At 34.8% G+C, this 144,179-nt stretch overlaps 9 protein-coding genes across 10 annotated transcripts in view; 6 read left to right on the top strand and 3 right to left on the bottom strand.

The window, feature by feature from the left end:
• The window catches only part of LOC137742614 ((R)-mandelonitrile lyase 2-like), an 8,659-nt gene extending 1,477 nt beyond the window's left edge, over positions 1-7,182 (top strand). The window contains exons 2-5 of the mRNA XM_068482525.1: positions 3,732-3,866; positions 3,992-4,651; positions 5,844-6,690; positions 6,910-7,182. Of these exons, the coding sequence (XP_068338626.1) occupies positions 3,732-3,866; positions 3,992-4,651; positions 5,844-6,690; positions 6,910-7,000 (1,733 nt within the window). The 3' untranslated portion in view covers positions 7,001-7,182. The remainder of the gene's footprint in view (positions 1-3,731; positions 3,867-3,991; positions 4,652-5,843; positions 6,691-6,909) is intronic.
• A 28,553-nt stretch (positions 7,183-35,735) lies between these two features.
• Positions 35,736-40,295, top strand: LOC137743341 ((R)-mandelonitrile lyase 1-like). The gene is made up of 5 exons (XM_068483218.1): positions 35,736-35,789; positions 37,612-37,746; positions 37,871-38,530; positions 38,939-39,776; positions 39,934-40,295. Exons 2-5 carry the CDS (start codon positions 37,644-37,646, stop codon positions 39,983-39,985), a joined length of 1,653 nt encoding a protein of 550 aa, XP_068339319.1. The 5' UTR covers positions 35,736-35,789; positions 37,612-37,643; the 3' UTR covers positions 39,986-40,295.
• A 14,086-nt stretch (positions 40,296-54,381) lies between these two features.
• LOC137743118 ((R)-mandelonitrile lyase 2-like) lies at positions 54,382-56,908 on the top strand. Its single transcript, XM_068483024.1, has 4 exons — positions 54,382-54,484; positions 54,608-55,267; positions 55,608-56,454; positions 56,638-56,908. The coding sequence occupies exons 1-4, from the start codon at positions 54,382-54,384 to the stop codon at positions 56,687-56,689; spliced, it is 1,662 nt and encodes a 553-aa protein (XP_068339125.1). The 3' UTR covers positions 56,690-56,908.
• A 7,032-nt stretch (positions 56,909-63,940) lies between these two features.
• LOC137743777 ((R)-mandelonitrile lyase 2-like) lies at positions 63,941-66,259 on the top strand. The gene is made up of 4 exons (XM_068483718.1): positions 63,941-64,055; positions 64,179-64,838; positions 65,200-66,046; positions 66,208-66,259. Exons 1-4 carry the CDS (start codon positions 63,953-63,955, stop codon positions 66,257-66,259), a joined length of 1,662 nt encoding a protein of 553 aa, XP_068339819.1. The 5' UTR covers positions 63,941-63,952.
• Positions 66,260-69,783: 3,524 nt separating this feature from the next.
• On the bottom strand, positions 69,784-75,244 carry LOC137742440 (factor of DNA methylation 4). Of its 2 annotated transcripts, none has more exons than XR_011069394.1 (8): positions 75,090-75,244; positions 72,662-73,755; positions 72,371-72,552; positions 71,868-71,936; positions 71,491-71,778; positions 70,824-71,036; positions 70,271-70,620; positions 69,784-70,032 (listed from the first exon to the last, which is right to left on the bottom strand). XR_011069394.1 is itself a non-coding variant. In XM_068482304.1 (8 exons), exons 1-7 carry the CDS (start codon positions 75,110-75,112, stop codon positions 70,390-70,392), a joined length of 2,100 nt encoding a protein of 699 aa, XP_068338405.1. In that variant the 5' UTR covers positions 75,113-75,244; the 3' UTR covers positions 69,784-70,032; positions 70,385-70,389. The 2 variants fall into 2 exon arrangements, 1 of the variants encoding a protein (XP_068338405.1); XM_068482304.1 differs by having other exon boundaries at positions 70,385-70,620.
• Positions 75,245-81,713: 6,469 nt separating this feature from the next.
• LOC137743117 (flowering-promoting factor 1-like) lies at positions 81,714-82,091 on the top strand. Its single transcript, XM_068483023.1, has one exon. The coding sequence runs from the start codon at positions 81,714-81,716 to the stop codon at positions 82,089-82,091; it is 378 nt and encodes a 125-aa protein (XP_068339124.1).
• Positions 82,092-93,223: 11,132 nt separating this feature from the next.
• LOC137742031 (serine/threonine-protein kinase PCRK1-like) lies at positions 93,224-96,951 on the top strand. The gene is made up of 4 exons (XM_068481764.1): positions 93,224-93,712; positions 94,541-94,801; positions 95,094-95,216; positions 95,555-96,951. Exons 1-4 carry the CDS (start codon positions 93,323-93,325, stop codon positions 96,113-96,115), a joined length of 1,335 nt encoding a protein of 444 aa, XP_068337865.1. The 5' UTR covers positions 93,224-93,322; the 3' UTR covers positions 96,116-96,951.
• Positions 96,952-97,085: 134 nt separating this feature from the next.
• LOC137742033 (probable serine/threonine-protein kinase PBL9) lies at positions 97,086-99,903 on the bottom strand. The gene is made up of 7 exons (XM_068481765.1): positions 99,481-99,903; positions 99,183-99,281; positions 98,652-98,968; positions 98,428-98,563; positions 98,191-98,333; positions 97,983-98,106; positions 97,086-97,782 (listed from the first exon to the last, which is right to left on the bottom strand). Exons 2-7 carry the CDS (start codon positions 99,232-99,234, stop codon positions 97,280-97,282), a joined length of 1,275 nt encoding a protein of 424 aa, XP_068337866.1. The 5' UTR covers positions 99,235-99,281; positions 99,481-99,903; the 3' UTR covers positions 97,086-97,279.
• A 7,288-nt stretch (positions 99,904-107,191) lies between these two features.
• Positions 107,192-110,762, bottom strand: LOC137742651 (triosephosphate isomerase, cytosolic-like). The gene is made up of 9 exons (XM_068482573.1): positions 110,620-110,762; positions 110,172-110,247; positions 109,915-110,038; positions 109,743-109,827; positions 109,504-109,636; positions 109,200-109,294; positions 108,385-108,463; positions 107,816-107,898; positions 107,192-107,721 (listed from the first exon to the last, which is right to left on the bottom strand). Exons 1-9 carry the CDS (start codon positions 110,674-110,676, stop codon positions 107,671-107,673), a joined length of 783 nt encoding a protein of 260 aa, XP_068338674.1. The 5' UTR covers positions 110,677-110,762; the 3' UTR covers positions 107,192-107,670.
• Between the last annotated feature and the right edge of the window lie 33,417 nt (positions 110,763-144,179).

The following is a 144,179-nucleotide window of genomic DNA, read 5'->3' as shown; positions in this document are numbered from 1 at the left end:
ACTATTAGTTCACCGAAACTAAAGATATATAATAAATTTATCTAAAAATTCGCTTAACCCGCCTAGGCGCTAGACTTCAATTGGCTACTTGCGTTTGACGTCTTTTAGAACCTTGGTATATTCACCGAACCTATTACCTTGAAAATTAAAAAAGTTGCATTTTGTGGGAGAGATCAATAGTGCTGACTGGAGAGATCAAACATTTGCCAATATCATCAATGTATATATCTATTATATTATTTTAACAAAATTAGTATCTATTATATTATAATGCATCAATAGAATAAATATATTTTTGGCATCAATAGAAGAAATATATGTTTGGCATCAATAGAAGAATTATATTAAATAATGGCTTCATTAGTGCATATGATTTATTATTTTTTTATTTTAAATAGTTCCAATTTGAATTGGTTTCGGTTTTACCAGTTGCAACTACTTTAGTGAATAGTGCATTTTTCGCCATGAATATTATTAAGTATTCACTCATCAACAAAATAGAAGATTAATGGTTAAGTGATAGTTTAGTTGTTTAGTAAGATCATTTTTCTTGTATTGATAATGAAATTATAATAAAACATTTTTAGAGTATGAAACTTCATCGTAGACAAATTTAGTATTTGTAGTGTCATGATTTAGGAATGAAAAGTATTTATTGTTAAATGTTTCAATGTTATTTGCATCTAAGATTTTTTTTAACTTTTACATTAGAACCTTCCGATGTTAGAATTTTAAATCTGCCATTGGTGTGAAGATCACGTGCAGTTGCGGAGGGAAGGGAAGGAAAGGGAAGGGAAGGGAAAGAGAGAGGAGGAGGAGGAGGAGGAGGAGGAGGAGGAGGAGGAGGGGGGGGGGGGGTGTGGGTTGTGGGGTGGCCGTGTGTCCAATGGGTTCGTATGACCCAAAATATTCTGTATTTGTTCCATATAAATTTTGCCACTGATCCCAATATATACCCTTATAAGAACTTCCAACAATTAGCTTCAGTTTAAGTTTTATGCAATAGTCTTCATGCGTTTGAATTTATCATTTGATTTCCATTATTTCTCAACACTATAGTAATCAATAGTCTTTCATAGTGAGTTCAGTCTGAAAAGATTGATCAATAGACTTTCACAAAAGTTGTTCATAGTGAGTTCAGTCTGAAAGATTGATAAATAGACTTTCACAAAAGTTGTATTTGCTCATGTGTGTAGAGGAAAGCCAATTTTGTGGCAGATGCTCACCTTAGTTATTCTATTCGTATAATTTGGTTGTATATGTCGAAATAAGTAATGACATTGTTGATAATGAGTTATTTATGTCTAAATAAAATGTTAAAATATTTACCATCATTGGTCATACGTGATTCATGTCACTTATTTTGTGTGGTGCAAATGCTAAGTTAAAAAATTCGTTAACACATGAGAGAGCATGTGAAATGGTTCTCACATAAAAAAATAAAAATAAAAATACCTGGCATTTACTTATATGTTTTTTCTTTTTTATAGACCGAACAAGAAGGAAGAGGATCCTCTCCTGAGCATAGGATGAGGATCCTCCTGACTACGAAATCCGGGCCGTTTAATTTTAATTCAACGGTTCTAAAACAGAGGGTTCCCTAAAAGTTATAATAATTACAACCGTTAGATTAAAATTGAACAGCCCTGATTTCGTGGTCAGGAGGATCCCCATCCTATGCTAGGAGAGGATCCTCTTCCGAACAAGAAAACATTTTTGTAGACGAATTGTGACTAGGTACCGAAGGTTGTAACCGCGCCTACTTTTGAAGTTCCCTTTTATTCTATCTTATTACCATATTATTCTATCTTCAAAATTTAAAATGTAATTTTAAAATATTATAACTTTGTATTATTTTAACTCTAAAAGTTTACTAGTACAGTCATTTAGTATTACGGTCTAGTGATATTTCTCTTTATTTGTAAGTGAAATGTCTTAAAGTTCGATTTTTGCCAAAGGCAAATTTGAACTACATTATTAATAGTTCATTGTGAGGTTTAGCCCCTTATTTACTCATTTAGCGTAGTTAATATTATTTGATTAAAAAAAAAAAAAGGTTTACTAGTCAGATCGTACTCTACATTCAAACTTCAAAATAGGAATGTTCCAACAAAATTCGATTTCTTATTTTATTTTTGTGAAACAAATTTCTTCCTTTATAAATACTCACACCTCACCTTCTTCCTCATTTTATTTTCCACCTACGGTCTTAAATTAAAGATCTTAATAACAAGTGTCTCTTAATTCAAATAGTTAAGAGTATTATCTCTTGCACTCTAAGTTTTGTGTTTACATCCCCTTCCCTATAGTTTAATGTAGATTATGATCCTATCATTTGTTTAAAAAAAATCTTAATTAGAAAATTGTAGTGGTATAATTTTTTTGGGTTAAAGAATGTTTTATTTTGCCACTTAGAACTACGGTCTAGTGATGTCACATCCCAGTCCGCATAGTAAGATATTGTCCGCTTTGAGCTATGCCCTCACGGATTTGTTCTTGGGCTTCCACCCAAAACACGTCTTATTATAGGGAGATGGGCATGTACATATAAGGCACATCACCTCCTTTCCCCCGGGCGACGTGGGATCTTACAATTCACCCCCCCTTAGGGACTTGACGTCCTTGGTGGCACACTTCAGGTCAGGGAGTGGCTTTAATACCAAATTGTCACATCCCAGTCTGCACAGTAAGATATTGTCTGCTTTGGGCCATGCCCTCACGGATTTGTTCTTGGGGTTCCACCCAAAACGCATCTTACTATAGGAAGGTAGACATGTACATATATGACACATCACCTCCTCTCCCCCATGCGATGTGAGATCTTACAAATGATATTTCTCTTCACTTGTAAGTGAGAACTCTTAGGTTCGATTCTCGCTAAAAGCAAATTTGAACCACATTATTGCTAGCCCACTGTGAGGCTTAGCCCACCCTCTTCTCTTTTAGTGTAGATAATATCGTTTCTTCTTCTTCTTCAAAAAAAAAAAAAAAAAAAAAAAGAAGAGAGAGAGAGATTGTTTTATTTTAAATTATGATAGGATTATTGTTATTAGTTAAAATGCAAAAAAGATCATAGGGAAGTATAATTCCTTTAGACCTTAAATGCAAAAGTTGGAACACAAAAAGACAAAGTTTGGTTTGCCAAACTGTGTTTCTCCCCCTACCCTGCAGTGCTAAAATTTAGCACCTTAGCTATTTTAAAGGTCAAACAAGTAGTTTAGTCTCAAATTTTGTTTGTTAACTTTTTTTTTTTTCAAATAAATTTGTTTAAGTTATTTTTACGAACATTTTAATTTAAAAAAAAAAAAATCAAATTCTAACAAGAATTACAAAATCGCATAATTTGTGACGATAGTGGCATCAATGTTGAAAATAGGAAATGTTTGAAAAAAAAAAAAGCAAGAAACATATTATATATGTATGCTGTAAGAACATAAATTGAAAAGTGCTTCTGAATGGCGGGGACCATTAGAAATAGCAACTTGAAAAGTAGTTCTAAAATTTGGGAATGTAGAAATTGAATTTATAGCACCAAATGGACATGGGTTGGGAGACGGTTTGGTTGCCAAACTCTAAATTTAGGGTTGGGCTCTTTCTACTCTATACATGGAACTCAAATTTTTTTCGTTTGTGGGAAGTTGTGTTCTAGAGTATGGCTCGAGCAATTTTATTCCGAAAGTCATTACTTGAAGAACATGAAACTAACTTTTCTTTTAATATATTATTTTCAGGAAAAAAAAAAATGTCTTGTTTCGAAAACAATATGGAGAAATCAGCAATTGCTGCTATATTATTGCTTTTGTACTTTTTTGTTTTTTGCCCTCAACCAGGGGTTCACTCATTCGCAACTCCATCTGAAATCCAAGGTACTAAATATATTTTGAAAGTCCCATTGGTTCTTTGAAGTAACTTACATGACAAATAAACTTAATAACAAACTAGTTCTCTTTATATAACTTTGTTTCCTCATCTCTTTATTCATATAATGCAGATTTTAACTACTTAAAATTTGTACGTAACGCAACTGACCTACCATTGCAAGAAAAATATGACTACATTGTGGTTGGAGGGGGCACGGCAGGGTGCCCATTGGCAGCAACTTTATCCGCAAACTACTCCGTGCTCCTTCTAGAAAGGGGAGATATTCCCACAGCATATCCAAATGTGTTGCGTAGCGATGGAATTCTTAAAAATTTCATGCAAGAAGATGATGGTAAGACGCCGGCCCAGAGGTTCACATCAGAAGATGGTGTAGCTATCGTAAGAGGACGTGTCCTAGGCGGGTCAAGTATGATCAATATTGGTATATACTCAAGAGCCGACAGTGAATTCTACAAGAAATCAGGAATTAAATTGGATATGAACTTAGTCAATAATGCATATGAATGGGTTGAAAACACTGTAGTTTTCCGTCCGAATTTATCACACTGGCAATCTGTTATGAAAGATGCATTATTAGAAGCCGGTGTTCGTTCAGACAATGGACTTACTTTGGATCACATTAAGGGCACTAAAATCACGGGTACGATCTTTGACAATCGTGGAAGAAGACATGGAGCTGCGGAACTGCTTAATAAAGGACATCCAAAAAACCTGAGAGTTGCAATTCATGCTGCAGTAGAGAGGATCATTTTCTCTTCCAAAGCATCAGGTATGCTAACATTTGATATATAGAATTAAAGGCCATTTAGATTTCCATCCTTGGATAAGATGAGTTAAGGTTTTTTATTTTTTTCATTAAACCCATTTTAGATTGGATTTTGATTGGACTTTGATTTTGATCATGTATGTTGCGTACATATTACTGTGAATATACATATGTGTAAGTACACAAACATGTTTCGAAAAACAAAAATCAAATCTATCACGGCGTTAAAAAGAAAAACTCTTTGATAGAAGGGGTTTTTGAACATTAGTCTTTGCAAAAAATTAAAATTTTAAAAATACCTGGTGCTAGATTACATATTCAATTTAATCCCTTGAAGTGTACTTGTATCAAAATATTCAATTTTTGTTAGTTAATGTGTATTTTTATTTAATGTCTCCACATTAAATTTTAATTTTATTAATATGCACATATTTAGTTCTTTAATTATAAATGAACATAAATGTGAAAATATTAAAAGAAATTTGTGATACAAAAACATATAAATACGTAAGTGTACAGAAATGACTGTGCCGAAATATATAAATCGACTTTTTTGTACCGAAATATTTGTACCTACATGATTGTACCGAAATATATTATAATGAACTTAAATGTATATACCGAAATATATTATATTGAATTAATGTACCTAAATGTCAATACCGAAATGTATGTACCTAAATATATGTACCGAAATATAGTATATTAAATTAATGTACCTAAAAGTCAATACTCAAATGTGTGTACCAAAATGTACGTACCGAAATGCATTATATTGAATTAATGTACCTATATGTTTGTATCGATGGATATATTGAAATATTCAAATGTATTAATGTATCTAAATGAAGAACATACAAGATTGTTATCAGAATATATATTATAAAAAAATTAGTTGTCTCAATTTAGACATTAAAATATATTATGATGAATGAAATAAAAATTAAATTTAAATGTAATTAATACATTATAAAAAAATAAAACATCAAAATATAACTAATAAATGAGATGATTAAATGTACTAGGGACTAAAATTGGATTTTAATCTTACACAAGGTTATAGTCTAAAATCCATCTTTACTCTTTTTTTAAGGATTAAAATGAAGTTTTCTATTTAAGGAATTTGAATCTATTCTATATATTTAATTACTTGCAAATTAAATATAAGTTCAATTCTAATATCGATTTAATGCAGGCTTGTTAGCTAAAGGAATCATATACAGTGATCTTAACGGGAGGTCTCATCGGGCATTGATACGTGGTAAGGGTGAAGTTATATTGAGTGCAGGGGCAATTGGGAGTCCTCAACTTCTGCTACTTAGTGGTGTTGGCTCGAAGTCCTACTTATCATCTCTTAAAATCCCAGTTGTTCACCCACAACCTTACGTTGGGCAGTTTATGCGTGACAATCCTCGTAATTACATCACCATTTTGCCCCCATCTCAACTAGAACCTTCTACTGCACAGATTGCTGGTATCACAAGTGATTTCTATATAGAGACTTTCTCCGGCTTGCCATTTTCTACTCCGGCCTTTAGTCTTTTCCCTAATCCAACTATTCCCATGTCGATAAATTCAACTTTCGGGCACATAGTTGTAAAAAGTCCAGCACCCTTGTCCTATGGTTCACTTACATTGCAATCTTCCTATGATGTCAAAGTCGGCCCAAATGTCAAATTCAACTACTTTGCACAGAAGCCAGACCTTTCTCGTTGTGTTAGTGCCGTGAGGAAAATAGGTGATTTATTAATAACAAACTCATTGAAACCGTTTAAGACTCAAGATTTACCAGGTGAAGAAGGTTTTAGCTTTTTTGGACCGCCTTTACCAATGAACAAGTCAGATGTTGCATCCCTTGAAACCTTTTGTCGAAATACAGTAGCCACATTTTGGCATTACCATGGTGGATGCCTGGTCGGAAGGGTAGTTGATGGAGATTTGCGGGTCATGGGGATCAAGGCATTACGTGTTGTTGATGGATCTGTATTCAAAAGTTTATCACCAGGGACCAATCCTCAGGCCACTCTTATGATGTTAGGCAGGTATGCATGTTACATACATTCAAATAAATCCATAAGAAATTACCTGTACTTAATACAACTACTTAATCATTTTTAACTAAATAATGTGTACTAAATCCTCCGAAATATAAATTATTTGGTTATTTTGTTTTCCCTTTTTTTTTTTTTTTTTTTTTTTTTTGTTATGTATAAGAATATATTGTTGTTGTTTTCCCACTCCAAATTTTGTTCTTTGGGCAGGTACGTTGGCCTTCGAGTGCTGGAAGAAAGATCAGTCTGCAAGGTCGTTGATCATAATTCAACATTTCAACCGTATATTGGATTTCTTTAATATCAGAATGACACGTTTCTTTCAGATTATGGTTAATTTGTCATGTAATAAATTGAAGATTATTCAATGGTTTAGTGTTATGGTTTTTACTCAAGACAAACTTAGTTAATAAGGTCACGATGTCGCTTAAATGACCCAACTGCAAAGCCAGCAATAAAAATTAGCCCTACTCCTGAAATTCATTCTGTAGTAAATTGTCCCAATGTTGATATTTCGTTGATGCGTTGTTCATATTTTGTCGATATGGATGAACCCTAAGTTAAGAAAATTTCGTCAAAAAAAGCTATAATTGAATACATTTTTGAAGTAGGGCTATTTTTTATTGGTGATTTTTTTTTACCAAGGCTATTATTAGACCCAATTTCCCTTCGTTTTATCTTCTCTTTTTTTCCTTCTTTTTAAATTGTTTTTAGTCAATACTTGTCTCGGTTGACCTTCAAAATAATATTTTTGGAGGACTTCTCAAATTAACCAGAGCAAGTTTATATTAAAGGAGACTTTGGATGCGGTCCCTAATTATCAATATTCTATGATTGAAACCTTTGTGGTTTTCAATTTTTGATCGAAGTCCCTAACATTAATGTAATAATGTATTTTTAATTTTTAAATTAAAAATAAAATTTGTAGTTATTTATATTAATAAGATTTTAAATAAAACCCATAATTTATGGGATAAAAAAATATTAAAGATAAATTATACTCTCCAATATATTGTGTGTATATATACATACACACACATGGGTACGTTCATCAAAACTAACCAAAAAATTATTGCACCAAAACATGAGTACATTTTTCAAAAAAAAAAAAAAAAAAAAAATATATATATATATATATATATATTAGGCTTAATAACGTTATTAAATTTCTTCAATTAAACTTGACATAGATACATTCTCAAATCATAGAATGTACTCATATAAGTTAAAAACAAATGGATTAGAAAAAAGATTGAACAAATTTTATATTAAAAAGGTACATTTTATAGATAACAAGTTGGTATATTTAAGAATGGGTACATTTAAGATTATAAAAAATTGAAGAATTATATGAATGGGTACATATAGAATTAAAAAATTGAAATATTTTATATAAAAAATTGAAATATTTTATATAAAAAATTGAACATTGTTTTTTTTATAAAAAATGAATGGGTACAAACTTATTCTAATTTTTATTTATTTATTTTGGAAATGTTTTTGAAATGAAAATTAATTAGGTGTTTAATAAGGATGTGAGTATTAAAACCCTAAATCAATTACTAATTTTTATTTTTAAAAAATTATGTAACTGACATTTAATTCATTAATACATTAATGCTAGGGACTTTGATCAAAATCTAAAAATTGATAAGGTCTCAGTCAATGAACATTAGAAACTAGGGACCGGGTACTAATTTTTCGTTATATTAAATACAAATTTAAATAAAACATTGTTATGGGGACTCCAATATGTTCATTATGTACTGCAATTTTTTAATATTTAAAAAAGAAAAACACACTTGTGAAAAATGCACAATGAGATTTTTAAATATATGTGCTAACAAAAAAAAATGCCAACTTTAAGGAACACTATAAAAAGAACCTATTCTATTACAAAACTTATTCAATTTGGATTAAGCCCCAATTTGTGGGACATGACATTTATAAGTGTGAAGCCTAAAATAATTCCAAAAATTATGGAGGCGACACGTGGACTTTTATTCAAGAAAGACAAGATTGCCCTCATTAGATGGTAGGCCTCTTAGATACTTCCACACGCAGCTCAGCACCTCAGAATGTTTAAGCAACTAAATTCGACTGCTCATAGCTTTCATACTCGTGTCATTAAAGATAGGGATTAATTACCAAATCCTATCTTTAATACATTTCCAATTAGAGATCAACTCTATCAAGTAAGTAATCCTTATTTCAATCAATTTGGGATACTTCCACCATTGTCTCAAGATATATATATATTTCTATTTAATATCTTGAAAATATTCATTTTCCTCATACCTTGGTTAATATGATGCTGCCACGTGTAGGATAAAACCCTAACATTGTGTCTGACTCTCTCCTCCTATAAATACTTCAATCTCTATCAAAATTTGGTAAGCTTTTGCTGCCTAAATGCTCTAAACACTCACTCTTTTCAGAGAAACTAAATTAGGAATCAGGGATCCATTGGCCTAACCCCCTCCCCCCAACCTCGTGGGCGCATGAGGCTTAGGTCTTTGATAAAAAATGCTGATTGTTTTGTAGTTACATTTTAATCAAGACTGAAGAGGGTGGAAATTCGCTACCACAATATGTTGGAATTTAATATAACCTCAAACATAGATTACGAACATGCATGTAATACGGTGATTTGATTTCTGACCTTGTGAAGCCATTGATCACAGGGAAAGAAAAGGAAATCTTCTACTCAAGGAGGACCTGATGTTCTTTCTAGAATAGGGCTAGATTTTCTGATATATGAACGTTTTCCTCTTGAGCAGGGACTTATCCTTTTATAGACGTGTAACCACAACCGTTTCCACTTATCATAGAAAATGCTTGGCAAAATTGCACGCCCATTTACATTCCAATGTGGGATATCCACTCACCAACACATTTAACCCTTAATGTCCTACTTTAAAGGAAAGAAGTTTATTCACCTATTAACTCTAATCGTTCTTAGTTTCTACTAAACTCAAAACCCGAATGAGATAAGTTTAGAGTCCAATAGGGTTCCAACATTCTCCCACTTGGACCTAAACTTATCGTCTTTGTTTTGAGCAATGTTTCTACTGACAACAGTTCCTTAGTGATCACATGAGTTAATAAATAAATAAACACATCCTCACACATCCACCATGAATGACTTAAGTCATAGAACTTCAGAAAATTTTGCACAAAATGGTGCAGCCACTCTGAAATCACTATAACATTCAATTATTCACGTATGATGCTTAAACATGTTAGCTATAAGAGAGCTTTACTGTATGCTCCCACTATTTTTCCCATTACCTTAACGTTGCCTCATTTAGCAATAATCCAACTTCAACTTTTTTGCATGTTGAAAAGTAGGATCAAATAGCCACCTGAAAAGCTTTTAAAACAATTGAGCTTCATTGCAGAAATATCACACATATGATCATAGCTTTTCAGCCAAGTCTCATTAATGATTACTAGCTCAAATCAAAAGCAGTACATAAAATAAATTTAGAATTCATCAATTGCAATAAACAACTACAAAGCAAATAAGACAAGACTAAGTTTTACTCAGACATGGTCACAGAATCAAAAGACTCTAGTACCCCCATTTTTGCAACGTTCTGCTTGAACACTGCAACTGGTAATGGTTTGGTGAGGGGATCTGCCATCATCGAACCAGTGTCAATATGCTCAATTACCACTAGACCACTTTTAACATCCTCTCTAACAAATCGATATTTGATGTCCATCAGTCTATTTGCAGAAGACTTCTTGTTGTTTTTAGAGATGAATACAACAACTTTGTTATCGCAGTGTATAACAATTGGTCTTGAAATACTGTCCACGATTCCCATTAGACTAACCAAATCCTTGATCCATAGTGCTTTCTGTTTGGCTTAAAAAATAGCAATATATATAGCTTGCATGGTTGATGTCGCAAGTGTCTTATGTTTTGCACTTTTCCACGAGATTGCTCCTCCAGCCATGAAGAACAAATAACCACTTGTGGACCTTCTATCATCTGTGCAGTTTGCAAAATCCAAATCAGAGTACCCTACCATCTCTAGCTTTTCACTTTTTCCATACACAAGCATGTGTGATTTTGTTCTTTGCAAATATCTCATTACCTTCTTAGCTGCCACCCAATGTTGTTCTTCAGGATTTGATTGATACCTCCCAAGTACATTAATTGAGTAAGCTAAGTCAGGTCTAGTACAAACCTGAGTATACATCAAGCTCCCCACCAATGAAGCATAGGGTTTGTTCAATTTATCACCTTTGCTTATCGGGACTTCTCATCCTAAACATCCTTCCATGTTGAAACGTTTTAATATTTTCTCAATGTATGACCTTTGCGAAATCCCCATCAAGTTTCTTGACCTGTCTCTTTTAATCTCTATGCCAAGAACAAATGAGGCCTCCCCCAAGTCTTTCATATCGAAGGTGTTTGACAACAACAACTTGGTTTCAAGCAATAGGTTCAAATCATTGCTTGCAAGAAGTATATCGTTAACATAAAGTATAAGGAAAATGAACTTGGAACCAATGCTTTCAAAATAAATGCAATCATCACCCTTATTCTCAGTGAAGCCAATATGAGTTAACTTTTCATCAAATTTCATAAACCACTACCTCGATGCTTGCTTTAGACCATATATAGACTTGCTCAATCTACAAACTAGGTGTTCTTTGCCCTCTTCAATGAAACCAGAAGGTTGGTTCATATGAATTTCCTCTTCCAAATCACCATTTAAGAACGCTGTTTTGACGTCCATTTGGTGAAGTTCCAAGTCAAATTGTGCCACGAGTGCTAAGATTATCAGCAAGGAATCCTTGGACGACACGGGAGAAAATGTTTCATTATAGTATACCCTTTCCCTTTGAGTGAAGCCTTTAGCCACCAATCTCGCTTTGAACCTTTCAACCTTTCCTTTCGAATCTCTCTTAGTTTTGTACACCCATTTGCATCCAATGGGTGTCATAGATTCTGTCTTCTCTACGAGGATCCACACCTAATTAGAATACATAGACCCTATCTCCTTTTCCATTGCTCGTTGCCATGATAGAGAGTTTTCACTTTTAATTGCATGCATGTAAGTTGCTGGATCAATTATTATACCTTCATCATGCTTAACTTCACAAAAGTAAGTGATATAATCTTCTGGAATCGTCGATCTGCAAATTCTTTGTAAGGCTCTTCTTGGTGCTTCCAAGGCAATTTGCAACTCATCGGCATCATGTTCAACTATTGGTCCATCTTGTTGTGGTTCATTTATTTGATGACCCTCTGCAACATTATTTTCATGTGATGGTTGCGAGAAACTAGTTTGAAAAACTATAGTTTCTCCAAGGCTTTGACTCCCTTCATCATTATTGCTCAACACATCAGTGGGATTCCCAATATCCTGGAAAACAAAACTGCTAGCATTTTCATCACCATTCACTTCTTCCTCGATGAACTTTGCATTGTTAGTCTCAAAAACCTAGTTTGCAAGTGTGAAGCATAAAACTTGTATCCTTTAGACTTCTTAGGAAAACCAATAAAGTGACAACTCACTGTCCTTGAATCAAGTTTCTTTTCTTACGGATATATTCTTGCTTCTGCCCTACAACCCCATACATGTAGGTGATTGATGCTAGGTTTCCTCGAAGTCCAAAGTTCAAAAGGTGTCTTACTCATTGATTTGCTAGGGACACGATTCACTATATAGTTTGCCATCTTTAATGCTTCTCCCCAAAGAAATTGAGGTAGAACTGACCTGCTCATCATGCTTCTTGTCATCTCTATCAATGTCCTATTCTTTCTCTCCGCCACACCGTTTTGATCAGGCGTCCCAGATGTGGTGTACTGAGCTTGGATGCCACACTCTTCTAGATACATAGCTAGCTGTCCCTTTTGTTGCCCAGCCTCAGTGAACCTACCAAAGTATTCTCCTCCCTTATCCGATCTCAAAACCTTAATTGTAGTGTTTAATTGGTTCTCTACTTCTGTTTTAAAATTTTTAAAACAATTTGGGACTTGTGATTTTTCTAAAATTAGATAAACATTTCCATACCTTGAAAAATCATCAATAAAAGTCACAAAATTAATATTTCCACAGATTGTTTTAACTAGAAAAGGACCACAAACATCCGAATGAATTATTTCTAATAGTTTTTTACTTCTTGTTGCATCATTTTTCTTGGTTTTAGTTAACTTGCCCTTGTAACAATCCACACACTAATGCAAGTCATTAAAATCCTAGGCTGGCAAAATATGTTCATGCACCAAATGCTGTAGTATTTTCTTTGAAATATGACCTAAAGTTCTATGCCAAAGCATGGAAGAAAGATGATTTGATAAGGGCCTTTCATTCGAGCAGAAAAATCTAAAGTGTAACAACTCAAATCATTCATAACAACACAATCTCATTTCCATAAATCATTGTCTAAAAGACAAATGCCCAACAATTGACTCAAATTATTTTTCATAAAGATCCGATGCTTTCATCATCACCAACGAAAGCAAAACCATCTTTTACAAGTCTTGAAGCAGAAATTAAAGACCTAGTTAAAGTAGGAACATAAAGTACATCTGAAAGTTCTAAAATAAAACCTGACGACAACTTGAGCTTGAGGTTGCCTATTGCTTCCACAGCCACTTTATTCCCATTGCCCACATGCACTTCAAAGACTTCATTACTTGTTGACATTTTTCTTGAAAATCCCTACAAGGAATTGGTAATATGCACCGAACAACCAGTGTCAAACCACCAAGTATTTGAAGGGGCTTCAACAAGTAAAGTTTGAAAACAAACAAAAACATTGAAAACCTTTGTACCTTTTCCTTTCTTCACTGCCCATTTTTTACGTTTTTCGCAGTCCCTTTTCAAGTGTCCATATTGTTTGCAAAAATAGCATTTCACATTCTTCAAATTTGGCCTAAGGTTTTGAGGTCCTCTAGAGGAAGAAGCAACATTGGCAGTAGTAGTGGAGGTATTAAAAAGCTTCGTCTGCTTACCAGCATTCACCATAGGATTCTTACTTGCATTGTAGTTAACAAGGTTCACCGTCGCACTCTTTGCACGATTCAGCCTGTTCTCCTCTTGTACATAGATAGAAATCATCTTATCAAGACTTCATTTCTTATTTTGAGTATTGTATGACACCTTAAGCTATTCAAATGACTCAGGAAGGGATGAGAGAGCCATGTGAACAACAAAGGAATCATCAATTGGCACCTCCAGATCCTTGAGCTTGGCAGCAGCCTCCACCATTTTCAGTATATGCTCTCGAACACTCATTTAGCCATCAAACTTCTGAGAAGTCAGTGTGGTCATCAGGTTTGCCATCTATCTTTTCTCGGACATCTTGAATTTTGCTCCAACAGCCTCAAGGAAAGACTTAGCTTTGTCACAGGATGGTATGTCACCTCTCACAACCTCACTGATGGACCTTTTCATGACCATGAAAGCCATTCTGTTTGACTTCTCCCATTTCTCATACTTCAATCTTTGCTCTGCAGTGCTGTTCGCTGTCAAAGCAGGTGGTTCATCCTCCCTCAGTGCAAGGTCATAGTCCATCAAGCCAAGCACGATCTCTACATCCTGTCTCCACTTTTTGTAATTCCTCCTTTAAGTGGTTCAATGGAGGAAAAGCTTAGTGCATTGGCATTCACTGTCAAACCAAATAAAAGTTAAATAACATTGTTGACAATGTTATAACTATCACAGTATATGCAATACCTTTGGGCAAGATACATCACTGCAGTTTTTATGCACATAAAACCATATGCATCCTGATTACATAGCCCTTTTAACAAATACTTAAGTTACAACACATATTTCAAATCTTTGGATAAGAAAATAGTTGGCTTAAACATTCATTAAAAACCTATGTACTGATTCACAAATCCAACCAGTTAACCCTCTTCTCTTTGGAGTAGTACGTTGCCATGTCATGACTTATAAAACACAACCATGCCACCTTCCTTATAAACAAAATTTCTTAAAAAACTTCACTTTGGTAAAGCTTTACAAACATTTGTTTCAAATGGTTTTATCAGCATGTATCCTTCAATGATGTTAAGGTTGGAACTTAAATCATCTTAGCGCAAAATCCATTCCTATACTTGTGATACTCAAGAACCCAAATCATCAGTAAAATAGGAAAAGATGAATAAATCAATTAAGCAAACTTCCTTATACGCATCAAAGAATCTGTGAAGAGTTATTATATGCTCTGATACCAAATGTTGGAATTTAATATAGCTGCAAACGTAGATTATGAACAAGCATGTAATACTATGATTTGAGTTCTAACCTTGTGAAGCCATTGATCACAGGGAAAGAAAAGGAAATCTTCTACTCAAGGAGGACCTGATGTTCTTTCTAGAATAGGGCTAGATTTTCTGATATTTGAACGTGTTCCTCTTGAGCAGGGACTTATCCTTTTATAGACGTGTAACCACAACCATTTCCACCTATCACAGAAATTGCTTGGCAAAACTGCACGCCCATTTACATTTCAACGTGGGATATCCACTCACCAACACCTTTAACCCTTCATGTCCTACTTTAAAGGAAAGAAGTTTATTCACCTATTAACTCTAACTGTTCTTAGTTTCTACTAAACTCAAAACCCGAATGAGATAAGTTTAGAGTCCAATAGGGTTCCAACATAATAAGTATTGGAACATTTACATTTACATTCTTTTCCACCATTACAGATGACCCACAAGGATACTTACCACAACTCATCCATTTCCCACAAGACAGAGAATTGTAAACTTCATTGCGGAACTCATCATTTAACTTTTCAATTTTTCATTACTCAAATCCAATACTATTTGGTTAGAGAAGTAGATGTAAATGAGAAGTAGTAGGTCACATTATGTTGGAGACACAATTCCTTGTGTGAGTGTTTGTAACTTTTATCAATTTACAATACCTTGTAACACCTTAAGTAGGCATGAGGCTCTTTTAAATTAGTGATTTGTTATGGTAGGCGTGCTACTGTTGTCAAATACCAACAGAATTGTTGAATAGTAATGTTATTTGAATGTAAACTTGCACCACAAGTAAATTCAACTTCTAATCAAAAGGTTGTGCCATGGATGGGGTTTAGATCCATGTTAGGTTCTTTTCTATGCCTTGTTTATGAAAGGACTTCAAACATTTTCTTTGTGTAGGCTAGATGATAAGAAAAATGACATAACATATAAGTATTTAGCAAATAACCAAATACCACATAATAAGTTGATAGAAATACCAAATACAAGAGATTCTATGATCGAGTGGTATTCCTCTTTACTTGTAAGTGAGAGATCTGTATTCTTCTTTACTTATAAGTGAGAGGTCTTATGTTCGATTCTCACTAAAGACGAATTTGAATCCGACTCTTCCACCCTTAGTATGCATAATATCGTTTGTTAAAAAAAAAAAAAAAAAGTTGTAAATATGTTTGTAGTAATTGTTCCAAAAATCTCTCTTTTATTCAATGTTAAAATTAGATGAGCTGTTGTTTGAAAAATAGGAATTTCAAGCCTATCACTATGCAGCTCTAAAAAATAACACATATCAATTTAAAAAATGATGAAGTCTACTCGAGTTTTGGATAGATTTGCCATCTCTTTTTTGATCGAAAATAAAGCTTTATTCGTGAAAGGGACATTACAACCTATGCAAGATAGGCCTAAACCCAACCAAAACACAAAAACATAAGACCCTACATAAAAAAAAAGCAAGACATAAAATAAAAACAAGCCAAAGCAAGGGGAGGGTAACAACCCAATATATAATGGAAGGCCCACATAAACTTAGGTCCGTAAGCAAGGTAAGAAAAGACAACAACAAAACCCTAATATCCATCATCACAATAGCAGCCACCACAAAGGTAAACATCGCCCCAAACTGGAACAAAAAAAAAAAAAAAAACAAAAAACAAAAAAAAAAACAACACTAACCAAAAGATAAATCTAAGAAGGTTATGCAAAATCCATCCCCCAAGAACCAAAATTGACACAACAACCTACAAGAAAGGACACAAACTGTAATAGGAGGAGAGGAGGGTGAAAGGGGTGTGTAAAACACCCTTGTTCTGACGTGAATTGTTCCACACTTCGCTTAGTTTCTTTGGCAAGCCGGATCGATAGTGAGCTGTGTGAGTTGGGACTAGTGTCAAGATAGAGCCCAACACTCCAAGACCTATTTTCTAATTAAAGGTTGCGGAATATGAGGGGGAGCAAGGGGAAGGAAGGAAAGAGAGGTGCGATGGGGAGGAAAGATGGGTTTGGCGATGAACTACCATTGAGTGAGGAAAAGGTCCAAAACTGACACAAGAGCCCAGAAAACTGAAACAAAATTCAAACGAAAGCATATGTGAAGAAGAAAGGAGGAAGAAAACAAGAAAACAAGAGAAATCAGGGGGCTGCCAAAGACCCTAAAGCCACAGGCTAGGGTCGGCGGCTATGTGATGGTTTTATTTTAGGGTTGTCCTTCTGCAGAGAGCGAGAGTCCAGAGAGAAGGGGGCTGGTGTAGGTGTATTAAGAAGATTTGCCATATCTTATGACCAGTTTTGTATTGTCTTGTCAATAAAACTAATAATGGCGGTAGCAATTAAAAATGCTAAGAAAAATTGACGTGGGGGGAAAGGGTTTTGTAGAAGGAGAATGTTTGGAAATTAAGAACGGCAAAAATCTCTGACACAATTTCGCATGAAAAGGTATTAATACTTCACCAAAGAACGTTCCAAAAAGTTACTATTCGGGCGAAGATTTCTCTGAAGAATCTGCGGACCTCAGCACAGCTCTCCAAGGGATTAGCATTTTGAATGTGTAGTCGGGCTCTTGCTTGTTGATGTGCTATAAGAAGAGGACAAAGTTAGTTTTGAAAGGTGTCTTTGTGGGGCCTTACGTGTAGGCCTTGAGGCTCGCAATCAAAACTAAGTGCTAGGCATGCCACTGCTATCTCAGTATAGCAGATATAGAACAAGTGTGTTTAGTCAATTACTTGCGCTCCAAGTTACTCAACTTCTTGTTATCAAAGGATTGTCGTGGATGGGTTAAGTTCATATTAAGTTCTTTTTCTTGCCTTGTAAATAAGGACTTTTAGTTCATAGTCTTGTATGTTCAAATGAAGGGAGTCCAGATCACCTTAAGTCATCTACTTAGTTCGTGATTAATTTTAATGATAACATATCCATTAAACTAACCAGATCCATATGTAAATGGAACTCTTATAATAGGAAAACCGATGGAAATGACTTGAATATATGCTGGAGAATACATTAATAAATAGATCTATTAATTTAGAAAGAAAACAAAGAGCCTCAGGCAAGATTTGACCTTGTTTGACAATGTTGAACATATTGCAATCGCTTCTCTTTGAGGTTACAAGGATTTATACGCTAAAGAGGCATGGATGATAAACAAGTTTACACAAGGGAATCGATACTACGCCACTAAGGGAGGTAGCAGACCTTTAAACTAGACAAAAGATGGCTTTTGAAGGGAATAATCCTGAAAAGGACTGAGATTTGGGCTGATTACAGCTTTTAGATGCAAATTTGGCTTGATAGCAAAGTTTGTATGTTTGTTTGTTTGATTGAGTGTCTTTGTCTATGGGGTCTCTTCCTCCTTTTATTGGCAGATTAGCCCGACTGTTGTAGCTTTGTTTTTGCCCGAAAGCACTTGGAGGGTAGTGAGTCATCAGCTTGTTACATGTAATGCCACTAAAAAAAATGTTCTTTGGCTGGTAGTAGGATAGTCTCCATCACTTGTCACTTCAATGGTAAGCACATGTCTTATATTTGGCTCAGAATGCTTCAATTTGTCTTTGGGCTTGATGTTGGACTTCGGGCATGTTCCCTTTAATTAGGCACTCTTGGACTTTCTTTCATTTAATATCAATGTTCAAATATTAACCCAAACAGATACTTAAAAATTGCACTGATAAATTATCATCGCTTTCATGATTCAAGAGCCCAACACTTTTCTTGTATACTTGTTCCGCTTCTCATTTGATTATCTCATGCTCTTACTTATCTGTGGTTATTACTTAACTATGGAATTACCTTGCCTTCAATGCTCTCCAAATCGTCAACCCCACCCTCAAAATTCTTGCAAAAAGTAGCTTCTTCTCGTTTCAAATATGCAGGTTTTACTTGCAAAGCATGTTGTCTTTCCCAAAGAACATAAGTGGAAGAAGTCTTCACCTTTCAAAATGTTAGCCAAAGAGGAAATCTTTCTTGATCATTAGAGTTGCTTCAGCTTTACTCATGGCTGTCTCATACGGCTGGCGGAGATGTTCAATCTTATTTAGTGCCTGTCTCTGTGTTGAAGACAATTCACCATACTTGAACAAAATGTTGGTTAGCATGTAGCATCAGCAATGCCATGTCAGCAGGTGGTTAGTATGTCAGTTAGGGTTGTTGAAATGTTTGTTAGAGTGCATAAAGAAGAGTAAAGGAGAGGAATGATTAGTATGAGTATAGTATCTTAAAGAAGAGTAGAGAAATTTACTTCTTCAGGAGTTTCAGTGAGGGTTGGCTCAGGGATAACATTCTTCTCCCAATTACATTCAGCTGGTGAATCCTGTGCAGAAATAGAGATCAGTCACTAAATATTAAAAACCCTAAAGAGCCGGTCTACTAAGTCTACATCCATCAAGAAATAGACTGCCAGGTTCTGTGGCAGGCTCATTAGAGCTATTACCCTATTCGAACGGAGTTCAGACAGTGAGTGTCAATATAGAACGCTAAGGTACCATTTTAAACACGGCATTACATGAATGCTAAGGTACCATTTTAAACACGGGATTACGTTCACAAAAGGGAGAACTAAAAGATAGATAGCATGGAAGTGTTGCTCAAATCTTCAAGAAAATTCTACAAATCGGACAGAGTGTTCGATAAACTTTGATAATTCTACAATCGAATAAAGATGAGTATGAGTATTTTCTTGATTGGAACAAGAAAAATGCAAAAGGAAACTTCAGAAGGTTTAATCCAATATCAATGCTTGAAACGAAATCAAGTACGTAATCGAACTAAAATCTGTATATTATATTTTGTCCAAACAACTCCCAAAGTAAATTGATTTAAATTATGTTGAAAATGAATTTCACATTGATGAGAGGATGGACATTGCATGTGCTTATAAGAGGTTGGGCTACTCCCCATATTGCCAATTGATTTTATGGTGTAACCCCAACTTTCTTCATGATATTAGAGCAGGTTGTCGTCCCATGTGTGAAGCCCAACGACCATACGTGTTCCAAGTCACCTGAGTTGTGTTGTTCAAGTGAGGGGAACTGTTGAGAATGAATTCCACATTGATGAAATGATGGACATTGCATGTGCTTATATCAAGTTGATTACTCCTCATATTGCCAATTGATTTTATGATGGAATCTTAACTTTCTTCAAATTAATTCTAATACCCTTTTTGCTCCTTGCTTAGGTCCTCGGTTGGAGCTTCACTTGGCTCAAGCCCTTTCTTAATTTCTTTCCCCTGAGCATCAAACTTTGAGAAGGCCTTTTCCTCTAAGAGCATATGGATATTATCTACCCTAAGCGGAAGAAGATAGGTTTAGACTTACAATGAGCTAATAATAATGTGGTTCAAATTCGTTTTTGGCTAGAATCGAATCTAAGACCTCTCACTTACAAGTGAAGAGATATACCACTAGACCGTAGTACTATGTGGCAAAATGAAAAGTAAATTACGATTCTACTAAGGTGCTACAAAGACAAGATATTGAAATAGAAAACAAATGGGAGTTTTAAGGAAACACTCCCGGTACTGTTCACTTTTAACAAAAAATCACATTTTTACCTTTCATAGTACTATTCACTTACATCTTTATTTGTCCTTTTTCATTAAAACTAAAGGTTTTTTTTTTTTTTTTTGAACTTTTCGTTAATTTTAATAGCAATTGAAGAACCATTCATAGGAAAACAATTGGGTGGTATGACAAACGATTCTTCAATTGCTAATTTTCTAACCCATTTTCAAGTCTTTAAAAAAAAACCAAAAACAAAAAAAAAAAAAAAATGGGGTTAATCTTAGTTTACTACCCTAAAGTTTCTTGGTTTTCAATATTTGGTACATGAAGTTTTTTTCATCCCAGAGTCATACCTCAAGTCCTAATTTTGGGACAGTCTCATACATCCGTTAAGCATGCTATTAAGTCAGCCGTTAATTGATGACGTAGAGCCCACATGGACAATGATTGTGTGCCACGTGTCATTAAGGGCTCATGTGAAAAAGAAAAAAAACAAGAAAAAGTGTCGATCTCCCCCACTCCCCCTCCCTCCCTTCTCTCCTCCAAGCCCACCCAACCCTCATTCCCTTCCCTTTCCACGGTCACCACTTGCATCACCTCCCCCTGGCCCCGACAACCTGATTCCCGTTGTCCCCGGCACGAATTGAAACTTAAACCATAATACATACTCCAAATATACAAAGCAAACCCTCAACCCTCTCTGCAACAGAATCCCTCAATCCATTCAGGTTTTGAGATTACTCGAAGCCTCGAGAAATGACTGTCGCGCTCATGCCTTCGGAAAACGTAGAAATTCTTGCTACCATCATCGTTAAAAGCTTAGAGAGTTGGGATTGCATGCCTGAGTCCCAAAGATCCCACCACCATTAGGTAAAAATGCATCTAGTCCAAAAACCATCAGATCCATGCTCAATCCATAGATCCCAATGTAGATCCGTCAATCTAAGGTTGAGTTTGTTTTCCTATGCCTCTAATTTGAGTTAATCTAAACCATGTGATTGTTTAAGAACATTGAAAATTTTGGAGTGGTGTTTTTCTGCGACGCACCTCCTCTCTCGCAACACCGATGTTCATATCTCTGCTAACCGAAAGCCTTAAGAGAGAGATGAAAGACGCTCTTTCTCTCTGTTGTATGTATTGAGTGGCAGTAAGTAGGGCCAGGGTGGCAATAAGGAGGGCCCTGGAAGATGAAGAGAAATTGAGATAGAGGAGAGAGAAAAAAAGAAGATTCAGACTTAAGGGGAGGTAATCAGGTTGTTGGGGCTGGCGGGAGATGACGCTAGCAGCGACTGTGGAGAGAGAAGGGTTGGTTGAGCACATAGGAGAGAAGGGAGGGAAGGGGAGCGGGGGAGGCCGACACTCTTTTTTTTTTTTTTTTTTTTTTCAAGTGGGCCCTTAATGACACATGGCACACAATCATTATCCACGTGGACATCACGTTATCAATTAACGGCTAACTTAACAGATGTATGAGAATGTCTCAAAAGTAAGACTTGAGGTATGACTTTAGGATGAAAAAAACTTCATGTACCAAATGTTGAAAACCAAGAAAATTTAAGGTAGTAAAATGAGATTGACCCTTAAAAAAAAAAAAAAAAAAAAAGCATCTCTCATAAATTTGAACTTTTAAAGCATCTTAGGACTGAAACCTGCAATACAAAAATTAAAAATAATCAAATATTAATTTGAATCAACCCTACCTCTAAAATGCAACTAAACAAGGAAATTAAATGAAAAATAGATATGAATAAACTAGAAGGATCAATATCTTGTGTTAATCTTGGTAAAACATGAAGTAGACGCGAGCGTAGGCATGTTGGTTAAAACGAATGTTGTTATTTTTATGCAACTGAGTTCGAATCTTCTACCACATGATTTAGATTAAATTAATATAAATTATATTTTGGGCCAATACGAATTTGGATCTATACTTTCAAAGCACAATACAAGAATTGATTTTGTGCAAGAAATGTACTCTTGCATTTGCATACCGCTTTAGAACTCAAAATATTTGGATTTTGGCCAAGATAACTTTGTCTCTACCATGTACTCTTCTTAGTTACGTATATTCGGGGAGCCTGTTTTTAATCCAAATTATTCGGACAAATCTTCTCTGTATTCATAAACAGGGAGAAAAATTGCTTTTTGTTGTGAACTTTTCTAGTTTAAGTGTGATTGTGTAAATCTTATATTAGATTTAATTCTAATTATTCTTTCCTATGGACTTGTATTCCTTGGGGATGAAGAATTTTCTCTTCCTCTTATTACTATAAATAAAGATACTACGTAAGGGGATAACATATCCTCAACACACACATATTCCCCTACGATTCTACAAACACATCTCTCCTCTCTCTCTTCCCTTGCCGCCGGCCCTCTCCCCTTAGTCAGATAAAATAGGCGACAACACTTATAATGTTTTTCCTTAATAAAAAAAAAATAAAGAAAAGATAGTACTAAGGACTTGTCACTTAGTACTATGGTCTAGTGGCGAATTTGAACCACATTATTGCTAGCTCATTGTGAGGCTAAGCCCGTTCCTGTCCTTTAATGTAGATAATATTGTTTGTTTAAAAAAAAAAGGACCTAATATGAATATTGATTACAAAGTTTAAATTAGTCCAAATACAAAGGAATGAAATTATTCAAGCACAATTAGGAATTAAAAAGTTTGGATCAAAGTTGGCGGCCCTAATTTTTTGAAAAAAGAAAGTCCAAATACAAACGAATAAAACAAATTAAAAAAATACCTAATGAAAATAATTTTAAAATTTTAAATTTTAATTAAAGAACATTTAATATTTTTTCAATAATAAGGACAAAAAAAGAAAAGAAAATAACAAAAAAAAAAAACTTAATGAAAGCGCGTGCAACTCAAACCCAGTTGCTAACTCGCTCTGTCTCCTCCCATCCCATCACTTTGTTTTGTAGCAGTTCCTTCTAACAAATTTCACAGCCGAGTCTCCTCTATAGAGCAGCAATCAGGTGAGGCACGATCCAGACGCACTTTTCAAGGCCTTCCTTGAGCACTACTACATGTTGTTTGATGCCAACTGCGGCTAATCTATACCTGGAAAGCTCAATGTTGAGCTTAGAAGGTCAGAAGATCCAAGGAATGCTCTTGGGTATATTCTTTTCAGTACAAGATGGAATATATATTTGATTTGGCTAATCTATACCATGAAGGCTCAATGTTGAGCCTCGAAGGTCTGAGGATCCAAGGGTCACAAAGCATCATGGCCAAGCTTACCAGCCTCCCTTTCCAGCAGTGCTTGCACTACTGTGATTTTGGCTTTTGTGATCGAGGTTTAGTCCTCGATCTGCTTGAAACTTGATTTTGGCTTTTTGTGTTTGGGTATCTCATGAAGAGAAAGTAAAAAAAAGGAGGAACAACTGGATATCTCATGAAGAACGCTAAGGGCATGGGCATCACCACCATCATCACCTTGGTTGTTGCTCAGAGGGTGTAGCGAAATCGGAGAAGACACTATTTATAAAATTGAACAAAAAAATGGACCAAGAAAGAGACAATACTAATGAAATTTGACCTGAGACACTATTTATGAAACTATATCAATTGATATACACTATTTATGAAATTAGACCAAGAACTAGACACTATTTATGAAACATGATAAAGAACTAGACACTATATTTGCAAGTGGACCAAAAACTAGGCACTATTTATGAAACTTAACCAAGAACGAGACATTATTTATGTAACTGTATTAATTACTATACACTATTTATGAAACATGACCCAATAACTAGGCACTATTTATAAAAGTAAACAAGGAACAAGACACTATTTATGAATATGGACCAATAAATAGTGTAGTACCATTCAGTTTCATAAATAGTATAGTACTGTTCAATTTTATAAATATTGTAGTATTGGTCAGTTTCATAAATAGTATAATACCATTCAGTTTTATAAATAGTGTAGTACCATTAAATTTCATAAACAATGTAGTAAACAGTGTTTGTGATGGATGCGCGGTGCGGATCCCACGCGTCAAGTTTTTATTAATTTTTGTATACTAAAATTGTGTCATTTTCATTAAAAATTTAAATTCTTTTGTCCTCTTTATTAAAATTTAAGGATTTTTCATTAACATTGAAGTGTTTCCTTTTAAAAAAAGTTATAGCATGGTTTTTTTTGTTAAAATAAACTTAATCTAAGTCATTTTCATAAAAGCTCTCCTTAAACTATGCTACATCAGATAGTTAAAATTTAAAATTTTGAATATTAGTTGGCGCATTAATATTGCAATTATTTTCTAATTGTAAATAGTAGTCAAAACACAAAGGAGTGAAATTATGCTAGCTCAGTTAGATTTAAAAAGTTGTTTACGAGTTGGTGCCGAATCAACCTTCAGAAATAGTAGGACTAAGGACATTTAATATTTAATATGGTAGTTGCTTACAAACTGCAGGTACCAACAAATACAAACGAATGGAATATTCACTGGTTTTAAAAATGTAGTATACTAGTTGGTGCCCTAAACTTAATGAAAAAGAAAATAAAGATTGAAGTATCAGTGACACCTAAATATGCTATTGTAGATAATGGCATGCATCCTTTGCCAATTCGGTTTTAGGGATGACAATTTAACCCATTAAATCTGATCTCCGCAAGTAACTGATCTGAATGTGGTTCGGTTTCAAGCATAAAATTTTGGGTATTTTACGGTTATAGGCAAACATCGGGTAAATTTTTCAATTTCGGGTTCGGTTATGGTTATTGGGGTATCCGCCACAAACCCATACCTGAAACCGAACCATTTCATTTATGAGTAAAAAAATATAAATATTTATTATATGAAAAGGGGTTGTTAATCATCATGCATTATTATATATGAAATTAATTACTTACTTTTATATCATTAATAATGGAAATTATATGTTTATAATTTTTAAGAGTGTAAATGTTTTCTTAGTAATATAAATTTTTAATATTACTTATTAGATGCATTGTATCAGTTGTATTAATAATAGCAATTTATTTAATATCTTTTTTTTTAATATTCTTCATTTAGTTAATAACATAAATAAATATATAACTATCATAATGGGTAAAACCGTTCCCCGATAAAAAATTCGTCACCCGACGGGTTCAGTTATGGAGAAAATCCGTTCGAAGATTCTACGGGTTCAAGTTCAAGAAAAATAAACGGGTTCGGATTCAAGAAAAAATAAACGAATTCGAATTTAAAAATGGCACATCCAAATCCAATCCGTCCCGCTGTCATCCCGATTCAACTTTCAAACCCCATTGGATCATGACCAATATACCACTGATCAGCTTGTAAAAACCATGTCCTATGACACATATATGACAGCTACTGAGCAATATAGTATTCATGCAACGTCAAACATCTTCTTGGACTTTATCGTGCTCATTCCTTGGTCGCAGGTATAAACCTGCAGGTCAGATCGAGGCGGCGGAGACCTCATCGGATTATGTGACTAAATAATGGATTAGTTTTAATTTGTCGACGGGTGAGACTAATTGTAGTGTCCTAATTAATTTGCTTCGTGGTGGGAAAACTCAATCACTGGGCCATATAGCATGACGATTTCAACACTGGTTTAACAAAAAATATGTATGTGTTGTTGTAAGTCGAAGTCACAGGCCAACAAATCTCCAATGACTCATTTATTAATTCGTAATAAAAATGAATGAAATTGAATTGATGATGAATGAAATAGAGAAGGAGGTTAAAATGCATTTTTAAATCTTTTCGACTTTCAAAAGTGTGGCCTGCCATGTCAAAATGGACTTAGCAACCAGCTGCCTCCTTGAAAAAAAAAAGGAAAGATAAATAACAAGTGAAGAACGGAGATTCGTATGACAAAGGAAAGTGCCTTGGATCTTCAGCGGCCTAGCGGGCATTTATATAAGAAGGAATAAGATACAGCAAGTTGCACGAAATCTATGTCATTGCATTGCGCGTAAGAGCAACTTCACCAGAGGCTAATACCCGATGGACAGGCGACCAAAAAAACCCAATAGTCTTCCTCCCTTGCTCCAGCTCATGGGGGCGATTGGGCTCGGGGGAGGCCCGTTGGACATGCCAGTTGGGAATCAACAGCCCGAGAGCCTGAGGGCCAGGTGATGTCAGGCTAACGTCAACCACGATATTAAAAAATTTGCGTCAGGCGCATGTCGTTCACGTGCGCGTGGGGGTGTGTCACCTATAGCTTTTCAATCGGTGGGGCCCGCGGCGCAGAGTTCTGAAATATTACCGTTGGTGGGGCACCTGGCGCAACGTCGTCCGTTGGATTTCAATGGATAAATTTTTTGGACCGTTGGATTTCCAACGGTAAAAAAAAATTCAAACCTCCCCCCAACGGCTAAATGACATGGCACAATATCAGTCATTGTATTTCAGATCAACGATCCACGTTATTCGCCTTTAAAAATTAAAAAAAAAAAAAAGAAGAAGAAATAATTAAGTTAATAAAAAATGTTAAAAATTTTAAAAAAAAATTGATTTTACTTTTCTATAAATACCCTCTCATTATCGTCTACCTTACAACACAATTTCATATTCTTAAATACTTTCAACCACATTCCAATCTTTCTCTCAAATCTATCATCAACGATTATGAAAACGTAACGACACGTGGCATGACAACATTGAATAAAATTTTTATCAAAATCTATCACTAAAAATTATGTTTTCGGATAATGACACGTGATACAACAAGAACGATTAAAAATCTTATCTGAAATTACAAATAAAATTATTTTGTATTATTTTATAAAATAAAAAATATGAATATTTTATTGTCTATTACCATGGTAATTCAGTTAAGGAGTGGAGATGCAAAAGACAATTGTTGTTTATTAAAGATAGTTATTGTTCACTGAAGGGATTCAATAGTAAGTAGCCCTAGGGGGCCTTCCTCACGTTGAAGTTGCTCTAAGGAGTTGTTCGAAATAGCTTCAAAACCGAAGGCAATATTGTCGTCTTCGGTAAATCTTGCCTCTTTTATGATTTTAATGTTCTCTAAATTTGAACTTTGTTTCTTTAACTAACAATATAATCCAATATTACCAATAAACATGTTATTGTTGTTAAGTGCAAGAAATGAAGGGCCGTGAATAAGTACAGAAAGGAAGGCTAAGTTTGTAAAAAAAATGTTGGTTTATCACATCGACTGCGATAGCTTCTTGGCTGTGTAATGAAATTTTTGTGGCAAATGAAACAAAATACGAGTACAAAAGAATTATTTGTGTTAAACGAGAAATTAGGTTACAACCTCTTATACAAAAACTTGATCGTCTGATTCAATCTCCAAGATGCAAAATGTATATGTTGGGTGGTTTATCCGAGGGTCTATTGGTGTTCCTCTTCACTTATAAATGAAATGTCCTATATTCGATTCTCGTCAAACGTAAATTTATATCATATTATTGCTAACTCATTGTGAGGCTTAATTCACTCCTCCAACCCCTTGGTGTAGATAATATCGGTTGATAAAAAATAAAATTAAAAATTAAAAAAATTAAAAAAAATTAAAAAATTTAAAAAAAAAAAAAGCTAGGGTTGGATTAGGTTGTGTTTTCTTGATCTCAAAAGGGAGAAAGGACACCCTTTTGAAGTTAGACCATATACTTGTGAGATATACTCCAACCTCTGGAGTAAAACTTAAATTTTAAGTTTTAAACTTACCCCTAGTTGCTCAAACTCTTGGGGCAAATATGCAATTTTGTTGGTTATTTTTGTATATAAATATTTAAATATATATTTATAAATTGTTAATTAATTAATTTATATGTGCAGGTTACGTAGCCCTAAAATGTCAAAACTTTAATTTGTTGGTGAATAATTATTTCACTGAAATTTACATGTCTAGTGGTGTTTGTTGTTCATTCCCTTCAATCTACGACACATACAGTCTCTCTTATGCTTTCCTCTTCCTTCTCTGCTTTCTTTTATGCTCTCTATAAGTATCTAGTCTATCTTAACATGGGATATTAGAGTCAGGTTGACATTACAATGAAAATGAAATCAAAACTCTAAATTTAGAGTTGGCTCTTTCTACTCCACATATGGAGCTCAAAATGATAGTCCTTTTTTTTTTTTTTTTTTTTGTGGGTATTTGTGTTTTAGAGCATTACTCCAACGGAAGTCCCTATTTAGGGCCTCTCACCACCATTTTTGAGGATTTACTTATATATTTAAAGGAAATTTTTGTGTCACTAAAGAAATATTGCTTCCAATAGGAGAGTTCTTATAGTAGAAACCCTAAATTTGAGATTCATATAATTTCGTCCCCTCATTGGGCTCCAACGATAAATGAGAAAAGAAACCCATATTAAATATGAACCGTTGATTTTGGTAGAGTATCGAGCTCGAATGGAGCTCTGGAAGTCGAGCCCAGGAACCCGTCAGTTTCAGGCCTCACTAGGAAGGCAAGTATGCCTGTACTCGTGAGTGCATGAGGCTACGTGTGGTGTTACAATGCTTGGAGCATGGAGCACACACGTCTTCCTAGAGGTATTGTGTAACGGTTGCGCCGGCGACTCAAGTCGGCTCATGCAGTGACGCGTGGCCTCTTAGGGAGCCGTCTTGTGGCAATGCGTGCGGCGGCCCGTGGGGGAAACGGATGTCCCTTCTTAGGTTTTTTGACATTCGGATCTGACTACGAAGTCCATTATCCCAAATTCAATCATTTTAGTAGGGTTTTTACTAATTGGTCCTTTTATGTACTTAGGTGTGTTTGTTAGTGGCAACCCTGTCTTCTAGTTTACACGGCTCTTCAGCGATAAAGTATATGTGAGTGGACCTCTTCTTAAAATGCATGATTTTAAACGCTAGGATTGCATACATGAAAAGCATGGTTTCTTGATTTACATTTCATAAAGGATTTACGAACTATTGCTTTTATGCCTTTCAAGATATTATGGATTTGTGAATATGGTTTATGATATGATGATTTGAGCTAGAACGCTCCCATGGATTTATGATATAATGCTTGAACTTTTGAGCTCCGATGATTTGATATGAAAAATATGATTTGTGTTTTTTGTGCTTATTTAATAGGTAATTATACAACACATATACACAACACGAGTATGTATCTATCTATAGCCAAAGGACATAGTTGATGAGTAGTGAGATATTTATGACATACTCCCGTCATTGGCAAAAGAAATCAGTGTTGGACAGTTTCACTAGCCACAACTAGTGTCGATGTATTATGTACCTTTTCTTCTCTGGCATGACCCAGAGTCGTACAGCTTTACATTTGGGTGATGGGGCCTACCATATTTCTTCACTACCATAACCTAGTGTCGTACAGCTTCACCCTCGGGTGATGGTTATGCCTTCGGGCGACTATGATACCCCTAGTTAAGTACATTATCTTATGATTTACGAAGGTTTTATGGATTTTCCTTCGGCCAACTATGTTACCACTCTTGAGCATTGTTTTATATATACATGTTTTACGATGGTTTTATGGCATGTTATGGTTTTCAGATAAACCTACTATGTAGTACTATGTTGGGTTTTCAAAACAGAGGGTTAGTATGTTCAAAAGAAAAATGGTTTTACTTAGTATTATTATTATAAACCTTGGTCCGCTCACCATTTTGTTTTGTGCCCCCTTCAAAACTAAGAATCGAAGCATACAGTTCCAATGTTAAGGCATTCTCGTATCAATAGCTCCGAGTCCTCCTTTTGGTGTAGGACCCCCCTTTCTTTGTAATCTCGTCATTATATAATACTCCTTTCACAGTATTCTTGATTAGTTGTATGCTCTGAATACGTTCCTGCATTTGCATATTTTATTACATTTAAATTTACATATTTTATTTACATGCACTCTTTCTTCATAACTTTCATGCATGTTAAAATGGGTTCATCACCCTCGGGTGTCGGCCAACACATGCCCATCCTGTTGTTGGAGGATATCAAGATTGTGGCGTGTTAATGGGCTAGCAATAATGCGGTTCAAATTCTCCTTTGGTGAGATATGAACCTAAGACCTGTCATTTACAAGTGAAAATAAATAACAGTAGACCGTAGTGACATTTCTAACCCTTTTTAAAATCTTTGAAAAAAAACCTTTTTAAAATCCCAAAGAAAAAAACAAAAATAAAATGTTCCTCATAAATTTTAACCTTTAATGAAGACAAAACTCAAATCATCAGTGCAAACATTCATTTCGCCTAAAATTGGAGACATCGCTGGACTGAAACCTGTAATACTAAAAACGGAAAAAATAATCAAGTATTCATACGAATCAACCCTACCTCTAAAATTGCAATTAAACAAGGAAATTAAAATAGATATAGATAAACGAGAAGGATCAATCTCTTATGTTAATCTCGGTAAAACATGTAGTAGACATGGACGTAGCTATATTGGTTAGAGGGAATATTGTTATTCCTATGCAACCGCTTTCGAATCTCCCACCTCACAATTTAGATTAAACTAATGTAAAATATATTTTTCACATAAATTTAAAATTTAAAATAAATAAGAAATAAAAAATAAAAAAAAACCAAAACTTGGAAACAAGTAAAGAAAAGGCTAAAAAAGCGATACAAGACCGTAAAAGAGAAACCGGGCCAATACTAATTTGAATCTATCCTGTCAATACACAATACAAGAATTGATTTTGTGCAAGAAAACTGTTGCATTTGCATACCTCTTTAGAACTAAAAAATTTGGATTTTGGCCAAGATAATTAAACATTTCTGTATTATGTACTCTTCTTAGCTAAATATATTTGGCTAGCCTGTTTTTCATCCAAATTATTCGGACAAATCTTCTCTGTATTCTTAAACAGGGAGAATAATTGCTTTTTTTTTCCTTAGGAAAAAAAAATAAAGAAATTATATATACTAAAACTCAGTTTCCCAACACTATTCATTAACAGTTATTTGACGAATTTGCCCTTCCAGCTGTTACCATCTTTAGCCTGTTTCCCTGGGTTGCACAGTAAATTTACTAATTTGCCCTTGATGTACGCGTGTTGGTCATCGTGGCTTTTCCATTTGTTTCCAGAACAAAGCTTTTTCATTTGTCCCCAGACCCTGAAATTGAAACAAAAACCTACGTTCATCCAAATCAACCTACAATTCCGAAACCAAAATTCATCTAGATCGTTCCAATCTTCAACCTCAAATGGAAATCATAGAGTATCGTGAATGGCTCACCTTCCCTATCTCAAAAACGGAAACATCTTAGAAACTTAGCCTTCCCTCGTGCAGCTGAATCCCGTTCGAATTCGAGGAAATTTTTGAAACCCAAAAAAAGCTTGGGTTTCCTGGTGAGTTCTCCCATTTTAGGAAAGATTGATGGGTTTGGTTTCGTGGATTTTCTTTGTGGTCTCTACTTCGACGGCCATTCTGCATCTATTTAAACCCACGGTCTTTAAATATGGAATAAGGAATGGTAGTATTAGTGACACCTAAATATGCTAGTGCTTACTAATCTATATATATATATATATATATATATAAAGCCAACAACCCCTTTTGGGGTCACAAGCTTCACCAAAACGATTTGGACAAAAATGCCCCCAAAACAAAAAATTTCAAAAGCAATCCAAAATTATGCACCAAATAATGTAGGGATATTTTCATCATTTTACCAATATTTTTTTTAATAATTAATTTTTCTGTACATTTTTTTTTAATTAGTACCTTACAATAGGCTAGCAATAATGTGATTCAATTAGTTGTTCATTAAATATTATTTTCTCTATTTTTAAACACATTCAAAACATCTTAAGAGACGTGTAATGCCGGTTATAAAAAATGACTTTCGCACTCGCATAATAATGTGATTAAATTAGTTGTCAAATAATTTTTTTTTTTTTAAACAAATGATATTATCTACACTAAGGGGGAGGGGGTATGCTTAGTCTCACAATGGGCTAGGTTAAATGTGATTCAATCAGTTGTTTATTAAATATTATTTTCTCTATTCTTAATGTAAATTCAATAAAATGTAGATGAAAATTGAAGGACCAATTTTATTTTGTGAATTCAGCTGCTTTGATTGGTTTGTGAGGGGTTTTTTTAGCATGATCTAAGATTATTCATTTACTTCAAATATTTGACATTCCTTTCGTCAATTCACGCATATAAATACATTTAAAACGTGTAAGTCACACGTAACACGCCGTGATTCAAAAAATGCCTTCTGCACACGCATAAGTGTGCATGAAGGCTAGTTGTAGATAATAGCATCCATGCTTTCACATTTCAGCTTTCATACCCCATTTTATCATGACCAAATCTACTACTGATGCAATGCAACATCAGCTTCCACTTGGGCAATATTTTCCTACCTGAGTGATCAGCTTGTAAAAACCATGTCATATGACATATCATAGATTTGGATCTCATTCGGATTCAAGTTGTAGGGATCTTCACATCTTAACCATTTATCATACGTCGTGAGGTTAAAAATTATTTTGAATTTATTTATTTAAAATTAAACGTAAATAGAACCTAATAAAAACTGATCATACGATGTATAATAAATAATCATAATGTGAGAATTCTTAAAATTCCCGAATATACTTATTCATATGTCTCAACTATAGTCAACTGAGCATTTTACTACTCATGCAATATCAAACATCTTCGTGGACTTTATTGTGGCCCATTCATTGGTCACGGTCTAAACCTCCAAGTCAGATCGTGCGACGTAATAGCTAAGAAATTAATACAAGAAAACTTTCATTTCTCCTCTTTCTCTCTGAACCTCTCGAACCTCTCCTTCATACTTTCACCTGCTACATTTTCTGTAGACTGACAGAGACCTCATTGGAACCCGGGACTAAATAATGGATTAGTTCTAAACTTCTAATTTGGTGACAACTGAGGATAAATTGTGTCCTAATTTGTTTCGTGGTGGGTTAAAAACATCAATCAGTGGGCCATATAGCACCACCATTTGAATAGTAATTTGATAAAAATATTGTATGTGTTGTTTTAAGTTGTAACCATCGACACCAAATGTCCAAGTGCAGTGGTGGACACAGCATCGCCTACCACTTTTAAATATACAAAGGTGTTTGAACTTAATTAGAATTCCACGCCACGACATTTTGCGCTTGGTTGAGTTTTCATGGGGTACATGTCACATTCATCAACTATTTACATTTTTTTTTTCAAGGGCATCTTCATCCGCTAATTTCACCATGTGCGTTCTAAATATGTTGGATAAGTTATGAATGACCACAACTCCACATGTTGACCATGACTGGAAGGCACTCATTTCTTCAATCACTGGAGTTATTCTCACTCATGTCCGTCGCCAGCCAAACGGAGATGCTCACTGGCTTGCACGTTTTGCTCTTCTATCAGCTCAAATAGTAATTGAGATCGCATTCCTCCCGACCTGATTTCAGATATTTTGATTGAAGATTTATCATGTAATTTGCTACTCTTTTGAAATAATAATCTATCGCCTTTTCATAAATTTAAAAATAAAAAAAATTGTTTTTGTGAAATTACGTTGTTATCCTTAACTTTTTTGTTGTGATAGAAAACAAAAATATATTTTCATCAACTTTTGGTTGATAAAAAAAATTTCATTAATGTGTAGTTTAGATAATTTTAAAGAATATTTAAACTGGAATCCATAATAATAATAAAAATTCAAAAAAATTTGGTGAATGAAAACTCCACTTTTATTGAATAATAATTGATATGATAACACACTTAAATGTCATATTTATACCACTTAATACTACGGTCTAGTGATATTCCTCTATACTTGTAAGTGAGAAGTCTTAAGTTCGATTTTCGCTAAAGATGAATTTGAACCACATTATTGTTAGCCTATTGTGAGCCTAAACTCACATATTACCTCTTAGTATAGATAATATTGTTTATTTAAAGAAAAAAAATCATATTTATAACACCTCTTAGGCCTAAAAATTCTTTGGAGTCTAAATAAGAATAAAATTAAACAAATAACAAAACATCAAAACGTCCTTAAAACTTAAAAAGCCCATACATCATCGTAAGGCGATGAGTTTCATGTGCATTGCTGGTCTCTTTGAAACAATAGGTAGTGGGTCAAATCGGACACCTATATTTCAAATCTAGAAAGGTTTATTCCTTCTACTTGATTTTGTGCCTTTCGAATCCTCAGTCTATTTCGTGATTAATATACATCAGTCTAAATCTCCTTCTCCTACACTTAATTGGTGAGACTTCTTTTGATTTGGTTCATTCATATTATATATCATGTCTTCATTTTTTTCCTTCTTTTTTTTTTTTTTTTTTTTTTTTTCAGTTTGAATAGATAGGATAGGAGGGCTGGCAACTCAGAAGTACTCTCAATTTAATAAACAAGAAGTCAAAATGATTTGATGAAAATCGAGGGTATTTATGTCATTTTATTCTTATTTAATGAAGATTTTCCATGAAATGACCAAATTAATAGTGGACAAATTCAGGGACCAATCGATTTCAAATCTCAGGAATCAAAACAATGAGTCATGCCAATCTTAGGAACCATTTTAGCTACAAAACCTTACTATAAACAAAGTTTAGTTTGAACTTGCAGAATTCCATGCTGCGCCGTTTTTCGCTTAGATGGAAACAATTAGAGTGATTCTAGGTAGACCAACTTTTTAGATCTAATTTACAAATTATATGATGTCACCAATAGAAAATAAGCATATTAATCCATAGAAGTGGTCCCCAAAGTTTGCCACCATCAATCCTTTTAGTTGTTCTGTGAAAATTTTTGTTAAATAAAAATCAAAATGATAAAAATAATTTGATGAAAATTCAAGATATTTTTATCATTTTATCCTTATTTAATTGAGATATTTTAAGAAATGAGCAAAATGATTTGAAAAGTAATTTGATAAAGAAAATGTATGTGTTGTTAAGTAGTAAACCCCAAAGCCACCAAACATCCAAGTGCATACTGGTGGAATAACTATGTATATAACCAAAGTTTAGTCAAAATTGCACAATTCCATACCGCGCCAATTTTCACTTAGATGGAAATATTTTATGTACTGAATTCACACAATTGATATTTTTATCATTTTGTCGCTACTTAATTGTTCTCAAGAACATTTTACGACGGACCGCAATCTCAATGGTGGTAGGTAAGATAATGCAGGCCCTGACGTTCTTAGAAGTCTAAGTAAGACTAAAATTAACAAGTGAAGAACAAAGACTCGTATACTAAAGGAAAGTGACAGATGCATTGATGCCTAGTATCTTCAGCGGCCTAGCGAGCATCTATATAAGAAGGAAATAAGATCACAGCAAATCTACGCCATTGCATTGCGGGTAAGGAGTGTTGGAAATAGCTTCAAAACCAAAGGCAATATTGTGGTCTCGGGTAAGTCTTGTATCTTCTATGATTTATATTTGCTCTAAATTTCAAGTCTTTTTTTTTCACTAACAATATAATCCGATATATTCAATAAACATGTTGTCGTTGTTATGCTCTTTAAACTATTTTAACACGGTAAAGTGTCTTGTAATTTAATCGGTTAAGAGTATTTCCTAGCAGTTTAGGTCTCGTATTCGAATCTTCTTTTACATTGTTTAATGTAGAGTATCGTATCATTTGTATAAAAAAAAATAAATAAATAATAATTAGAAATTTGTCATGGTATAACTTTTTCAAAATGAAATGTCTTATTTTTGTTTTTAAAATTGAAGAAAATAGGAAGAGAGTAAGAGATAACGTGAGAGTGAGGAGAGAAGAGAGAAATTATAGAATGGTACTGTAGTACCCACGTGGCAAGGCCAAAGATAGTACTTTTTAATCCTATTAAGACACGTGGACTTGTGAATTGAATAATCAGTTAATAATTTATTAATAATGCGTTTAACTCTTCACCGCCTCAACTTCGTCGGTTGTCTTCTCTCTCCTCCTACATGACAATTCATTGAAGCAAAGCTCCAGACTTTCATTGGAGAAAAGCTCCAGACCTTGAAGGTTGCTGCAAATCGACAACTTTCAATCCTTCCACTATTTTTCAACTGCAAAAAAAAAATCTGAAAACTGTTTCAATTTTCCAAACCTTCAAGATTGCTACAAATCCAAAAATACAATTTTTCATCCTTTCACTAATTTTCAGCTGCAAAGAATTTGTAAAGTGTTTCAAGTTTCATCTTTTGATTTCTTGTTTCAATTGTTTCGTGTTCCTCTTTCTAAACTGTCGCCGAGGGGAACCGAGAGGAGTTTGACGAAAGTGAGCGAAGAGTTCAAATAAAAAAAAAAAAGTTTTAGCCCTCACCGTCGGTTCTATGGTGAACAGTCGGGATTAAGTGGTCCAGAGGGTCCATATGAAATTTGTCCGAAGAGGATCTAATTCCGTCGGCCGGTCATTATCTAAACAACAGAAGAAGGACATCGAACTCATCTCTCTCATTCCCATTTAAATTTTAACAGTGAGGAAAACCCAACTCATTTCGGACAGGGACCTCCTTGATTCAAAAGTCCCATTTAAATTTTGATCAGTAGTCGTTCACCGGTGGAGCGCACGGATGACGAAGTTATGCGACAGAAGGCAAGGAGGAGATGGACGAAGAAGAAAGAGATGAAGTTAAAGATTTCTTGAAGAACAGAAATAAGAGAGAAGAAGCCGGAGAGGTTTCAGATTTATTGATAGTTAATGAAATAAATAAAAAATTATAAATATTTATATTATCTTGCAATTACACGTGTCTTAATCTGATTAGTAGGTCCTTGCCACATGGTACTACATTGCCCTCTATAATTTATCGAGACAGGGAGGGAGGTTTAAATTTATTTTTTATTTTTAAAAGATGTTAAAATTATTTATAAGTGATGCTTAAATAAAAAATAGTAAAATTTTGTTTTGTGAAATTATGTTATTATCTTAACTTTTTCATTGTGATAGAAGGTTAAATTATCTTTTTATTTTTTTTATTGATAAAAAAAATTCTATTAATACGTAATTTAAATGAATTATTGTTATTAGTTAAAATGCAATAAAACGATATGATGGGAAATATAAGAGTTGCCAATAGCAAAATTCGGCACACAAAAGACAAATTAGGTTGCCAAACTGTTTTTCTCCTCCCATGTAGAGCTAAAATTTACAGTTTGGATCTGAGAGTAATTTCATTTCAAAAGTCTTTTCTTGAAGAACATGAAACTAACTTTGCTTTTAATATTTTATTTTCAGGAGAAAAACATTTATATTGTTTCGAAAATAATATGGAGAAATCAACAACTGCTGCTATATTATTGGTCTTGTACTTGTTTGTCTTGTGTCCTCAACCAGGGATTCATTCACTCGCTCCTTCATCTGCCGCTCCTGGTACTAAATATATTTTGAAGGTCGCATTAATTCTTTGAAGTAAATTACTGTGACAAATAATTTAATAACAAACTATTCTCTCTATATAAACTTTTTTCCTCATCTCTTTATTCATATAATGCAGATTCTAGCTACTTGAAATTTGTACGTAACGCAACTGATCTACCATTACAAGAAGAATATGACTACATTGTAGTTGGAGGAGGCACGGCAGGGTGCCCATTGGCAACAACTTTATCTGCAAACTACTCGGTGCTCCTTCTCGAAAGGGGCGATATTCCAACAACGTATCCAAATCTGGCGAGTGCCGAAGGGATTCTTGCAAATTTCATGCAAGAAGATGACGGTAAGACGCCTCTCCAGAGGTTTGTATCAGAAGATGGTGTAGCTAATGTAAGAGGACGTATCCTAGGCGGGACAAGTATGGCCAGTGGTGGTGCATACTCAAGAGCTGACAGTAAATTCTACAAGACATCAGGAATTAAATTGGACATGAACTTAGTCAATAAGTCATATGAATGGGTTGAAGACACTCTCGTATTCCGTCCGAATTTATCACAGTGGCAATCTGTTGTGAAAGATGCATTGTTAGAAGCTGGTGTTCGTCCAGACAATGGATTCACTTTGGATAGCATTGAGGGAACTAAAATCTCAGGTACGTTGTTTGACAATCGTGGAACAAGACATGGACCTGTGGAACTGCTAAATAAAGGACATCCGAAAAACCTGATAGTTGCAATTCATGCCACAGTAGAGAGGATCGTTTTCTCTTCCAAAGCATCAGGTATACTAACGTTCGATATATACAATTAAAGGCCATTGAGATTTCCATCTTTATTTTTTTTTCATTAAACCACTTTAGATTGGATTTTGATTGAACGCTGAGTTTGATCTTGTATATATGTTGCTTATATATTACTGTGAATAGACATGTGTAAGTACATTAATATGTTTTTAAAAACAAAAATCAAAGCTATCAAATCACAGTGGTGGAGGGGAATGTTGTTTTTGTATTATGGTATGGGTTCATACCTCATCGGCTTCTTAATCTAATATCTAATCTAACAAATTTATCGTTTTACAATAAAAAAAAATCTATCATGGAGTTAAAAACAAACATATTTGAAGGATTTGAATCTATTCTATATATTTAATTGTAAATATGTCCAATTCTAATATCAATTTAATGCAGATCCGTCAGCTAAAGGAATCATATACAGTGACACTAACGGGAGGTCTCATTGGGCATCGATACGTGGTAAGGGTGAGGTTATATTGAGTGCAGGGGCAATTGGGAGTCCTCAGCTTCTACTACTTAGTGGTGTTGGCCCAAAGCCCTACCTTACATCTCTTAAAATCCCAGTTGTTCACCCACAACCTTACGTTGGAAAGTTTATGCGTGACAATCCTCGTAGTAACATTATCATTTTGCCCCCAAATTCAGTAGTACCTTCTTATTCTCAGGTTGCTGGTTTCACAAGTGAGTTCGATATAGAGTCTATCTCTGGCACGCCATATTCTACTCAGGCCTATAGTATTTTCCCTAATCCAACTATTCCCGTGACGATAAATGCAAGTTTCGGGTTCTTTATGGTCAAAATTAGAGGACCCATATTGTCCCATGGTTCTCTTAAACTGCAATCATCGTATGATGCCAAAGTAGCCCCAAATGTCAAATTCAACTACTTTGCAGAAGAGGGGGACCTTTCTCAATGTGTTAATGCCATGGGGAAGATGCGTGATTTATTAAAAACAAACGCATTGAAACCGTTTAAGACTCGAGATTTGCCAGGTCTAGAAGGTTTTAACCTTTTTCAACCATCTTTACCAATGAACCAGTCGGATGATGCATCTTTTTGTCGAGATACAGTAGCCACACATTGGCATTACCATGGTGGATGCTCCGTAGGAAAGGTAGTTGATGGAGATCTCCGGGTCACGGGGATCAAGGCATTACGTGTTGTTGATGGATCTATATTCAATTCATCACCAGGGACCAATCCTCAGGCCACTCTTTTGATGTTAGGCAGGTATGCATGTTAACTGCATTCAAATAAAACCACATGGACATTACCTGTACATAATACTACTTTAGTTTCCAATATTTAACTAAATCCTTAGTTTGGACGTGAATAATAAGAATATATTGTTGTTGTTTTCCCACTCCAAATTTTGTTCTTTGGGCAGGTATGTTGGCCTTCGAATACTGGAAGAAAGATCAGCAAGCAAGGGGCGTTGATCATAATTCAACTTTTCAACCGTATATTGGATATCTTTAAGATTTTGATTAATTTCTCATGTAATAGGTTGAAGATTATTCAACAATGTTTAGTGTTATATATGGTCAATTTGTCATGTAATAAGTTGAAGACTATTCAACAAGGTTTAGTGTTATGGTTAAATTGTCATGTAATAAGTTGAAGATTATTCAACAAGGTTTAGTGTTATGGTTAATTTGTCATGTAATAAGTTCAAAATCGAAGCTAAAGGCACATTAATGTTAGGGAAATTGGTTCAACCCTATTGCAAAGCCACCAATAAAAATTAGTCCTTCTAAAATTCAATCTGAAATCAATCTGCACTATGCCTCTTTGATGAAAATACCCTCAGTTTGAGGCCATCTTCAACCGAAGGGTCCAGAGGTCCAGAGGGTCGAAAATAGCCCGAAAACAGTCTCCAATCAAGGGCTAGGCTAGAGGGCTGTGGAATCTGAAAGGGCCCCACGGAATTGGAGAGGGCTAAAGGGCTGGAGGGCTGGCTGCAAGCAACCAGCTAGCCAGCCTGGCCAGAAAATTCAGTTTTCCTGTCGGTTAATGCTTAAGAAAAAAAAATCAAATGCAACGACTAGCTGACGTCAGCTAGTCGTTGCATTTGAATTTTTTTTTTATATATAGTTTTATTATTATTTTTTATTTACAAAATTTTTCCTATAATTTCTATTTTTAATATGTTTGGCCCTTTGGCCCTCAGTTGGAGACGGTTTTTTGTGGTAGGGCTAAAACGAGCCCTCTGGCCCTCAGTTGGAGATGGAGGCAAATATGGTCATGTACTGTTCATTAAAATATTAGTATCTTGGAGAATCTTGGAGGGCCAGAGGGCTAAAACGAGCCCTCTGGCTAGCCCTCAGTTGAAGATGGCCTAAAAGCCCTTTTATGAAGTATTCATATGTTTTCTGAATGTTGATATTTTATCAAATATGTTATTGATATTTCATTGACATGTTGTTCATATTTTGTTATGGATAAACTCTAAGTGAAGGCAATTTCGTCAAAGAGAACTATTATTAAATACATTTTTGAAGTAGGGCTGATTGTTATTGGTGATTTTTTACCAAGGCGACCCAATTTCCCTTTAGTTTTATCAGTTTTTTTTTTTTTTCCTTCTTTTTAAATTGTTTTCAATCAACCCTACAAAAAAATTCCTTGCCAAACGAAAAGGATTTGTCATCTAAAATTTAAGCTGACGAAATTCTGTTGGATGAAGTTCGTCGCGCAAAATCCGTTGCTCAAAGGTTAAATGAGCCAAATGTGTCTTGTAAAGTTGTTAGATAAGTTTGTTACTCTTGTTATAGTTGTTAGTGTCACTCTTGTAATTTGTTACAACTGTTAGGGCTATAATTGTAATTAGGTTTGCACAATATATACACACACATACTGTTATATGTCTTGAAATTATTACATTGAACGAAAAAGGGAAAATTTTACAAACTGAGTTTTCTTCCTAGATAAGTTTCTTTAAGGTTTACCTCTAAAATGCAACTAAACAATGAAATTGTTTTTAAACAATATTTGTCAATTTTTTTATTTCTGTTAATTTCCCCTAGTTTTATCAGTTTTTTTTCTTCTTTTTAAATTGTTTTCAAACAATACTTGTCTCAGTTGACTTCTCATAGTAATTTTTTTGGAAGACTTGTCAAATTAATGAGAACAAAGTTCTTAGGATCCTAGGGATTCCGTGATCGCGATCGTTTATTGTATATCGTACGGTTAATTTTTGTTAATTATTATTTAATTTTAATTTTAAATTTTAAAATAATTTTTAACTACATGATATATGATGAATGGTCCCGATTACAGAATCTCTAGATCCCTAAGAAAGAATCCGGCCAGGATATTTTTCCATAAATTCATACTAAATACCAATTTAAACAATGCATATATTGTTATTGGTACTTTAAAATTTTCATTTTATATTCTAAATTTGTATAATAAAAAATCAAATTCCAAATTTCCATCCCAATTTTTCCGAGAAGCAAGCTGAATATTCTCTTTCCAGGAAGGCAAAGAAGCCGAAAAAGAAGAGCATCGCCGCTGCGTCGGCGGTGGGTATGGTGGCGTCTCTACTCGATTTCAACGCCAGTCCGAGTCTTTCATCTCAGAGCTTTGAGCCACCATTTCCATGGCCGACGGCAAAGTCTATCGCATACGGATTCTTCTTGTCCGTCAATGGCAAACCCGTCTGTAAGCAGATGACATCTTCAATTTTTTTTTTTCTTCGAACCCCGGTGTGCCCACATCCCGCCCCAGATCCGTCAATCTCCATCCCAAAAGCCAAAAAAATGAAAACGTATCAAAACTTTCCACACTCAGTACAGAAACAGAGAATTCCTACCCAATTTCTCTCATTTTCCCTCTAACCAAACACACCCAATTTTCTTCTCAGACAATATGCAGAGCCTAAACCACCCATTCCACTTCAAATTCTCAAAAACGCAGCTAAATCCATAAACCAAAAGCTAAAGAAATAAAAAATTTCCCACTGAGGAAGACGTTGAGGTTAGGGTGGGGCTCTGCATTTGCAGTAGGTTGGGTGGAAATGGCAGTGAAGCAGATTTGGGGTTTTTGTTTCCTTTTCATTTTCTATTTTTTAAGCTTTTAATTATTAAAAAAAACTAATTTTTTTATTAATTAAATATTTTTTAATAGTTGTTTGGCCATATGACCCAAGTTTAGTAGTCACGTGTACAAATATAGAAGTCATTATTACCACGTCATCACTTAACGGCTAACTTAACAAGTTTTTATAACATTGAAATGAAATAATAGTAAATATATGAGATTAAAATGTTTTAAAGTTGTTGTATGAGATTGTAATTGCATCCAAACTTCAGGATGCCAAATGTAATTTACCCTAAAACAATTTACATTTAAAGTTTAAGTTGGGTGTAAAGTAAAATTATATGGATTCAAATAAATATTTCCTGAAAACAATTCATATTTAAAATTTAAATTAGGTGTAGAGTAAAATTATAGGAGCTTAAATAAATTTTCCCTAAATATTTTTACAGAGAGAGGGCATTAATGTTATAAGCTCAATGCACATTAATGTCATCTTATTCTATTCAATTGTTCATATACAAATGATTGTGCGCGAGTTTAATTCTAACAATTAATGGTTTATTGGGAACTGAATTCATGTGCTTCCTTGAATAATCACGTACCATGGACAACAAACAGTGAAGTTGAGAGAAGAACTATTTTCTGCCGCTAACAAATAAAGGCTACCAATGCTGGCATCCCTGTACAAACACTTAACGTCGCTAATCATTTATGTGCCACCTGCTGTATGATATGAAAGGAGCCATGAAGAAATTCTTAGGGGTGATCATAATGGAAAATGAATTATTTCCGGATCTCTTCCTTCTAATCAATCAAATCAAGAAATTCGGATCATTGAAATTTGATTCAACGGTTACAAATATAGGTTCACTTTAAAAGTTATAATAACTTTAACAGTTGAATCAAACTTTAATAATCCAAATTTCCTGATTTGATGAATTAAAAAAAAAAGAATCCAAAGATCTCTTTTCCATCGTAATGTTTAAAGTTATTCCCGTGAATAACCATGAAGTATTATGATTCGTACAAAGTTAAAGGGGAAGTCCTGCTTTCTTTTATCATTGGCGTATGAGTCAATTTGATTATTTAATTGGTTGTTCCAAACAATTTCTTTGTTTAATGTCGAAATTTGAAACAATTTAATCCCGAAAGGAGTTCGGACAGGCAGACCCACTCCAACTCACTCTAATTCTTAGAATAAAACTTAAATTTTATGTTCTAAACTTATCCCAATTTGCTTATATTCTTGGGACAAATATGAGTTTTAACTCAAAACTTATTTATTTGGCAAATTTAGGCCATTATTCCCTCTGGATTAGTGGGGTTGGCCCACCATATATGTATATATTTTTTCAGTTTTATATTTATAAATTCATTGAATCCAACGGTTAAGATCTAATATGATCAAATCCAATGGTTAAAAAAAAAAATCTAACGGTCCAAATATAAATCCAACTGCTAAAGTAATTAAAAAAAATTCTTTTATGTATTTCATATTCTTTCATAGTGTTCTACGAGTTCTATGATGTCGGTTTAGTGATTTTTTAATATTTATCGAAATCTAAATATTTTGAGATTAAAGTGTTCATAAAATTAAATTATGATAGTTTACATAATTTTTTTTTCCTTAAAGGTTAGTTTAAGGAAAAAAAAATTATCCTAAATTCATTCTTTAATAATCTCAAGCTAAAAATTTAATCTAGAATGGTTAGAGAATAAATATTGTTTCTGAATTAAAAATTTTAGGCAAGAGTTGGAGATGATCTTAATGTCAATATAGGATTCTAAGGTACCATTTTAAACACGGCATTACACTATAAATATGTATGACAAATGGTTCTTCCATTGCTAATTTTCTAACCCTTTGTAAAGTCCAAAAACAAAAATATTTCTCATGAATTTTAACCTTTAATGACAAAACTCAAACCCACCATCGTAAACATTCATTTCGCCTGAAACTGGAGACATCTTAGGACTGAAACCTGCAATATAAAAAAACGGAAAAATAATCAAATATTCATATGAATCAACCCTACCTGTGACATCCCACATCGCTCAGGGGAGTGATCCTTATATGTATATTCTCATCCCTACTTAGCACGAGGCCTTTTGGGAGCTCACTAGCTTCGGGTTCCATAGGAACTCCGAAGTTAAGCGAGAAGGGGGCTAGAGCAATCCCATGATGGGTGACCCATTGGGAAGTTGCTCGTGAGTTTCCAAAAACAAAACCGTGAGGGAATGGTAAGCCCAAAGCGGACAATATCGTGCTACGGTGGTGGAGCGGGCCCGGGAAGTGATCCGCCCCAGGCCGGGATGTGACACTACCTCTAAAATGCAATTAAACAAGGAAATTATATGGAATATATATATATATATATATATATATATATATATGTGTGTGTGTGTGTGTAACTAGAAGGATCAATCTCTTATGTTAATCTTGGTAAAAACATATGGTAGACGCAGGGATAGCCATGTTGGCTAAAGCGAATGATACAAAAGTCTATATTGAATTAATGTATAATATTTTTCATATCAATAAAAAAAAAGCAAAACTTGGTAGAACCAGTCAAGAAAAGGCCAAATAAAATGATACAAAACTGTATTTAAGAGAAACCGGGTCAATACTAATCTGAATATATACTCTGTTGGAAATTGAGTAAATATTTCATTGTCCCATTTGGTCATCACTAAAAGGTTCCCTTACTTTTTAAGTCTTTGTTCCTTTTAGAAAGATATATCATTGTCCCACATTGGTCACCACTAAAAGTTCCCTCACTTTATAACGCTTTGTCCTTTTTAGAAAATTATTGGAGTGATGGATCATGGAGAATAAAATTGGACTCAACCTTGGGTTTGAGCTTTGGGGTGTGCCAATTAATTGATAATTAATATATATTTAATATATAATTAAATTCTTTAATTGATTTTGGATTTAATTATTTATTTTATATCAACAAACTCATATTTTTAGATGAAGTCTGAAGTGATGAAAGAACGCCAAAGAGCAAAGCACCCCTCCGAGAAGATGTAAAGATGAGTTTGAAGTGATGAAAGAACGTTAGAGACTAAAGCACCTCTCTTAGAAGATGTCTCCCAACACGCATTTCGTTCTCAGACCTGTTGTGAATAGGCATAAACATATTGTATAATATCCATCTGCATGGCATTTAGAACACAGAAAAATCAAATTCTTCTTCTACAATCCCAAACCTTCTTACTAAGAGAATCACAAAGAAATTTGTGAAGTCCAGTTTTCTAGTGCTGGAATCCTAACTTAGATCATTGAATCCCGATGAGGCAGACGCCCATAGAACTACAATACAAAGTAGGGACAAAATTTCTGTTTCAATGACATTACGATACACAAGCCTCAATCTTCAATTTGTCTGTTTTAATATTATTTCGTTTTGTTCATATTCTGTTAAATTATTTATTTACATTTATTATTTATTAGCATATATAAATTTATCATTGATTGTTAATATTTATCCCACACTTTCAAAGCACGATACAAGAATTGATTCTGTGCAAGAAATGTACTCTTGCATTTGCATGCCTCTTTAGAACTCAAATGATTTGGATTTTGACCAAGATAGCTTTGTCTCCATTAAGTACTATATATATATATATATATATATATATTCGGCGAGCCTGTTTTTCATCCAAATTGTAAGGCCAGATTTTCTCTGTATTCCTTAACAGGGCGAATAATTGCTTTTAATGTTTTTCCTTAATGAAAAAAATTAAAGAAATGATACTAAGGACCTAATATGACAGTTGATTACAAATCCGAAATAATAGTCCAATACAAAGGAATGAAGTTACTCTAGCATAGTTGGAATTAAAAAGTTTGGATCTGAGTCGGCGGCCGTAAGACTACGAAAAAAGAGAATCTAAATACAAATGAATAAAACTATGCTACTTCGGATAATTAAAATTTAGCAATTTGGATAAGAGTTGGTGCAATAATATTGCAGTTGTTTTCTATTTGTAAATAGCAGTCGAAATACGAAGGATGGAATCGTTCACAGGATTTACAAACTCTAAATATACAAGTTTGTGCTCTAAACTTGATGAATAAGAAAATAACGAATAGTACTGTTATTGACACCTAATTGTAGATAATGGCATCCATGCTTTTGCCAAATCATGACCAATCTACTACTGATGCAATGCAACATCAGCTTCCACTTGGTTAATATTTTCGGAGCTGATCAGCTTGTATAAACCTTGTCATATGGCATACATAGCACAACCGCTGAGAAATCTAATATTCAAGCAATGTCAATCATCTTCGTGGACTTTATTGTTTGATGAAATACATTGGTCAGGGTCTAAACCTGCAGGTCAGATAGTGTGGCTCAATCAGTCGGCTATGTAGAATGACAATTTAAAAAGTAATTTCACATAAGAAAAGTATGCGTTGTTAAGCCGTAAACCCCAAGACACCACAAATGTCCAGGAGCAGACTGGAGGAATAATTGTGTGTGTGTGTAAACAAAGTTTAGTCAGATTTGCAGAATTCCATGCCACGCTATTTTTCGGTTAGATGGAAATAATTTATGTACCTGACATAGACATAGTCGACTTTTCGAGGGGCACCTGTAACATTCTTCAAACTATACATATTAATTAAATCGCTATTTGCTTTTTTCAAAAAGATCTTATGAATGACCGTAATCTCAATGATATTGATAAGATATGCAGGCCCAGAGGTTCTCAAGAATCCAAGTAAGAACAAAATTAAATAAATAACAAAAAGTCATAAACATCTTTAAAACTCAAAAATTCTAATATAACATTGTGCTGTTACGCGCAGTCACGCAACCGTTGTTGGTGGAAGCGCTGACCAAACACGATGAGTTTTGGCAACAGAAAAAAATAAAATAAAAAACAACCATACTTCATCGCAATCTTATTGAATAGAAGTAGGGTTTTATAGGTATTTTTTTACCAAGGCGACCACATTTCCCTTAGTTTTATCGGGTATTTTTTTCTTCTTTTTAAATTGTTTTCAATTAACACTACAAAAAATTCCTTGCCAGACGAAATACTTTTTTTGGGCTAAATAAGGATTCGTCACCTAAAATTTCAATGGACGAAACAAAGTCTTCGGGTAAAGTAGCGTCCACCCTTGGCTGACGAATATATCTTGCTCGATGACATGGTTTCGTCGAGTTTTTGCAAATTAAATACTTTAGCTAGATGAAAGCAACTGTTTAACAAAACTAAAATAAAAATGCAATAAAAGTTTGCTCCACGAATCTGTTCATCGGGTAAAGCCATTAATTTTTTTATTGGAAATTAAAATAATGTTTAATTTAAATTATTTAAATCTATTTTTATTAATCTACAAAACTAAAATAAATCACAACTTTCCAAGCACAATACAAGAATTGATTTTTTGCTAGAAATGTACATTTGCATTTGCATACCTCTTTAGAACTCAAATGATTTGGATTTTGGCCAAGATAGCTTTGTCTCCATTATGTACTCTTCTTAGCTATATATATATATATTCGGTGAGCCTTTTTTTTCATCCAAATTATAAGGCAATATTTTCTCTGTATTCCTTAACAGGGGGAATAATTGCTTTTAATGTTTTTCCTTAACGAAAAAAATTAAATAAATGATACTAACGACCTAATATGACAATTGATTACAAATCCCAAATAATAGTCCAGTACAAAGGAATGAAGTTACTCCAGCACATTTGGAATTAAAAAGTTTGGATCCGAGTCGGTGGCCCTAAGACTACAAGAAAGAGAGTCCAAATACAAATGAATGAAATTATGCTACTTCGGATAATCAAGATTTAACAGTTTGGATAGGAGTTGGCGCAATAATATTGCAGTTGTTTTCTCATTGTAAATAGTAGTCGAAATACAAAGGATGAAATTATTCACAGGATTTAAAAACTCTAAATACACAAGTTTGTGCTCTAAACTTAATGAATAAGAAAATAAAGAACAGTAGTGTTAGTGACACCTAATTGAATATAATGGCATCCATGCTTAGCCAAATCATGACCAATCTACTACTGATGCAATGCAACGTCCGGTTCCACTTGGTTAATATTTTCCGAGCTGATCAGCTTGTATAAACCTTGTCATAAGGTATATCACAACTACTGAGCAATCTATTATTCATGCAACATCGATCATCTTCGTGAACTTTATTGTTCAATGAAATTCATTGGTCAGGGTCTAAACCTGCAGGTCAGATCGTGTGGTTCAATCAGTCGGCTATATAGAATGACGATTTAAAAAGTAATTTCATATAAGAAATGTATGTGTTGCTAAGCCGTAACCCCCAAGGCACCACAAATGTCCAGGCGCAGACTGGAGGAATAATTATGTGTGTGTGTGTGTATAGAAATAAACAAAGTTTAGTCAGATTTGCAGAATTCCATTCCACGCCATTTTTCGGTTGGATGGAAATAATTTATGTACCTGACATAGACAAAGTTGACATTTCAAGGGGTACCTTTCTTCAAACTATACACATTAATTTAATCGCTATTTGCATTTTTTAAAGACATCTTATGAGTGACCGCAATGTCAATGATATTGATAAGATAATGCAGGCCGAGAAGTTCCTAAGAGTCTAAGTTAAGAACAAAATTAAATAAATAACAAAAGGTCAAAAGCATCTGCAAAACTTAAAATTCTAATTCACCAAAAAAATAAAAATAAAACCTTAAAATTTTAATATAACACTATGACGTTACACGCAATCACGGCCGTTGGTCACCGGTGGAAGCGCTGATGCCAGACATGATGACTTTTGGCAACAAAAATAAAACCATACTTCAGTGCAAGGCTATAAGTTTTATCCGACTATTAATTAAAAAATCATATATCATTGTTACTTAGTATTACGGTCTAGTAGTATTATTCTTACTTATAAGTAAGAAGTCTAGGCTTAACCTACATCCCTCTCCTTCAATGTAAATAGTATCATTTATTATAAAAAAAACAAAAAAACAAACAAACAAGTCATGGTTTTAAATCCACACCAGTCTCTTTAGTAACAAATCTCTTTCTTACACTTAATTGGTGAGATTCTCTTAGCAATTATTTTGTAGGCCAAAGTCATTGTAACACATGTACTTCTCCGTTATTAAAATTAAAATGCCAACCAACTTCGGGGACCAAGTAAAGGCTGAACAGGACAAATCCTAGACCTGGTCCTCCTCCTTCCCAAGTAAAGGCTGAACAGGATAAATCCTACACCATGTCCTCCTTCCCATGTCTTAAGCCATCTTTAAACAAGAGCTGGCCAGAGAGCTCGTTTTAGCCCTCTGGTCCTTCAAAAAATTAATATTTTAATGAACCGTACAAGGCCATATTTGTTTTCATCTCCAACCGAGAGCCAAAGGGCCACAAAAAACCGTCTCCAACCGAGGGCCATAGGGCCAAACATAATTTATTATTTAAATTTAATGTTATTTAATGTTGTTTCATATTACTTAATTTAATTTAATGTTGTATAATGGCTTAGGAAGTTATAGGAAACAAATAGAATTTAAAAAAAAAAAAAAAAAACAATTTAAAAAAATTCTGTAAAAAAACAAAAATTAAAAAAATTAAAAAAAAAAAAGCCGTTATATTAAAAAAATTTCATATTTGTGTTAGTTATAACCGACACTACTTCTGTCAGATAGCCATTTATTTCAAAATTTTCTGGCTATTTGTGTCGGTTATAACTGACACCATTTCTCTTATTTCTGTCAGTTATAACCAACAGAAAAACCAACACTACTTAAAAAATTTCCAACCAGCCAGGGCTGGCTGGCTGATTGCACGTGGCCAGCCCTTTGGCCCTTTCATATTCTGTGGGGCCCACGAGCCCTTTGGCCTAGCCTTGGTTGGAGACGGTTTTCGGGCTATTTTTGGTCCTCTGTACTCTTCGGTTGGAGATGTCCTTACATAAAAAAGTGAAGAACGAAGACTCATGTAATAAAAGATAAGTGACAAATGTTGGAGTTTTTTTAGTAGAAATCTCATTCTACTAGAAGTCAAGTTTTCCGATGTTGGGATCTTGACTTAATTAGATCGTTGAATTTTGGTGAAACGGACGTCCAACGAATTACAAGCACAAAGTAGGGACAAAATTCTGTTTTAAGAATATTGCGGTACATAAGCCTCAATCATTATTTTATCTGTTTAAAGTTAATTTCGTTTTGTTCATATTATTGAGTTGCATTTATTATTAGTATATTCAAATTTATTTATATATGTAAATTGTCATCAACTGTTGATAAGCATCCAACAACAGATGCTTAGAACCTTCAGCGGCCTAGCGAGCAGTTATATAAGAAGGAATAAGATACAGCAAATCTATGCCATTGCCTTGCGGGTAAGGAGTTCTTGGAAATAGCTTCAAAACCAAATGTGATACTGTCGTCTCGGGTAAATCTTGTCTCTTTTTTTCACTAACAATCTAATCCGATACTAAACATGTTATTGTTGTCAAGTGTAAGAAATGAAGAGCCATGAATAAGTTGAGAAAGGGAAGGCTAAGTTTGTTATTCATTCCCTTCAGTCTATGAAATATACGGTTTTTCTTCTGCTTTTCTCTTCCTTCTCTGCTTTCTTTTATGCTTAACATGGTATTTGAGATTTTATGCTTAACATGGTCTTTGAGTCACATTGATTCATGAGTGAAGTAAGGGCAAATTTATTAATGGATCTGGGTGGTCCTGAAACCTTATGAAAGCTCTGAGAAGCACCTGTGAAGATCTTTAAGGACCACCCGATGGTCTAAATATGTGCTGGTTTTAGAACTCTATAGATTGTAGCGCAACAACTAGCAGAGGGTTAATGAAGAAGATGAAGAAGTCTTAATTCAAAAATGGTACTCTTACCATTGTACTATTATTTGTATCATATCTCTAATATATATGAAACCTACATGCGTTGATGGGCCAACCCTACCTCCACTAGAAAGATGATACAAATAAGTGCTAAGTGTAGTATTACTCGTCTTAATTTTGTTTTTAATGATTTGGCCAAAACAACATGGTTTTGGGTAGGCCATTCTAGAAAAAAATTAAAACTCTCTTTCGTCTACAAACCCGAGGCCCAACTATTTTTCGCGCGATTCCCTCATTAATTAACACAAACCCCAAATCCATCCCTCCAACCCTAATCCCAACGGTAACCCACCACCATCAATCCAGCTCTCTCCACCATCACATGAGATTTTATAATTTTTGTCTTATGTGTATTAGATGAAAATATTTATATAATTATTGTGATATGGTTTGTTATTTTTTTTACTAATTTGATCATATGCTGGTTAATTCATATATACATTTTTATGTCTTCATTAGTGAATATGATTTATTATTTTTTATTCTGAATAATTGGCTTCGGTTTTATCAGTTGCAGTTGCGTTAGTGAATAGTGCATTTTTCGCTATAAATATCATTAAGCATTCACTCCTCAACAAAATAAAAAATTAATGGTTAAGTGATAGTTTAATTGTGTAGTAAGATTTTTTTTTTCTTGTATCGATAATGAAATATAATGAAACGTTTTCGAAGTATGAAACCTTGTCGTAGACAAATTTAGTATTTGTACTATCATGGTTTAGGAATGAAAAGTATTTATTGTTAATTTTTTTTTAAAAGTTATTTGTATCTAAGTTGTATTTGAAACTTTTATATTAGAAACACCTGATATTGAAATTCTAAATCCACCACTAGCGTGAAGTTCACATGCGGTAGCGAGGGGAAGGAGAAGGCGGAGGGATCAATGGGTTCACATGACCCCAATAACTCTATATAATTCCAATATAATTTTTGCTACAGATCCCAATACCCTAATAAGAACTTCCAACAATTAGCTTCAGTGTAAGTTTTACGCAATAGTCTTCGTGCGTTTAAATTTCTTATTTGATTTCCATTATTTCTCAACACTCTATTCATCAATAGTCTTTCATAGTAAGTTCAATCAATTGAGAGGATTGATGAATAGACTTTCACAAAAGTTGTATTTGTTCATGTGTGGAGGGAGGCCAATATTGTGGCAAATGCATTGGCTATTTTAGGGTTAGTTTGGGGTTTCTGTGTTGTGAAAAAAAAAATATTGTTTTCATAAGCAAGAGTTTTCTGCTGGTTTGGATCCATGTTTTGAAAAAAAAAAAGTTTTTTTATTTTTTTATTTACCAAACACAATTTTAGCTCAAACTTTTTTTAAAAACGACTTTTTAAAAAAAATTTCAGGAATGCCAAACCAGTCCTTAATGGTTGTGATTGCTTAAGTGAAAATAGTCTAATTACTTAGTGAAAGTTAATATGTGATTATAATTGTTATAATTTGGTTGTATACGTCGATATAAGTGATGACATTATCAATAATGATATAGTGCAACGACAAATCCAAAATATAACAACCAGTCATGAATTATAAATGTAATTTTATAAATAATATCACTTCATATTATTCCAACTCTAAAAGTTTACTTGTCCAATCATACTCCATATTTCACACTTCAAAATTAAATATTCCAACAAAATTCTATTTTCTAGTTCTATTTTTATTTGGGGTGTGAAATCCACACACTCCTTATTAATTTTTGTTCTTTGATCTTCTTCAATTCATTCGATCCAACAACTAAAAATTAAGAGGGTGTGTGGACATCACACCCCTTTTATTTTTGTGAAAATATTATGCTTCATTTATAATTGCACTCACACCTCATCCTCTTTCTCATTTTATTTTTCACCTATAGGCTTAAATTAAAGATCTTAATAGAAAGTGGCTTGTAACTCAGTTGGTTAAGAGTATTCTCTCTTGCACTCATTTAACCACAAGATTTTATTAGTTTATATCTACAGGATTAAAATATTATCCTATCGTTTGTTAAAAAAAAAAAAAATCTTTATTAGAAATTTGTAATCGTATAATTTTCTTGAGAGAAGGAATGTTTTTATTTTAAATTATGATAGAATATTAGTTCAAATGCAAAAATGATTGAAGGAAAATAAGATTTCTTTAGACCAACTCTAGGGGGGAGTTGCCAAATGCAAAATTTGGCAAACAAAAGACAAATTTTATGTTGCGAAACTGTTTTTCTCCCCCAATCCTACAATGCTAAAATTTAGCACCTTAGCTATTTTAAATGTCAAACAAGTAGTTTAGTCTCATATTTCTTTTGTTAACTTTTTTTTTTTTTTTCCAATACATTTTGTTATCTTAAGTTATTTTTACGAACATCTTAACTTAAAAAATTTAAATTGTGACAAGAATTCAAAATTGCACAATTTGTGACAATATTGACTTCAATGTTGAAAATAGGAAATGTTTGCGAAAAAAAAACAAGGAACATATTATATATGCTGCAATAACATGACCAATAGTTCTAAAACTTGGGTGCTCAACTCACCATACGTTTGCGCGTGCCTCTGGGTGGGCACGTGCCTCCGAGCGCGTCCACATCAAGCCTAGTCACACCATTCAAGTGCTTCTGAATGGTGGAAACCGTTAGAAATAGCAACTTGAACAATAGTTCTAAAACTTGGGAATGTAGAAATTGAATTTTTAGCACCAAATGGACTTGGGTTGGGATAGGATTTGGTTGCTAAACTCTTAAGTTTAGAGTCGAGCTCTTTCAACTCCATATATGGAGCTCAAAAAAAAAAAAACTTGTCGGACCTTGTGTGTTTTAGAGTATGACTCGATAGCAATTTTACTCCAAAAGTCTTTGCTTGAGGAACAAGAAACTAATTTTTCTTTTAATATTTTATTTTCAGGAGAAAAAAGGAAAATCTTGTTTCGAAAACAATATGGAGAAATCAGCAATTGCTGCTAGATTATTGCTTTTGTACTTTTTTGTCTTCTGCCCTCAATTAGGGGTTCACTCATTTGCCACACCTTCTAACATCCAAGGTACTAAATATATTTTAAAAGTTTCACTGGTTCTTCAAGTAACTTATATGACAATAAATTTAATAACAAACAGTTCTCGTTATATAATCTTGTTTCCCTCATTTTTTTATTCATATGCTGCAGATTTTAGTTACTTGAAATTTGTATGTAACGCAATTGATCTACCATTGCAAGAAAAATATGACTACATTGTGGTTGGAGGGGGCACGGCAGGGTGCCCATTGGCAGCAACTTTATCCACAAATTACTCCGTGCTCCTCCTAGAAAGGGGAGATATTCCCACAGCATATCCAAACGTGTTGAGTAACGCTGGGATTCTTGCAAATTTCATGCAAGAAGATGACGGTAAGACACCGGCCCAGAGGTTCACGTCAGAAGATGGTGTAGCTTTTGTAAGAGGACGGGTCCTAGGCGGGTCAAGTATGATCAATATTGGTCTTTACTCAAGAGCCGACAGTGAATTCCTCAAGAAATCAGGAATTAAATTGGACATGAACTTAGTCAATAATTCATACGAATGGGTTGAAAACACTCTAGTGTTCCGTCCGAATTTATCACACTGGCAATCTGTTGTGAAAGATGCATTGTTAGAAGCTGGTGTTCGTCCAGACAATGGACTTACTTTGGATCACATTCAGGGAACTAAAATCACGGGTACGATCTTTGATGATCGTGGAAGAAGACATGGAGCTGTGGAACTGCTAAATAAAGGACATCCAAAAAACCTGAGAGTTGCAATTCATGCCGCAGTAGAGAGGATCATTTTCTCTTCCAAAGCATCAGGTATGCTAACATTTGATATATACAATTAAAGGCGATTTAGATTTCCATCCTTCGATAACATGAGTTAAGGTTTTCTTATTTTTTTCATATGAAAAACCCATTTTAGATTGGATTTTGGTTGGACTTTGATTTTGATCTTGTATGTTGCGTACATAACTGTGAATATACATACGTGTAGGTACATTAATATGTTTCGATTGAAAAAAATCAAATCTATCAGGGTGTTAAAAAAAAAAAGAAAAAGAACTCCTTGATATATTTGAAGAATTTGAATCTATTCTATATATTTAATAACTTGTAAATTAAATATATGTTCAGTTCTAATATCGATTTAATGCAGGTTTGTCAGCTAAAGGAATCATATACACTGATTCTAACGGGAGGTCTCATCAGGCATTGATACGTGGTAAGGGTGAGGTTATATTGAGTGCAGGAGCAATTGGGAGTCCTCAACTTCTGCTACTTAGCGGTGTTGGCCCGAAGTCGTACCTTTCATCTCTTAAAATCCCAGTTGTTCACCCACAACCTCACGTTGGGCAATTTATGCGTGACAATCCTCGTCATTACGTTACCATTTTGCCCCCATCTGAACTAGAACCTTCTACTGCACAGATTGCTGGTATCACAAGTGATTACTATATAGAGACTTTCTCCGGCTTACCATTTTCTACTATGGCCTTCAGTCTTTTCCCTAATCCAACTATTCCCATGACGATAAATTCAACTTTCGGGCACATTGCTACCAAAAATCCAGCACCCTTGTCCTATGGTTCTCTTAAACTGCAATCATCCTATGATGTCAAAGTCGGCCCAAATGTCAAATTCAACTACTTTGCAAAGAAAGCAGACCTTTCTCGTTGTGTTAGTGCCGTGAGGAAAATGGGTGATTTATTAAAAACAAACTCATTGAAACCGTTTAAGATTCGAGATTTGCCAGGCGAAAATGGTTTTAACCTTTTTGGACCGCCTTTACCAATGAACCAGTCAGATGTGGCATCCATTGAAACATTCTGTCGAGATACAGTAGCCACATTTTGGCACTACCATGGTGGATGCCTCGTCGGAAAAGTAGTTGATGGAGATTTCCGGGTCAGGGGGATCAAGGCATTACGTGTTGTTGATGGATCTGTGTTCAAAAGTTTATCACCAGGGACCAATCCTCAAGCCACTCTTATGATGTTAGGCAGGTATGAATGTTACATGCATTCAAATAAAACCATAAGAAATTACCTGTACATAATACAACTACTTAATTATATTTAACTAAATAATTTCTACTAAATCATCCGAAATATAAATTATTTGGTTTTTTTTTTCCCTAATAATATGATATTGTTGTTTTCCCACTCCAAATTTTGTTCTTTGGGCAGGCATGTTGGCCTTCGAATGCTGGAAGAAAGATCAGCTTGCAAGGGGCGTTGATCATAATTCAAGATTATGGTTAATTTGTCATGCAATTAGTTGAAGATTATTGAACAAGGGTTAGTGTTATGGTTTTTACTTAAGACAAACTTAGCTAATAAAGTCATGATGTAACTCAAGACTCAAGTGGTACTGGATGGATAGAACAATTGAAATTAAATCAAAGCTATAGGCACATTAGTTTTAGGGAAATTGGTTCGATGACCCTATTGCAATAAAGCCCTCTTCCTAAAATTCAATATGTATCTATATGTTGTCCAAACGTTGATATTTCATTAAGTTGTTGATATTTCATTAATATGTTGTTTATATTTCATTGATATGTTATTCATATTTTGTCGATATGGATAAACCTAAGTGAAGGCAATTTCCTTGAAGAAAGCTCTTATTGAATAGAAGTAGGGTTTTATAGGTATTTTTTTACCAAGGCGACCACATTTTCCTTAGTTTTATCGGGTATTTTTTTTTCTTCTTTTTAAATTGTTTTCAATTAACACTACAAAAAATTCCTTGCCAGACGAAATACTTTTTTTGGGCTAAATAAGGATTCGTCATCTTAAATTTCAATGGACGAAACAAAGTCTTCGGGTAAAGGAGCGTCCACCCATAGCTGACGAATATATCTTGCTCGATGACATAGTTTCGTCGAGTTTTTGCAAATTAAATACTTTAGCTAGATGAAAGCAACTGTTTAACAAAACTAAAATAAAAATGCAATAAAAGTTTGCTCCACGAATCTGTTCATCGGGTAAAGCCATTAATTTTTTTATTGGAAATTAAAATAATGTTTAATTTAAATTATTTAAATCTATTTTTATTAATCTACAAAACTAAAATAAATCACAACTTTCCAAGCACAATACAAGAATTGATTTTTTGCAAGAAATGTACTTTTGCATTTGCATACCTCTTTAGAACTCAAATGATTTGGATTTTGGCCAAGATAGCTTTGTCTCCATTATGTACTCTTCTTAGCTATATATATATATATATTCGGTGAGCCTTTTTTTTCATCCAAATTATAAGGCAATATTTTCTCTGTATTCCTTAACAGGGGGAATAATTGCTTTTAATGTTTTTCCTTAACGAAAAAAATTAAATAAATGATACTAACGACCTAATATGACAATTGATTACAAATCCCAAATAATAGTCCAGTACAAAGGAATGAAGTTACTCCAGCACATTTGGAATTAAAAAGTTTGGATCCGAGTCGGTGGCCCTAAGACTACAAGAAAGAGAGTCCAAATACAAATGAATGAAACTATGCTACTTCGGATAATCAAGATTTAACAGTTTGGATAGGAGTTGGCGCAATAATATTGCAGTTGTTTTCTCATTGTAAATAGTAGTCGAAATACAAAGGATGAAATTATTCACAGGATTTAAAAACTCTAAATACACAAGTTTGTGCTCTAAACTTAATGAATAAGAAAATAAAGAACAGTAGTGTTAGTGACACCTAATTGAATATAATGGCATCCATGCTTAGCCAAATCATGACCAATCTACTACTGATGCAATGCAACGTCCGGTTCCACTTGGTTAATATTTTCCGAGCTGATCAGCTTGTATAAACCTTGTCATAAGGTATATCACAACTACTGAGCAATCTATTATTCATGCAACATCGATCATCTTCGTGAACTTTATTGTTCAATGAAATTCATTGGTCAGGGTCTAAACCTGCAGGTCAGATCGTGTGGTTCAATCAGTCGGCTATATAGAATGACGATTTAAAAAGTAATTTCATATAAGAAATGTATGTGTTGCTAAGCCGTAACCCCCAAGGCACCACAAATGTCCAAGCGCAGACTGGAGGAATAATTATGTGTGTGTGTGTGTGTGTGTGTATAAATAAACAAAGTTTAGTCAGATTTGCAGAATTCCATTCCACGCCATTTTTCGGTTGGATGGAAATAATTTATGTACCTGACATAGACAAAGTTGACATTTCAAGGGGTACCTTTCTTCAAACTATACACATTAATTAATTTAATCGCTATTTGCATTTTTTAAAGACATCTTATGAGTGACCGCAATGTCAATGATATTGATAAGATAATGCAGGCCGAGAAGTTCCTAAGAGTCTAAGTTAAGAACAAAATTAAATAAATAACAAAAGGTCAAAAGCATCTGCAAAACTTAAAATTCTAATTCACCAAAAAAATAAAAATAAAACCTTAAAATTTTAATATAACACTATGACGTTACACGCAATCACGGCCGTTGGTCACCGGTGGAAGCGCTGATGCCAGACATGATGACTTTTGGCAACAAAAATAAAACCATACTTCAGTGCAAGGCTATAAGTTTTATCCGACTATTAATTAAAAAATCATATATCATTGTTACTTAGTATTACGATCTAGTAGTATTATTCTTACTTATAAGTAAGAAGTCTAGGCTTAACCTACATCCCTCTCCTTCAGTGTAAATAGTATCATTTATTATAAAAAAAACAAACAAACAAGTCATGGTTTTAAATCCACACCAGTCTCTTTCGTAACAAATCTCTTTCTTACACTTAATTGGTGAGATTCTCTTAGCAATTATTTTGTAGGCCAAAGTCATTGTAACACATGTACTTCTCCGTTATTAAAATTAAAATGCCAACCAACTTCGGGGACCAAGTAAAGGCTGAACAGGACAAATCCTAGACCTGGTCCTCCTCCTTCCCAAGTAAAGGCTGAACAGGATAAATCCTAGACCATGTCCTCCTTCCCATGTCTTAGGCCATCTTTAACCGAGAGCTGGCCAGAGAGCTCGTTTTAGCCCTCTGGTCCTTCAAAAAATTAATATTTTAATGAACCGTACAAGGCCATATTTGCTTTCATCTCCAACCGAGAGCCAAAGGGCCACAAAAAACCGTCTCCAACCGAGGGCCATAGGGCCAAACATAATTTATTATTTAAATTTAATGTTATTTAATGTTGTTTCATATTACTTAATTTAATTTAATGTTGTATAATGGCTTAGGAAGTTATAGGAAACAAATAGAATTTAAAAAAAAAAAAACAATTTAAAAAAATTCTGTAAAAAAACAAAAATTAAAAAATTAAAATAAAAAAAAAGCCGTTATATTAAAAAATTTTCATATTTGTGTTAGTTATAACCGACACTACTCCTGTCAGATAGCCATTTATTTCAAAATTTTCCGGCTATTTGTGTCGGTTATAACTGACACTATTTCTCTTATTTTTGTCAGTTATAACCGACAGAAAAACCAACACTACTTAAAAAATTTCCAACCAGCCAGGGCTGGCTGGCTGGTTGCACGTGGCCAGCCCTTTGGCCTTTTCATATTCTGTGGGGCCCACGAGCCCTTAGGCCTAGCTTTGGTTGGAGACAGTTTTCGGGCTATTTTTGATCCTCTGTACTCTTCGGTTGGAGATGTCCTTACATAAAAAAGTGAAGAACGAAGACTCATGTAATAAAAGATAAGTGACAAATGTTGGAGTTTTTTTAGTAGAAATCTCATTCTACTAGAAGTCAAGTTTTTCGATGTTGGGATCTTGACTTAATTAGATCGTTGAATTTTGGTGAAACGGACGTCCAACGAATTACAAGCACAAAGTAGGGACAAAATTCTGTTTTAAGAATATTGCGGTACATAAGCCTCGATCATTATTTTATCTGTTTAAAGTTAATTTCGTTTTGTTCATATTATTGAGTTGCATTTATTATTAGTATATTCAAATTTATTTATATATGTAAATTGTCATCAACTGTTGATAAGCATCCAACAACAGATGCTTAGAACCTTCAGCGGCCTAGCGAGCAGTTATATAAGAAGGAATAAGATACAGCAAATCTATGCCACTGCCTTGCGGGTAAGGAGTTCTTGGAAATAGCTTCAAAACCAAATGTGATACTGTCGTCTCGGGTAAATCTTGTCTCTTTTTTTCACTAACAATCTAATCCGATACTAAACATGTTATTGTTGTCAAGTGTAAGAAATGAAGAGCCATGAATAAGTTGAGAAAGGGAAGGCTAAGTTTGTTATTCATTCCCTTCAGTCTATGAAATATACGGTTTTTCTTCTGCTTTTCTCTTCCTTCTCTGCTTTCTTTTATGCTTAACATGGTATTTGAGATTTTATGCTTAACATGGTCTTTGAGTCACATTGATTCATGAGTGAAGTAAGGGCGAATTTATTAATGGATCCGGGTGGTCTTGAAACCTTATGAAAGCTCTGAGAAGCACCTGTGAAGATCTTTAAGGACCACCCGATGGTCTGAATATGTGCTGGTTTTAGAACTCTATAGATTGCAGCGCAACAACTAGCAGAGGGTTAATGAAGAAGATGAAGAAGTCTTAATTCAAAAATGGTACTCTTACCATTGTACTATTATTTGTATCATATCTCTAATATATATGAAACCTACATGCGTTGATGGGCCAACCCTACCTCCACTAGAAAGATGATACAAATAAGTGCTAAGTGTAGTATTACTCGTCTTAATTTTGTTTTTAATGATTTGGCCAAAACAGCATGGTTTTGGGTAGGCCATTCTAGAAAAAAATTAAAACTCGCTTTCGTCTACAAACCCGAGGCCCAACTATTTTTTGCGCGATTCCCTCATTAATTAACACAAACCCCAAATCCACCCCTCCAACCCTAATCCCAACGGTAACCCACCACCATCAATCCAGCTCTCTCCACCATCACATGAGATTTTATAATTTTTGTCTTATGTGTATTAGATGAAAATATTTATATAATTATTGTGATATGGTTTGTTATTTTTTTTACTAATTTGATCATATGCTGGTTAATTCATATAAACATTTTTATGTCTTCATTAGTGAATATGATTTATTATTTTTTATTCTGAATAATTGGCTTCGGTTTTATCAGTTGCAGTTGCGTTAGCGAATAGTGCATTTTTCGCTATAAATATCATTAAGCATTCACTCCTCAACAAAATAAAAAATTAATGGTTAAGTGATAGTTTAATTGTGTAGTAAGATTTTTTTTTTCTTGTATCGATAATGAAATATAATGAAACGTTTCCGAAGTATGAAACCTTGTCATAGACAAATTTAGTATTTGTACTATCATGGTTTAGGAATGAAAAGTATTTATTGTTATTTATTTATTTTTTTTTAAAGTTATTTGTATCTAAGTTGTATTTGAAACTTTTATATTAGAAACACCCGATATTGAAATTCTAAATCCACCACTAGCGTGAAGTTCACATGCGGTAGCGAGGGGAAGGAGAAGGCGGAGGGATCAATGGGTTCACATGACCCCAATAACTCTATATAATTCCAATATAATTTTTGCTACAGATCCCAATACCCTAATAAGAACTTCCAACAATTAGCTTCAGTGTAAGTTTTATGCAATAGTCTTCGTGCGTTTAAATTTCTTATTTGATTTCCATTATTTCTCAACACTCTATTCATCAATAGTCTTTCATAGTAAGTTCAATCAATTGAGAGGATTGATGAATAGACTTTCACAAAAGTTGTATTTGTTCATGTGTGGAGGGAGGCCAATATTGTGGCAAATGCATTGGCTATTTTAGGGTTAGTTTGGGGTTTCTGTGTTGTGAAAAAAAAAAAATATTGTTTTCATAAGCAAGAGTTTTCTGCTGGTTTGGATCCATGTTTTGAAAAAAAAAAGTTTTTTTTTTTATTTACCAAACACAATTTTAGCTCAAACTTTTTTTAAAAACGACTTTTTAAAAAAAAAATTCAGGAATGCCAAACCAGTCCTTAATGGTTGTGATTGCTTAAGTGAAAATAGTCTAATTACTTAGTGAAAGTTAATATGTGATTATAATTGTTATAATTTGGTTGTATACGTCGATATAAGTGATGACATTATCAATAATGATATAGTGCAACGACAAATCCAAAATATAACAACCAGTCATGAATTATAAATGTAATTTTATAAATAATATCACTTCATATTATTCCAAACTCTAAAAGTTTACTTGTCCAATCATACTCCATATTTCACACTTCAAAATTAAATATTCCAACAAAATTCTATTTTCTAGTTCTATTTTTATTTGGGGTGTGAAATCCACACACTCCTTATTAATTTTTGTTCTTTGATCTTCTTCAATTCATTCGATCCAACAACTAAAAATTAAGAGGGTGTGTGGACATCACACCCCTTTTATTTTTGTGAAAATATTCTGCTTCATTTATAATTGCACTCACACCTCATCCTCTTTCTCATTTTATTTTTCACCTATAGGCTTAAATTAAAGATCTTAATAGAAAGTGGCTTGTAACTCAGTTGGTTAAGAGTATTCTCTCTTGCACTCATTTAACCACAAGATTTTATTAGTTTATATCTAAAGGATTAAAATATTATCCTATCGTTTGTTAAAAAAAAAATCTTTATTAGAAATTTGTAATCGTATAATTTTCTTGAGAGAAGGAATGTTTTTATTTTAAATTATGATAGAATATTAGTTAAAATGCAAAAATGATTGAAGGAAAATAAGATTTCTTTAGACCAACTCTAGGGGGGAGTTGCCAAATGCAAAATTTGGCAAACAAAAGACAAATTTTATGTTGCGAAACTGTTTTTCTCCCCCAATCCTGCAATGCTAAAATTTAGCACCTTAGCTATTTTAAATGTCAAACAAGTAGTTTAGTCTCATATTTCTTTTGTTAACTTTTTTTTTTTCCAATAAATTTTGTTATCTTAAGTTATTTTTACGAACATCTTAACTTAAAAAATTTTAATTGTGACAAGAATTCAAAATTGCACAATTTGTGACAATATTGACTTCAATGTTGAAAATAGGAAATGTTTGCGAAAAAAAAACAAGGAGCATATTATATATGCTGCAATAACATGACCAATAGTTCTAAAACTTGGGTGCTCAACTCACCATACGTTTGCGCGTGCCTCTGGGTGGGCACGTGCCTCCGAGCGCGTCCACATCAAACCTAGTCACACCATTCAAGTGCTTCTGAATGGTGGGAACCATTAGAAATAGCAACTTGAACAATAGTTCTAAAACTTGGGAATGTAGAAATTGAATTTTTAGCACCAAATGGACTTGGGTTGGGATAGGATTTGGTTGCTAACTCTTAAGTTTAGAGTCGAGCTCTTTCAACTCCATATATGGAGCTCAAAAAAAAAAAAAACTTGTCGGACCTTGTGTGTTTTAGAGTATGACTCGAGAGCAATTTTACTCCAAAAGTCTTTGATTGAGGAACAAGAAACTAATTTTTCTTTTAATATTTTATTTTCAGGAGAAAAAAAGAAAATCTTGTTTCGAAAACAATATGGAGAAATCAGCAATTGCTGCTAGATTATTGCTTTTGTACATTTTTGTCTTCTGCCCTCAATTAGGGGTTCACTCATTTGCCACACCTTCTAACATCCAAGGTACTAAATATATTTTTAAAGTTTCATTGGTTCTTCGAGTAACTTACATGACAATAAATTTAATAACAAACAGTTCTCGTCATATAATCTTGTTTCCCTCATCTTTTTATTCATATGATGCAGATTTTAGTTACTTAAAATTTGTATGTAACGCAACTGATCTACCATTGCGAGAAAAATATGACTACATTGTGATTGGAGGGGGCACGGCAGGGTGCCCATTGGCAGCAACTTTATCCGCAAATTACTCCGTGCTCCTCCTAGAAAGGGGAGATATTCCCACAGCATATCCAAACGTGTTGAGTAACGCTGGGATTCTTGCAAATTTCATGCAAGAAGATGACGGTAAGACACCGGCCCAGAGGTTCACATCAGAAGATGGTGTAGCTTTTGTAAGAGGACGGGTCCTAGGCGGGTCAAGTATGATCAATATTGGTCTTTACTCAAGAGCCGACAGTGAATTCCTCAAGAAATCAGGAATTAAATTGGACATGAACTTAGTCAATAATTCATATGAATGGGTTGAAAACACTCTAGTGTTCCGTCCGAATTTATCACACTGGCAATCTGTTGTGAAAGATGCATTGTTAGAAGCTGGTGTTCGTCCAGACAATGGACTTACTTTGGAGCACATTCAGGGAACTAAAATCACGGGTACGATCTTTGACGACCGTGGAAGAAGACATGGTGCTGTGGAACTGCTAAATAAAGGACATCCAAAAAACCTGAGAGTTGCAATTCATGCCGCAGTAGAGAGGATCATTTTCTCTTCCAAAGCATCAGGTATGCTAACATTTGATATATACAATTAAAGGCCATTTAGATTTCCATCCTTCGATAACACGAATTAAGGTTTTCCTTTTTTTTTTTTTTTTTCCATTAAATCCATTTTAGATTGGATTTTGATTGGACTTTGATTTTGATCTTGTATGTTGCGTACATATATTACTGGGAATATACATACGTGTAAGTACGCTAATATGTTTCGACCGAAAAACAAAAATCAAATCTATCAGGGCGTTAAAAAAAAAAAAAAAAAAAAAAAAAAAACTCCTTGATATATTTGAAGAATTTGAATCTATTCTATATATTTAATAACTTGTAAATTAAATATATGTTCAATTCTACAATCGGTTGAATGCAGGTTTGTCAGCTAAAGGAATCATATACACTGATTCCTATGGGAGGTCTCATCAGGCATTGATACGTGGTAAAGGTGAGGTTATATTGAGTGCAGGGGCAATTGGGAGTCCTCAACTTCTGCTACTTAGTGGTGTTGGCCCGAAGTCCTACCTTTCATCTCTTAAAATCCCAGTTGTTCACCCACAACCTTACGTTGGGCAGTTTATGCGTGACAATCCTCGTAATTACGTTACCATTTTGCCCCCATCTGAACTAGAACCTTCTACTGCACAGATTGCTGGTATCACAAGTGATTTCTATATAGAGACTGTGTCCGGCTTGCCATTTTCTACTATGGCCTTTAGTCTTTTCCCTAATCCAACTATTCCCATGACGATAAATTCAACTTTCGGGCAAATTGTTACCAAAAATCCAGCACCCTTGTCCTATGGTTCTCTTAAACTGCAATCATCCTATGATGTCAAAGTCAGCCCAAATGTCAAATTCAACTACTTTGCAAAGAAGGCAGACCTTTCTCGTTGTGTTAGTGCCGTGAGAAAAATGGGTGATTTATTAAAAACAAACGCTTTGAAACCATTTAAAACTCGAGATTTGCCAGGCGAAGATGGTTTTAACCTTTTTGGACCGCCTTTACCAATGAACCAGTCAGATGTTGCATCCTTTGAAACATTCTGTCGAGATACAGTAGCCACATTTTGGCACTACCATGGTGGATGCCTTGTCGGAAAGGTAGTTGATGGAGATTTCCGGGTCAGGGGGATCAAGGCATTACGTGTTGTTGATGGATCTGTGTTCAAAAGCTTATCACCAGGGACCAATCCTCAAGCCACTCTTATGATGTTAGGCAGGTATGCATGTTCATGCATTCAAAGAAAACCATAAGAAATTACCTGTGCATAATACATAATATCTAATAAATCCTCCGAAATTATTTGTTTATTATGTTTTCCTTTTTTTATAAGAATATATTGGTGTTGTTTTCCCACTCCAAATTGTGTTATTTGGGCAGGTATGTTGGCCTTCGATTGCTGGAAGAAAGATCAGCTAGCAAGGGGCGTTGATCATAATTGAAGATTATGGTTAATTTGTCATGCAATAAGTTGAAGATTATTGAACAAAGTTTAGTGTTATGGTTTTAACTTAAGACAAACTTGGTTAATAAGGTCATGATGTAACTCAATACTCAAGTGGTACTGGATGGATAGAATAATTGAAAATCGAAGCTAAAGGCACATTAATTTAGGGAAATTGGTTCAAAGACCCTATTGCAAAGCCCTCTTCCTAAAATTCAATATGTATCCATATGTTGTCCAAAAGTTAAGATTTTATTAATATGTTGTTGAAACTTCGTTGATATGTTGTTGATATTTTATCGATATGGATAAATCCTAAGTAAAAGCAATTTCCTCAAAGAAAGCTCTTATTGAATGCATTTTTGAAGTTAGGCTGTTTTTTATTGGTATATTTTAACCAAGGCGAGCACATTTCCCTTAGTTTTGTCGGTTTTTTTTTTTTTCTTCTTTTTAAATTGTTTTCAATCAACACTAAAAAAACCTCTTTCTCAGATGAAATAATTTTTTCGATCAAATAAGGATTAGTCGCCTAACATTTCAGCCGATGAAACAAAGTCTTTGGGTAAAGGAGCGTTCACCATCCTTGCCCGACGAATATATCTTGCTCGACGACATAGTTGCGTCAAGTTTCTACAAATTAAATACTTTAGCCAGACGAAGGCAACTGTTTAACAAAAATAAAATAAAAATACAACAAAAGTTTCGTCAGGTAAAGTCATTATTTTTTTTTATTCGAAATTAAAATAATATTTAATTTAAATTATTTAAATCTATTTATATTAAGGAAGTTTTAACGAAAAACTCACGGTACTGTTCACTTTAATGAAAAACCACATTTTTACACTAAAAAGTCAATTCTGGTACTATTCATTTTACCCTTTATTTTGTCCTTATCATTTTTCAAACCTTTTTCATTAGTTTTCCTTTATATTAATATAAAAATATTATATTAAAAATAAAATATTTCTTTCAGTTTATGTAGCAAAGATTAAACTAAAGTACAACTAATGGGGTGGCTAGTGGAATGGTGCCTGAAGATCGCTCAAATGCTCGGGAATGCAAATGTGAGAAGCTGTCATTGCTTCTCAGCAAATTGTACTATTGCTGTGGTGGCTAGTGGAATTGTGCCTGAAGATTGCTCAAATGCTCAGGAATGCGAATGCAAGAAGCAGTCATTGCTTCTCAACAAATTGTACTATTACACTTGTTGTAATGGGTAGTGTTCACGGCATATTGAAAATTTTCTCGTAAGAGACAAGGTAGTTGGAAGTTTTTCTTTACAAAGTGTTTGGCTAAATTTTTCTTTTTAAGTTTGAATTTCAGAGATAAGCGAATTTCATATTTATTATGACTTAATACGCTAAGAAATTGTGTTTGTCTAAAGTTTCCTTCAAATTAATTTATGTTTGTTACTATACCAATATAAGCTCTTATGTGGACCCGAATGCAAGGGATCCTCTTAGGCCATCTCTAACCGAAGGAGGGTCAGATGGCTCGTTTTAACCCTATAGCCACTCAAGAAATTAATATGTTAATGAACAGTGACATACCATATTTCTTACCATTTCCAATCGAGGGGCCAAATGGTCATAGGCCAAACACAGTCCTGTGACAAAAAACCATCTCCAACCGAGGGGGCCAAAGGGCTATAAGCCAAACATAATTTATTATTTTAATTTAAGAACTACAAAAACTTAAATTTAAAAATTACAACAACTTAAATTTAAAGTCTATAATCATCATCATCATCATTATCCGCCATTGTAAGATTATAGTCTGAGGTCAACAACTCCCGTCGGGCCATAATATCCCTTTTTCTATCAAAATAGGCTTTACTCATTAAAGTGTAATATGAAGTGTTCCTTTGCATATTCCTATCATCCATCTCTTTTTGTATTTGTTTGGCCCGTTCTTCGTGCCTACGGTTCATTTCTTCTGCGGCAATGGCATTTTGCTTCGCCATTAATCACAAAGAGGCCGCCATTTCCTATTGAAAGGTGTAACCATCCTTTGCCTTACTCTTTTCCTTCAATTTTCGGGCCTTGTTTCGTCCCATAGCCCTAGGTATGGAACCTTCACCAAGAGACAGATTTTATACCCTTGTTTCTTGAATGGTAGGAGATCTATCTTCATCCCCATCTGCAGTTAAGGATGCATTTCCGAACACCGGCGTAGGACCAACTCTTTGTTGAGGTGGATCTTCAAATAAGACCCACCCTTTACAAATTTCCCAACAACCATGATGATTAAAGGGTTTCAAGTTGTCCTCCATATACAATTCCTCTGCTTGGTGTACCTAGAAAATACAATTACAAAAATTAAAGGAAATTAATTTATGAAATTAAATATAATAAATTAAATATTTAAAATAAATTGTGAACATACTTACTTCGTTGTAGTAATTGGCGCCGCTTTCATGTCTGCTTGCGGCCTTTACCAGTGCTTGATGCCATTTATTCAAACTTGGATGAAGATGTTTCTTCCATCTTGAAGAACAACTCTCGTGGTTTTGGGTATTCAGTGGAGTGGTGTCTTCATAGAACTCATAATATTTTTTTGGACATACGAGTCCAAACACCTTCACTTGTTTGAGAACTCCCCCTCACACTATCTTTCGAGACCAATCTATAAGCCCTGCAAAGAGCTTCAACTTCTTTTCGGGTTCAAGCCCTACCTTTTATTGCAGATTTGGCCATTTGAAAATTATTGAAATATTGAAGGAAAGATTATTGGAAGAGGTAAGAGAACAAAATGTGAGGAATTGAAATACAATGAAGTAAGATAGTATGGAATGGTGAAAATTATGTGAGAAATGGTGTAGGAATGACTTAGGTATTTATAGGCAAAACACTGGAAATTTTTTTAAAAATTTTGTTAGAAAAAAAAAGAAAAAAAAAAGAAATCCAACGGTCACCTGGCATCATGTTGACACCACCCATTGGATTCAAATGCTTGGGCTGGCCCGGGGCTAGCTGGCTGGCTCCTTTGGGCCAGCTAGTTGGCCTGTTTTCCCTTTTTTGGCCTAATGGGGTCCACGAGCTCTTTGATCTAGCTCTCAGTTGAAGACTGTTTCATATCATTTCGGGCTATTTTCGACCATCTGGTCGAATTGGTTAGAGATGACCTTATGTGTGTCCTTGGAACGGATACGACACAACTATCCTTACCCAAGACTTTCTTTAATTCCACAACAATCTATCTTTCTTTGGACTAAAGAGAAACTTTGTCTTGGATTGATTCATATAAGAGATGATTTTCACACCCCGCTTTTAGTCTCTCACACACCATGTTTGTTTGTATTTTTTTTTTTTTTTTGCCATCAGAATGAAACAAAAATAGCGGCAATTAAACAGGCGTTTGTGAAAGGTTAAAAAGGGTTTGTTTATCATTTCCATTTTCATAAACGCTATATTTTAATATAAACATGCCAAGTAATGAGTGCAACCTGTCACTGAAAAATGAAACGATTTGGCAGAACTATGGGGTTTTCACTTCCTTTGTCGAAAAGCTCAGAGACAAAAGACCAACCTGAAGCCTATTTTTGTGGTCCAAATATGACATGCAAAGTATTGTGCTGCAACATCCAATAACTAATACAAATTTGAATGGTAAATCTGTCCTCACCAATCTTACTATATCTGATGCTGAAATGAAATTCTTAAATTTGTTCAGCCTCGCAATCTGACATCGGATGAAGCAACAAAAGAAGATTTAACAGCGGCTAATCGACACTAAGCAGTAACCGAAGCCCGCTCTGTCACCTACAAAAACCAAATTCAGGTCAGAGTTAACCGAGGAAATAAGCCCATGCATAAGAAACAACAGTCAAATTACAATGTGAAACCGCCATACAGCGACAAGCAACAGTTGAGTTACGTGCTATGCATGATGTCATAATTTCCTAATATACAGTCTTCATACTAATCTATCAAGTTCGAAATTGATTTGTATCGTTTAAGCATATACTAAATGATTACTATCTTCAACAATGTAACTGACCTCAGCATCAAATTGCTAAGCAATGTTCTTGAAGGAATTCGAATATCTCGCAGTCTGAAAGCTGTGTATGATTCAAGATAGATTTGCATAGCAAGTAAAGTTTTAAATGCATGCCTTGTTTATCTTCTCCGTTTCCTAAGCGGTTTCCACTTGTTTAGCATAAATACTACTCCCTCCTTCAATGAAGCCTTCCTTCCTTCTTTGAAGTTCCACAGCTCAGGTATTATATAGCGTCCACTGGGATTATAGTCATTCAATTCCATCAAAGCAGTTGTCACTGCCTTGTATACTTCATCACCCAGCTGATTCTTCAAATCCTTCAATTTGTCATCATTTTCATCAATAATTTCCTGTACCCACATCCAGCATAACCCAGTTAATGGAAAGTAAGAGCAATAGGAATACCTCAATCGTTATAAACCACTAGCACTCATTATGAGTTGAACTGTTATGACAAGAGCAACATGTACACGATAGTCGTCAACAATGGTATTCTATATATTTATTCATCGAAAGGAACCAACAAAGATTGCTTGATTTATTGAATGTATACCTTAGGCTTTCCTTCTTGATCCGTGATAATCTTGAAAGGATGCCAGTTTGGATGCCTAAGATACTCCTCCCACAGAGAGCAGAACTCCACGGCCTTCTCATCTGCTTCTTCATTGGAGTATTTCTCCTTGGTTGCAATTTGAAATGGCTTCTGATCAAGATCTCCCATTCTCTTCACGCCAATAGTAGCTCGGTGGGTTGAATCCCACAGTCCCTGCATATAACAAAAGTTAGACTCCCACAACACCGCAAGAGCACAGACCACATTTGATAAACCATATTCATAAGCAAGGACCCAGATCAACAAACCATAAGCATAGATTGTGATCAGCGACCCACACTGATGAGAAAAGATCATAATTCACGTTCAACGGTTCAGTCACATTGCTAATGTGACTTTCTAGCTTAAAAGAGAAACTAAAGCCTACAAAACCGCATAGAGCAGCATTCATCATGCTTTCAGCATGCTAATATATACATGCTATTCAAACTCATGCACTGTATAGTCCATAGTCTATAGTTTATCAAGGCATAATTGTTTCATAAAAAATTAATTCTATATCAAATGCACGGAGGTATTTAGAAGAAGAAAATAATTAATTGCCAAATTGCAGAGTTCAATTCAATAAAACCCCCAAGATCTAAACCAGAAAAATAAATGCACATACATTGATTAGTTCCTTACGAGCCTCCTGCACTTCATCATTATTCCTCCGCTCCTTAACAAGAAGTGTTTTGTAAAGTTCCTCTACATCAGTATACTCCTCCTCCTTCTCCTTTAACTGGCTTTGAATTTCCTCCACCTTCTTCTTGGCTTCCAAATCCTCATCCTCCTCCATGTGTTTCATCACCTTTACAGCACCTTTCATTCGCTCTATCTCAAGCTCCAGTACCTGTTTGGCATCAAGCTGCTTCTCCAATTCAATAATTCTCTTGCGAAGTATCTCCTTTTCTTTCTGCAATTGAAATTAAACCAGCATACAAAAATGTTCAGAGTTTCATTTATTCAATTCCCAAAGTTTCAAAATAATAATGGAAAACAAACCTTCTGTTCTTCTGCTAACCATAACATCTTCTCATCAGCTGTCTTTTGTTCCAAGGTAGCGCGCTCATTCTAAAAGCCCAAAAAAAAAAAAAAAACCCCTATATTACGCTGTACTGAATAAACCAGACATTCACAACGATAACTGCTATGCCATAGGTCAACTCTGTACAACCTCAACTTACCTTACTGACTCCACCAGAGCATGTGGGACACGAGTATATAACTAGTCTGTGTTATTCCCATGGAATACCAAATATGTGGGACAGCAGAAAAATGTAAAAGGAAACTAAATGTACATGTTCTGATTTGTTAATCTTATTCTCTTTGTTCTCTCTTTCTCTCTTCTCCTCCTGAAATTCTGATTCCCTGATGTTAGTGTATCTACTTACAAGCTACATCACTTTAAATTAATACAAGTCAGCAGTCAATGCCATTGGTACATCTGCACAATATTCAAACAGAGCCTATGTTTATTAAATTTAAGATGGAAACAACTAGATTACCATTTCCCTTTCGTGATAGAGTTTCCTTCTCTCGCTATCATTTTGTGCACGGTGTTCCTGCAATTGTTTCTCACGTTGCTGAAGCTCTTTCTTTTTAGCTTCCAACTTCAATGCGGCTTTCTTGTGGTCTAAGCATATCTTCTCCAGGTCTTCACGGGCAGCTTTTTGCATTTTTTCTCTTTCTAACAACATAATAAATATATTATAAAGTAAGCAAACACAGGAATAAAACGAGGAACTAAGACAATTTAAAGTATTTTCATAAAGCTGGGTATGTTTTGAGCAGCATACTTTCATTGATAGCTTTGAGCATCTCCTCCTTTTTATTTAAAACGCTTGCTAATTTGTTTAGATCATTGTCGGTCTTGCGGTATTTCCTTTCCAATTCCTCTACTAGTGAATTCTTCGTCTCCAGGGTGCTAGCTAGATCGGAAACCAGTTTTAAATTTTTCCTCTGTTCTTCTGCTTGTTGAGCAGAAACAGTTTTCAGATCTCCGTTCCTACGAAGATGATCACCCAGAATGCTACTCGAGCTGTAATCATCATCCCGAGCAACCCATCCATATAAGTTATCTCTTCGATTCCTAGCTAGAATATAGTCCCGTTTTCCACGGTGATCAACTTCAAAACTCTTCTCAAAGGACTTTGCATCATGGAAACCTTCCCAGCTTTTCTCGAACTCAACAATGGCATACCCAGAGTGACCCCTTCTACCCCACAAAGGATGAACCCTCACGGGGTTAAAACCTTTACTTGCCAGCTCAGTTTTGAGTTTGGTACCACTTTCCCCAACATGTCTCCCGTCCTTGAATTCGGTTTTAACATTTGCCACAACACCCATCCAAGGCCATACAAACAATTGGTCATCGTCGTGTACAGTAGGGAGAACACCAGCTGAAGAAGCTGTGGTGGGTTTGGCCTTGGGATAGGGGGTGGGAAGCTTGGGGGCTAGGGGCGGGCAAGCAGTAAGATGGGATTCGGCTGGAGACTCAGAATGATTACTTTTTTCTCTGATTTGGGGTTGGCTAGAGACCACCCCAGCCACTGCATCAGTCCTGTGCGATTTTCGTCCGGCATTAGGAGTTGATTCTAGCCGACTCTTCACATCAAGATATCTATCTATATACCTCTCCAAAGCCAAGTGCTTTGCTTTCTCTTTTAAAACCCTGCTGTCTCTGCCAATATCAGAAGCGTGTAGTGAAAGCTCTTTTAGTCGGTAATCACGCCTCCTCTTCTCATCACAAAATGGGCATCTGTAAGTTGAATCAGAATTTTTCACCTTATAACTGCCTTTCTTTAACAGATTGTAATAGTCATACTCATAGTCTTCTAGTTCAGACCGGCTAAAACCCTTTTCTTCTTTCAATCTGTGAGACATGTCAAGCCTGCAATGCAGATCACTTCTATCACTTCAAAGCAACCAAACAAGGCAATAAGGTACAAAAATATCCAGATGAAAAACAAACCCCAACATATGTACTATGAAATAAAGATTGGACTTTCAGTGCTTGCTAAATATTGAACATACTTTAAACGCAAACAAAATGTCTGACCAATTACTGAATAACGGTCTTCTATGATATGATCTGTTATCTTCCCTTTGTCATTAACAATAAAAACATTTTAAAATCCAAGTTTATAAAACTTCAGAAACATTTCGCTGACATATATAAACAAAGTAATCATGGTTAGGGGCAAGGGAATACACACTTCAATACTATCATTTTGTCATTTCCTTTTTCCATTATTTTACATATCTAAATTCTTCTAGCTGCATTTCACCAAGGCATGAATCGCCAAGCATAATCCATTTCCTGACATTGCATAAAGGCACTCTAGACGCACTCAATCTCTATCCCGCAGCAAATATGTTTATCTCACTTAACACCTTCAGCAACCAAAATTTCTTCTACTTTCCCGGGACCAAATACTGGGGTTTGAACTCTTTAAACTACTAGTTAGAATGTCACCACCTTAGTGGCAGCATATACATTAACTTGACAAGCATCTGATTTCTCCAAATTTTTATCTGTCTGACCTCTAACCATAGACCTCCTACTGCTCTGCGTCGTAAATGTTTGATAACACAACATAATTTACTGCACTCATGTTTCGTAATTAAACATGTTTTCAAAGATGGTTCCATCTAACTTAGTTGTAGAGTTAAACAACAGGTTTTTAAATGTTGATAACTCGAAATCTAAACTACACATGAAGGGGATTCCAACTCGGGTGCCTTGGTGAGAACACAATGTTCTAGCCAAACGGTCTAACGCACATCTGCTATTTATTATATACATTCTTTTAAGAATTTTTTTTTTTCTTAAAAGGCGATAATCTAAACAACTCAAATCTACGCAGGAAGAAGATCGTACTGACCATGAGCAATTTATTATTTAAAACTAACAAGCATAGCATTTGCAAGGGTAAATGTGTCAAGGTGTGTCTGGTTTAGATTAAAATAAAACCCACCTAATCAGCTCAGTAAGACTTAAACACTCATTTTCCTTTCGTTTCCCCCCAAATTTTCTCAGCAACCAAACAGTCCATTACAAAGTATAAACAACAAAAACAGCAGAATCACAAAGATCAATGCACAAAATCAGAAATATCTGAGCTAAACTCTGTTTGGTTACCCAAAAATACAGAGTCCCGACTCTGTTCTCCTCGGGAAGCCAAGCAGCGCTAAACGACATGCATTTGAGTTCGAAACTCATACCTTGGTTTCTTGGAAACAGACATTTCGAAACCCTAGCCGGTATCGGAAATCTGAAGTTCCGGACCGGCAACCAAACGACGCCGTTGATGTTGACGAAGCACTGATTTCAGCCGAGAGAGAGGAGAAGGGGTCTCTGCAAATTCAACACACCATTTTCCCTTTCGTTCCCGAAAACATCCGTTCTTGAATTTCTCTCTATTTTCCGAATTTTTGGCTTTTGCCATTTCTAGAACCATCTTCGCGAGTTTGTAATAATTTCTTGTACTCGCTACGGATTAGGCGGGATTTTAGTGACTTCTTAATCGGACGGCTAGATGTTAGCAAAAAAAGTGAGAGCGGATTTTAGGGAAACTAGTGGCGTTGGGGGTGGGTCTACCACATGCTTTGTGTGACCAACCTTGTGGGGGCATGGACGACACGTGGAGGCTAGATAATGGATATGCCTATTGGCGAGTACCGTACCAACAGTTGACCCAAGAAAAAATTTGCTGGAAATTCGATAAAATCAATTACCACCATTTTGTGTAAGTATTCTTGATCGACTTTTTAGTTAAAACGATCTTTCAGATTTACATAACATCTTATTTTGATTTTTGTTAGTCAAAATTAATAGAAATGGTTAGTAAATTTGTCAACTGTAAATCAATTTAGTTCTTTCGTGAAAAATTTGTCTCCACCCTCATTGTGTAAAGGGTTGGTTTGCCAAAATACTTTTAAAAAGGATAGTGAAGATTTGCACAAAATACTAAAATGATTTACAATGAACAAACTCATAATTACTTCTATTGATTTTCATTCTCAATGACCAAAATGAGAAGTTATGTCAATCCCAATATTCATTGTTGCTAACGCACTGCAATTTTTGTGTTGTAAAGTGTAAATTGTTATAACATGAAAGTTTCAGAAAGATGGGACATAGTTTATCATTAATCGCATTGATGTCACTCGTGCATCTATTAAGTGTCAAGTTTTTATGAAAAATGTCAAATTGTAACTTGAAGTAGAACTATTTAATATAAATTATTATTTGTTTTATATGATGGCGGTAGAACTTTTCACATTATTTAACTATATATTGAATAATTATATTATGATCATAAAACTAATATAGTATAGAACAAAAACTAAAAGCTATTTTTTTTTTCCCACAAACTTCAACACAATTCATAATAGAAACCAAATTATGTTAGATTTTATATTTTTCATAAACAAATAAAAACACTCACTTGAAAGAGTCCATAAATTATACTCAGTTGATAGAGTACTCGAAGTCAACATGGCATGTAGGAAAGATGAACCATCTTTGACAAAACCATGCAGAATATGCTCAACCATGGACTTCTCCTTTGGTGGAAATTGTATTGGAATCCTGCTGAATACTATGTTAGTTGACCAAAGTCTTTTGCACACTCAACACTCCTTTATACTCGAACTAATGGGACGTTCATATGAGTTTTCTGTGTGTTGTGAGCAGGGATCTTAGCCTTGTATTTATATGGACATAACCCTAATGAATCTTCCCATAATAATGTCATTAGGATTCCTTGCAGTCCAAGGATAATTGATACACCAAATCTCATTCCAAATAGGATAGAATTAAGAGCCTTTATTCCCCAAGGAAATCCGGAATATATTTGCTTTACTTAGGGTACAAGCTATAGCTATTAACTAAATCATAATCTTATTTATATTCCAAGCAATCCTTAAATTAACTGTGTAGACTTATTAATCTATTAATCGATGGATTATGGTCCAACGTCCAACAAATTAGACATACAAATCAATGGAAAAACTAAAACACAAATTTATGTTATCCCATTGCAATTGTATTGTAGAAAATACAAGAACATAATTTTCAAAAACCCTAAAGTAGAAACCAAATTAGACATACAAATCAAAGATTAAATAGAAGAAAAAACGCACACGTTAGAGAAATTGACGATTTGAGCGGACCACATAAAAGATTGCACTGAATTAAATCAGAAATTTGTAATGAAAAAGAGGAGTGAAAAGAGAGGAAATCATCTCCAAATTAAAATTACCTTTAGTTTAGTAGCTCCTGGAGAGTTACTCTGCAGGGAAGTGAAGTTGACCGATGGGGAGAGAACAATGACAAATAAGAGTGGTAGATGAGACCGCGTAATAAAAGCGTTGGAAATATATGTAAACTAATAACTTGATGAAGATAAGTATTTTTCAAATATAGCTAAAAATTAATTCTTAATTTTAAAAATGTCATTTTTTATAAAATCTTTCAAATATATCTAAAATTTCACCTAAATAGACACAAATACCCTTAAATTTAACAATCAAATAAATTAAAGGGTTTTAAGTCAAAATGATTTGTGACATTAACATAACTCCTTAATCTGATCCTTAACAATTAACGATAATCAATAGTAATGTTCTTGAATTTGTCTATCGTGAATCATTTTAGACTTTCTTTGAATTTGTCCATTGTGATCATTTTAGTTTTTTCATGAAAGCTCTGTTAGTGTGATAATGTGGCGCCACGTGAGTCTCACAAATACAATCATATAACGACGTGTGGATTAACTTTAAAAAATATTTTTATATTTAAAACTAAACATGATATTAGTAAGAAAAAAGGCGTTGAAGGCATAATTGAAATTATGTTGTTCCCACTTACGGTACCCACGGCGGCGCTCAATGTCGGTGATGAGGGGTCAAAAGGGATAGGGTTGTGGTGGTGGAGTGTAGAAGCAAAGGTGAAGTTGGACCGGAGGTTGAGGCGACAATAGCTAAAAAGCCTTTAATTTATTTTGACACACCCCGATCCCAATGTCTGGGGGACGTCGGGATGGCCACGTGATGGCCGACACTCGAGGGTGACGCAAGCCATTTAATGAATGCATATGCTGATAACATGTGAAACATGCATGTAAATTTCGCGCGAACTACGCAATATAATATTCCAACATAAGCCTTATAAAAATAATATAATAATATTCAACTACCAACAATGATAATGATAGTGATAATGCATGACATATTCAAAGCATACATATAAATAAGAATACAAGCGGAATGTACTATTACAAATGATGACAAGCAGACAGGATGGCACGATGTCACTGGTAGGGTAATGCCTCGTAGCTCAGATCGTAAGCCTCGTTCCTGTGTCCTGAGGGGACGCAAAACAAACATGAGATGGACCAAGTTGATATATATGTAATACGGAAACAGTTATTCAACAACATACTAACCCTCAAAGTTTATGACAACTAATAGCATAATATGTGATAGGTTTTCCGAAAATACGTCATAGGCAGGACCGTCACGCGCCCGTAAGCAGAACATACGCTCGTAGGCAGAACTATCGCCCGTAGGCAGGATATACGCCCATAGGAAGAACATACACCCGTAGGTAGAACATACGCCCATAAGCAGGACAGTGATCACTAGATGCGCACAAAAACATTGAATATAATCTTTCCAGCATAAGTAAATATATCTGAAATCATCTACAGAGTATATAGTCATCCATCATATATACTACAAAGAGTGTAAAAATATGTTCATAGATAGTATATAGTCATCCATCATATATACTACAAAGAACATAAATTCGATAAAGTATGGTATTCCAAAATATTGTCAGTAAAGTATGATAATCATAAAGTGTAAATCTAATTTACCCATAAAATGTAACCATTAAATCATGTTTTTCATGTATGCATTCTACTATTAAAACATTTTTTTTAGGAAGGGTCCACTCACAAATACTTCGTCTTCGATGAGCCATGAGAAATAGAAAAGACAGAATTGCCGTTAATAGTCGCACCTAAGCACATAAAGAGTCTAATTAATAAAACTCTATCATAATGATTGAAAAGACAGAATCGCCGTTAATAGTCGCAAGGTGGCGATTCTGGCAGCCATTCGTTGCCGTGGGTCACTGACGACGCGTGCGCTCCACGCGTCGACACTGGCTCGGCATCATACTTCCTTATGCGCAGCCTGGGGTCCTAGGATCCGATTGGGTTGGGTCGGATCCGGGTCTGGGCTTGGGCTTGGGCCTATTGGAGTTGAGCTGGTAACCCGTCCCAAGGGAAAATGGGTTTTGGGTTTAATGGGCCGAAGGCCCTAGGTTTGCACAACTGGGTTTAGGCCTGAAAGCCTGAGCTAAGGGTTTTTAGGTTGGGTTTATATAAATGGGTTTGGGTTTGGGGTTTAACTAGTCGTAGGCCCGAGCTGGCACGACCCAAAGGCCTTGGTTAATTGGGTTAAGGGTTTCGGGTTTGGGTCAACTGACCCGTTTCTTATCGAGGAAGAAGGCCAGAGCCTCCCGAGCTCCAGTTGACGTCGATTCACCACCTAACCCTACGATCTACCTATTAAAATGAAGGGAGAAATGAGAGGGACAAATTTGTACATTCGTAGTCCCTCGTCGTGGCTAGGAAGTGGCCGAATTTGGTGCTTGAAGTCGTTGGACTCGCAAGAGATCTTCTGTGCTCCACAGAGACGAAGAAAGAGAATGAGAGAGAAAGCTAATGTAGTGATGATGGTGGTGCAGCCGTCGTTGTCGAGGTGTTAAGATTTGGGGTGTGGGTGTTTGGGTGTCGCCGAGAAAGAGAGAGAGAGAAAGGTCCGAGAGAGAATGTGTGAGCTGAAAGAGAAAGAAAGAGAGAGTTGACTCGGGGGAGAAAAGAGAAGAAGAGAGAGGGAGATATGAGATGGGTGTGCCACGCGGCAGGCAATGAAAAGATGAGTGTTAGGAGGAAATCCCAAAAAGAAACCAGATTGGGTAGTGGATTGGGGACAAAAAGGTAATTCATAATTCCCATTAAATGAAATTACAATTAGTTTAGGGCAGGGTTTCACATATTTAATTGTTAAACTCGAGGGTATTTGTGCCTATTTAAGTGAAATTTTGGATATTTTTGAAAGTTTTTATAAAAAGTGACATTTTTGAAATTAAGACTTAATTTTTGGCTATATTTGGTAAATACTCAATGAAGATTTTGAAATTTCATTAAAATTCTTAGCACCTCTTTGAGATTTTTGATTTGCACATAAATGCACTAACAAATGACTCATTTGGAAGTACTTTTAAAGGAGTAGGATTTTCTTCCCTCTTAATTCCCTCCCTTTCCCTACGGTCCACTCTCACTTTCTTTTTTTGTCTTTCTCTCTATAAATAGGAGAGGAGAGAATCCTACTCCATTTTTAAAATGACTAAAAGTGTTTTTAATGAAAATGTTTTTTCATGATTCATTTGCATTTTTACCAAGAATTGGTTTCAAAGATACTTCTGTTAAAAATAATTTCAATCATTTTAAAAGTACTTCTAAACACACCTAAAAGTTGCATTTTTGTTGCTTTTAACTCAAGCTTTAATTCGACTTTCTTCCACTACAACAAACCAAACACTATAGCAACTTAAAACTTTTGAAAAAGGAAGAAATAGCTCCAAAAAAGCAGCCCCAAACAGGCACTATTTTGAAATAGCACATTCCAAAATATCTTTATCTTTGCTTTTAGTGATAAGTAAAAGTGATAATGATGCGCAGCAGAATCATATTTTTTGGACTTTTCGTTAGTTTTTTTATTTTTTATTACAATGTTACACGAGCACTAATAAATTACTTTAATTTACATAAAGAAACTTTTAAGTTCATGGTTAAAAGACGGGTTCTATATCCTTATCACAACTGTTTTAACTCACACACATCAAATATGAGAAAGAGATTCATGAAGCGAGTTTATTTTTATTGTTACTAAATTACTTTGATAAATATTTCTTGTTTTCTATATTGCCCACCGGTTCTTCCATGTTGGGTTACAACTGAGATATAGCAATTCTATCATTTTTATTTATTTATTTTGATGTTGCTTTTAGCTTTGATTTCTTATTCGAATTGTAATCTAATTACTTAAAGTTAAAGGTCAATCTAAGCAAACATTCATATTCTTTCTTGGAGGGCAAGAAATAATCTCATATAAATTAGAGGAAAACTAACGAAAAGTAAAAAAAAAAAAAAACTTTAGTTTTAATGAAAAAAGAAAAATAAAGGTGTAATAAATAGTACAATGGAAAAGTATAAATGTGATTTTTTGTTAAAAATGAAAGTGTATCGTTAAAACTCTCATAAATAGGGCCTTACGCAGCCCTAGCTACAACATATACAACAAATAAGAGAATTAAATCTTAAAGGGAGAAAGAAAAGTTTATCAAACAAAGAGTGAGGGAGAAAGAGTTTCTGCTAGGCATCTTAACAGTATGACTAGAAGCTAAACCAATGTCAATCCCACAACTCCAAGCAAAGATGCCAAATAATTTGGAAATAGTAGGAAGAACAGACTTTTGTAAACCACATTTGTATCATATTTCTAATAAATGTGAGACTTACTTGTATTGTAAACCCCACCTCTGTTAGAAAAATGTGTTGAAGGTGATTTCCGTAGCATTACTGCTGACAATTTTGAAATCATTTATACTATTGGTTGTGTCCTTCGGCTAGCTATAAGTAGAATAGGGTTTTACATACTTTCCCTACAAAAGACATATCCATACTTCCTCCTGACCAACCATACTTCCTCTTCTACTCTCCCTGTCGCACATTGCCTTCAATATCTGCACCAGTCCCGTTACACGCAACAATGTCCGGAGTGTGGATATTTGACGAACACGGCGTCGTTCGGCTGATCACGAACCCAACTCGGGAGTCGTTTGAGCAAAAAGAGCCGCCGAATCCGGGCACAGCCACCGCACCTGGTGCTCGGCCCCGAGTCTTGGTCTACCTCCCAGCCAACCAGGTCATCCGCTCCTACCCCGAACTCGAGCAGCGACTCACTGAACTGGGCTGGACTCGCTATCCCAACTCGTGTCGGCCTGACCTCCTCCAGTTCCACCGCTCCGAGAACTCAGTCCATCTCATCTCGCTCCCCAAGAATTTTGCCAACCTCAAGTCCTTCCAGATGTACGACATCGTCGTCAAGAATCGCTCCTTCTTTGAAGTTCGTGACCCTGCTGCATAATATATTTGTGGTGCTTCATCCATCATCAACATGCATATTTCATTCATCATAACCAAGTTTGCGTCACCAATTTAACAGTGACAATATGGTAATGATAAGGAGACTAATTTTGTAGACAAAATTTACAAACTAAATGATGTGTTACCAATATAAATGAGCATGTTTATCAATACTTAAGTCATAATTCAATCATCAACTTCCATGTCATTTAGTTTATAAAATTTCGTTTACCAATTTAGTCTCTTTAGCATTACTTATGACAATAATAATAAGGATTATGCTAAGTAGATTAAAATTTTAAAACTAAATTTTAAAATCAAATGATGTGTCATCAATATGAAATAAGCGCTTTAATCAACACTTAAGTAATAAACCAATCATCAACAACCACATCATTTGGTTTACAAAATTTGGTTTAAAAATTTGGTCTTTTTAGCATTACCAGTAAGTAATATTGGTGCATGTTTTTTAATTTTTTGAAGTCAAGTTTTTTAAATTTACATAACTTTGATTCCAGTTTTTTTCAGTCTTTCTTTTTCAATTTTATCATTTGGTGCTTGTGTTTTATTTTTTTAGGGCTAGTTGGTAACTATTTTATTTTATTTTTTATTTATTTTTGTATTCATTTAAAAAAGAAATTGATAAATGAAAACTTGTTTGGTTACTTTGAAAATGAAAAAATGAAAGAAAAAAAAAACTAAAAGCTATTTTCTTGAGTTTCATAATTTAGCTTTCAGTTTTTTTTAATAGAAAAAAAAAAGTTATTAAACAAGTTTTCAGTTTAAAAAGAAAATATAAAAACTAAGTACGAAATGATTATCAAAATAGTTTTTAGTTATTTATTATCTAATTTTCTTGTAAGAATTAGGATAGGGGAAAAGCGATGTGCCACTAGGTCGACAATGATATTACATAATGAATGTTGTAACAAAAGAAGATAATTGTTGTATGTCAGGTTCTGATCTCTTAAGATAAGAAGGAGACTAACCACATACCCAGGGGTATAGGTAAGTCTTCCCCAAAGATACGGTATATCCATTTTGATGGCTTGTTTTAAGTGCTTGCATGCATGTGCCTAAAAGGTTAAAAGGAGAAGCCTTATGATCACAAGCAGTAGCATTTCTCAGACTGAGAGAGTAACAAGCGAGCCCCTGCATGCATTAATGATTGTTAATCAAAACCAAGAAAAAAATCAACTGGGATTATGAAATTTATAGTCATCAAGAACTTGTAGGTAGCTCGCTACCATTTCCTTTTGATTGTTAGTTTCAGAAGGCAGAAGTAATCAGCAGCAAGCTGTAGATTAATGCAGAAGGTATATATGGAATAGTTAAAACACAAGAATATATATGCGCGCGCGCGCAAAAGCTGCCTTATGGACTTGGTAGTTGCTGACTTGCTGTGTGATGAAAATAAGAAAACTAATGAAAAAAGTTTGAAAACTTTGAGTTTTAATGATAAGGATAAAATAAAAGATAAAATGAATAGTATCAGGATTAGCTTTTTAATGTAAAAATATGATTTTTCGTTAAAATGAACATTACCGTAGGCTTTTCGTTAAAATTTCCTTAAAAATATTGAACAGAACCCGTGTTAATTGTACCATGTATGATGTGGTCATCATTATTGCAAGCTCTCAGTAGTAGTAGAAAACTAGTGCTACAGCTTCGGAAACGCAGATCATATGGTGATATATCCTTTCCATCCCTTCCTTCCAGCCCATGGGGTATCTCCCACGATGATCTTCGCCATAGTTTTTTTGTGAATATCGTGATAATTCTTCAATCACATTTAATTATCGTATATTATGTGATCAGCAATTATTGTAATTTTTTAATTTAAAATTGAATATAAATAGTATAGGACAATAACGGATCACACGATATACGATGAACGGATATAATTGAAAAATCCGGTGAAGATCTTCTCTCGGTTATCTTTTTCTCTCTCTCTGTCTCTCACTTCAATTATCAAAGACTGTTCATCTCACTCTGTGGTCAAAGAAAATCAGGTTTGTGCAAAGGTGTGTTGTTCGAATCTTGAAGTGGCCCCATTGGATATGGATCTGGTGGAATCTTCGAGGGCAGACAGCCTGGGAAATGAGATATTGGAGCAATAGAGCACGAAAGAGGAAAATAACTTACACGTTACGTACGAATATACTGTTACTAACTTACTGTTATGTTTTATATTAATAATACAGCACCATGTCTAAGTTTATTTCCACGTAATAAACTAGGTAGCTCGTGATTAGACACATCGAGCTGCTCAATTCAAGAAGGTGTCACAACCATCTGCATAACGTACAGTAATGAATATTTAGGCTCAGCTTTTGGTCAACCTTGATGATACGCTATAGTAGCTACCATGACACCATCCCAAGCCTTATTGTTCATCAATTAGATATAAGAATTTTAAGGAAAAATTTTCGATGATGTTAATTTTAAAGAAAAATCAAATTTTTACATTAAAAAGTTAATTATAGTACTATTTTCTTTATCTTTTATTTTGTCCTTATCGTTAAAACTCAAAGTTTTCAAACATTTTTCATTAGTTTTCCTATTAAATATTGCATTTAACTCTTGTTAATTGGTTAATTATTTCTATATGTGCAAAACATGACAGATTAGTTGAAGTTAGCCAAAGATTATATATCATATCATATGTGTATGCAATTAGAACAATGGTATACGTTTTAGAGTATGATATTACCAAGGATTAAATACGAGTTTTTATCCTTGTTTTAAATCGTTAACCATTTTGATCATTTTGCATAATTTGACATTAATCTTTTTTTTAATTAAAAGAAACTTTATTAAGAATGGTCAAGAACTTACATTAGATATGACAAATGTGATATTTAGAGCGATCTTTAGAGCAAACCAAGAGGCCACACATGCCAAAAGAAACAACACAAATTCACAATTAAACAAATAAGAAATATTCCTCAACCATGGAGACCAAAATGCAATCAACATGACAGATAACACTCATGAGGACAAAACCTTGCAAGTCGGAGAACTAGCGTAAAGTTACCACGAATAAAAGACTGCACCACCCTCTAATGACCTTGCAATCGTTGAAAAATAAGTGTTCTTATGAGTTACCTCCACTAATGTTGAGCCTCCTCCTCATAGTCTTTTACCAAGCGCAAAAATAAAAAAACTACCCACCTCAACTTTGAAACATCTGAAGTTGAGCAGTGAGCCCTAACCGCTACAAATAGTTGTACTCGACAGAGCGAGAGAGTGACCACAACTGCAAAGCTCTACTTGACAAAGTGAGAGAGCAATCATTACCAGAAACGCAGATAAAAGGAGATGTGAAAAATCAAGAAGTATTTCCGTCGATCCAAGACCAAAAGTAGGGGTCGACGGCTTAGAAGTTTTCTTTGTTAGGTTTTAATTTTTTTACATTAATCCATGAGTCACTTATGCGTGTGCTACGCATGCACATTGCCCGGCTAGGGGTTTTTTATTTTGACATTAATCTACTTGTGTACACTACTGCACTTATCATTAAATTAGATAGTGTGAAGACTAGAGTATCAAACTCAGCTTTCCCTTGCTATGTAATTCTGCATGAGCAAAAATGTTCACACTCCAGCAAGTTTTGGAATATTGCAGTGTTTCTTGCCCAGGTGAGGTGGTGAGGTTGGCCATCAGCGAGAGGCGACAAGCTAGTTTTACCTTAGTTTTATGTAACCCTAGTTTTATACTTATGCGCATAGACAATTAAGAGTTAGGGTTTTAGGTGTGTGAAGGCTTGTTGTCAAATGACCCCCAACTATTCATGCTAGTCGACCAACCTACGTGCAAAGAAAAGAAACAAAGGTTAAGGCCTTAAGAGCACTTCCAACTGAAAACACACCTCCGCCCTATTTTTGGATCACCAAGGCTCATCAGCCATGTTCATTTTGAGTCCAAGTCCAAATCCTTGGCACAAATGTCAGCGAGTGCCTTTTAAGTTTTTTTTTGCCAGGTGTGTGCACCATACACTCCCAGCTCAAAGAGTGGCGTGACAGATTATGTTGCATGGGTCTCACCAAAACGGTCTATTGGCTACCAACGGCCATTTGACAAAAGGCCAAATCTCAGACTTCTATTTGACACATGGCCAAATCTCAGACCTCTATTACAAATTCTTACTTTAATCCAATGATTTTTATTATTTTTCGTAATAATAAATTTTAAAAACGTAAAAAGTTACAAAAAATATATATATATATATATATTGATAAACATGGACACGTGGCAAAATTGTAGTCACATATTCTAAATTAATCTCATATGTTCAATAATTGAATTGTACATTAGAAATAAATAAATCATTGTAATTGTCACTATTCACAATGTGTGGAGAGTGAATAGTAACTGTCATGGCAGTTTACTATTTAAATGAATGATATTTCCCAAGTCTAATCCTAGATCCAAATCCACCAAAATGGATGGAAATGAACAAAGGAAGCCCCATATATAAAATGGAGTAAGATTCTCTCCCTCGATCGTATTCTCATTCTCTTTTCTCACCCCTATCACATTTTGCTTTTGAGAGAGATTAGAAGGAGAGGGAAGGGGAGAGAGATTAGGAGGAAAGAGAATCCTCCTCCATATAAAATTTACAATCCAAGTTTAGTGGACTAGTTCTATTTTAGTTTTGGGATACTTTTGATGCGGTCCCTAACTATCAATGTTCTTTGACTAAAACCTTTCTGACTTTTAGTTTTTTATCGAAGTCCCTGACATTAATGTAATAATATATTTATTTTATTTTTAAACTAAAAATGAAATTTGTAGTTATTTATATTAATGAGATTTTAAATAAAACGCATAATTTATGAGATTAAAAATATTAAAGATAAATTATACTCTCCAATATATTATGTGTATACATGGGTACGTTCATAAAAAACTAACCAAAAAATTATTGTACCAAAACATGGGTACATTTTTCAAAAACACACAAAAAAAAAAAAGAAAAGATATTAGTCTTAATAATTATTAAGCATTTCTTCTATTAAACTTGACATGGATACATTCTTAAATCAACAAAATAGAATGTACCCATATAAGTTTAAAAAATGGATTAGAGAAAAGATTGAATGAATTTTATATAAAAATGGGTACATTTTATATTAAAAAAAGGGTAATTTTTCATATAACAAATTGGTATATTTAAGAATGGGTACATATAATTTTTTTTTATATAAAAATTTAATGGGTACAAACTTATTCTAATTTTATTTTTTATTTTTTGAAAATGTTAGAATTGAAATTAATTAGGAGTTTAATAAGGGTGTGAGTATTAAAACTCTAAATCAATTACTAATTTTTATTATAAAAATTATGTAACTTACATGTAATTCATTAATATATTAATGCTAGGGACTTTGATTAAAATTTAAAAACTAATAAGGTCTTAGTCAATGAACATTATAAACTAGGGACCGGATACTAATTTTTCTTTTAGTCTTTCATATTCAGTTGTGTTTTAACAATCTTGATTATATGATGAGAGGGTGTGAATTTGGTACCATTTTCAAACAAAGTGAAAATTTATACCACTAAACTCGTATTGATGGATTTAACATAATCTTGCTCAATAAAGTCATGATTGTGTTGGTGAAGAAAAAGAAAGTAGTGTTTAGTGAGCAAATTGTAATGCCTTCATGACATATAATCAACTGTGAAAAAAACAGTATTGCCATTAGAATAATGTTATTTAGACTCACGAAATTAATCACACTATTGATGAACCCTCTAGTACAAGTAGGCGTCACATACAATAGCTTATGATCTAATTGACAATATTTTTGCAACGTGATCAGTTTTTTAGAATGTGATTAAATTTGTATGTTTAAATAACATTGTTGCTACTAAGTAAATAGTAAAGCAAGATGTGGATTTGAATTAATTTTACAAAATATAAATATTGAAATAATAAACTGTTTATCTATCCATGAACGAATAATCTGCAAATATGACAATATTATCAAACTATGAATTCGGATACAAGTCTTCGAGGAATCGATAAGCAATTAATTGTTTTTGCATGCTCTTTCTAGTGTTATTTTCAAACTAATTTTTCATATGTACGGTTTTAAGATCCGTTGCGAATACTCGTTCTAATTCCACGTACTTTTCTTAACTTCTGGTCAAAAAAAACCCTTGTAGTGACCTTCTTGTAGGTTTTCAATTTGACTGCTCATGAAGACTCGTTTCTGGTACCCGAGTCATCCTTCTGCCTGTGTATTAAAATTTATGATTCATTGGAAGAAAAATAAATAGAATAAATAAATAAGAAGACATTCTTGACCGCAGTTTTCATTAGAAATTCTGTCTTTGACTTTTGAGTCAGCTGGAATTTATCCTCTGTGCAAGTAATTAGTCGATGACAACTTCTCCCACCCACTCCAACAATCCAAGTCTTAAGGGACGACAACATGCACACATCAGTTTGTATAAAGGTTCTGGAATCTGCATAATTCCCTAACAACATTTGTTTTACTGAACCAGAGCTTAAAGTCGCTCAAGTATTTGTTGAAATATATAACTTGGAGAACACACTATCGGAAGCGCAAGTGATAAAGATGTGAGACCCTATCAATCCAAGTCTCTTTGTAGGTAGGTAGGCAGTGGAAATCAATGTTAAAATTTGAGATTTCTTCCAATATCCATAGAGTCTGCCGATGGAACTAACGACTAATGGTTTTGTATGTGTCTGGTTAGTGGTTACTAAAGAATTTTTTTTATAACCAGCAAAGATCATTTTCAAAATTGTAATCCATGGACTTCTGCGTGTATCATTTCTCTCCTTGCATACCCATGTTTATGTCAGCAATTTAAATTGTATAAATTAATTAAAAGATAATTAAAGAACTTAAGTAAACAAGAATGTGCTAAAATATAAATAACTGTGTTTTAAAGCCTGGAAGTATGTCCGTGATCTATTAGTTTGTTTCTCATTTGGATGTATTTAAAGTCAATGACGGAATCAGAAATTTACAATACTAGGTTATGTTTTACTCTTTTCAACCGGACAGGCAGGGGCAGAGGCACTAATAGGCCAGTATAGGCCAAGGCCTACCCTCACTCTTTCGGCCATTCTTAATATTTAGTATTATATTTTAAAACAAAATAGTGGTATACTTCTTTTAATTAGTTCATACAAAACTCTTAAATTATTCACCAATAGTTAAAATAGGGTGAATTGTCAATTTAGTCCCTCAATTATTACCTTTAGTGAAAATTAGGTCTTTAAACCTTTTTTTTTTTTTTTTTTTTTGGAAAAGTCAGTCCTCAAACTAATAAAATTTGCCAATTTATTCTATACTAACTTGGGTACAGTGACCATCTCCTTGAGCCATCTTTTGAGACCTCGTGATGATATAGTTGTTAATGGTTGAACTAGTACTTTAAATCAATAAAGAATAAATCTAATAATTAATCGTCACATTATGTGGCATCCAAAATATGGCCTAAAAACATGTCTTCCTAGCATTTTTTTATTGATTTGATCATCTTTAATTTAACTACTCTCTATATTAACTAGATATTGGAAGGTTAATTTCAACATGAAAAAGTATTTAGCGCCTCAAAAAATTTAATTAGCTCAAACTCCAAACATGTATTATACTTTCTTGTAAATACTATATATATATATATATATATATATATATATATTTTTTTTTTTTAACATTTACATGAGGCCCCTTCTCACGTAAAATCATGACTCTGCCACTACGGACAAGGCGGCCTTGATTGTGTGCATCACCTTAATACGAAATGAAAATCATTTGAATCACTTAAGTCATGGCTGTGTGATTTAATATGAACATTTGGACCGCTAGATTAAAGCTTAAAATCAATTAAGACTGGAATTGTAAATTCAGGTACAAAAAAGTCATGAACAAGAAGCTTCTAAAAATTAATCATACTTTCATTTATAATTAATTGTCCATCACATGTTCTCATGTTATAGAAATGTCGTATCACAACATAATTATCAGTAAAATGAAATACATTTCTCATTGTATACAACCAAATTATCATTCAATCATTGATTTCTTATATAATGTGAATTCTTCACAATATTAATCACTAAAAACTTCTCTATTTTGGAAGGGTTATAATTTTGGTATGTTTCAATTTAAAAAATGGTCTCTCTATTTTGTTTGCCTCAGCTAGTATAGGGTCATATAAAAATTATAGGGTGAAATACACTAAGAAAACCCAGAAGCAGAAAACACCCCAACATCACAGAGGCCCCACCTGGAGCTTGGAAGAGATGGTTGATTGAGACTTTGCTGCTGAGGATGCAGCAGAAGGGAATGAGCTGGTTGGGGTCGGGGTGGGAGTGGGTGAAGGCTGAAGAAGGTCAACGAATCGGGGAAGAGGTGAGGGCTGGCGGTGGTTGGTTGCAGGGGAGGTTAGGCTGGGGAAGGAGGTGTCGTCGGGGAGGCAGGGGCTGGATTGGTGGTGGGATTGAAGGGGTGGTCTACCTTTTTTTGATTTTATGTTATTTATTTTAATTGATTTTCTTTCTAAATTGATTTTCTTTCTTAATTGATTTTCCTTGTGACAAAATTTTGACATTCACATCAGCATAAATGTGAGTTCTAAGTACGTCAAATCATCACTTAATGGTCATACAAACAAATTGATTAATAGATCTATGACACTAGAATAAATTGTAAGTTTGTGTATGACATTGCAATGTTTTAAAATATATGAAGTTGCAATTGCACACAAATTCGAGAGTGTAAAATGTAATTTACCCAAAATTAAAACGGAGATAATTTAAATTGTTGGGATCAGTTGCAACCAATGCACCATGTTAGCTCTGCCAAAGGAGTGGGATTTAGTTACCATTGTGAGGACTAGGAGACACGATCATGATATTGCACCCCATTTTTATGGTTAATCGATGTGGGCAGTTGCTTGTAATGCTGGGAAGACGAAGACTCATGAAGAAGATAGTAAAATATCATTGGTGTACATCATCATATATGTTTTTATCCTTGTATTTGGGGCAACCTCCCCCGATATGATGCATTCAGTCACACAACTTATTATCGTTGCCTATCGAGCTGTACATCCTCATGATCAATTCATCATTGTCTGAGAGCAACTCCAACTTACTATGTCAATTGCTGTCCGGGCTATTGATTGAGCAAAAGCAATTATTACTTTAGTAGACAGTAATTATCCGAGTACATCTTCACCGCATAATAAATTGTCCCATCAATCTGTTTCCCCTCCTTCCTCTCCCCCTGCTTTTTCTCAGTGGGGCTATGGTGGCCACTTCTCTTTTGCATGCCTTTTCTTTCAAACCTCACCATCCTCATAGCTAGACGAGAAAAAGGCCAGAGCTTGGATAGTCTGATCAGTTCTTCCCGTCGTTTGTGTCGTCCGATTAGAACTAGACTCGGGGGAAGAAGACCGGAGTTTGGATCTATTGATGGAGACGAAGACATCTTAGGTTATTGTAATGACCTAGCAACTCCAAAATAATAGTCTTTCACAGAAATAATCATTCAAAAAAGATCTCGCCAAATGAATAGTTTTAATCATTTTACTAACGTTTTAAAATAAAACGTAAAAAAGAAGTAGGTAGCCTCTATATGTTCGATTAACAAAGATTAACATGTTAAATTATTAGGTTATTAACCTAAATAACACAAATGCATTAAGCATGGGTATAAAAATGCATAATTTTATACCATATTTTTAAAGGAAAACTAATTAAAAGTGTTTGAAAATTTTGAGTTTTAACGATAAGGACAAAATAAATGGTAAAGTAAATAGTAGTAGAATTGACTTTTTAATGTAAAAATATGGTTTTTCGTTAAAGTGAACAGTACCGATAGCTTTTCGTTAAAGTTTCATATTTTTAAAGGAATGACTTTGCGCACGCATTTCTAGAAGCCATGGACAGCAGGACAAGTTTGAGGATAAAGAAAGAGAGACTTGGAGGTGACCAAACAACCGAATTCGGATTCAGATCTTTTTTGTGAGGATTTTAGGAGTTCGTGAAACATATCTATTTATCGTACATCGTACTTTCATGAATCATTTTAAATATTTTTTATTTAAAATTAAATAAAAACAATACTTGAAAAAAAACAAATCACACTATATACAAGATAAACAGACTTAATTTACGAATCACCAGAATCTTTCTCATCAATCCTCACCAAAAGGGTTCTTGTTGGCAAACAACTTGACCTAATCAAAATTCAAAAGACCAAACAAGCAGACATGTAAAATACCTATTATACCCTTCAACGAACTAATGGGGGCCCTCTAACAAAAGCTGACACGTCAGAGCAGCAAAATCTGCAGTCGCTCGTGATCCACTGCAAAAACGACACACAAAATACAACAAAAGAGAAAATAAATAGATAGATAAAAAATTTGAAACACTTCCACATGGTGGAGGCTAAACTAAATCATTGTCAATTGAAACAATATTTCCAGTCTGTATGGTTACTAGGCACATCAAATATGTCGTTATGAATTTATAAAAGTATTGAGAATACGTGGGCATTTAGTAAAAAATAGAACAAGATTCGTCTTCCAAATAGAAACGATAAACGACATTTGAAAAATTTATGATAGTATTTTTGAAATATTAATAATAATTTTCTCGATAATTTCTTTCCTTTTTTTGTTTGAAATACAAAAAATTTAAACTGAACTTATTTTTCTAGCGAGCTTAATATTTGTTCGACCCTGGCTCATTTATCTTTACAAATCCAACTTGACCAAGTCAAAAACAAAGCGGACACGAGTCGAAGTTCAACCGATTACATCCCTACCTAAAACTAGCTTGTTTCGATTATTGTACTCCAATGTTGCCTTCATGTAAATAAAAACCTACTTTTTTGTTGGCATCTGCCTTTTTTTTTGAGAAATTTTTTATGAAAAAGCGTTTGGATACACAAAATATCATAAAAAAAGTAATTGAATATTTAAAATAATTTTTTTAATTATTTATATTATAATATTTGATGTAATAGGCATGTTCGCGTCACGTCAAAAATCTCACTTTTTTATTTTTTTCTCAACAAAATCGCGGCCCAATTTCTTAAAATTCAGCATTTTAAAATATAAAGACAAAAATACATTGTCCACCTTCGTCGGTCTGACTTGCGATCCAATTCCAAGCCCCTCTCTCTTGACGCTCTCTCTCTGCAACTTTTGAAGTTCGCCGGATTTTCTTCTGAGCTGATGAAGTGCTTCCATTTCACTAATGGGGAGGGGCGGGACAACGAGGAACCCGGCGTCGTTCCCCGGGCGACGTCGAAGGTGTCGTGGGTGCGCTCCCTCAGTGTGGCCTCCAGCAGCTACGGCACCACTCGGCGGTCCGAGTTCGACTCGGACTCGAGGGACCTGTCCGACTCTGTGGCGTTCCAGGAGCTGCTGAGTCTGCGGCGGGCCAATGCTCTGAGGGTGTTCACGTTCTCGGAGCTGAAGGCGGCGAGCAGGGGGTTCAGCAGGGCGTTACTGATTGGAGAAGGAGGTTTTGGGTGCGTTTACAGAGGAATCGTCAGAGGCTGTAATGTCGGCGACGGGAAAATGGACGTTGCTATCAAACAGTTGAATCGGAATGGCTTCCAGGCATACTCTTTGATCCCCTTTCAATTTTTGTTTTGAATTTTTGGGTTTGTAATCGTAAAAACTGTTGATGGTTTTGTGAAAAGTTTGGAATTTTTAGTGTATTAATAACTAGAAAAATGTTGTATGGGATTGCAGTTTTACAAATTTTTATTTGGCAATTTTGTATATTTTATTTGAATTTCTCAAGCATTTCACTTTGACTGTTTGGGAATCAATTTTTTTTAGTGTTCACCTTTGTGCTTTTTTTTTTTCTTCTGTGGCTTTTGCTTTGTGGATTCTGCTTTGTTTTTGTTTCTTGTAAATTTGTGGGGTTGGAGTTGGAAAGTTCGCTTGAATTAGAGTTGGGATTTGTATCATTTCAGCTAGTTGAATTCGGGTTGGGGGACGGCAAACTTGAGCGATAAACCATAAATTTAGAAAGGAGTCGTGATTCTAAAGTATAAAGCTTGTTAACATTGCTGGTATACTGACCGTTGTATAGATTTAGGGCTCGTTTAGAACTGCTTTTAAAATGGCGGAAAGTTTTTTTTGTGAAAATGTTTTTAATGCAAGTGAATCAATGAAAAGCATTTTGAAGTGCTCTTAGAACCCAGAAACATTATCTCTAAAAGTGTTTTCTGTCATTTTAAAAGCACTTCCAAACGAGCTCTTATGCTGCAAGTGTGTTTTGCTTGTAGAATAATTTGATTAGTGGTTGGTTTCGATTAAGGATTTATTTGAACGGTCTGAATGTAGCTTTACTTTACATGCTCTATATTTGAGATTGTAGGTTTTCAAGTTTTTGAGGTTGTCTAACGGGGTTGCAGTATTTTACATTCTAGCATTCAGGGGCATAAGGAATGGATTAATGAAGTAAACTTGTTGGGCGTTGTCAAACACCCAAATCTTGTTAAGTTAGTAGGATACTGTGCAGAAGATGATGAAAGGGGGATTCAACGGCTATTGGTTTATGAACTTATGCGTAATAAAAGCTTGGAGGACCATCTATTGGTTCGATCTTCATCATCTCTCCCATGGATGACAAGACTAAGAATTGCTCAAGATGCAGCCCGCGGATTGGCATATCTACATGAAGAGATGGATTTTCAGGTACGCTATATTGTTTACTTTTTATATCAAAAATACCCTACATGAAGACACTGTTCTCACGTTATATACATTGTCTGTAGTGCATTTCTAACTAACTTAGCCTAAATCCCTTGGCACTTGCAAATCCCTCCTCCAAACAGTCTTTTATGCCTAAATTTTCCCATTTATATAGCAGATGATATCTGCAAGTAAATGCTTCCCATTACTTTTCTTATATCCGGTAGCCTGTATTTTGTTTACGTTACTTAGCTGTTCGCTGATATGATTTGGATCTTCCTTGTAACTGGTGCAGCTAATATTCCGCGACTTTAAACCATCAAATATTCTGCTAGATGAGGACTTCATTGCAAAGCTTTCAGACTTTGGACTAGCGAGGCAGGGACCTCCAGAGGGGACAAGTCACGTTTCAACAACAGTAAGTTGTATTATCTTTTGGGTAGAGCAGTTTGTCTTTCTAGAATGTATTTGGGCAGATCGTGCTCTTTAGGTGTTGGGAGTTTTGGAACACAAGTCACTCGTTTCAGTGTTTCACCAAGGAGATATTAGTGATAAAAGTAAAAGTAAATGGTTGTCTGAAGATTCTAGGCCCTCTTTGCCACTTCCAAAATTTCTTGAAAAACTTAACCAATGGCTACCCTCTTGTGAAATGGGACCTGTTAATGATGGAAACCAACTTCTTTGCTTGTTTCTGGTGAATTATAAGTCCTGCATCCTGGGAAATGCATTACTTACCATGAATATTCGCTTTTATAGGTTGTGGGAACAGTAGGTTATGCGGCTCCTGAATATGTACATACGGGGAAGCTAACTGCTAAAAGTGATGTGTGGAGCTTCGGAGTGGTTCTGTATGAGCTCATCACAGGAAGGAGGGCGGTGGAGAGAAATTTGCCCCGCAGTGAGCAAAAGCTTTTGGAATGGGTCAAGCCCTACGTTCCAGACTCGAAGAAATTCCACCTTATTTTGGACCCTCGGCTTGAAGGACAGTATTGTATCAAATCAGCTCAAAACCTTGCATCATTAGCTAACCGGTGTCTATCAAAACAACCAAAGTCACGCCCAAAAATGAGTGAGGTGGTTGGGGTTTTGGGATGCATCATAGATGAGCTGTCACCTCAAGACGAAGTAGTCCCTGAACCTGTGATTGAAACTGAAGAATCAAATGAAGAAACCGTGGAGGAGACTGAGATCGAGTCTACCAAACAAGGAAACAAAAAGAGGGTTTTCGACATAAAAGACGTGGTTAACTTTAGAAACAAATCTATTGGGAAGTTGGATTGGAGAAACTGGACCCCGGGGTTGATAAGAACTTGGTGATCAAGCATTCAGCCAGCCTGTGGCAGAAAAGAACCAACAGGCGCATTCGGACGTTGACATCGAGAACAACAGATACTTGTTGTTCAAAAGGTACAGGATTCCTTATCCATTCTTTTTCTTTTTCGGTAGATGGTTGTAAATATGATTTGTAAAAGGACGCTGCACATTTGAGGCACGCGTCCGTTTCATTAATGCACAAAATGTGTGGCACAAGTTCATTCTCTCTTCGGTGTAACGAGTACTCACCGTCGTAGAGGTGAGCGGGAACGATGGCAGTCCAATGTCAAATGAGTTTTGTAATCCAAATGTGAAATCTTTCATTATAGATGTCTCTACGTTCAAAGAAGAATTCAAATTACAGCAAGCTCACTACACAAGGAGGGAGGTTTCCCGTATATAGTTTCTTTGAACCAATAAAAGGAGGCCTTGAGGCCCAAGCCCAAAAACGATAGAATATCCCTGGGCCTAATTAAGCCCAAGGAAACATCCCTGACCAAGCAGGACCTCATTTTCGTACCGAATGACATGACCAGTAATATTGCTACACATGTCCATTTTCGATGTCGCCCGTGAGCTTTTGCTCTAGGGTTCTCCATGCCCACCTTTTCCATTTTCTGTTCTTCCTTGAAATCCCATCTCCATGCCTACGCTCGCTAATGAGTAATTGTAACCTTCCCATGGCATATAAGCTACTAATATGTTTTTATCCCAAAGCAAATTCGCCACCAATTGGTCAAGTCTAGTAGTACATGGAGGTAGTTGGAGTCGGCAGCTCTCCTTGGGTTCCCTCATCTAAGATTCCTGTGGAACAAGATCAAGGGCCATCCTGGAACGCAATGAGTTGAAAAGAAAGATCCTAATTCCTAACCAGTTGAGCAATCCACCGCTCGCATACTTGTTTACTGTTTATTATTGTTGATTACTTGAGTTTTCATGCTTTTGATAAAAATATGGAAATAAAGAAAAGGTAAAAAAAAATGCAGCTATGCAGGAAATGGAACAGCTAAAGTTACAATTTGGTGATTAAGAAGATACAACATCGTTACAAGCTCACCTAATTTGGCAAGAAAAGGCTGAAATTTGAATAACATTTAGCCGGAATAAACTGTACGATCACGGACAAACATTCGTATATTGCAGCAGCGTTTTCCATTTACTTCGACTCTATTCTGAAGCGTAAAGTTGGGAAGCAGAGGGCCGAGGATAGGCGACAGTATTCGTTGCCTTGTTAGCTGCCCTTAAGGCATCATCTGCTGGTGCTGCTGGTGCTGCTGGTGCCGCTGCGCGCTTGGTTTTGCTAGCTTCGTCTGCACTTCGTCTGCGCATCCTTTGACCATTACTCCGAGTGCCTCCGGTGGCATTAGAATCTTGTAGTTGTTCGAGTGCAGTTACAACCTCGTCCATGTTTGGCCTGAGCTTGGATTCTGTGGATATGCATCGTGCTGCAAGGGTTGCCGCCTTGTGAGCTCCGTCCATTGAATACTGACCTTCCAGACGGTTGTCAATGACACGAAAGATCTTACGCTTGTTTGCCAAGAAGGGTTTAGCCCACTCCACCAGATTGTGCTCTCCGGATGGCCGATTCTTGTCAACTGCTCTCCGGCCGGATAACATCTCCAATAAAACGACTCCGAAACTATATATGTCGCTCTTGGCAGTTAGATGACCTGGAATTAGTGAAAAGTGGAGCCGTTACACGGGCATCGATTTTGATATACGCTAATCAGGAATATGAACCAAAGCACATGGCAAGATTCCAAGTTGAATTGTCAATAAAAAACTAGAGATTCTAAGTCAGTTGACCACTTAAAATTAACATAAAACTCTCGGATCGGAGATGCTAACGGGCGGAATCGAAGTATAATACCTGTGGCTAGATATTCTGGAGCAGCGTATCCGTAGGTACCCATGACCCTCGTAGAGACATGGCTTTTATCACCCGTTGGCCCGTCCTTGGCCAAACCAAAGTCGGAAAGTTTTGCATTGTAGTTCTGGAATTACATCACAAATCAAAGACATTCCCAGGATATCACAAATCAATAATATTGCAACGAACACATTCGATAGTCACATACCGAATCAAGCAGGATGTTTGACGTCTTGAAATCTCGGTATATCACTTTTGTTTCAGCACTGTGAAGAAAAGCAAGCCCCTTTGCAGCACCAAGGGCAACCTTCATGCGGAGGTTCCAAGAAAGAGGTTGGAAATAAGAGCCTCCTGGTACAATATCAGTTCAAGACTTGTCAATACATTAATTTCTCAAAACAATCTCGTTTCAAAGGCATCCAGACATGTTGTTAAACGAACTTACTCCTGAACAAATGGTTTTCCAAGCTGCCTCGAGGCATGAACTCGTACACCAGAAGTCGGTGTTCATCCTCCAAGCAATAGCCGATTAGTTTCACGAGATTCGGATGATAGAGCTGTCCTAGATAATTCACTTCTGCCTATAAAACCCAAATGGAAGCACACTGTAAGTCATAAATGTGCAAGTTTTTGTTCTGTGCGAAGTATACAGTCGGGAAAAGAACTCACCAACCACTCTCGGTGACCCTGAAAACTTTCTTGGTTAAGCCGTTTCACAGCCAAAACTATGCCACTCCCGGGCTTTGCAGCAGTGAACGAATTCTCATCAATCCACCCCTTAAAAACTGAACCAAATCCACCTTCTCCCAACACACTATCAGGACGGAAATTCCTGGTGGCCAATTTGAGGTCATTGTAACTAAAGCTCTTCAGATTGGGAGACTTCAAGATCTCGCCCTCACTCCGAGGAGTTGGAGGTGCCGAAAATGATGAGACCTTACTGCTTGTGCTGCTGAGGTCCCCATCATTGCTAGCAAATTTTGAACCTGCACAAGTAAACGTGAAGCGGAAATCAATTTACAGCCCCCGCCAAGGCATCGATAAGAAAACACACAACTGAACCGAAATCAAGCAAGCTCGCAAGTGATGGATTGCCCTGGCGGATAAGGCCTTCTTCAATCCACTGTTTCCCGGGTTCAAACATCCCCATGGAGTAATAATATCGATTGTAATAATAAAAAAAAAAAATAAAGCAAGTACCAGTATTAACAGAGCTCTCAACTTTGATTCGGGCGCTCAGGCAGACCCCCATGAAACCAAACTCTAGAAAAACCAACCAGCTTTTTTCAAATTCTCCACCTGCAGATCACACAAATTTTGTTTCAGCTGAAAGCACTTCAGATGAACTTCAAAACTGACAGATCTAGAGTGAAAGCAGTAGCTTTTCAACCCGAAAAAAAGGAAAATAACAGAAAAAGTTGGTATCAAAGCTTTCAAAATTGACTGGTTTTAACTGAAAATTCAATTTGTTTCTCTCCGAAACAAGAAAGAAACTTACTTTCTTAATCTAAATACAAAATTAACAAAAACCCATGAACTACAACACCATGAACCCAAAAACCAACCTCTTTATTTTATTTTTTTCGAAAACTGGAATGGAATCAGAGAGAGAGAGAACAGAGAGGGAGGTAAGTTTATGCTTTTTAGTGTGCTGGTTTCTACTTTCCAATGCGCAGAGACGCAGAAAAGAAGGAGTTTTTTTGTTCTGAGTAGGCGCAAGTTGACTTAAAGCTTTTGGTTTGATGGAGCGAGGATTGGGCTGTGAAGGAAGGTGGGGAGCAATGCATTGATGGCGAGCTGGTCCCGCTAGCTCTTCAGCTCAACGTTTTCTACTGCTCTGTTTTTTGGTTTTGCTCTCTCTCTCTCTCTCGTCTCTCTCTCTCCTCCTCTTGCTCTGTATTATTCAGTCGATGCGCTGCAGATAAGGCTGCTCATATCTGCTTAAGCTTTCTTTTAGCCGTTTGATTGGGTTTTCAAAGATCCCAATCTTCTAAGCATGAGAAATGAGTGAGATGGCTCGGCTTTAGCCTTGGAGCTTTGGGACTCTACAACTTAATTTAATTTAGCACTGAATTTTTGTGTACTTTTCTTTTTCAAATTTGATTAAGTGTCCATTTCAAAAGAAAATTTTGGTTAATTGTCCACCTTCTATGCACATGCACGTGAGAGTTATTGGATACCGTATCGTGGGAGAGAAAAATAGAAAAAATGGTGTGCTGCAAAAGCAGAAAATGATGCACATAAAACTTAGGGTAGTGCACTCGTTCTTATCTCTTCACTCATGTTTTAATAAAAATTTAATTGCAAGTTTGTCTATTCGTAAAATAACTGATAAAGACTTTAAAAGATATAATTAATAATATGTTGAGTGCGAAAAGGTAACAGGAGTCAGGAGCCCTAAACTTACATTAAGCTGTGAAAGGAATGGACAATATGTAAGCAGAATTCACAAATAAGGCATAAAGGACGAGGATAGAAGAAATTCTAGAATGAAGAAATGTGGATGCCTTTTCTAATGAAAGGGTAAGAAGCTAACAACTAATAATGATTGGATATTGATGGTAGTTAGTAGGGTGCTTAATCACAAAACAACAAAACATTTGGAGAGTCATTCATTTGTTGGTAGATATTTGTCGAAAAAAACTTCGTTGTCGAGGAAATAACATTTCAATTTTTTGGGAACAGTAGTGGATGGGGAAATAGTATTTCAATTTTATAACTTTTTATGGTAAGTGAGATTATAATGTGAGTGAAGAAATTGGACACTAGGATGGGTCTAGCAGCTCTAGAAAATTATCATAGGTTAGAATTGTTTAAAATATTACTTTTTCGTTATTAATATTACAGTTCAATGCATTTTTCTCCATTGTAGGTGAGACTTTAGCTAATATGAATGACAAATTTGGTATCCTATGTCTGGTAATTGGTCTGTTCCGATTCTGATAGGTGCATCTGACATGGTATTTCCACGATTAAATAATATTTCATCTAAACCACCACCCCCCCTCCCCTCTCTCGTGATAGTGTGCCATATTGATTTGAATTCGACAACTAGAAATGTGTACATAGGAGGCCTACATGGGTGGAGGTAGACAGTTTGTGATGGTTCTGCAAAATTTGGGACTGGGGTGGGTTCTGGGAATTGGTGGGCGCACTTCTGGTATCGGGGGAGGTCGTGCAGGTGGATTTTGGGAGGATGGGTGGCTGGGATTTTGGGGGGAGGTGATGGTTCGGCTGGGTCGTCGTTGTTTTTACTTTTAGGTTATTTTAGGCGGTGGCAGAAAAGCCAAAAAAAAAAAAAAACATTTAAAAAATTAAGGTTATTTTAGAAATTATAGTGGAATTTTTTTTTTTGTCGAACAATAACGTTAGTAAGTTAGATGTTAAATTAGTACGTTGAGAGTTGATATTGTACTCCATTGTTTTTAGCTTTAATGGTTGGTGGCAAAATATATGGAGGGGGCAGATAAGAAAAGACTGGTGGGCATGGTAGCACTTCTCTTTTAAGCTAAAATATTGTCGTACAAAAGAAAACCACTTTATAATTAACAAAATATTATCAAAATTTAATAGTAGTATAAACCTAGCACCCAACAAGAAAATATGTTAAAGTAGCCTCATATTATCTGCAAAACATGTGTTATTCTTGCATCATGAATTAAAATATGTTAATATAATTCAAGTGGGCAAACATACCATCACTCGCAATCCATCCATCAATAAGTTCATCAATTTCTTTTGACCCATTTTTGTTTGTTTGCATATTACACGTGTATATAACGTTTTGCTTATAAAAATCGGTTAGTAATTATCATTGAAAGAAATGATTTTGAAGGGAAAATAGTTTGCAGTTTGTTTGATTAAGATTGTATATATGCAATTATATGTGGTTAAGAAGGGTTAATTATGTTTTGAACCCTTTTGATTGGTGTTAGTGATAGTTTTGTCATTGTCTTTCAAAAGTCGGCAAAAAAACTGAAACCTAATCACTGTCCCCATCTCTTAGTCCCAAGTGAATTTGCTATGTCTACCGACATGCCTTATAAACAACAAATAAGAACTTTCCTTTTAAAGGAAACCTTAACCTTCTGAGAGATAAAAAAAATGTGCATCCATCATTGGCGCCATGGCACATATTAACTATGGATGTGTCCAGAAGACACAGAAACAGAGGGTACCACTCCCCCATCCAAAGCAGAAAATAGGGTCACCGAGTGTTCCGTTCAAGAGTAACGTTAATTTGACAAAGAAAACTTTTAAACGTTATTGTAGTATCCCACATCGTCCGTGAGGGCGTGGTCTTTGGGCCTTATATGTCCATACCTGCATGTACCTTTCAGAGAGGCCTTTTGGAGCTGCGGCTTGCAAAGACAAAACCGTGCGGTAGCCCTGCTGTCTGCGACCTAGTCCAGGGCAGGGAATGCCAAAGCGGACAATATCTCTGCGAGGGAAGGCAGGATGTGACAATTTGGTATAAGAGCCAGACTCACGGTCGTGGTGTGCCGACGAGGACGTCGGGCTCCCTAAGGGGGGTGGATTGTAGTATCCCACATCGCCCGTGAGGGCGTGGTCTTTGGGCCTTATATGTCCATACCTGCATGTACCTTTCAGAGAGGCCTTTTGGAGCTGCGGCTTGCAAAGACAAAACCGTGCGGTAGCCCTGCTGTCTGCGACCTAGTCCAGGGCAGGGAATGCCGAAGCGGACAATATCTCTGCGAGGGAAGGCGGGATGTGACAGTTATGGTCGCATTGTCATGTAATAGTACTTATCTATGTATTATATGATATGATAGAATACTAATAAATAGAGATATACATATTACAATATGACCAGCTTAGTAATATCACGTCACAATATAACGATCATATTAAAAAACTTATCAGTTGATAGTTTCATGGACGAGAACCAATAATGATAGAGTAATTTACTTTAGGCGTGAGCCCCATAACATTCGTTTTTCAAACAGAATGATTGGTTCCTGGGACCATCTTTGAACCTTCGCATACTCTCCCTCCCTCCATCCCTCCACATCTTTTTATAATTTCTAGTTTTCTGGATTCTACTGGCCCTTCATGTCGTTTCACCAAATATAAGCCAAGCAGAGTATTGCCAATGGAGGAAGGTTCCCTCGTGAAAGTTGCCTCACCACCCATTAATGCGATTCTTGCGCGACACCATGATCAGTGTCGATCAAAAGTTGAAAAACCATCTGCCTCACTTACCAAGAAAACGTAGAGAAAATCACTTAGGTGTAAAGTGCTGAAAGCATCACGTATAGCTACGTGACTCCATGTGTTTTTCCCTTCCTTTTACCTCAATCATTCCAAAAGTTTCCAACATTATTGATCCATATTTGATAGATCTCCTAACCAGTTCGACTATTCATATACTCAATACATAACTTTTTGGAAGTGTCGTATTAATGAATACAATTGTTCATGTATGCGTTAGCTATTAAAAACGGTTTATTGATGAATACCATGTATATGAGATCCACACACATTAACAAATTGTCGTTTGTGATCATCTTTATTGTTTGAAGCAGTTTGCCTAACTAATTCATGCATGCACATGTTACGGTATATGATCAATCTGAATTATTAGTTGAGTGAACTTCTATTATCTTACCGTTATTAAATCAACATATCCAACACCAGTAAATATCATCTACATATAGCATCTTCCAAGACAACGTCAATCTACCACTGCACATCATAAATGGGCAACGGGGCAAGAAAAGTTATAGCCTACCTCAGTAAAAGATTTTGGTTGTGCTCTTGCATGCATGAACACGAAAAATGGCATGGATGACTCGTGGCTCATATTGCTATCTTTGTAAAGCAAGAAATTCCTAGTTGCTGGCATAAAGGCCTACAAAAATTGAGGGGAGAAAAGCCCTAGCTATGCTTTCTCTTCCCGACTTTTTGGAAACCCTAAATCCCGTGAGGCAGTGGCATATACCAAAACCAACTAAACACATTGATTTTTTTTTTTGGTAAACGATAGATTTTATTAGTTCAAATGTTAAATTAGCTACCGATGGAGTTCGAACATACGCCGTCATGCAAGAGCTCAACACTATTTCACTATTATGGTAAAATGTCACTTGCTAAATACATTGATTTTTAGGTTCTCCAAAAATATTTACTTTTTCAATCTCCACGGAAAAAGTGGATAAAATATATCATTGGAAGATCTTTCAATGTTTCAAAAAACACGACTTAATATATCAAATATCTTAATACAATAATTAAATATGTGAAATAAAAATATTATGGCACTTATTGCACCGACTACGTTCCAACACAGTAAAATTTTTTCCAACCATTGCCTTGTGCGGTGGCTCACCTTTAAACTGACAAGTGATGTATTTCCATTGGTATGCCTTACGTATTCCTCCACTACGCATGACGTCACACTTATTTTGACAAAATTACAGTCGTCCGAAATGCCCATTTTTCCCATTTGTGATCATCATGAACCTTAGCTGTGATCGTCCGACCACAACTTTCGGATTACGCACGAAAAGTCTTGTATTGGGACCCACTTGACCAGGGTCCCACGCAGGGGCATGTCTGCCAAGTGGCGTACCAGCGGAACTGTGGAACGTGGCCCAGAAGTCGGCTGGAGGGAGCGAGCCGAGAGTAAGCCGTGGGAGCTGAGCTGGCTGTCTGGAACGGTGCCGTCAAGACGACTTCGAGAACTTGCGTAGCAAATTAGAAGAGTAGCGCGAAAGCAATTTTAAGTTGGCCACAAATTATTAATTCACGTATCCATAATTATCCATGTCAAAAATTAAAATAATTAACAAACAAAATAATTACTTTTTTTTTTTTTTTTTTAAAGGTCAAAAAGACTCATCAAGTCATTTCAACTTTCTCCTGACATTTCAAACAATAATTACTTGATTCGGTGAGGGTTTCTTTGTTTTAAAAAATCTTTTTATGAAAAAAAAATAAAAAGTCTCGTTTTCATTTGTTAATTTTTTATTGACGAGTAAGGGGATAGATAAGACGAGTCAGCATTGCTTTTTGCTTCAAAAATGAGTTGAAGGAGAAAGAAAAACAAGAGTTGAAATAAGAAATGCATTGGAAGGGTAGATTACAGGTAAACACTCTTTTATGGTGATTTTTTTTATAGGAGAATTGTTTTTAACACTCTAAAAATCTCATTTGGCTCTCCAAACTTTTTATAATTAAAAAGAAAAATACACTTATGAAAAATGTATAATGAGATTTTTAAAATGTTAATAACAGTTTTATTTTCTAGAGATGAATATATAATAACTTATATGAAGCGACTTTTTTTCTTCAGTAAATATTACGTAAACCTTCCCTCTTCTCGTAATATTATTAATATATTTATGAAAGCAAAGTCCAATGGGTGTGTTAAAATGAACAACCCCCATTTAAGAGAGATGGATAAAAAGCAATGATATTATATAACGTAAGCCCAGAACTGTGAGGAACCAGTCAAATGGTGATGCCAAATACGTAGACTCGAAAACGAGATTGACGGGGAACTAAAGTCAGATTCCGTACATTCTCATTGCATTACTTTTAAGTCGCCATGCACATGACAGTGTATTTATTCAAGGAGCAACTGCTTCGATTGAACGTTGCACTCTTTTGAATTTCGCCCCTCCTCTTGGAAAATCATGGCTTCGTCATTGTTTGGAGGGTAAATTAGATGTTAGATTCGTAACGTATGTGAAACGTTAAGAGCTTATAGGCGAGAAAGAGACGGTATTATACTCTAAAGTGTGTCAAGTGATTTAAGTTGACGAAAAAATTGATAAAATAACTTTGAATATAATAGTAAATATGAAAGTTAGCAATTTTTAATTAATTTAAGGACTTATTTTACTTAAAAAATAATTTAAGTACCTAATAACATTGTCATATGTTTCTAAGTGAACACCAAGCAGACAATAAATCAAAATTAACACAAACTACTCAGGTAGATTTTCTTTTCTTTTTGTGTGGATCTACTTACTGAGTTTGAACCTTTTTGAACATATTCAACGTCCAATATTCTTATCTACATGCGCGAATCAAAATTTCCTTTTCACCATCGTGTGGGACAAGTACTTAGATAGACCAAACACACTGTTACAGTAGTGTTTCGATTCAATAACACAATAATATGTATAGTAAAATTAATGTGATATTGTACTGAACATAAACGCTATTGTGGTGTATTCGGTACATTAATACTTTTGAACATTAAATATTAAGAAACAGGACTGCCCTATTTTTCTTTTGTTGGTTTAGCTGTTTGAATAAATAAGCAAAAGAGATTAATCTTAGCTTAAGCCAACAAACAAATAAATGTTACCGGATCTACTAAACTATACAAGTGGAACAAGCACTCAAAACTGCATGTGCTTTTAGTACTTTTTGTTGGTCTAAGCAGATATGGGTTGGTGTTAAGACTTTGACTTAAGATTAACGAGTGTCGGTCGTTATTTAGTATTGGTATTAATCACACATGTAAAGGAAAATCACATATCCACCTTAAAGTGCTCCTTCCACTTCACTGCATATGTAAATTGCCAAAAAAAGCAATTAAAACCTCATTGTATTTAAGCCACAAATAAGATAGACAAGTTATTGACACTTCCTAAATAAAAGAGTACATATAATATTTGGAGATTTTCAACGCCTCGTGCGTAAATGCATGATGCAATTTCACTATCCTTTATTTGTACCAACATAGAACTGATACTAGCACAATTCGTAGTATTTATAGACGAGTTGCATTGCTTTTACGTGTCAATCATACGAGCATAGGAGTATACGAGTGGAAGGCGAAGTTCACTAGACGATATTTAGTAACTCAGGAGAAGTCAAATACCAAGTGACGAAACAACCCCCGGCACAAGACCTCCGATAGTCATGCTTCAAATGAATGTTTTGGGACCGTACAAAACGGTTACTACAGGCCGCTCTTATCTGCAAATGAATGATTGCAGTGACAATAGTCAACCTACATCGTGCACTCAGGCTCATTAGGTCAATGCGTTTGACATTAAGCGCACTTGAAATAAATAAACTATTGCAAACAAATTATCATATTTTTATCGACCAGAAAAATATTCTTTTTGGATTAGCAAGTTTAAGGATGTGCACGGTTTGGTTCAAATACATATACGCATTCTAACCAAATCTGAGATTTTACATCAAATATAAATCGCTTTAGAGTTCAATCCAAGAACCAAATCATCACTTACTTATCAGTCCAAGAGAAAAAATGAAAAGCGAAAAGAACCCCAAATGAAACCTGCAAAACCGGGTACACATAATCAAGTCTCCTTTTTAGGTTTCCACACTAGAGAAGGCAGTATTCTATGGCAGGAGAGATTCTTGTGTACGCCCGTCGTATACCGCGACAAGACACAATGAGGTCGGAGCCGGGTGCTTATGTGTGCGAGTGGACGACAATGTGGTCGGTCCTGAGGGACAACCCGAAAAATTTCTCTAACAATCAGGCCTTCTGTAGGAGAAAAACATTTTATCTACAAATTCACAATCATACTTCAACTGAAGCAAATTACATTCGTCACAAAGGAATTGTTACTTATTACATTGAGAATGTGCTCGGCAACACAACCACAAGGTTTTCCTTATTCGCAACTGATACAACTATAAGTTTATAACTCAAAGGCTATTTTTTTTCCTCTTGACCTCAATCATTCTTCTTCACTGTAGCTGATTTGATAATGTCAATGAACTCCGGCTAACCAAAGAAAATGCGCGTGAAAGAATCAGAAACCAAACTTGAAGAGAAACCAAACATATAATTGAGACGCAGCGCAGAGAAAAGTTATCACCTTGAGGGAAGCTCCGCCAACCAAAAATCCATCCACATCTGGCTGTGTTGCCAACTCCTTGCAGTTTGCTCCATTTACAGAACCTGAAGGTGATTGCATGCGATTAACAAAATTTTGCACAACCAGTAGGAATTATATCGAATCAGTCCCTCATCTCAAATAATTGGTTTTATTATGTTCATTTTGTGCCACGCAGGGATAATTATCTTCACATATGACTAACAGAGTGAAGAGTGCATCTCTATTGATTCTCAGCCCAAAAGTTCAAGCAATACAAACAACAAAAATTGATTCCGGTTTATCTTGGAGAAAACAGTTTGAATTCTTGGAGATCAATATATTTCAGATTCTGGTTTGATCTTTCAGTATTCTGTTTTCTGTATTCACATATGACGAACAGAATCAAACCACTGCAATAGCCAACCACCCGCCGCACATGATAATAAGATTATTCATTTCAACACTAATGCACAACTTGATTTTATCGTGATTAGTCAGTAATTTTACACTTCTCTCCAGATAAAAGACATAGGACACGCATAGTATTCATACTAATAGAAGAAGAATACCTCCATAAATGATTCTGGTTGATGCGGCGACTTCAGCACCAACATTGTCATGAAGCCATTTCCTCAATTCAAAATGGACCTGGTATAAAAATCTCTTCAGCAAACTTGATATACAAGACTAGTGTAACAAGGGAACTAACAACTGCTTTTGAGAAACAAGACTGTTTATGCTAAAACTTAACAAAATATAGAACGCCAAACACACAAAACATAAATTTTACGTTCAGCTGAGGATCGAAGAATGGGATTGTAAACAAAATTGTACACAAGTGAAATCATATTGGAAATTGTTCATTTGTTTCCCAGGAAAAATGAACGAAAGAGTTGTACTATCGTGTAAATCAGTATGACAGAACAAGCAGCTGTGCAAGGATTCTCCTCTCAAAGTTCCGAATCTGACTTCAAACAACTAGGACATGTGGCATAAATGTACTCAACAAGCTAACATAATATAAACTGATGTCCTACATAAAGGTCATCGATACTGATGTAGTGATGCTACACAAGATAGTCGGATGTATTATTTACGAATGTAACAGAGTTAGGACTGAAGAGGGCACTGGAAATCCAAATGTGACAATAACAGTTCTTGCAACATAACAATGCAACGTATTAGCATTGTAATGCATACAGCATGAGATTTTTTTCTCAAAGCGCTAACATTCTCAAAAGAAAGATTGCTCTATGCATATACCTTTACAATAAAATATAAAATATAAACAGGAGTCACATCCGAGCTACAGCATACTTGCAAGAACAAGGATAACATTCACTGAAACAACAAAACATACAAGATAAAACAATGTTAAACTTACTTCCTGAGCCTGAGCAGGGCTTGCAACCTTCCCAGTTCCAATGGCCCAAACTGGCTCATAAGCCAAAACAATGTTCTCCCAGCTCGATACTTTATCTGGAAGAGAAGAAAGAGCTAATCAGCTGTCAGATATCAAGTGGATGAAGGAAAGAAAAAGTCAGAAGATGTAAACCTTGCAAACTTAGAACCCAGACAGAAGCATAAATCAGAGATCCTGGAACCAATCAGTACTACAGGAATGTCTCCGGACACCCCAAAAAACATAAGATACAAAACAATGAACATGGGAAATCTTTCTTGGTCACCTGCAATTGCTTTTGTTTGCGCGGAAACAACAGCTACTGTAGATCCTGATTCTCTCTGCTCAAGTGTCTCCCCAACACAAGCAATAACTTTTAAACCTTGAGAAAGTGCATAAGCAACCTTGTCCCCTACAAACTGGGTGTAAAAAGAGAACCACAAGTGCATAAAGGATTGTTTAAAGCTGTAATCTACCACAAGCTCGAAAGAGAAGATGCAAAGGTCGTATTGCATCAGTTGTTACCCCACTGGACTCATTTAGAATAAGTCTTCTTTCAGAGTGACCAATAATTACCCAGGGAATGCCCAAATTCACCAGCATCTCCGCACTGAGCAAACAAGAAAGTGATCATTTTGCTAAAAATTACTTGTTCCGTAAAATAAGACAGGGTTTGGTAAATTGGACACAAACATACCTAACCTCTCCGGTAAAAGCACCACCTCTCCGAACCCAACAGTTCTGTGCCGCGACATGAAAATCAGACCGCAATAAACTTTTCACTAGAGTAAGAAACACAAACGGAGGGCTCACAACAACCTCTGCAATAACAGAAAGGGCAAAAAAACACAACTACATCAAACATCGAAATACTTTCCCGACAAATGAGCTTTCTTTACATTGTATTTCTTAAAAAAAGGCTAACAACCAGCTAAACTAAAGTCTAAAACTTACCCACAATATCTTCTGAAGGGACTTCAGCTTCATTCAATGCAGTAACAATCTTCTTCACCTCTGCAGTTGTCCCATTCTGCAACAAATAAATAAAGCAATAAAAGGTTTATTCACATATAAGCCATTGATAACATCACAATTTAGAGAAAAAAACACTTCAAGCTAAATACTACGGTGTTTTTTGTTTTCTATTTTACTAAAATAAAACAAAAAATTGGAAAAAAACCCAGAAACCACAACGTTTGTGATACTTATCACAGATTCCAACCCAAAACACTTTTTTATCTGAAAATTGACACAAATTCGAAATCTTCAAAGCTACGAAAAATCTATACAAAACGAGACAGCATTCAAAACCCACCAAAATAAACCAACGTCTAAAATTGGAAGCACTATTCAAGAACGAAAAGCACAGTAGGAAATTAGGAATCACAAAAAAGAGACATACGCATTTCCAATTGCCACCCACGAAGAATTTTCTGCCCATCTTTTCTTTAACTATCATTAGTAACAACTCCAATTGAAGATCACGGTCCCTTGTTTTACGAGTTAAAAACTTGTGTCTGGAGTCCTCTGGACTCTGGCTCTGGCTTTACTTTTGTATTTTGTAATGCGACTGTGCATATGGAAGAGGCTTATTTTAGCTGCCTTCTCAATTTTAATTTTTTTTGCGTAATTAAAAACTAAAAACTTTACTTTTTGAAATTCTCAGTCATTTTATTTAAGCTTTTTGATCAAAATGATCACTGAAATTTACATAATTCCTCATTTTGACCCCTAAAATTTCAAATCAATAGAAGTGGTCTATGAGATTGTCCACCATCCGTTATTTTGCTCATTCTGTTAAAAACTCCGTTAAGTGTCCCAGAGCTCTTGATCGGAAGTTTGGACAATTTTCAAAGTTTCGTAACTCAATCGTGTTTTAATCAAATTCAACCCATAATATAGCAAAATGAAGATAGGAAAGTGTAGAATAAGATTATACCTATTTGGAATCCCAATGGTTGCAAGAGATGGTCGAAAAATAGCCTCAAAGTTGACTGGCTCGAGGGAAAACTAGAAAACTCGCCAGAAACTGAGCAAACTTTAAACGTTCATAACTTCTTCAATAATCAACGAAATCAAGTGATTCAAAAACGAAAATCATACTTCTCGACGAGAGGAAGAGAATGATATCTTTTTCAGTGGCTAACTAGCCGTGATTTAGCCAGAAAATGACTCGAAAGTGGCTGTCTTGGTCTCGAGTTTGTCATTAAATAAAATTTAAGAGCTGGTTGTGGGTGAGCCTGCCCAATTCATAGACCCTCCCGGTATCCTATTTTCCACCAATATTAATTTTACCCACCACTAAAAATTAAAAAATTAAACTGTTATTTCTTCACTTATTATTATTAATTTTTTTAACAAATAATATTATCTACAAAGGAAGGTGTTCTAAACCTTATTATGAGCTAGCAATAATGTTATTCAAATTCGTATTTTTAAAATATGGTTCAGGGTGAGCCTGCCCAATTCATAAACGCTCCCGGTATACTATTTTCCACCAATATTAATTTTACCCCCCACTAAAAATTAAAAAATTTAAACTAATATTTTTTCACTTATTATTATTAATTTTTTTTAACAAATAGTATTATCTACACCAAGGAAGGAAGGTGTTCTAAGCCTTATTATGAGCTAGCAATAATGTTGTTCAAATTCATATTTGGCGAGAATCGAACCTAAGACCTCTCACTTATAAATGAAAATGAATACTACTAGACCATAGTACTAAGTGGTCACCTACTATTATTTTTTAAATATCTAATATGTTATTTCTCAATCCACTATTTATTTTTTTTAGTACATCAATATTTTTACTACAATTATTTTTTAAATATCTAATATGTTATTTCTCAATCCACTATTTATTTTTTTTAGTACATCAATATTTTTACACTAGGGGAGGGGTAGTTTGGCTAGCCGCACAATGGACAACTTAATTTGGTATCAAATTCGCCATCCACGAAATTCAAACCTAAGACTTCCCACTTCCAAGTGAAGAGGAATACCATCATACCATAGTATTGAGTGTCAATCCGCTAATATTTTAAAAAAATTTGAAATGATATTTCACCAATTATGAAGTCTCATTCCACGATAATTTACCAGCAAATAAATATCCTTGAAATGATTATTGTGTGATTATTGACAAAAAGAAATATTCAGTTATCATTAGTTGTTAGTTTCTTACCTTGCATCTACATTTTTTTCCATAATTGCTTATGTCCTAATCTTTATGCCTTTTTGCAAATTCTATCACTCATCTCATACTTTATGTTATAAACATTGTAAATTCGTACCTCAACTTAAGATGTAGTCTCTTTCGATTTTATAACCTTCTTGGCAATTTATAGTATTTCTTTATTTTTAATTAATAAAATATAATTTGTAGTTTATATTTCGTTTGTTCGTCACGTAGTCTAATTTTCAGCTATAGGTTTGTTGGTCAAGTATATCTAGCGGTGGCTCCCCACCAAGATTCAATCGAGATATCACTTGCCATTTTAGTTTCATCCTTATCAAAATAAGTTTGTTGGTCAAGTCTATCTAGCGGTGGCTCCCCACCAAGATTCAATCGAGATGTCACTTGCCATTTTAGTTTCATCCTTATCAATGTATAGTTATAGAGATGGACACATTGTAATGTATTTTGTAAAAGCTTGTATGGTCAACTAAAATGACACTATCTTGGTAATAATTTTAGAAAATCAATGCAAAGGGACTCACAAACCTTTATTTTAATTTCAAAAACAATTCATGAATTTTCTTTAAAAAGAAGGATAAGAGGTGGTGGTAATTTCGTAAATAAGTTAATGTTGCCAATTTTATGACAAAATAATTGTCGTTGTAATCAAATTTCAATTTATTAACGATACTCCATTGCCTCCACATTTTTGTCCTCGTTATTACTAAAAGTTGCTAAAGTGTTTTTTGAAATTGATGCTATAAACATTTAAGTGACAAATCCCTAGTATACCATATTTGAGCAATATCTTTTGTATATTTTTCTTTTTTTTTCATTTCTTACCATATGTTTTGCATATCTTTTTATATTAATCTTGTTATGTTCATTTTGTTTTGAATATGATAAATACAAAGAAGCAAAATCAAATATACTTTAATTTTTTGCTTCAATTTCCTTCATATTTATGCATATAAAAATTCGGAGTTCCTATGGAACCTGAAGCCAATGAGTTCCCAGAAAGCCTCGTGCTAGGTAGGGATGAGAATATACATATAAGGCTTACAGGATCCACTTCCCTATGCGATGTGGGATGTTACAATCCACCCCCCTTAGGGGCCTGACGTCCTCGTCGGCACACACGCTGCCAAGGTTAGGCTCTGATACCAAATTGTCACATCCCGCCCCGGGCCCCCACCACAACCCAGGCTCGACTCCACCGTAGCACGATATTGTCCGCTTTGGGCCCCGACCACGCCCTCACGATTTTGTTTCTGGGAACTCATACGAGAACTTCGTAGTGGATCACCCATCATGGGAGTGCTCTCGCGCCCTACTCGCTTAACTTTGAAGTTCCCATGGAACCCAAAGCCAGTGAGCTCCCAAAAGGCCTCGTGCTAGGTAGGGATGAGAATATACATTTAAGGCTTACAGGATCCACTCCCCTATGCGATGTGGGATGTTACAAAAATCCTTCTATATCAGATTTGTTTTTTAAATTTTATATTATTCTAAAGCTGGATACAATGTATAAAGAAAAAACATTCCCATATATTCATAAATACTATACTGAGTTATTGAAATAAAGGCAAAAAGAAAATTTGCACGAGGCTTTTTAGAAAAAAATATATCACATTAAGAAATGTTACATTTTTCGTTCATTCATAATTTTATAGCCATAGTTGTCGATGCCTAACTCATGGTAATCCATCCCACAATTTTAAGGGCTTAATTATGAAAAAAAAAAAAAAAATTTAAAATTTTCAACTTTCTCGATCGATGCTGAGATGCTAGTGAATTTGGGCTTCCTTGGTCATTTGTTGCTACTCACATGTTGTGGTACACCCACCAGTATGCTTTAAATAATAAAATTTTATTATTACTGATTTCAAACATGTTTAACATTTAACAAATTTCAATTACTTGCTACTTAGTACTACGGTTTAGTAGTATTCATCTTCATTTGCACTTGTAAGTGAGATGTCTTAAGTTGAACTACATTATTGCTAACTCATTGTAAGGTTAAGCCAATCCCTCCCCCTTAATATAAATGATATCTTTTGTTCAAAAAAAAAAAAAAAACAAAAACAAAAACAAAAATTTCAATGTACTTAAATAAATAAATAAATGGTGGGAACAATAAAATAAGAAAAGAATAAAAACGATATAAAATTTTTTTTTAATTCTACAAAATAAACATAAATTTAGGAAAGTATTCTTCACTATATTGTTGTTTCTGTTCCTTATTTCTTTATGAAAAGTGAGATTACCTTAATTTTATACTTTCTTTTTTAGTTTGATTATTAATTCTTTTGATTAATCTAAAGTACCTATTAATAAAATTCTTTGTGTCAACCAAAGGAAGGTAGAAAGACCAAATTAACCACAAAAACAAAACTAAATAAAACAAACAAAACAAAAGCTATGGGCAATATAGTAAATTAAACACAATTTTTTTTTCAAAGTCTCACAACCAGGAAACCATATAAGTTTCCTATTTTCCCTTCTACGTCTTCCTTCCAAATAAAATAAATATTTAATGACGAAATAGTTATCCAGGAAATTGTCACTAAAGATATTAATAGCCCTTCAGCGACAAAAAATTGTTTGAAGATTTTCACAAAAAAAAAATTATTTTTGTAAATTTTATTTTCTCTTTGAAGTTTTATTTTAAAATTTTTAATAAGCACATAGATATCATGGGTACATTTATTATTATTTTTTATCAAAGTGTACAATTGTTAGTAATAATAATAGTTCGGATTCATAGTAAAGAGAAATTGCTCGACTTTAAGAAACAAAAGAAAATATCTTCAAATTTTCGAACAAACAAACACATTAAATTAAGGTTTGGGCAAGCTCGATTTGATTCATCATGATTTCGTTGTGGAGGAAATTAAAAAGAAATCTCTTTTTAATATTTGGGTTATAGTTCATTATACCTCTATTCAAACTTTTTCTTCCAGCAGTATTCAATGTTGTCGCCATTCTCTTCGTCGACAAAAATGAAGACCTGATATTGGTGATTTAAGATACTGCATAGCCTACAGTAATCTACAAAAAAAAAAAAAAATGATTTTCCCCAGTTCTATATAATGTATGATGGTCTTTATGATATTTATACGAAAGATAATTAAACATGGGTGATTTAAGAAAACAATCTGGTTTTCGAGGTTTTTGGTAAATCTATTATGGTACAGATTTTTTTCCAGCATGACTTTTTTTGGCCGTTACTTAACACTTTGGGATTTAACTCTTGTCTGATGTCGGTTTCCTCCACCAATAGCTACTTTTGATATTATCTATCACTGTGTGCTTTTTTCATATTTTTATACAATGACAATGTCATTTTTGGCTTCTTTGTTGTGGATACTAATTTCATCCAAATGCCTTATAAAGTTTTTCTTAATGCTCACAGAAATATTTATGAAAATAATATATTTTTAATTTTAACAAAAAAACGGGTGTTCGAGAGAATGAGGCGAAACCGAATTCATGGAAAACGAGACGAGCTCCGTGCACGTAAAACGAAGCAGCTTCGTAAATAGAAGATGGGTCGGGCTTTTGGCATGCAAACAATGCAGGCTTGCCACACAAAAAAAAAAAGGGTGGGCTCTGCACATGAAAATGAGACGGGATCTGTCGTGCAACCCGAGGCCGACCCCAATGCATGAAAAATGACACGATTTTCACACACAGAAAACAAGGCGGGCTTCTGGCACAAAAAATAAGGTTGGCTACGCGCATGCAAAATAAGGCATGTAAAACGAGGCAAAATCATTTGAAAACAAGGATATAAATATAAATCTAAAGGTATTTTAATCTAAATAAAATAAGGTAGGCAGAAAAAAATTCAATAGAAAAAGGAAAAAAAAATGAAAATGATATGATCGGTAATTCACTAGTCCACGAACACCGTCCCTAACAAGGTAGCAACTTCACCTCATACAAGTCGTTGCATCATATTGATCCCCGTTTTCAAATTTTTTTTGTTTTGTTTTTAAATTCTTGTTCATTTTTCTTTTGTTTCTCTTATCATAACAATAAACTATCATATTCATGTTTTTCAAAATATATTTTTACGTGCAAAATTTATTATAATTCAAGCTTAAAAAGTTGTAGTCAACGATTTAAAACCTAAATTTAAAGATATTTGAATTTAATAGTGGTTACTCAAATAAAGTAAATAAATTGGAATAGGGATAGATTGGTACCACGCTACCAATTCTCACCCAGTCATACTTAAATCATCATTCAATCTATTTATTTTCACCTTTGCCGCACCATGAAGTTTCGAAAATTAAGGTAAGACTTTCCAGTGAAATTCTTAAGGGTAGAGCCCTATTTGACAATGTTTTGGACCTCACTACTATATTTTTCACTTGTTTTTTTTAGTTTCGGCTTAATTATTCTACTAAATATACATTTGGTACTCAATAAATCATAAAACTGCTTCCAAATGCCTTACAAAGTTTTCCTTAATGCTCACAGGAAATATTTCACGAAAATAAAAAATTTTCATTTTTCACAAAAAACGTGGGTAACTCACGGTTTTTAGTCGGTTTTAAAAATTCGTACTTAAACCATTGATCAATATATTATTTTCTCCTTCGCCTCACCGTGAAGTTTTGAAAATTAATGTAAAACTTTCCATTGATATTCTTGAGTGTGGAACCCCATTTTGACATTGTTTTAGGCCTTACTACTATATTTTTTGACTTATTTTATTTAGTTTTCGGCTTAAATATTTTACTATAAATATTTATTGCTCAATAAACCATAAAATCGCTTCCAAATGTTCTCCTTAATGCTCATGGAAAATATTCGAGAAAACAAAAACAATTCATTTTTTCTCAAAAAACATGGGTTAACATTCAAGGTTTCAATCGGTTTTTCAAATTCGTACATAAATCATCGTTCAATCTATTTATTTTCACATTCGCGTGACCGTGAAGTTTTAAAAATTAAAGAGAGACTTTCTGTTGATAGTCTTGAGGGTGGAACCATATTTTAACAATGTTGTGGGCATCACTACTACATTTTTCACTTTTTTTTTTTTTAGTTTTCAGCTTAAATACACTACTAAATATACATTTAGGGGGCGTTTGTTGCGCCGGACTATCTTGGACTGGACTAGTTTTAAGGACTAAGCTGGACTAACTTAGTGAAGCATTTTGTCGCATCCCGGCCCGGGGCGGAACCACTTCCCGGGCCCGACTCCACCACCGTAGCACGATATTCTCCACTTTGGGCTTACCATTCCCTCACGGTTTTGTTTTTGGGAACTCACGAGCAACTTCCCAGTGGGTCACCCATCATGAGATTGCTCTAGCCCCCTTCTCGCTTAACTTCGGAGTTCCTACGGAACCCGAAGCCAGTGAGCTCCCAAAAGGCCTCGTGCTAAGTAAGGATGGGAATATACATATAAGGATCACTCCCCTGGGCGATGTGGGATGTCACAATTTGATGCAGTGTTGGACTAAGAAGCTCGATAATAACAAATTCTAATATTATATTATTTAATATATAAATTCTTAATATTTTATTATGATCTTATCTTTTTCTCCATCTTTTCCTACCATTTTCGTCCCACTATCTCCCTTTTCTCTCAATTCTTCGTCCCACCTTCTCCCTCTTTTTTAGCTCCCAGACCTCTCGATTCCTATCTCTCTCTCATTCCTGGTCAAACTCCTTATCGATTCCAGTCTCTATTTCTCTGTCCTCACTCCCTCTCTAGCTCTGCGCTATTTGAACGGAACTTCACGGCTCCATTTTTTCCGACGAGTTGCAGGTTTCCCGATATGTTTTCCGGCCAACCCTCGTTGAATTGGATGAAGTTAGCACCGCCAAAAAATTCCTCACCATCCCTGGACCGAGATCTTAGCTTTGCATGATCGAATCTGTCATGGATTCGAAGAAGCCCAAACAGGCCGAGGCTTCCAGGCCATTTTCCAACCATATTCGACCACATTTTGGCCTCGATTCAGGTAGAATCGTAATCTTGTCACTCCGACTTCAATTTGGTATATTGTATATGAAAGTTGGTTGTGAAATGGATCTGAAAGAGAGTCAGAAAGTTAATGATTGATCTAGATGATCGGAGATGATGAGGAGTATGTCGGGAGTGGTCATTGAGCATGACGAGGACGAGAAAGAGAGGATAGTCTTAGCTAGTCCCATGGTTATTGGGGGGTCTCGCTAAGACCTCTTAGTGAAGGGTTTTGTCCATGCGAGTCCCCTTTAGTCTTATTAATGTTAGTCCCAGTATGGAACAAACACGGTATTGGACTAACAGCTAATCCAGTCCAATCCAGTCCGACTTAGTGAGTGCAAACAAACGCCCCCTTATTGCTTAGTAAACCGTAAAACCTCTTCCAAATGCCTTAAAAAGTTTTCCTTAATGCATACGAAAAACGAGGCGGCTCTGTGCATGCAAATCAAAGCGGGTTTGCAAACAGAAGATGGGGCAAGCTTTTGACAAGCAAAACGAGGCAAGCTCCCTGCACAAAAAACGGGGTGGGATCTGCACATGAAAAACAAGGCGTGGAAAACAGGGCAAGATTCGTTGCGCAACCTGAGGCCAACCTCGACGCACGAAAAACAAGGTAATTTCTAAGCACAAAAACGGGGCGGACTTCTAGCATACAAACAAGGCTGGTTGTATGTATGAAAAATAAGGCAAAAATACTCGAAAAAAAGGATATAAATATAAATCTAAAGGTAATTGAATCTAAATAAAGTAAAGCAGGAAGAGAAAAAATAGAAAATGATACGATCGGTATTTTTTTACTGATTATGCAGAAGAACCGTTGCTACCTAGCTAGCGACGTTAAGGCATATCAGTCGCTATCATCATACCGAACCCTCTGCTCCAATTTTTTTTTTTTTTTTGGTTAATTTTTCTTTTATTTCTCTTACTATAATAACAAACTATCATATTCATGTTCTTCAAAATATATTTTTCTATGCCAAATCTATTATATTTGATATTTAAACAATTGTAATCAACGATTTAAAACCTAATATAAAATATTTGAATTTAATAGTGGTTACTCAAATAAGGTAAATAAATTGGAATAGGGAAAGATCGGTACCATGCTACCGATCATCGTCCAGTTGTACTTAAATCATTGTTCAATCTATTTATTTTCACCTTCGCCTCACCGTGAAATTTTGAAAATTAGGGTAAGACTTTTCGTTGAGATTCTTCAAGGTAGAACCCCATTTGACAATGTTTTGGGCCACTACTATATTTTTCAATTATTTTTTTATTTTTTTTATTTTATTTTTTCAGTTTTCAGCTTAAATATTTTACTAAATATACATTTGTTGCTCAATAAATCGTAAAACCACTTCCAAATGCCTTATTATCGTAGATATTATATTAAAGTGTGATTACACAATGCTATATAGATTTGATTACTAGTTATTCTTTCCATACTAGGGTTGTATTTCCTTGGAGGACAAGGATTCTCCTTCTTCTTATTACTATAAATAAAGGCACTATGTTGGGGGACTAACACACCCTTAGAATATCACATATTTCTCCACTCACTTTCTGCCATGCCCCCTCGACAACACATACTTATAAAGTTTTCCTTAATACTCACGGAAAATATTCACGGAAAATATTTCGCAAAACTAAAAAAGTTGCATTTTTTTCACCAGAAACGTGAGCTAACCTCTGGCATTGAATGAGATTCAACTCATTCATTTCTTTTGAAATGTGATCAGTCAAAACAACCATCTCTCCTCGCATTTTCTTCTAAAACCATGAGGATTAGTGTTACTAAGGGTAATTAAGACATTTTACTTGAGGTTTTTGTTAGAATTATCAGAAGTTTGAAAGTTTGGCTAAAGATCAATCTATGCCTCTAAAATTTACTATTTTTCAACATTTCCCCAATTACAAAGCTAATCCTTTTAACAACATTATAACAACGTACATAACAACCTATCTTATCTATTGACAAGTGTCAAATAATTGGGCCATTGATTTATTCTTCACTTGGATATTGATCTTCTTCACTTGGACTCTTGACTTCATCATTTTTAAACAAACAAACAACTCACTGATAGAGCTAGCCATACAAAAACCAACCATGGTTGGATCTTTTTTTATTTTATTTTGATCAATCGATATTATCTATACTAAGGGGAAGGGGTTAATCTTAGCTTCATAATGAGCTAGCAATAATGTGGTTCAAATTCTCCTTTGGCGATAATCGAACCTAAAACCTCTCACTTACCAGTGAAGAGGAACATCACTAGACGGTAGTACTAAGCACTAGTTTGGGTTTGTTGTGCTGCGAAAAAAAAAGTGTTGTTTTCAGAAGTAAGGGTATAGTTGTTTCTGCTATTTTGGATCCATAATTTTGACAAAAAGCACTTTATTTTTTCATTTACCAAACACAATTTTAGCCCTCAATTTTTTTTTAAAAGCTGCTTTTAAAATAATTTCAGCAATGCCAAACCAGTTCTACATAGCTGGTTAGATCTATTTTAAAGACAAGAATAATTTATCCGTAACTTTTACTTTATTTTATTCGAATTTTAAATTTTGAAAACAGAAACACGCTCTGCGCAGTTTGATATTTTTCTTCTTTTCTTTACTACCACCAATCAACACAAGACCCGTTCGCTCACCTATATAACTCCACTCCTCCCACTCCAGAAGTTAGACCAACTCCAATAGTTGGCTAAAAACCAAATCTACTATTCTATATATAGCACTTGTTTCATACCTTGTCAATGCGACCAAAAGTCTTTGTCTCTGGGTTGTCGTGGGTTACGGAGTGGTAAACCCAGGTAGACGGCAACCAATTTGGTTGCGCTAGTGGTTGATGTTTATTTGCCATTTCTAGTCGTTGACCTTGATTCGCCACAATTGGTGGTTGTTCTTGTTCCACCACATATGATTGCATCATTTCGGGTGTTTGATTATTATTTTCCCCATCTCTATTCAGGTTAAAGTGATCGTTCAGTGATATGCCAACGAAAACTGTGTGGTAAAATTTGAAAACGTATCAAAGTCAATAAGAACCATTAACGTGCTCTTACAACGATTATGAACATTAATTTTGTCTTTAGACGTGAGATAAAGTAATAAAATTTCAATTAAGTTTGCTAGATGTGATTCATGTGATGTAAAACGGTTAGCTTTCTTGAGTTTTGTACCTTCCATGTACCCGTTATGTTTGTTGACACAATTTAACGTCAGTGTGTGTTACCAACTATGATGAAGCTACATACACCGTATGTACTGTGGCAGTTACTTATTCATAAATAAATAAATGGTGGGAACAATAAAATAAGAAAAGAATAAAAACGATATAAAAATTTGTTTTAATTCTACAAAATAAACATAAATTTAGGAAAGTATTCTTCACTATATTGTTGTTTCTGTTCCTTATTTCTTTATGAAAAGTGAGATTACCTTAATTTTATACTTTCTTTTTTAGTTTGATTATTAATTCTTTTGATTAATCTAAAGTACCTACTAATAAAATTCTTTGTGTCAACCAAAGGAAGGTAGAAAGACCAAATTAACCACAAAAACAAAACTAAATAAAATAAACAAAACAAAAGCTATGGGCAATATAGTAAATTAAACACAATTTTTTTTTCAAAGTCTCACAACCAGGAAACCATATAAGTTTCCTATTTTCCCTTCTACGTCTTCCTTCCAAATAAAATAAATATTTAATGACGAAATAGTTATCTAGGAAATTGTCACTAAAGATATTAATAGCCCTTCAGTGACAAAAAATTGTTTGAAGATTTTCACAAAAAAAAATTATTTTTGTAAATTTCATTTTCTCTTTGAAGTTTTATTTTAAAATTTTTAATAAGCACATAGATATCATGGGTACATTTTTTTTTTTTAATCAAAGTGTACAATTGTTAGTAATAATAATAGTTCGGATTCATAGAAAAGAGAAATTGCTCGACTTTAAGAAACAAAAGAAAATATCTTCAAATTTTCGAACAAACAAACACATTAAATTAAGGTTTGGGCAGGCTTGATGTGATTCATCATGATTTCGTTGTGGAGGAAATTAAAAAGAAATCTCTTTTTAATATTTGGGTTATAGTTTACAGTAATCTACTAAAAAAAAAAAAATGATTTTCCCCAGTTCTATATAATGTATGATGGTCTTTATGATATTTATATACGAAAGATAATTAAACATGGGTGATTTAAGAAAACAAGGGGCGCCACTTCAAATATGGTTTTCGAGGTTTTTGGTAAATCTATTATGGTACAGATTTTTTTCCAGCATGACTTTTTTTGGCCGTCACTTAACACTTTGGGATTTAACTCTTGTCTGATGTCGGTTTCCTCCACCAATAGCTACTTTTGATATTATCTATCACTGTGTGCTTTTTTCTTATTTTTATACAATGACAATGTCATTTTTGGCTTCTTTGTTGTGGATACTAATTTCATCCAAATGCCTTATAAAGTTTTTCTTAATGCTCACAGAAATATTTATGAAAATAATATATTTTCAATTCTAACAAACAAACAGGTGTTCGAGAGAATGAGGCGAAACCGAGTTCATGGAAAACGAGTCGAGCTCCGTGCACGTAAAACGAAGCAGCTTCGTAAACAGAAGACGGGTCGGGCTTCTGGCATGCAAACAATGCAGGCTTGCCACACAAAAAAAAAAAAGGTGGGCTCTGCACATGAAAATGAGGTGGGATCTGTCGTGCAACCCGAGGCCGACCCCAATGCATGAAAAATGACACGATTTTCGCATACAGAAAATAAGGCGGGCTTCTGGCACAAAAAATAAGGTTGGCTCCGCGCATGCAAAATAAGGCATGTAAAACGAGGCAAAATCATTCGAAAACAAGGATATAAATATAAATCTAAAGGTATTTTAATCTAAATAAAATAAGGTAGGCAGAAAAAAATTCAATAGAAAAAGGAAAAAAAAAATGAAAATGATATGATCGGTAATTCACTAGTCCACGAACACCGTCCCTAACAAGGTAGCAACTTCACCTCATACAAGTCTTTGCATCGTATTGATCCCCCTTTTCAAATTTTTTTTGTTTTGTTTTTTTAAATTCTTGTCCATTTTTCTTTTATTTCTCTTATCATAACAATAAACTATCATATTCATGTTTTTCAAAATATATTTTTACGTGCAAAATTTATTATAATTCAAGCTTAAAAAGTTGTAGTCAACGATTTAAAACCTAAATTTAAAGATATTTGAATTTAATAGTGGTTACTCAAATAAAGTAAATAAATTGGAATAGGGAAAGATTGGTACCACGCTACCAATTCTCACCCAGTCATACTTAAATCATTGTTCAATCTATTTATTTTCACCTTCGCCGCACCATGAAGTTTCGAAAATTAAGGTAAGACTTTCCGGTGAGATTCTTAAGGGTAGAGCCCTATTTGACAATGTTTTAGACCTCACTACTATATTTTTCACTTGTTTTTTTTAGTTTCGGCTTAAATATTCTACTAAATATACATTTGTTGCTCAATAAATCATAAAACTGCTTCCAAATGCCTTACAAAGTTTTCCTTAATGCTCACGGGAAATATTTCACAAAAAATAAAAAATTTGCATTTTTCACAAAAAACGTGGGTAACTCACGGTTTTTAGTCGGTTTTAAAAATTCGTACTTAAACCATTGATCAATATATTATTTTCTCCTTCGCCTCACCGTGAAGTTTTGAAAATTAATGTAAGACTTTCCATTGATATTCTTGAGTGTGGAACCCCATTTTGACATTGTTTTAGGCCTTACTACTATATTTTTTGACTTATTTTATTTAGTTTTCGGCTTAAATATTCTACTATAAATATTTATTGCTCAATAAACCATAAAATCCCTTCCAAATGTTCTCCTTAATGCTCATGGAAAATATTCGAGAAAACAAAAAAATTTCATTTTTCTCAAAAACCGTGGGTTAACATTCAAGGTTTTAATCGGTTTTGTAAATTCGTACATAAATCATCGTTCAATCTATTTATTTTCACATTTGCGTGACCGTGAAGTTTTAAAAATTAAAGTGAGACTTTCCGTTGATAGTCTTGAGGGTGGAACCATATTTTAACAATGTTGTGGGCCTCACTACTATATTTTTCACTTATTTTTTTTTTAGTTTTCAGCTTAAATACACTACTAAATATACATTTAGGGGGCGTTTGTTGCGCCGGACTATCTCGGACTGGACTAGTTTTAAGGACTAAGCTGGAATAACTTAGTAAAGCGTTTGATGCAGTGTTGGACTAAGAAGCTGGATAATAACAAATTCTAATATTATATTATTTAATATATAAATTATTAATATTTTATTATGATCTAATCTTTTTCTCCTTCTTTTCCTACCATTTTCATCCCACTATCTCCCTTTTCTCTCAATTCTTCGTCCCACCTTCTCTCTCTTTTTTTCCTCCCAGACCTCTCGATTCCTATCTCTCTCTCATTCCCGGTCAAACTCCTTATCGATTCCAGTCTCTATTTCTCTGTCCTCACTCCCTCTCTAGCTATGCGCTATTTGAACGGAACCTCACGGCTCCATTTTTTCCGAAGAGTTGCAGGTTTCCTGATGTGTTTTCCGGCCAACCCTCGTTGAATTGGATGAAGTTAGCACTGCCAAAAAAATTCCTCACCATCCCTGGACCGAGATCTTAGCTTTGCATGATCGAATCTGTCATGGATTCGAAGAAGCCCAAACAGGCCGAGGCTTCCAGGCCATTTTCCAACCATATTTGACCACATTTTGGCCTCGATTCAGGTAGAATCGTAATCTTGTCACTCCGAGCTTCAATTTGGTATATTGTATATGAAAGTTGGTTGTGAAATGGATCTGAAAGAGAGTTGGAAAGTTAATGATTGATCTAGATGGCCGGAGATGACGAGGAGTATGTCGGGAGTGGTTGTTGAGCATGACGAGGACGAGAAAGAGAGGATAGTCTTAGCTAGTCCCATGGTTATTGGGGGGTCTCGCTAAGACCTCTTAGTGAAGGGTTTTGTCCATGCGAGTCCTCTTTAGTCTTATTAATGTTAGTCCCAGCATGGAACAAACACGGTATTGGACTAACAGCTAATCCAATCCAATCCAGTCCGACTTAGTGAGGGCAAACAAACGCCCCTTTATTGCTTAGTAAACCGTAAAACCGCTTCCAAATGCCTTAAAAAGTTTTCCTTAATGCATACGAAAAACGAGGCGGCTCTGTGCATGCAAAACAAAGCGGGTTTGCAAACAAAAGATGGGGCAAGCTTTCGACAAGCAAAACGAGGCAAGCTCCCTGCACAAAAAACGGGGTGGGATCTGCACATGAAAAACAAGGCGTGGAAAACAGGGCAAGATTCGTTGCGCAACCCGAGGCCATCCTCGACGCACGAAAGACAAGGTAATTTCTAAGCACAAAAACGGGGCGGACTTCTAGCATGCAAACAAGGCTGGTTGGATGTATGAAAAATAAGGCAAAAATACTCGAAAACAAGGATATAAATATAAATATAAAGGTAATTGAATCTAGATAAAGTAAAGTAGGAAGAGAAAAAATAGAAAATGATATGATCGGTATTTAATTACTGATTATGAAGAAGAACCGTTGCTACCGAGCTAGCGACATTAACTCAAACCAGTCGCTATCATCATACCGAACCCTCTTCTTAAATTTTTATCTTTATTTTTTTGGTTAACTTTTCTTTTATTTCTCTTACTATAACAACAAACTATCATATTCATGTTCTTCAAAACATATTTTTCTATGCCAAATCTATTATATTTGATATTTAAACAATTGTAATCAACAATTTAAAACCTAATATAAAATATTTGAATTTAATAGTGGTTACTCAAATAAGGTAAATAAATTGGAATAGGGAAAGATCGGTACCACGCTACCGATCATCGTCCAGTTGTACTTCAATCATTGTTCAATCTATTTATTTTCACCTTCGCCTCACCATGAAGTTTCGAAAATTAAGGTAAGATTTCCGGTGAGATTCTTAAGGGTAGAGCCCTATTTGACAATGTTTTGGACCCCACTACTATATTTTTCACTTGTTTTTTATAGTTTCGGCTTAAATATTCTACTAAATATGCATTTGTTGCTCAATAAATCATAAAAATGCTTCCAAATGCCTTACAAAGTTTTCCTTAATGCTCACGGGAAATATTTCACGAAAATAAAAAATTTGCATTTTTAACAAAAAACGTGGGTAACTCACGGTTTTTAGTCGGTTTTAAAAATTCGTACTTAAACCATTGATCAATATATTATTTTCTCCTTCGCCTCACCGTGAAGTTTTGAAAATTAATGTAAGACTTTCCATTCATATTCTTGAGTGTGGAATCCCATTTTGACATTGTTTTAGGCCTTACTACTATATTTTTTGACTTATTTTATTTAGTTTTCGGCTTAAATATTCTACTATAAATATTTATTGCTCAATAAACCATAAAATCGCTTCCAAATGTTCTCCTTAATGCTCATGGAAAATATTCGAGAAAAAAAAAATTTCATTTTTCTCAAAAAACGTGGGTTAACATTCAAGGTTTCAATCGGTTTTGCAAATTCGTACATAAATCATCATTCAATCTATTTATTTTCACATTCGCGTCACCGTGAAGTTTTAAAAATTAAAGTGAGACTTTTCGTTGATAGTCTTGAGGGTGGAACCATATTTTAACAATGTTGTGGGCCTCACTACTATATTTTTCACTTATTTTTTTTTTAGTTTTCAGCTTAAATACACTACTAAATATACATTTAGGGGGGCGTTTGTTGCGCCGGACTATCTCGGACTGGACTAGTTTTAAGGACTAAGCTGGACTAACTTAGTGAAGCTTTTGATGGAGTGTTGGACTAAGAAGCTAGATAATAACAAATTCTAATATTATATTATTTAATATATATAAATTATTAATATTTTATTATGATCTTATCTTTTTCTCCATCTTTTCCTACCATTTTCGTCCCACTATCTCCATTTTCTCTCAATTCTTCGTCCCACCTTCTCCCTTTTTTTTTCCTCCCAGACCTCTCGATTGCTATCTCTCTCTCATTCCCGGTCAAACTCCTTATCGATTCCAGTCTCTATTTCTCTGTCCTCACTCCCTCTCTAGCTATGCGCTATTTGAACGGAACCTCACGGCTCCATTTTTTCCGACGAGTTGCAGGTTTCCCGATGTGTTTTCCTGCCAACCCTCGTTGAATTGGATGAAGTTAGTACCGCCAAAAAATTCCTCACCATCCCTGGACCGAGATCTTAGCTTTGCATGATCGAATCTGTCATGGATTCGAAGAAGCCCAAACAGGCCGAGGCTTCCAGGCCATTTTCCAACCATATTCGACCACCTTTTGGCCTCGATTCAGGTAGAATCGTAATCTTGTCACTCCGAGCTTCAATTTGGTATATTGTATATGAAAGTTGGTTGTGAAATGGATCTGAAAGAGAGTCGGAAAGTTAATGATTGATCTAGATGACCGGAGATGACGAGGAGTATGTCGGGAGTGGTCGTTGAGCATGACGAGGACGAGAAAGAGAGGATAGTCTTAGCTAGTCCCATGGTTATTGGGGGGTCTCGCTAAGACCTCTTAGTGAAGGCTTTTTTCCATGCGAGTCCCCTTTAGTCTTATTAATGTTAGTCCCAGTATGGAACAAACACAGTATTGGACTAACAGCTAATCCAGTCCAATCCAGTCCGACTTAGTGAGGGCAAACAAACACCCCCTTATTGCTTAGTAAACCGTAAAACCGCTTCCAAATGCCTTAAAAAGTTTTCCTTAATGCATATGAAAAACGAGGCGGCTCTGTGCATGCAAAACAAAGCGGGTTTGCAAACAGAAGATGGGGCAAGCTTTCGACAAGCAAAACGAGGCAAGCTCCTTGCACAAAAAATGGGGTGGGATCTGCACATGAAAAACAAGGCGTGGAAAACAGGGCAAGATTCGTTGCGTAACCCGAGGCCAGCCTCGATGCACGAAAAACAAGGTAATTTATAAGCACAAAAACGGGGCGGACTTCTAGCATGCAAACAAGGCTGGTTGGATGTATAAAAAATAAGACAAAAATACTCGAAAACAAGGATATAAATATAAATCTAAAGGTAATTGAATCTAAATAAAGTAAAGCAGGAAGAGAAAAAATAGAAAATGATACGATCGGTATTTCATTAGTGATTATGCAGAAGAACCGTTGCTACCAAGCTAGCGACTTTAAATCATACTAGTCGCTATCATCATACCGAACCCTCTTCTTAAATTTTTTTTTTAATTTTTTGGTTAATTTTTCTTTTATTTCTCTTACTATAACAACAAACTATCATATTCATATTCTTCAAAATATATTTTTCTCTGCCAAATCTATTATATTTGATATTTAAACAATTGTAATCAATGATTTAAAACCTAATATAAAATATTTGAATTTAATAGTGGTTACTCAAATAAGGTAAATAAATTGGAATAGGGAAATATCGGTACCACGCTACCAATCATCGTCCAGTTGTACTTAAATCATTGTTCAATCTATTTATTTTCACCTTCGCCTCACCGTGAAATTTTGAAAATTAGGGTAAGACTTTTCGTTGAGAATCTTCAAGGTAGAACCCCATTTGACAATGTTTTGGGCCACTACTATATTTTTCAATTATTTTTATTTATTTATTTATTTATTTTTGCAGTTTTCAGCTTAAATATTTTACTAAATATATATTTGTTGCTCAATAAATCGTAAAACCACTTCCAAATGCCTTATTATTGTAGATATTATATTAAAGTGTGATTACACAATCCTATATAGATTTGATTACTAGTTATTCTTTCGATACTAGGGTTGTATTTCCTTGGAGGACAAGGATTCTCCTTCTTCTTATTACTATAAATAAATGCACTATGTAGGGGGACTAACACACCCTCAGAATATCACATATTTCTCCACTCACTTTCTGCCATGCCCCCTCGACAACACATACTTATAAAGTTTTCCTTAATACTCACGGAAAATATTCACGGAAAATATTTCGCAAAACTAAAAAAGTTGCATTTTTTCACCAGAAACGTGAGCTAACCTCTGGCATTGAATGAGATTCAACTCATTCATTTCTTTTGAAATGTGATCAGTCAAAACAACCATCTCTCCTCGCATTTTCTTCTGAAACCATGAGGATTAGTGTTACTAAGGGTAATTAAGACATTTTACTTGAGGTTTTTGTTAGAATTATCAGAAGTTTGAAAGTTTGGCTAAAGATCAATCTATGCCTCTAAAATTTACTATTTTTCAACATTTCCCCAATTACAAAGCTAATCCTTTTAACAACATTATAACAACGTACATAACAACCTACTTATTTATTGACAAGTGCCAAATAATTGGGCCATTGATTTATTCTTCACTTGGATATTGATCTTCTTCACTTGGAGTCTTGACTTCATCATTTTTAAACAAACAAACAACTCACTGATAGAGCTAGCCATACAAAAACCAACCATGGTTGGATCTTTTTTTATTTTATTTTGATCAATCGTTATTATCTATACTAAGGGGAAGGGGTTAATCTTAGCCTCATAATGGGCTAGCAATAATGACACACCCCGACCGAGATCAGGGCATGCTGGCCGTCACACGAAGGTGACGTAGCCATGTGCGCGTGCGGAAGCTATTAAGATAGTAATATAAAAGTACTAATAATTAAAAACCTAATAGCATACAAAGTACTAGTGTATGTGAGACACAATTCAGAGCAAGTCTACAACAGTCCAAAAGGAAAAGATACGACATATATACACCCGAAGGTGACCCTACAATGGTGCGTGTCTGTCAGAAATGCCGGGACGCCCTCTGGGATAAACCACCGAACTTGCTAGACCACTAGAACCTGGAGGGGCGCAAAAACAAAAGCGTGAGTGGGCAAAAACAAAGTTCTTTGAAAACTCTTTAGCAAAATACGTTCTAACCCCTCGCCGTAAAACCTGTATACTTCCCAGAAAATGAACATATATACGTATGTATAGGTATGTCAATCATGCTCCACAATATGCCATTCATGCTCACAATATGCCATTCATGCTTGAGAATATGCCACAACAGAATCTCGTAATCAAATGTAAATGCTCAAGCGTAATTCACATCAATAACATGTAATCTGGCAGCCGGGAGTCACCTAACGTGACATGTACCGCTGCATATAGAGCTCCAATCTCAACTCAACATCTGAATCTGCACACAAGTCGGAGCCACCTAACGTGGTCTGTACGACAGGACTGGGTGTAATATATACGCTCTAGTGCTACGATCACGTGAAGACTATGCGAATAATCGTGGGTCACCTACGAGTCGGAACCACCTAATGTGGTCTGCACGACAAGGCTTGCACCTAACTTGGATCCAAGGCGAGCGTGTGGTGCGGGTGAACATCACGTGAAGGACTCTGCCCCTCTCTGGGCGGGAGCATTAACACCGAGGGTGCAGATTATGAGCTCTCTAAGCATTTCAAACTACTACTGAAATACAAACATGAATACCACTTACCTGGCACTTACCTGGCACCAAATACACATATATATATGTATGCCACTACTAATACATGCGATGATGCGTAAACAACATTCATATGATGCATGGCATAAAACAAATAACCTTTTCTATTTAATTTCTGAGAATTAATATGTATATAGGTATATACGGAAAACAAAAGCCCACTCACTGATAATTAGAAGGGTCGTAGCCCCCCTGCCTCGAGTGTGTACGCTCGTCCTCGGAAAACGAATCACCTATATGCGACAAAGTTATGAAAACGTTAATTTAAAAACACCTAAGCAACTTCTCGTAATAACTTCTCATACATTGCTCAAATTGGACAAATGAATATACCAACGTGATCTACACAACCTCAGGATCACACCCATATTTTTAAAATAATTTTTGGACCACGCACGCGCCCCCACGCGCCGGCCAAGGCACGGACCTACGCGCCCCCCACGCGCGGCCACGTGCCAGGCACACTGACGGTGTCAACAGACGCCGTCAGGAATATTCCGTCAACTAACGGAATATTCCGTTAAATCTAACCAGATGCCGTTAACGGCGTCAGGAATATTCCGTCAACTTTGACGGAATATTCCGTCTCCTTCTCCAGTCTGTCCCCGACGCCGGCGCCGTCGCCGTCGCCGGCACCGTCGCCGGAAAACCTGCCATTCACATTTTCTCGCTCGTTTTTCCACCTTTTTCCACGTTTCTTGCACCAAAATGAACCTTAAAGCTAGTAGAACATGACCCAACAAGTTTTAAGGCCTAAAAACCATGGAATCTCACCTGCAACAACGATCCAAGTTCGGCCAACTTCGAACCTAGCCTTCCCAACGTCCAATTTCACCCAACGAACCACTCCGAGGCTCCTTGGGACCTCACAAACACATCTACAAGCTTAGAAATTCCAAAAACACACTAGTTTAGGTTTGCATGAACAGTGCAATAATCGGACCTCGTCGAAACGACGTGAAAACATTAGAATTCTTACCTGGAATTGGTATGGTTGTGCTCCTCACAACCTCACGAGTTCAATGGTGTAATTGGTTCCTTGATTGGTGAAGGTTTGAGTTGGTTTGTGTGTGTGTCCGTAAGTAGAATGAAGAAGAAGAAGAAGATGAACTCGGGGAGGAAGAGAGAGAGAGAGAGAGACAGAGACAGAGAAAGACAGAGTGAGGGAATGAGGGAGGGAATCCCGGGAAGAAAAAGAAAATGTATGATTGTGTGTGGTCCCACAACCCACATAACACAACACTAAGCGTAACCAAATAGATTAGGGGTAAAATTGTAATTTCAATGTACGTTTCGATATTTCCGGGACGGGATGTTACAAATAATGTGGTTCAAATTCTCCTTTGGCGAGAATCGAACCTAAAACCTCTCACTTACCAGTGAAGAGGAATATCACTAGATGGTAGTACTAAGCACTAGTTTGGGTTTGTTGTGCTGCGAAAAAAAAAGTGTTGTTTTCAGAAGTAGGGGTATATCTGTTTCTGCTATTTTGGATCCATAATTTTGACAAAAAGCACTTTATTTTTTCATTTACCAAACACAATTTTAGCCCTCAAATTTTTTTTAAAAGTTGCTTTTAAAATAATTTCAGCAATGCCAAACCAGTTCTACATAGCTGGTTAGATCTATTTTAAAGACAAGAATAATTTATCCGTAACTTTTACTTTATTTTATTCGAATTTTAAATTTTGAAAACAGAAACACGCTCTACGCAGTATGATATTTTTCTTCTTTTCTTTACTACCACCAATCAACACAAGACCCGTTTGCTCACCTATATAACTCCACTCCTCCCACCCCAGAAGTTAGATCAACTCCAATAGTTGGCTAAAAGCCAAATTGCCCCCCAAACCCAATCCAACCCAAGGAGAAAATTTGGGCTAAATGCTAAATGCTAAACCAAGGCCAAATTCTCCCCAAAATTTAGCCCAGAAATCGGAGTGGACTTCCAATATTTATTGGAATTTAAATTTTTTTAGATTAAAATGTTCATAAAATTAATTTACGATAATCTACATATTTTTTTTAAAAAATTTAATTTAACAAAAAAAAAAAGTCTAAGTTCATTCTTTAATAATGTTAGGCTAAAACGGTTGAAGCAAAAAAGCGATTTCTGAACTGAAAGCTAAATTTTTCAGGCTAAAATATTTAACTTTTAGCCCGACCATTAGAGATGGTCTTAGAGAATTTTAGTCTCGCAAACATGCCACGAAACAGAGTTTTTCATCTTCCAAACAAAAATATATTCCTCACATACCACCAGTGTTCTCTTTCGAAGGAAGAAGCACTTTCCCAACTTAAATCCCTATTCACAACACGACCACCCTCATACATACGAGTGTCCTCTGAACTGCACGAGGATGGCCAACCTTACCTCCACTATCTACTTCAATTTCCCTACCGTTTCGAAACACAAGATCAAAGATTCTTCGACTTGGTGTCCAGAACCAGGTCAACACACTTCCATCAATACATCTCCAAACACAATTTTAGCCTCAACTTTTTAAAAAAGCTGCTTTTAAAATAATTTTGGCAATACCAAACTAGTCCTAAGTAGCTGGTTGGATCTATTTTAAAGACAAAAAAAATTTTGTCCGTATACTTTTACTTCATTTAAATTTTAAATTTTGAAAACAAAAACGCGCTCCGTGCACTTTGATATTTTCTTCTTTTCTTTACTACCACCAATCAACGTATACTTTTACTTTATCTGAATTTTAAATTTTGAAAACACAAACGGGCTTCGCACACTTTGATATTTTCATTCACCAAACACAATTTTAGCCTCAGTTTTTTTTAAAAACTGCTTTTAAAATAATTTCAGTAATACCAAACCAGTCCTAAGGAGCTGGTTGGATCTATTTTAAAGACAAGAATTATTTATCTGTATATTTTTACTTTATTTGAAATTTTGAAAACAAAAACGTACTCCACGCACTTTGATATTTTTCTTTTTTTCTTTACTATTGACAATCAACGGATACTTTTACTTTATTCGAATTTTAATTTTTGAACACAGAAATGCGCTTCACACACTTTGATATTTTCATTTACCAAACACACCCTGATATTTAATTTTGACAAAAAGCACTTTTTCTTTTCATTTACTAAACACAATTTTAGCCTCAGAGAAGAAATCAACACTTAGAGAATGGACAGTAGTGAATGCGGAGTTCTTCTTACAAGACACCATTTACTAAAAATTGAGTGTTTTTTACCTGCTATTTCTCCTCATCTATTATATTACTCTTATAGAGCTCCGGTGTTTCCACAGGCTTCATCTTGGTATTGGACGCTGTGGTGGCGGTTGTAGCAGTTGATTTTTTTTTATTTCTGTTGTTTTGTTTTTTGGGCCTCAACTATTGGTTGGCCCCTTTTATGGTTTGTTTGTTTTGGCCCATTTTTGCTTGTTTATATGTTAGGTTTGGGCTTTTGGTTTGTTTGTATGTTTTTCGTTTGTAACAAAAAATAACTTTTTATCCAAAAAGAAAAACGGCAAATATCGTCAAAATTTAGTGACAAAGCCCTAGAGTACCATATTTAATCAATTTCCTCTTGTGTGTTTTTCTTTTCATTTCTTACCATATATTATGTATATCTTTTTATATTAATCCTGTTATGTTAATTTTGTTTTAACATGGTAAATGCAAAGAAGCAAATCACATACACTTTATTTTGCTTCAATTTCTTTCATATTTTTGCATAAAAAAAATCCTTATACATCAGATTTGTTTCTTAAATTTATATTATTCCATATAATTAGCAAAACAGAAAAAATTGCTATTTTTATCAAGTGTATGGAGTATGGACCATTATGTGAATTGATGTATATTCTAAGGCTATATTGAGTCTTATTTTTTTTTTAACAAACAACATTATCTATACTAAGGGGAACGGGGAGGTGGGTCAAGCCTAACACTGGGCATCCATAATAATGTGGTTCAAATTCGCCTTTGGTGAGAATCTCAAATTCGCCTTTGGTGCATAAAACCTCTCACTTATAAGTAAAGAGAAATATCACTAGTTCATATTATTAAGTGACAAAGTTATATTGGGTTATCGTAATGAAGGAAAAATGAAAATTGGACGAGGCTTTTTAGAAAGAAAAAAAAATCATATTCAGAAAAATTAAAAAGAAATGTTATATTCTTTGTTAATTCATAACCATAGTTGCCGATGCCTAACTCATGGTAATCCATCCCACAATTTTAAGGGCTTAATTATGAGAAAATAGTACACAAGCACATAAGTTTGTCACAACATATATATTTAATTTCCTCTGTGCTCGATCTGTGCTGAGACGCTAGTGAATTTGGGCTTCCTTGGTCTTTTTTGTAACTCACATTTTGTTGTACACCCACCATTATGCTTAAATAATGAACTTTTATTATTACTAATTTCAATCATGTTTAACATATAATAAAATTTGAAAGGGGCAGTTACTACTAAGGTTTAATAGTATTCATGTTCACTTGTAAGTGAGATGTTTTAGGTTTGATTTTAGCCAAATGCGAATTTGAACTATATTATTTTGCTAGGCCATTTGGTAACCTGCCACCACATATGTAGAAAAAGAGGGGGCAGGGAAGGAGGAACAACCGTTTGACTTTGACACATGTTGTGAGGCTTAACCCATCATCTTCCCCTTAATGTAGATAATATCATCTGTTCAAAATATAAATAAAAAATTTTGAAAGGTACTTAAGGTACACTTGTTCATTTTTGTTGTAACCGACCATTATGCTTGCCCTTAATGGACTGCTTGACAGACTTTCTGGATGAATGCGGTGTTCCGAGCTAGTCTTTGACAGACTTTTCGGACCGATACGTTGTTCCTTCCGGGCTTTTATAATACTACACAAAAACATGAAGAAATGAGTTAGTTTTTACAAAAAAGTAGTTATATATTCAATAATTGCATATGTGAACAATATAACATCCAATAAAATGTATAATCGAAAAAGTAATTGTTGGCACAAAATTGACTCACTTTGTAATATTGATTGGAAAAACCTACAATTTTTATACGTAACTTATTTGTATTAAAGAGATTCCTATCTCTCTCTCATTCCCTCTTTTTTTCCTCCTAGACCTCTCGATTCCTATCTCTCTCTCATTCCCGGTCAAACTCCTTATCGATTCCAGTCTCTATTTCTCTGTCCTCACTCCCTCTCTAGCTATGCGCTATTTGAACGGAACCTCACGGCTCCATTTTTTCCTACGAGTTGCAGGTTTCCCGATGTGTTTTCCGGCCAACCCTCGTTGAATTGGATGAAGTTAGCACCGCCAAAAAATTCCTCACCATCCCTGGACCGAGATCTTAGCTTTGCATGATCGAATCTGTCATGGATTCGAAGAAGCCCAAATAGGCCGAGGCTTCCAGGCCATTTTCCAACCATATTCGACCACCTTTTGGCCTCGATTCAGGTAGAATCATAATCTTGTCACTCCGAGCTTCAATTTGGTATATTGTATATGAAAGTTGGTTGTGAAATGGATCTGAAAGAGAGTTGGAAAGTTAATGATTGATCTAGATGACCGGAGATGACGAGGAGTATGTTGGGAGTGGTCGTTGAGCATGACGAGGACGAGAAAGAGAGGATAGTCTTAGCTAGTCCCATGGTTATTGGGGGGTCTCGCTAAGACCTCTTAGTGAAGGGTTTTGTCCATGCGAGTCCCCTTTAGTCTTATTAATGTTAGTCCCAGTATGGAACAAACACGATATTAAACTAACAGCTAATCCAGTCCAATCCAGTCCGACTTAGTAAGGGCAAACAAACGCCCCCTTATTGCTTAGTAAACCATAAAACCGCTTCCAAATGCCTTAAAAAGTTTTCCTTAATGCATACGAAAAACGAGGCGGCTCTGTGCATGCAAAACAAAGCGGGTTTGCAAACAGAAGATGGGGCAAGCTTTCGACAAGCAAAACGAGGCAAGCTCCCTGCACAAAAAACGGGGTGGGATCTGCACATGAAAAACAAGGCGTGGAAAACAGAGCAAGATTCGTTGCGCAACCCGAGGCCAGCCTCGACGCACGAAAAACAAGGTAATTTCTAAGCACAAAAACGGGGCGGACTTCTAGCATGCAAACAAGGCTGGTTGGATGTATGAAAAATAAGGCAAAAATACTCGAAAACAAGGATATAAATATAAATATAAAGGTAATTGAATCTAGATAAAGTAAAGTAGGAAGAGAAAAAATAGAAAATGATATGATCGGTATTTAATTACTGATTATGCAGAGGAACCGTTGCTACCGAGCTAGCGACATTAACTAAAACAGTCGCTATCATCATACCGAACCCTCTTCTTAAATTTTTATCTTTATTTTTTTGGTTAACTTTTCTTTTATTTCTCTTACTATAACAACAAACTATCATATTCATGTTCTTCAAAATATATTTTTCTATGCCAAATCTATTATATTTGATATTTAAACAATTGTAATCAACAATTTAAAACCTAATATAAAATATTTGAATTTAATAGTGGTTACTCAAATAAGGTAAATAAATTGGAATAGGGAAAGATTGGTACCACGCTACCGATCATCGTCCAGTTGTACTTAAATCATTGTTTAATCTATTTATTTTCACCTTCGCCTCACCGTGAAATTTTGAAAATTAGGGTAAGACTTTTCGTTGAGATTCTTCAAGGTAGAACCCCATTTGACAATGTTTTGGGCCACTATTATATTTTTCAATTATTTTTATTTATTTATTTTTGCAGTTTTCAGCTTAAATATTTTACTAAATATACTTTTGTTACTCAATAAATCGTAAAACCACTTCCAAATGCCTTATTATTGTAGATATTATATTAAAGTGTGATTACACAATCCTATATAGATTTGATTACTAGTTATTCTTTCCATACTAGGGTTGTATTTCCTTGGAGGACAAGGATTCTCCTTCTTCGTATTACTATAAATAAAGGCACTATGTAGGTAGACAAATAAATGAAGTGTGCGTTACGAATTCTTATGAGGCTACATACAACGTTTGTAATGTGGCAGTTATTTATTCAAAAATATATATTGGAACGACAAAATTAAAAAAGAATAAAAACAACATAAGAATTATTTTAGTTCTGAAAAATACACATAAAATTTCGACAGAAAAAAAAAATTACCTTCGTTTGAAAGTAGGATTGATGATAGATTCCCAAATTAATTTCCCTTTTGTACCAGTGTACTGTGTACAGACCGAATTATGATTGAAAATTAAAAAAATAAATAAAAACTTTATTCTTGACTAGTAAACTAGATTTGCAAAAGTATTGTGAGTATAAAATCAACACCACGAGCATTTGGTAAATGTTTATGTAAAGAGGTTGTGAATGTGTATAATGACCAAACAAGACATGGTTCTAATTAAGATACAAAGTTTGGGTTGTTACTAATTATACCTCTGGTAAATCAACGATTCGATGATTAGTTTGAACAATAAGTTATGCATTTCAGTTGTAGAATCATCTTATTCTTCATCGGGGCTTTCAGAAGCCTTTCGTGCCTTCACCATACTCTTTCTTTACGAAAGCCAAAACTTTTTCAGTAAAAACAACATGTTTGTGCACATAGCAACTCATGATCGTATTTGGGTGTTTATATAGATGAGGTTGAAATTTGATACTATGGTAAAGGTAGAATTTCAAAATCCGCAGCATTCCATTTTTGCAAAGGATGGGTTTATTTCCTGATTTTTTTCATTTCCTACCATATTAGATTACATACATGTTTTTTTTTTTTTTTATATTTATCCTACTGATCTTAGAAAATTTTGAATATCGTAAATGCAAATAAGCAAAATCTTATATACTTTAGTTTTTTTGCTTCAATTTCTTTCATATTTATGCAGAAAATTTCCTCTATATCAGATTTGTATTCATAATTTTATAACTATGCAAAGAAAACCACAAACATGGTAAGACTAGAATTGCAAAATCCCTAGTATTGCATTTTTGTGCAATTTCTTTTTGTGAATTTTCCATTTTTCATTTCCTAGCATATCAAGTTTTATATTATTTTATAATCTTATTATTATGTTAGTGAATTTCAAATATGGTAAAAGCAAAGAAGAAAAATCTCTTATGCTTTATTTTTTGCTTCAATATCTTTATGTCCGTGCAGAAATGTTCCTTATATATCAGATTGGTTTCTTAAATTTACAATTGTGTATATAATTACCAAAACATAAAAATTGCTATGTTTATCAAATGTATGAGGTAAAGTATGGACCATTACGTGCATTGATGTATATTCTAAGGCATAATGTTCAAAGTAACAACACTCACATATTTTAAATAGCTCTGTAACTTGTAGAATAACAAGTTAGTTAAGATGTAGTCTCTTGAGCTTTTTAAAGCACAAAGGTCATTGCACATACTTTAAACGGTAGTATCAAGTCGCACAACAACCAATTTGCTTAAATGATTACAAATATCTTTTTTTTTTATTACATATTACAAATTGATGCTGTTATAGACAGGTGTACCGAAGGCCATTAGAGAGAAAAAAAAACCCACAAATATTGTAAACATTTAACTGCAAAATCCCTAGTATACCACATTTGAGAAATTTCCTTTTCTGTATTTTCCTTTATTCGATTCTTACCAAATATTTTATATATCTTTTTATACCAATCCTGTTATGTTAATTTTTTTATTATTATGATAAATGCAAAGAAGCAAAATCTCATATAATTTATTTTTAGCTTCAGTTTCTTTCATATTTATGGATAAAGAATCCTTCTATATCCGATTTGTTTCTTGAATTTACAATTATTCCATATAATCACCAAAACAAAACAATTGCTATGTTTATAAAATGTATGGAGTATGGACCATTATGTATGTTGATGTATTATTCTAAGGTTGTATACAATGTACGAAGAAAATCATTCCCATGCATTCCCAAATACTTCATTGAGTTATCGAAATAAAGGAAAAAAGAACATTGGTATGAGGCTTTTAAGAAAAGAAAAAAAAAATATCATATTCAGAAAATTAAAAAGAAATGTTATTATTCAAGAAAATTAAAAAGAAATATTACATTTTTTGTTCCTTCATAGCCATAGTTGCCGATGCCTAACTCATGGTAGTCCATCCCACAATTTTAAAGGGCTTAATTACGAGAACATCATATGCAAGCACATAAGTTTGTCACAAACAAATTTCAAGGTACTTAAAGGTACCATTGTTCATTTTTGTTGTAACTGATCAATGTTCTTGCCCTTAACGTGCCTCTTCACAGACTTTCTAGAATTATACGGCATTCCAAGGTATTCTTTGACAGACTTTTCGGAACGATACATTTTTTCTTCCGGGCTTATATAATACTGCACAAAAATGTTAAGGCATAAATTAGTTTTTACGAAAAAGCAATTACACATATTCAACAATTTCCTATGTGAATTGACAAAATTGACATGCTCTCTTTATTATTGTAGAGGTGTACAATTGTATACGGGTCTCACTTGTATTAGAGAGTTATGAACAACTGTCACTGTTTGTGCTCACAAAACATATATATTTACTAGTACACTTTAAAATAAAGGAGGACCTACTGTTGCATATAAGCTCTATTTGTATTAGAGAGTGAGTCATTTTTATGTGTCAAATAGCTTGACCAATACAATAAAAGTGTATTAGTACTTGTTTTATACCTTGTCAACACGACCAAATGTCTTTCTATCTGGGTTGCTGCGGGTTACTGTGTAGTAAACCCACGTGGAAGGCAACCAATTTGGTCGTGTATCTTCCACCACGGACGGTTGCATCATGTCTGGTATTTGATTATTTTTGTCGTCATAGACGATCGCAGCATGCGATTTGGATGATTCAGCTGGCAATGTATTCAGGTCAAAGGCATCGTTGGGTGATATGTCAATTAAAACTGTTATGCAAAAATTGAAAACACATCAGAGTCAATAAGGATCATTAAAGTGCTCTTACAATGACTATGAACATTAATTTTGTCATTATACGTGAGAGAAAGTGCTAAAATTTTAATTAAGATTGCTAGGTGTGATTCATGTGATGTAAAATGGTTTCGCTTTCATGAGTTTTGTACCTTCTACGTAGACCATTATGCTTTGTTGGCACAAATAAATGTCAGTGTACGGTACTCATTCTTCCCAGGCTACAGACACTGTGTGTAATGTAGCAGTTACTTATTCATATATAAATATTGAAAGAACAAAAAACAAATAAAAGAATAAAAACAACATAGAAAACTGTTTCAGTTCTAAAAGTTAAACATAAATTTAGGAAAGTATTCTCCATTAATATTATTGTTTTTTTTCTTATTTCTTTACGAAAAATGAAATTACCTTCGTTTTATACTTTCTTTTCCAGTTTCATTATTAACTCTTTGATTAATCTAAACTACCTATTAGCACCCTCTTTGTCAATTAATAAAAAAAGGGAGAAAGAGCTAAATTAGCCTTACCAACAAAACTAAAAAGATAACCAAAATAAAAGTTATGGATAATATAGTAAAAACAATAAAATTTACGTTTTTTTTTTTTTCTTTCAAAGCCTCACAACCAGATAACCATTTAAGTTGCCCCATTTTCTCTTCTACGTTTTTCTCTCAAATAAAATAAACTTTTAGCGAATAAATAGTTATCCAGAAAGAGTAGTTAAAGATATGAACAGCCTATTCAGTGACAAAAAGTTATTTGAAACTTGTCATTAAAAAATTTTAGCGGCCATTTTATATTTTCTCTCTTTGTAAATTTTATTTTTAAAATTTTGATAAGCACATTTATAATGTGTACGATTGTTCGTAATAATAATAATAATTCGTATTCGTAGAAAAGAGAAATTGTTAGGCTTTACGAAACAAAATATATATATATATATATATCATAAAATTTTAAAACAAACAAAAAAAAAATATTAAGATTAGATTTGGATATCTCTTCGATTTAGAAAAGATGCAAAGAAAGCAAGCTCGAAACGATTGATCATGTTTCAACATGGACGAAGTTAAAACAAAACCTCTGAATTAAATTAGATATATGAGCTCGAAATTACGTAATCAAAAGAATGATTAAAAGATGATTAAATGTTAGGGTTATAGTTCATTATACCTCTGTTCAAATTTTGGCGTCCAGATGTGATGGATGATGTTGTCATTCTCTTCAACAAAATCAAAGACCTAATTAGTGATTCGAAATACTGTATAACCTATAGTAATCTGCAAAAGAATGATTTTTCCTGGTTCTACGTACATATATGATTGTCTTCAAGTTATTTATATACGATATTATTAATTAATAATGGGCGATTTATAAAAAAAAAAAAAAACAAGGGGCGGTACTCCGAATCTGGTTTTGGAGGCTTTTGGTAAATCTATTATGGTACAGATTTTTTTCCAGCCTTTTGACCATTACTTGTCACTTTGGACATTGACTTTCATCTGATGTCGGTTTCTTCCAGCAAGAGCTACTTTCGACATTACCTACAAATATGAGGTTTTTACTTCTTCATATATAAAGATTATTGATCATGATTTAAAACTTTTAAGTGTAATTAATTTTGAAATTATAATTTTGAACCGAATATTTACGTAAATGTAGGGAGGCTGACCACCTACTGGAAAGTGGCCTTATGGGTGCCAATGGTATCTCTGGCGTCGGGTCACTTTGACCCAAACCAGAGACAAGATGGCGATCACTGGTGATCAATCATGATGACATATGTAAAAAAAAAAAAAAAAACATAATAATTTCTAAAATTCCTTCAAATTCTAATGTATAGAATTCCTACAAATTTCCCTCATTTTCAAAATTTTAATCAATATTGTAATTAAATTCTAAACAATAATTAATAAACCAAGAAAAAGTAATTAAATTTCTTAAGTGTTATACGTACAAAATAAATATATATACAATTGAACTTGATGGGATACGCATTCTACGAAGCTAATTTCAACGATCCAACTGTCAAACTTGTTTGTATATACGTCGAGATCGCATATGCCAAAAATCGCAAAAAATAAACATTCAAAGATCAAGTATTGGGACAAACTTTTTCGACGGTTATAAATGAAAAATCACGATTTAACTATAGTTTTAACTCCGATTTTGATGATTTTTTTATAGCTACACTCCTTGACCGTATATGCATACAATAAATGAATTCAATCTTCAATTTAAAATATTTACACTAGTGGATACCACAAAGTCTTTCTGTTATACTTAATGAAAGTATAAATAAATTTGAAGTGTTAGTGAATCTATCATTTTGATGGGATACGTATTTCACGAAGCTAATTTCAACGATCTAACCATCAAACTTGTTTGTATATACGTCGAGATTGCAGACGCCAAAAATCGCAAAAAAATAAAAATAAAAATAAAAATATTCAAAGATCAAGTAGCGGGACAAACATTTTCGACAGTTATAAACGAAAAAGCACGATTTAATGGTTATTTTAACTCCGATTTTGATGATTTTTTTATAGCTACACTCCTTGACCCTATATGAATGCAATGAACTAATTCAATCTTCAATTTAAAATATTTACACTAGTGGAAACCACCAAATCTTTATGTTATACTTAATGAAAGTATAAATAAGTTCTAAGTGTTAGTGAATATATCGTTTTGATGAGATACGCATTCTACGAAACTAATTTCAACGATCCAACCGTCAAACTTGTTTGTATATATGTCAAGATCGTATACGCCAAAAATCGTATAAAACAAACATTCAGAGATCAAGTAACGGCATAAACCTTTTCGATGGTTATAAACGAAAAATCATGATTTAACGGTTATTTTAAGTCCGATTTTGATGATTTTTTACAGCTACACTCCTTGACCCTATATGAATACAATGAACTAATTCGATCTTCAATTTAAAATATTTACACTAATGAATATTGCAAAAGAATGAAATTAAAACTTAGCATACTTACACTATACTACTACATGGAAGAGAAATAATGGACAATACCACTATCAGTATGATAAATAATAATATGTAGATCATAATCTGAACAACGGAAATATGCGACAACATAGAAGCTTAACCGACTGATCACGTGCTTTTGGTTTCGTGGCCCGGTTTGTCTTAGCTAAGAAGTTTGTTTGAAAAAGGGCTTTTAAACTAATACAGTTCTAACTATCTTTGACAAAAAAAAGTTAAAAGTGCTTATAAATTCGACAATAACACTTCCAGCACTTTATAAAAGACATGCTATGTGCTTCTAATAGAAACATACTTACTGAAAGGGCTTTTGAAAAATG

The sequence above is a fragment of the Pyrus communis genome, chromosome 8 (genome assembly GCF_963583255.1).
Source record: "Pyrus communis chromosome 8, drPyrComm1.1, whole genome shotgun sequence".
Lineage (NCBI taxonomy): Eukaryota > Viridiplantae > Streptophyta > Magnoliopsida > Rosales > Rosaceae > Pyrus > Pyrus communis.
This window is presented reverse-complemented; position numbering and strand designations above follow the sequence as displayed.

Excerpts from the sequence above, each read along its gene's own strand:
- LOC137743341 (XM_068483218.1), top strand. The coding sequence starts at position 37,644 with ATGGAGAAATCAACAACTGCTGCTATATTATTGGTCTTGTACTTGTTT. Across the intron at positions 37,747-37,870 it reads TCCTTCATCTGCCGCTCCTG|ATTCTAGCTACTTGAAATTT; the intron begins GTACTAAATATA and ends CATATAATGCAG. Across the intron at positions 39,777-39,933 it reads ACTCTTTTGATGTTAGGCAG|GTATGTTGGCCTTCGAATAC; the intron begins GTATGCATGTTA and ends TTCTTTGGGCAG.
- LOC137742033 (XM_068481765.1), bottom strand. The coding sequence starts at position 99,234 with ATGGGGGTCTGCCTGAGCGCCCGAATCAAAGTTGAGAGCTCTGTTAAT. Across the intron at positions 98,969-99,182 it reads TGAGAGCTCTGTTAATACTG|GTTCAAAATTTGCTAGCAAT; the intron begins GTACTTGCTTTA and ends TTACTTGTGCAG. Across the intron at positions 98,107-98,190 it reads CAAACATCCTGCTTGATTCG|AACTACAATGCAAAACTTTC; the intron begins GTATGTGACTAT and ends ATGTAATTCCAG.
- LOC137743117 (XM_068483023.1), top strand. The coding sequence starts at position 81,714 with ATGTCCGGAGTGTGGATATTTGACGAACACGGCGTCGTTCGGCTGATC.
- LOC137742651 (XM_068482573.1), bottom strand. The coding sequence starts at position 110,676 with ATGATAGTTAAAGAAAAGATGGGCAGAAAATTCTTCGTGGGTGGCAAT. Across the intron at positions 110,248-110,619 it reads TGGGTGGCAATTGGAAATGC|AATGGGACAACTGCAGAGGT; the intron begins GTATGTCTCTTT and ends TATTTGTTGCAG. Across the intron at positions 107,722-107,815 it reads TTGGCGGAGCTTCCCTCAAG|CCGGAGTTCATTGACATTAT; the intron begins GTGATAACTTTT and ends TTCTTTGGTTAG.
- LOC137742440 (XM_068482304.1), bottom strand. The coding sequence starts at position 75,112 with ATGTCTGTTTCCAAGAAACCAAG. Across the intron at positions 73,756-75,089 it reads TCTGTTTCCAAGAAACCAAG|GCTTGACATGTCTCACAGAT; the intron begins GTATGAGTTTCG and ends TCTGCATTGCAG. Across the intron at positions 72,553-72,661 it reads GCTCAAAGCTATCAATGAAA|AAAGAGAAAAAATGCAAAAA; the intron begins GTATGCTGCTCA and ends TTATGTTGTTAG.
- LOC137742031 (XM_068481764.1), top strand. The coding sequence starts at position 93,323 with ATGAAGTGCTTCCATTTCACTAATGGGGAGGGGCGGGACAACGAGGAA. Across the intron at positions 93,713-94,540 it reads TGAATCGGAATGGCTTCCAG|GGGCATAAGGAATGGATTAA; the intron begins GCATACTCTTTG and ends TCTAGCATTCAG. Across the intron at positions 95,217-95,554 it reads CAAGTCACGTTTCAACAACA|GTTGTGGGAACAGTAGGTTA; the intron begins GTAAGTTGTATT and ends TCGCTTTTATAG.
- LOC137743118 (XM_068483024.1), top strand. The coding sequence starts at position 54,382 with ATGGAGAAATCAGCAATTGCTGCTAGATTATTGCTTTTGTACTTTTTT. Across the intron at positions 54,485-54,607 it reads CACACCTTCTAACATCCAAG|ATTTTAGTTACTTGAAATTT; the intron begins GTACTAAATATA and ends CATATGCTGCAG. Across the intron at positions 56,455-56,637 it reads ACTCTTATGATGTTAGGCAG|GCATGTTGGCCTTCGAATGC; the intron begins GTATGAATGTTA and ends TTCTTTGGGCAG.
- LOC137743777 (XM_068483718.1), top strand. The coding sequence starts at position 63,953 with ATGGAGAAATCAGCAATTGCTGCTAGATTATTGCTTTTGTACATTTTT. Across the intron at positions 64,056-64,178 it reads CACACCTTCTAACATCCAAG|ATTTTAGTTACTTAAAATTT; the intron begins GTACTAAATATA and ends CATATGATGCAG. Across the intron at positions 66,047-66,207 it reads ACTCTTATGATGTTAGGCAG|GTATGTTGGCCTTCGATTGC; the intron begins GTATGCATGTTC and ends TTATTTGGGCAG.